This window comes from Rattus norvegicus, chromosome 19 (genome assembly GCF_036323735.1).
Source record: "Rattus norvegicus strain BN/NHsdMcwi chromosome 19, GRCr8, whole genome shotgun sequence".
NCBI lineage: Eukaryota > Metazoa > Chordata > Mammalia > Rodentia > Muridae > Rattus > Rattus norvegicus.
In genome coordinates this window covers 38,128,161-38,271,093 of record NC_086037.1, presented here as the reverse complement: position 1 = coordinate 38,271,093, position 142,933 = coordinate 38,128,161, and the positions used below count along the sequence as shown (strand labels likewise).

Genomic DNA, 142,933 nt, shown 5'->3' with positions numbered 1-142,933 from the left:
TTTGTAAGTTCCTGCCTCCTCTGCTGGCTTTCCTCTTGCTGCAGGAAAAAGAAATGAAGCCATGTCCATGAGAACAGGCGTGACTTCTGGACACCGCATGGAGGTCAAGAGAAAGAATAAGGCTCCAGACATCAATCACATCCCATTTTAAATGGTTCTATTGATGGGGTGACAACGGAAGAAGCAACAGACTCAGGAATTTTAGGTAAAGGTAGAAACTCAGAGAAGGAGTTTGGCAATGTACCTTCTCTTTCAATTCAGTGGAATAATTGAAGCACTATTGTTATTAGGTCTTCATTAAAAGTCTGGCAGAAAGGATCCATTAAAGCCATGTGGCCCTGATTATTATTATTTTTTAATTTTTGGAGTGGCAACCTTTAATGACTATCTATTTTCTTATGGGAATTATTCATTGCCTTCCCAGATCTGTATTTAACTTGGTATTTGTTATCTGTTAGAAAAATCACTAGTATCAAATAGGTTTTTCACTTTTCTGTAGTAAAGGTCTCTGAAAGTAAGCCCTAATGATTGTTGAATTCACTCAGTGTCCGTTGTTCCGTCCCCCTTTTCATTTCTGATTTGGTAATTTAGATATAGGCTCTGTGGTTTGTCTGTCTTGTGGATCTTCTCAAAAAAAAAAAAAAAAAAAGCCAGCTCTTGCTTTGCTTGGCTCTTTGTATCATTCTCTTTGTTTATAATTGATTGATTTTCATTCTGAGTTTATTTCCTGCCATGAAATCCTACCAGACTCTCTATGGGATGAGGCTTTGCCTCACTTGGTAACAGCAGCATGGAATAAATGAAACTTATGCTGCTCTCTGTAGTGGGGATGACGTCACAATTTCACTGAAAACCATGCACAGCCTCGTTTTAGACTGTATTAAAGTAGCCCACGATTTCAGTGCTCCCTGCAAGGTGCCATGAGACAGTAATAACATGAGTCTGCATGCACCTCGACAGTTTTCACTAGGGACTACACACACACACACACACACACACACACACACACACACACACACTTTACTGACATGGTGCACATTCTTTGCACACCAAGAAGAAAGTGAGTATTAATGAAAACACACCAATAATGGAATCGATGGACGGAGTTGTGGGGAAGTTGGGGCTTAGAGTTACTTAAAGGCCCTGTGCAGGCTCTCCTTCTGTTGGAGGCTAAACTTCAAGTGCAATGGGGTTATTTTCTTTCTGTATAGCACACAGAGCTAGGGTGGAAACTAGGTTTTGAGCATATTTGGCAAGTACTGGAACACTGAATTAATTCCTAGGGCTGGAACCCTATTAATGTTCTACAAAATTACAGGGCAGGCTGGATGAAGACTCTCAGCTGACAATGTGGACATCTCAAGACAGGCACTGGACAATGGCTGACAGACTTGTCTGAAGACTGGAAATGTTTTGCTATCTCAGAGGAAAAGAAGGCCCCTCATACCACACTGTACTCTAAGGACAGTTTATTCAGGTTAGGATGACATGAACTATTGACTCATGTCACAGATGTCAGTAGAAATTATCCAAGGTATTGTAGGCTGTAGGTAGCATTAACAGGACGAATCACACTGTGTTGTGAAGACATAGAATATGACTATGTGTAGCAAGACCCAGGCCTCTTCCAGTTTCTAAGATCATACCTGAGAACCTCAAATATAGTAATAATGTGATTGTGTGGTGTAAGTCTAGTTACAACTAGGTTTTATTGTGATACGGATAACTCTTTTTGTGTCATGGTCAGTTTATAATGAATGACTAGAGAACCTAAGCTTGAGAATAACCAAAGACTACATTGCTTCTCTAGCTGCTGAGCTTTTAAAAGCCCTGGTGTGACAGCAACTGTTTGTGGACATTCTGGATTATTCCTTCTGTACTTAAACTCTCTGAGTCAACCCCACTCTGAGTAAGTCAGTTCCATTCCATTAATTGGAAATCAGTCAACTGGAAAAAAATACTTTCTCAATACAAACACAGATTGGCCATGGAAAAAGGGCAGCTTGAACTGTCCCACCTAGGTCCTGGGCTTGCACAGGCCTGCTCTCCAAAAGAAAAGTGTGTTCACAGCTGCAGGCTGCATTCACTATGGATGCTCTTGAGGTTCCTCCCTAAACTGCTTAGATTAAGATAATTTTTTTGCCATCTATCAAAAGAATTCATTATGTCAAGCTGGCCTTTCTTCTGAACCTTCTGTTCTGTGGGCAGGGCAAAATCTCCAGCAACCCTCACAGCAATGTGGGCTGCCAATCTGGGACTCAGAATTATACCAGTGCAAACCAAGAACAGGGCAACTGGAAGAGACCTCATTGGGTTGCAGGAACCTTCTGTTCTGAGTCACTTCTCAGAAGGGGCACTTTGCTCTAACTCTTCCATGGGACCCAACCAGTACTGGGGCTGGAGGATCCTTGGGTGTTGCAGCTCTGAGCTGGGAGGGGGAGCTAGCACACTGACATGGAGAAGCCTGTTTTCACAGCTGATCTTGAAAGACCCCCAGATTTTGGGGAGACTCTCGCTCCAGTCACGGGTTGAGGTACCCCCAGGAAACACGAGAAGCCGGTCTTGATGTAATCAACAAGAGGCAGTTTTATTTACGAGATCTCGGGCTGACACGTATCTCACACAGGAGATTGAGTCCAGCCCCGAGCCTCTCTAGGCAGGAGCTTATATAGGGAAAACCAGGGGTTTCGTGTGGATACACATAATTGGCTAATACAAAGGGTGCACAGTTACTTTTGGCACGGAGTTACATCAACAAAGCATACGTGTAATCTAGCATCTCAGCAATGTGGGCAGGGCAACTCATCTCACTGCAGCAGGGGGATGACCCATCCTCAGGGAGTGAAGGAAGGGGAGGGGGTGGCTCCAGATGGCCAGTGTCCTTGGGAGTTGATAGTCGGGCCAGTGAGCCCTATCTCAAATTCTCTCAGGCATGTCTGGACTTTGTTCATGACTAACTTTTAGAAATTTTAACCCTTCATTCCCCTCTACTCCTTGTGAATAGTCCTAATCTTAGGACTACGAGTCTAGCGTCTAGAGGCTCTTCACCCCGTATAGCCCGATACAGCCCGATACTGTTGTCTCAACATAAGGACATGTATAGCAGTAATCCGCTCCCTGACAAAAGCTAGAAGGCGATTAATGATGTAGGGCCCAAAAGTGAGCAAAAGGAGGAGGATAATCAAGGGACCAGCTAAGGCTGACAGCAGGGTGGTAAGCCATGGGGACCTATCGAACCAGCTCTGAAACCAGTTATCAGTGGTTTCTCGTTCTCGTCGTCTCTTGTCCAACCTCTCCCTAAGTTTAGCCATAGAATCTTTAATGGTCCCGGAGTGATCGAGGTAAAAACAACATTCTTCTCTCAAAGCAGCACATAGCCCTCTTTCTTTAAGGAATATCAGGTCTAATCTTCTCCTATTTTGAAGGACTACCTCTGAGAGGGAGGTTAGGTATTCTTGGAGGTCAGCTAAAAAGTCTTTAGGATTCCAATCTGAACACTATCTAAACCTATACACCAAGGTCATGACTATCTTAGAACTTTTAAACTTATGGTCCCTGAGGCACAGTCCCAAGAAGTGTTAGGAGTATTAACATATGTAATGTTACATCATTTGTAATAGAAATCAAGCCTATCTCTATATTTTTCTCGATGGAACCCAGGGCAAACATGAAATTCTTGTTTCTAAAGCACACTCCTCAAGTGAGCATTATAGCAACATCCCAGTCACGTCTCTGATGTATCCACTTATCTGATGTGCAAGTCTAGGGAGCTTTTTGAAGATCTGAGTGTCCCTCTAGGTCCCAGCTCTCAGCCCCAACGGCTAGTATGCGGCTGGTGAGGGCTGAGAATGGACGGCTGTCAGGGTGGTCAGCAGCACCAGGTACGGTCCTTTCCAGCGAGGCTCGAGTGTCTGGGCTCCGTGTCATTGTATGTACCTACAGTCTCTGACCTGGAACGGATGAGATGTCTCGGAGGTCCCTGGGGCATAGGCTGCTGCCAGCTGTGAGCAGATTTCTTTCTGTATCACCTGTAGGTCTTTTAGCCTGACACATAAATCATTATTACTATGACGTGTTGGTTCAGTAACATCATCTAATACAGTCAGAGGATCTGAGGCCCCATATAAGATCTCAAAGGGGGTAAAGCTGAATCTGGAAGGGATATTTCTTGCTCTGAAGAGAGCAAGAGGGAAGGAGTGTCACCCAGTCTGCGCCAGTCTCCATGGTCAATTTAATTTGGTCAGGGTCTCTTTTAGAGTTTTATTTATTTACTCTACCTGTCCTGAACTTTGAGGTCTGTAAATATAATGTAATTTTCAATCAACCTCTAAATACTTGGCCACACCCTGGCTTACCTTGGCAACGAAAGTAGGGCCATTGTCTGACCAGATTACCTTGGGCATTCCAAATCGGGGGAAAGTTTCTTCCAGTATCTTCTTGATGATTGTAGAGGCCGTCTCTTAGTCCAATCCCAGTTCCCAGTGGCTGTCTCTTGTAGGCAGTTGTTGGCTTCACCAGGGCATCCAAGAGATGGTAAAGGCATCTGCAGCACTGATGTGCTGGGGGGTAGAAGTTCAGCCATCCCAGATGACATTGTGTTGTCCACCACGGCAGCACCCACTTATCTCTGACCTTCATGAAGAGAACTGTTCCCGTCTGTGGACAAGGTCCTCGGCTTTCAGCAGGGGTCAATCAGCCAGTCGCAGAGGTCTTTCCTCCACCCATGGGCTTCTGCCAGTGCTTGACACTTGTGCTGTGGTGGCTCCAGGTCAGGATTGGGCAGCAAGGTGACCAGATTGCCCCCAACAGGTGGAGAATCTAGTCCATGGCGCTGACCAGTGGTCCCATCTTTTGGGACACTCTATCAGCCACTCTATCACAGTTTAAGTCCTGGATTGGGTGATAATTGTCAGAGCCCGGCCGGCAGGAATGATGTGTTCCAGGCAGAACGGCACTAAGCCACACACACACATCTCCCAGCATCAGGTACTGGTGCACTGAGACAGGTCTTAAGCTCCACATACACAGTCTGTAGATATGCATACACATGGCCTCACCCAGCCATTTTAGCCCACACAAGCCATTTTGGAGAGCAATTTTCTAATGAGCAAGGGATAGGGGCAGTCAGGGATGACCATGAACTAGTGGGTGGGTTACCCGGCCCACGCCAAGGTCCACTGTTCTTCGGGCAGTCCATAAGTATTGTTCGTTGCCAGTAACCCCTTGCACTCAAGGTCTTTGGATATTGACCCACTGGGGGGTGGGGGCATAGGAGCACAGAGCATTGGGTCCCTGTATCCACACTTCCCTTCTATCTCTGTACATAGCCAGCACTCTAGGACCAAGAAGCTCTCCAGTGTCCCCTCTTGTTCTTTCTTGGGCAGTCCCTGACCCAGTGTCCTTTTTCTTCGTATTAGGCACACCGATCTTTAGCCAGGAATTCTCTTCTGTTGCCAGGTACTATCTTCCTAGGTTCCCTAACTACTGTGGCCAGTATATGTTCCTCTCTTGTCTCTTTCTCTTCCTCAGTCTCTCTGTCTGTATCTTCTTCTACAGCTATTAGTTGCTGTCTACTTTTGTGCACTGACCCTGAACCATATATCAACCTTATTTTCTCTGCAACTTACAACAACTCTCTCAGTGACTTAGCTTAACCCTTCAAGTTTCTGTAACTTTTTCTTTATATTTTTTTCTTACTTTAGCCAAATTGGTGGGGCATTTTCTAGCCCCTCTGAGACCCACCCTTGGAGCCTGGCGGCAGACCTGGCACTCCCTACCTTTAGGCGTTTTGAAGTCAACAGGCAGAAGTGAGGGCCTTCCATCCGTGTCTGGCCTCTAGTAGGATTCTGTCTTTCCTCGGTGATAAAGAAGACCTGTAACAGTTACTAACAAGCATCTCAAATGGGATGGTGAGAAAACAAGGGAATCTTGAGAATAGAGGTCCACTGAAGAGGACAAATAGCATTTAGTCACACAGCTAAACCAGGAGGCCTTCTTGGGACAAAAAGGCCGTTGTAGAAATAAGCACAAGCTTTGTTCCTGTGAAACAGAAAGGCAAGCAGAGAGGCAGCTGATCTGTTATCGACTATCTCTCTGGACTTAGATTTTCCCTTAAGGAGTACCTTCCTTTAGTGCCAGCTCAGTGGCTTTATCGCTCAAGAGACCCATCCTCTAAATGGCACTAGGCTTCCAGTAACAATAACAAAAGGATGGAGAGACGTTAGAACCTGGGTGTTAGATACTAAGTGGCTGACAAAAGAATTGTAACCAGTTCACCTGGGGCTATCAGGACTGTAGTAGTAGTCCTTTACCAAGCTGTCTCACTGGGTTAAAGGCCCATGGAAAAGAAAACATTAATCCTGACCTTGGCCACAGCCAAAGACTGAATTCTAAATTTTGACTGGCAAAACAAAGTTCTTCACAGTTTGTTGCAGATTCTTTAAAACTATTTTAGGGGCTTCTCTGCCCCCCAACCTGGGGCATTTTGACCACAGGGGCAGGAACTGGCTGCTGTGGGGATAGGATCAAAGGCACTCTCCATGTCAATGATGACTAACAGGGAAGGTTACTTAGTGTTGGAGATCAACTCCTCTCTTGGAATAGGGCCAGCAGATAAGGCAGGCTCCCTTAAAGAACTTCTCTTAATGAACACTCTCCTTTTGTGAGCAAGTGTTGAAGGTCTGGCCACTGAAGGCAGCAACTGGAATTTTTTTTTTTCAGGGCCAAAATACAACCACTAACTCTACGCTATCTTTGTTGTCAAAGTGCCAACCCCAGCCAGCCTCCTTACCTTGAAACTCCTCTTGCGCTGACTTGGCCAGAGCTGCGCTGTTGCCCACTCGCAGCCTGTAGCTTGCTAGTAGGCCTGCATGCTTGCCACCCTCAGCCCCTACATTTTCCTACTCTGTGCTGTCCCTTCCTTAGAAGCTGTGAATGTTTAAGCAACAGGGAGAATTTTTCTTCAGGATCTAAGGTAAAGTTTTCAGGTTCTTGTTAATGCCTGCTTCAGACGGATCACTCGCTAACCTGGAATCCTTCATACACAACGGTTAACAGCAGCTGGGCTGGACAATGGGAGTAAAGAAAGGGGCAGCTCTCCTTGGGGAGGAGGCTCAAGAGAGAAAGACAAAACTCCCCGGCAGAAAACAATTTCTCTCAAGCAAATTATTTTTAACTTTTAAGTTAAGCACCAAGAGGACCAAGTAAAACTCTATGACGAACAAAGCAGTTTCATGATTTCAAACACAGTCAGTCCAAGATTTCAAACACAGTCGTCAGTCCAAATTCAAAAACGAAACAAAAGCCAAAAAGACACTCGACAATACCACAGAAAACAAACCAGACAAACAAGACCAAGACAAAGCATCCTATAACCAATTTCCACAGATGCCTGGTACCTTCAGTACCTGGCCCAAACTGCAGCTTAACCTTAGCTGCTTCTGGGATACCAAACACAGAAACAGAATACAGACAACAGACACTAACACATCTAAGCACACTTGTCCATGCCTATACTTAAATAGGCAGCCGAACACAACCTCCGAAGTCAAGTCACAGTCAGATCTCTTTGACTGTCACCTGCCGGGTCCTCCCGACAAAAGTCGGCTCGTGGGACGTCTCCCAGAGCTGGGGCGTCCTCACTTCCACTATCTAAAAAAAGAACAAAAAGAAAACAGCTATTCGAAGTAGAAACCCAGTACCTACTCACAGGTGTCTGTCCAGGGTGGGAAGCCCTTCCATCCAAGCACACTTAAATACGGGGTAGGAAGCCCATCTACCCAAGTGTACTTAAAAACGACGGGGTGGGAAGCCCATCCACCCGAGTGTACTCAAAAACAACGGGGTGGGAAGCCCATCCACCCGAGTGCGCTCAAAAACAACACAGAGTGGGAAGCCCATCCACTCGAGTGCACTCAAAAACAACACAGAGTGAGAAGCCCATCCACTCGAGTGCACTCAAAAACAACGGGGTGGGAAGCCCATCCACCCGAGTGCACTCAACAACAACAGGGTGGGAAGCCCATCCACCCGAGTACACTCAAAAACAACAGAGTGGGAAGCCCATCCACTCGAGTGCACTCAAAAACAACGGAGTGGGGAATCTTCTTCTGCCCAGACAGTGCACCAAGACCTTAAACCGGTACTGAAAAACACAGACTACAGGACTTAATTCACACACACACTACTCTCACACTCACACAGCGGCCGCTTTCCAGCACTCACACTAACGTACCTCCAAGAGGCATTCGGATCTCCGGGGGTTACGCTCCTATCCCGGACGAGCCCCCAATGAAAGACCCCCAGATTTTGGGGAGACTCTCGCTCCAGTCACGGGTTGAGGTACCCCCAGGAAACACGAGAAGCCGGTCTTGATGTAATCAACAAGAGGCAGTTTTATTTACGAGATCTCGGGCTGACACGTATCTCACACAGGAGATTGAGTCCAGCCCCGAGCCTCTCTAGGCAGGAGCTTATATAGGGAAAACCAGGGGTTTCGTGTGGATACACATAATTGGCTAATACAAAGGGTGCACAGTTACTTTTGGCACGGAGTTACATCAACAAAGCATACGTGTAATCTAGCATCTCAGCAATGTGGGCAGGGCAACTCATCTCACTGCAGCAGGGGGATGACCCATCCTCAGGGAGTGAAGGAAGGGGAGGGGGTGGCTCCAGATGGCCAGTGTCCTTGGGAGTTGATAGTCGGGCCAGTGAGCCCTATCTCAAATTCTCTCAGGCATGTCTGGACTTTGTTCATGACTAACTTTTAGAAATTTTAACCCTTCAATCTGGATCTGAGGAACAGGTGCTTTTAAAGAAGCATGTGAGAGTATCTCCTGCAGGAGAGCACACTCTGCAGGGAAAGTGACACAGGACAGTGAAAAGTGGCTTCCCAACTTCCACAGGTCCTGTGACCCAGGGAGGGCACCAGATGGTCCAAGAGTTTGAGAAAAGCCTGCATTTCCCTGAAAGACTTCCCTCAACCATAAGTCCCACCACTGTCCCAGACTCACACCTGAGGATCAGCAAAGCCTGCCACCTGCTGGGGTCCCCACAAAACTGAACCCAGAATGGAGAACTGCGGGAAAGCACTTCGGGGGAGGGGGGAGACACAAGTCTCTGGGGCCAGGCCTGGGGTCTGTCCCTTAGGCTCTCCTCACCTCCGTTAGCCTCCTAGTGCAGAGCGCTGCAAGCCAGGATCTCAAAAGTCTTGGGCTGAAGAAGTGGGAGAAGGTAGCAGCAGTGGCGGTGGGGTCGACAGGGGAGTCGAAGACGGAATGGTAGCCATGCAAGCAGCGGCGGCGAGGGCGGAGGCGGGGGGGGGGGGGGCGAAGGAGAGGACCGGTGTGGGGGCAGGGTAGGGGCGAGGGCAGGCTGGGGGCGGGGAGTTGGGACGGGTCTGAGTCTAGGGCGGTGGTGGGGCTGGGAGGGGGGATGGGTCGGAGGCGACGTCGAGAGCAGGTGTGGGGCGGGGGCGTGGGCGGGGGCAAGAGCAGGGGCGGGGGCAGGAGCAGGTGCAAGCAGAGCAAAACCCAGCCCTGTCAGCTGGTGGATACGCTCTGGGGCAGGACAGACTCGCCCTGCAGCTCTATTGATGGGGTGACAATGGAAGAAGAAACAGACTCAGGAATTCTAGGTAAAAAGAGAAACTCAGAGAAGGGGTTTGGCAATGTTCCTTCTCTTTCAAATCAGAGGAATAATTAAAGCACTATTGTTATTAGGTCGTCATTAAACGTCTGGTAGAAAGGCTGCATTAAAGCCTAGTGGCCCTCATATATATTTTTTAATTTTTGTAGTGGCATCGTTTAAATACTATCTATTTTCTTATGAGAATTATCTTATGAGTTAAATCCCACATTTGGATTTAACTTGGTATTTGTTATCTGTGTAGAAAAATTACCAATATCAAATAGATTTTTCACTTTTCTGTAGTAAAGGACTCTGAAGAAGCCCTAATGGTTGTTGAATTCACTCACATGTCTATTGCTTCATCCCCTTTTTATTTCTGATTTGATAATTTAGGTATTGACACTGAAAGGGGTTGTTTCTCTTATGGATCTCCTCAAAAAACAGCTCTTGCTTCGTATGACTCTTTGTATTATCCTCTTCGTTTGTAATTGAATGATTTTAGTACTAAGTTTATTTCCTGCCATCAAATCCTACCAGACTCTCTATAGGATAAGGCTTTGCCTCATCTTGGTAACAGCAGCATGTGATAAATGAAGCTTTTGCTGCTCTCTCTAGTGGTGATGACGTCACAATCTCTGTGTAAACCATCCACAGCCTGTTTTTAGGCTGTATTATAGTAGACCACCATTTCAGTGTTACCTGCCAGGTGCTGTGGGACACTAGTAACACATGTCTGCATGCACCTCGACAGTTTTCATTACGGTCTTCTAAGACATTTTATGAAAATTGATAGTTCATGGATGAACATACACAAACACCTGCACAGAAACACAAACAAACACAAATACACACACACACACACACACACACACACACACACACACACTTTACTGACATGGTACACATTCTTTGCACACCAAAAATAAAGTGAGCAGTAATGAAAATACACCAATAATGGAGTCGATGGAGGGAGTTATGCAGAAGCTGGGACTTAAAGTTACTTAAAGGCCCTATGCAGGCTCTCCTTTTGTTGGAGGAGAAATTTTAAGTGCAATGTGGTTCTTTATTTTCTTTCTCTAAAGCACACAAGGCTATGGTGGAATGTAGGGCTTTGAGCATGTTTGGAAAGTACAATCACACTGAATTAAATACTAGGGCTGGAACACTATTAATCTTCTACAAAATTACAGAGCAGGCTGGATGAATACTCCCAGGAGATAATGTGCACATCTCAAGACAGGCACTGGACAATGGCTGAAGACTTGTCTGAAGACTGGAAATGTTTTGCAAATTCAGAGAGAAAAAAAATGCCCCTCTGACTACACCGTACTCTAAGGATAACTTATTAAGGTAAGGAAGACATGACCTATTGTCTCATGTACCAGATGTCAGCACAAAGTATCCAAGGTGTTGTATGCCAATGGTAGCATTAACAGAACAAAGCACACAGTGTCCTGAAGACATAAATCATGAGTTTGTGTAGCAAGACCCAAGCCTCTTCCAGGTTCTTAGATAGTAACTGAGAACCTCAAATACGGTAGTGATGTGATAGTGTGGTGTGAATCTAGTTACAACTAGCTTCTATTGTGACACAGATGACACTTTTTGTGTCATGGTCAGCTTATAATGAATGACTAGACCTAAGCATGACAATAACCAAAGACTACATTGCTTCTCTAGCTGCTGAGCTTTTAAAAGCCCTGGGGTGACAGCAAGCTTTTGTGGACATTCTGGATTGGTCCTTCTGTACTTTAACTCTCGGAGTCACCTCCACTCTCAGTAAGTTAGTTCAATTCCATAAATTGGAAATCAGTCACCTGGAAAAAATACATTCTCCATATGATCCCAGATTGTCCATGGAAAAGGGTAGCTTGAACTGTCCCACCTAGGTTCTGGGCTTCCACAAGCCTGCTCTCCAACAGAAACCTGTGTTCACAGCTGCAGGCTACATTCACTATATATGCTCTTGAGGATCCTCCCTAAACTGCTTAGATTAAAATAATTTTCATGCTAACAATCAAAAAACTCATTATGCCAATCTGGCCAACAGGAAGCTAGTTTCTATTCTGTATTTTGTCAGATGTGCATAATACATATGGTCATCATTGATAACAGCTGAAAGATCTGCTCTAATATGGAAACTAAGTGATGCTGGAGGATGATCCTGACCCACAATGAGCAGTGGGAACACCAGAGCCCTGTAGGGATGCCTGGCAACCTAACACATTGAGCGTGCACGGCTCAGTAAGTTCTCTGTGAGTACACATCTCCTGAGATCACTCTAATTGTAGGTGATCCTGTCCACCTAATACAGCACCTCATGTGGAATAACAAAAGCCACCTGCAGGAGCTGTGGTGATGACTCACAGGTTAGAGCATCTGCTGCTCTCTCAGAAGAACCACATGGACCCTAACAATTGGGTAAAGCATGTCAGTGATTACATCACAAAGTGTGTGTCAGAGAAACAGCCTCATTATCCACACAAAAGACACTGTCACACTGGGTACCCATTGGTGACTTTGAATTCACTTATTAGCCCAGGCTCCATGGAACATGCAGAGATCCATCTCTAGCTGTCAGTTCGAAGTCCACAGGAGGGGACAGAACCCTTGAGTAAGAAAGATGTTCTTGGGGTTGGGGATTTGGCTTAGTGGTAGAGCGCTTACCTAGGAAGCGCAAGGTCCTGGGTTCAGTCCCCAGCCCCGAAAAAAAAAAAAAAAGAAAAAAAAAAAGAAAGATGATCTTAAGAGTCAAGAGATAGAATTCAATTTTTATTCATAAGAAATTCATTTTTACAACAAAACAGGATTAAAATGAATAAATTAAAATATTTAAAAATATTTGAAAAGTGAAAAATAGTAACAAGAACGTATAAATATGAAACAACAAAAAAAACTTCAATTAAAATCACAACAAAAATATTTCTAAACAGCACATTCTTAACGAACATTTAGAAGCACAGATGTATTGCTGTTTCTCCTCTTGCACACATACTGAAAGGCGGTCTCCCAAGTTGACTCTCAAGTGGTGTTTTCTGAAGAAGAAAGTGAGTAAGATCTCAATCAGACAGGCTGGCTTAGTGTTATATAAATTTAGGGTCTCTAAGAAATGAAAAATTAACTCTGAGGAAGAATACTCATCCACAAAAATGTTGTTACCATTCAGGATGTTTGTCATCAGGGACTCCTGAGAAAGCAACTTATTCCTCAGGAAGCTCTCTTACTGGTGTGTGTCCAATTCCAGCTCTCTTGCACTTTCTGAGACCTGGGAGAGGAAGGCAGTTTTTCAGACACTGATTTGATGGGGAAATGCAAGCCAGCTGTCAGAATGCTGCCTTCTACCACCTCAGTTCTATTGGACAGTCGACATGGACCTTTTAACTGATATCATTGTTGCTAACTCTTTGGGAAGGGCAAAACCTCCAGAGAGCCTCAAAGTAATGTGGGCTGCCAATATGGGACCGAGACTTGTACCAGAGAAAACCATGTACAGGGCAATGGGAAGAGACCTCATTGGGTTGCAGAAAGAAAGGAGACGTCCATATGTCACCAAGGTTAAAACCAATGACAAGTTCTAATTTGACATTTGCACTTTGTTCTTATCCCCCAAAGGTGCTTCCTACACAAGAAGTCACATGACCACAGAGTGTCATTTGTCAAAGAACCAAGAACTTGTTCAAAACTCTACATAGCATACAATCTATCACATGGATATGCAATAAAGAGGTATGTTATTAATCTGTCACCATTTCTATACTGCAGCTTCAAAAAGAGCAGACAAATATACGTGCAAAATAATTCAGTTTCTGAAAAGTGGTTGACTTCCCAGAATACTTGTGCATAGGCAGAGCAATGAACAATTCCATTGCATGAGGTGGTTGGCTGGTTGTGAGTGTAAATTATAAAGGTGGTAGGAGAAAGCAAAGATGTATCAAATTGGCAAATTTTATCAGATATTTTTAAGCTAACACAGCTGCTCGTCCCTACCTGATGATGCTGGGTCTGGACGTTGCTGGTCTTTATCTTTCGTGTTGAAGTCAACCAAATATGTCTGGTTCAGTGCACACTCAAGATGTCCCTCCTTGCTCCCCTGCTTCAGTGGGACCAACTTCTTCCTACATGTGTTCTCCATCAGGAGCTGGCTGAGCAGGTTTCTGGAAATACAGTCTGCAGAGTAAGATCATGCTGCCCCTTTCTCCCATTCCTACTCCCAAGTCCCACTAACTCTACCAGGTCCCAGATACCCATGAAGATTTAATAAAATACATCTCGACACATATAATGCTGCTGCACGAACCACAAAGAGTTAATTCAGGGAAGAATAAATTGTTTGTTTGGCCTGAGCACCAATTAGTGTCCACATCTCTCAAAAAGAACACGGATCTACATCTATCCATAAAAGCCCAATGCATGGGGGCTACATCAATTAGTAGTGGGCAAACACCCTCAAAAGAGGTCAGTAGAACCAAGGGAAGGTCATGCTAACCATGTGGTCCACGCACTGAGTTTTGTAAAACCTGATGTGACCCCAGAGGTCCAGGTCAGCCTAATATCCTTCTGATGACTTCAATCAGTACTGTTCTATCTAGAGCCTTCTGAAGATGCCTAGACAATCCTGGGATGAGTAACAGTCTTTTATGGAACTGAAAACTGAGTCCTAGTGACCCTGGCACACTGATGTGTAAACACCACAAGAGATAGAATCATAGCTGAAGACCGTCCAATCCAGAACAAAGAAAGTCAGAAATGGCCATTCCACAAGTGATAGCCTTTCTGACCAGGACTTACCTAGAGAAGGTAATCTCCTTCTTCAGCCTATGGTTGTTCTCATGGATCTCAGTGTTCTCCATCTCTAAGTTGTGCAGAATTGACATGACCGCCTCCTCCATTCTCTCCAGGTCTTCATAATATGGATTTGGCCTGAAGTGTGGCCTGGCCCCAATGATAGAATACAATGAACATCAGCATTTAGGAATATATGAACTCAGGGTGGGTCCTGTACTACACCAGTCCTGGAAGGACAACTTCTGAATTCTACATATTGGATCTTCTTCAGCTTCAGAAACCTGTTTTTCTGCGTCCAGGACACCAGAATCTCAGCATCCAGATGGAGGGTTCCCTGGCTCCCTTTGTTCAATCAAGAGGAAATCTGTAGTCAAACCAGTTAAGCTATCAAGAGCCTAGGCCACACCTCTCCATGCTCCCCCAACCCCAACACACCCAGAAACCTGTGATTTCTTTTTTCCTGTCCTGATAACAGATCATATATCAACCCAAAAGTATAATCTGCACAACGAATACAAATATACAGACAATTGTGGCCACATAGGCAAAGAACTGAGCTGTTGACAGTGGGGCTCCCAGAACAAAGCATTCACATGACCATGAAAGTGTCACAGGTAAATACTCAGGCCAAGACATAGACCCCTAGATTCCAGGTGTAGAGGGAAATATAAACATATAAAAGTTGTGCATATGCATTTGGATGTATGCACACACAGACTCACAGACTGAGACACACCCACAAAAAAGAGAAAAGTAAACAGAGTCAGAGAAAGAGAAAAGCAAATATGGAAACAGAGAGCACTGTGAGAACCAGGAGAAATGCATGCACCATTGCTGTCTCAGAGGGCAAGACACACAGACAATAACAAACAGGCCTGAGCCTGAGAACTTCTAGTCAAGCATTGAGATGAACAGTTTAGGACCAGGACCCTCAGGCTGCTGCCTGGATCTTCCAGCACTCAGTCACCTGCCTAGCACGTACAGAGACTCATCATAAACTCACTGCAATTACAATCTTGCAAAGCCACCAGCTGTCAAGGGCTTTGCAAATGCACACTGGGAACTCACTCTCCCTGACTTTATCCCTGAATTCTTCATTCAGACCACAAATCCTGCTTTTCAATAAATGGAAGCAGATGAGTCCATTGTCCATCTCACTCCTCAGGAAGGGTCAGGTTCTGAATCTCCTCTATATGGGAGGTGAGGTTTAGCACATGGTGGTTAGCTTTCTAGAACCCAAAACCTTAATAGGATGAGATGAAGGTGACCTTGCAGACCCAGGAATGAAACAAGAACGTTTGGAGCAATTCATACCTGTTTTTCATAGATCTCTCTGTCAGAAACCTCAGGTGATCTCTCAGGTCATTTCTCTCCTCGGTAATGAGCTGCAGCTCTTTAATCAGCCTCTCCTTTTCCTTCTTGGCCTGCTTCTTGCTTAGGGCAGTTTCAGGTGATGATGTTTCTCTCCCAGCGTCCGTAGGTAGAAGAGCACAAGTGAACATGCATGGGGAGAATGCATAGAGTGTACATAGACCACAGTGAGGCCTAAACAGGAGAACAAGCCTAGAACCCAGTGTCATTGCTAGGCGATTGGCCTATGCTTAAGAGACCTCCTCAGGGGATCTCAGTTCTCCCACTACTCTATAGAGACCAAGAGATGTAAGCAGCCAGGTGTTCCCTATGCCTGATATCACGTGTTTACATGTACCACGGAGATGGCTTCTGCAGGATTATTATCAACTGAACAGGGTACAGCTTTATTTCAGGACCCTCACTGCTGTGGTTTCAGAACTCACCATAAATTCACCATCCACAAAACTTGAGTGATTGGAGACACTCAGATGTCCTACCCTGATACTCTAGGCCAACAACTTTGGATTTAAAACACATTTCCAGGAAGGACATGTTCAACAGACTTATCAATGCCCCTATATGAAATAAAAATGCCCCAGAAGTTCCAATAGGTTACAGGCTGAATCTTGGTCCACATGTTCCAAACAGTTTTGGTATTTTAGAAAAATGTTTGTAACACACAACCTCTAATATATAAAGCTAACAATGATCCTGCAAGTTAGAAGAAATCAGGGGAGGTCTAAGAACATAAGGTTATTGCCTGGAGCACAATCCTCTCCCTGTTATTCTGTCAGATATCCACTGTATTTAAAGAAGCAATGATAGTGAAATACATTGCTGCCCTGTCTAAACTCAGAAAAGGTGGACCCTCCATGACTCCTGATGGTGTTATTACATCAATGTAACATAACAAATGCACTGTAAAAGGAAAGGCCAGAAATTCACAGTATAATAGCATTGGCCTTACCATATCCTCCCTGTGGGGATGGGGAAACTAAAGTTCTGAAATCCTTGACTTTCAAATATTGTGATATTCATGGAAATTCAATTCCTTTGCAGATGCTCCAGTTTTTGTGGCCCATTGCTAGAAAGGTCAGCTTAAGCCTGCAGCCACCCTGACAGGAACCTCAAAATACACTGCCCAGAACTTACTCCACATTCCCCAGAAGTGCTGTCTTTGTCCATCATTACTTTGAGATAAAGGCCAGACTCCTTCACTCTAGTCTCTCCACAATCGACGTTCCCCCTCCCAAAACGCTTGCGAAGACGGGAAAACATGTCTTAGCTTGTAACTGCCAGACTCAGACTGAGAGAAACTAGGGTACTGGTTGTCACTACAACACTGGTGACATCACAGAGGATGCCAGAACTCTCTAGGAGACAATAGAATGTCCAAGAAGGGACAGCAGATGTCATGGGGAGCAGACTTTGCCTCCCTGCTAATGATCTCCCTGTATTGAGCATAAGCAGAGGTGCCCTTTCCAGGAGACTTTCCTGGGCAGAGCCACTGAGCATCTCCTGCTTCCAAAGCCAAATTTTCCTCAAGGCTTGATTAGAAAAACCTTAGTAATTCCTATGCATCTAAATGAATGTTTCCTTCCATATCTTGCCCAAAAATGTCTCATCCTAACTCAAATTGTCCTCATTCACCAATGTTAGCCATTAAAACTTCCTGAGATTTCACACCAGCTTGAATATGCAGTCAAAAGTTCTCCTGTCTCATTATTACAGGTGCTTTAAATCACATCAAGTAATAGTCTGCATGGTAGGTTACAACATGCGTGTGTATTAGGGGAACACTCATGAAGTCATGTGCTTAGCAATGGACAATTGCCAGAAAATTCCTTAGGAGAAAGAGTTGAAGTCTTTATGGTGCTAGGAACAGCGTGGAGACCAGTTGGGAGAGGAAAGTGCAATATTGGAGCCACCAATGAAGGGAACCTCATGCTGCTTGTGGGGTTCTCCTCTCTGCACCAATGTTGCCAAAGGAGCACTGCTCACAGGCCTGAGTAAGATATACCATGAGCTTCTATCAGAAAAATAAAATAGTCAAGAGATATAGGGGGTGCACACAAACGTCTAAAATGAGGCTATAGACATCATTAAGTTCATAGCACAAGGTCCCAGAACCTGAACTCTGGGAAATGGCCCCCCCACCAAACACAAAAGCATCTATCATAGTAAAAAAAAATGAATACATTAACATTAACATTAATAAACTAGATAAAATAAGAGAAATTATGGGATCATCAGATAAGAATTACAGTCACAATGTTCAGTCCATTTGTATTTGACAAAATTGGAGATGGTACTTCATTCTCTAAATTATATTAGTCTAAAATTTTGTACCTAAATCACTATCACTTTTTAAGCTTTTATATCCTCTATCTATCATAACTTGCATTTCTTAGCCATAATACATCCTCTGAGACCAAAAGTACTATTGTTAATTCTAAATAATTTAAGGGTTTATGTCTTTCAGTTTATAATTTTACACCTCTTTTGTGGATATATGGTCTTTTTTTTTCTTTTTCTTCTTTCAGCTTGCACCAGAGGAATATTTTTGCTCTGATTTAGAGAAGGATGCAATGGTGGAGTGCAGACCCAAGGGGAGGGTAGATGAATGGAGTTGAGCTGCAGGATGTGAGATTCACAGAGAATAAATAAGAAGTTAAAAAAATAAGAAATGAGCACAGTGGGGATGAAGCAGTGAATGCTAGGCATGGAGAGGTTTGGCAGTGGACTGGGCATTTTAGGGGTGGGGTGGGATTGGCGTGGGTTCTGGAGTAGTAAGGATGGTGTCTGTTCTTGTCTTTTAGGGAAACTCCTCGGTCTTCTCCCATCCCTCCTCTGCCTCTACCCCCACCTCAAACCGCCATAACTGCACACAGCAGTGGCTTCTGGGCATTGGCCTCTTTCTGCTCAAGCTCTTCTATGTGCTCGGGGGTGGTACAAGCTTTTAAAAGTCCCAGGCAGTGGTCAGACCACGCACACTCTCCTGGCATCCCCATCCTCTCTCAGGACTTATGGTGCCAGAGCGGTTGTCGCAGGAGTTCTGATGCTGCTGTGGACTGTCCATCGAGCCTGCTTTCTGGGCCTCCCATGTCCACCCTGTTCCTGTCCAGGTTCCTGACTGTCACATTCCTGCACGATGGTGAACAAGATTTCTTATCTGATTCTCATAACAAGAAAAGGTTAAGACTAAACTATCTAATCTTCAACCCCATCCGAGATCTGAGAAGGAGAAATGTTGCCTGAATAAAAGGAAATTCAGAGCAAACAGCTTCCAAATCTATAGAAATGACAGAAATTGTTGGCTACCCTGACAGACAGTCAGCAAATATTCCTGTGTCATTGTGGCATCCACCTTCAACTCACTGGGCCAGGAGCTCTGACAACAATACTATGAAGCAGGTCACTTGAAGGGCTATTCTATTTTTTTTCTCCAAAAACTGGGACTACAGATTTCCCCAGGATCCACTTCTCCACAGTCAGGACAGCTTTCTGGCAGCAGTAGAAGTAAGTGGGTAGTATTTCACCCAATGGCCACTTTGCCACATTTGAAGGAAACTCCAGGTAGGGTTCTTTAGAGCCCATAATCTTTTTCAGAATAGATTGAGGACACTGCCAGGAGTTGAGGTCTCTCCCACTGTGAAAAGCCTTTTACTACTAGGACATCTGAAATGGCAGATTCTTCAGATCTCTAAAGGATTTGAGAACCACATTTGTATGTAAAGTCTATCTCAGTGGAAAAATGTAGCTTTTTTTCCAAGGGATTTACTTCCTGCTTAACTTTAAAAACATACACAGGAAGTTAAATAAAGCTTATTTCTGTACCTAACTAAAGCAGTACCTAACATGACTGGAAGACTGATTATTTATAGTTGGAAAGTACTAGCTTGAATTCCTTAATTATCCACGGAAGTGTGCAGTAGTAATTTTATAGAATTAGAATTTCATACCACATTGTGAATAAGTTGCATATAATTATATCTTGAACAAGAATTGAATCATTTCTGCAAGTACAATTTAAAATTCTATTATCATTCAAAATCTATGCCATCCTAAAATATATGAGACTAGGTACTGCTTTCTAGTATGAAAAGAGGTAGAATAATCTATGCTTTTTGTCATTTTATCCCCTTTCTCCTGCTTTCCCACAATATTAGATAGAGAATTGAGGAGAGAAAAAGAAAGGAAGAAAGACATCCCTGATTCTAATCTGCTTTACTGTTTCCTCCCTGACCATGGCCAGTAAAAACTTGCAACCAACCCCCTAACTGACAATAATCATCTATAACCCACGGCAGACAAATAACCACCCACCCACCCTTCCTCCTGAGAATGAGGGGGTCATGGTCTTTTAAGTTGCATCCGGCTGTGTGGGGGGTGACAACATGTTTTGGGGACCTTACAATACTTGGAATATTTTCCAAATCCTGGGAGATCTTGCAGTTTCCTATGCTTCCAGGCCCTGAATGTGTAGGGATTTACTGAAGTCCTGGCTACATTAACAATTGAAAATACAAACACATTCCTACCATTTGAGGAAGGTCACCCAATATCTACCCCTTGAAGTTTGCTCAAAACAATTAGTCAATTAGCTTTTTATTTATCTTCAGGTAACTTCTTAGTAAACAGGCAGAAAGGAGACAGATTGTTTGCCAAAATTATATTAATTCCTTCTAAGCCAGTCACCAATAGAGTTCCTGCCATCCTGTGAAGTCTCATCAGAGAGGCTCTATTTTGCACAGTACTCACAATACTTATGTCTCCCATGTGTGAAACAAAAATGGACTGTTAAGATCTGCTTAAATAATTCAACAGTTTTCCCAATCCAAACTCTCCCACCCTCCTCCAAAAAAACAAGAGATTCCTCACAAAACAACTCCACTCAATACCATACCAGTTTATATATCATTCACATTTCTGTTACTGCAGAAAAATACCACGACCAAAAAGAAGTCAAGGAATACAGTTCTTCACATTGTGGTAACCAGCCCCAACTACAAAATTATATCATTGCTAAATCATAAATGTAAGGTGGCTACTGTTTTGAATTGTAATGTAAATATCCTGTATAAAGTATGTCTCATATGTGATTGTTCCCTGAAGGGGTTGCAACCCACAGGTTGAAAACTGCACTTGTGTGTGGTGGTGGTGGGGGTAGTTGTGGCTTTTTTGTTTTGGTTGTTTGTTTGTTTGTTTGTTTTACCTTTTTGTCAAAACCCAAATGCTGATGAGAACATAGGCCAATATCTTGCTCTTCAATTTTATTCCATTATGCATTGTATCTGTTCTCATAATATTAACATGCTGGTTTTCATTTTCACTATTCCTCCAAGTTAACTTGAAATTATTTTAGGTGATGCCTCCTGCAGTGGCTTACTGTCTTATTATTTAGCAGTATCTGACTCCCCTGCTCATTTGTGCTTTCGTGAGTTTTGAGATTTTTTTCATTCCCATGAAGCTCTGCATTGGGATTATGATGGGATGAATTTAAACGTGTAGATTCTGGTAGGATTCCATATAACAAAATTAATCATACTGATACATGAAGATGAGAGGTCTCTTCGTTTTCTGGTTTCTTCAATTTTTTCTTTTTTTTCTTAATGTTTTCATTGTAACAAGTCTTCACTTCCTTAGATTTATTACAAGAATTTTAAGGCTATTCTGAATGGGCATGTTGTCTTGTTATCTTTGTTGATATTTATTGCTGGAATGAAGGAATTCTATTGATTTTAATGTGATTTCAGTGAGTGGGTCCATAAGGTGTAGAATTTTTCTAATGGAATCGTCTGGTCTTTATATGTGGATCATATTACCTACAAATGAGAATGCTCTGACTTCTTTCTTTCATATTCACATTCCTTTACATCTTTCTATTCTCATATTGTTTTGGATAAGACTCCACATACTAGTTGAATTAGATGAAACGAATGAACATCTGTGACTTATATCTGATTTTAGTGGAAATGCATTAAAGGTTTTCTGCAGTTAGGATGCTGTTGTCCTTGTATATTGCCTTTATATCGTTAAGGTATGTCTTCTCCATATCCCAGATTCTCTAGGACTTTTTCATGAATCACTGTGAGATTTTGCCAAAGAAATTGTCTGCCTCTAGTGCAGTGATCATGTGTTTCCTGTTCTTGGCTTTATGTGGTGAATTGTTTATTCATTTGTACATGTTGAAACATTCTTGCACCTCTGGAGTCAAGCCAACTTCATCATGGTACCTGATACTTTTGATATATGTCTGAATTTTATTTGCCAGTATTTTATTGAGAAATTTTTCACTTAAGTGTTCCTTCCAATCATAGTTCCTTTTCTATGCTATGAAGAGACACCATGAGCAAGGGAACTTGTAGAAGAAAGAGTTTATTTCAGCTGACAGTTTTAAGGATCATGAGTCTATGATCATTATGCTGGGGTACATGGCAGCAGGTAAGACACCATGTTTCTAGAGAACTAGCTGAGAGCTTACATCTTATCTGCAAGTTGGACACAGAGAAAGTGAGTGTTAACTATAAATGGTATTGAATTTGGAAACCTCAAAGCCCAATCCCATAACACTCCTCCAACAAATCCATATCTTATAATTCTTCCTGAACATTTCCACTAACCAGAAACAAACATTCATATATATGAGTTTATGGGGGCCATTATCATTCAAATCACCATATTGCACTCCCAATTCCCCATAGGTTCTTAAAAATATCATAAAAAATGCATTTATCTCAGGTTCCAAAATCCCTGTAGTCTTTCACAGTCTCTAAACAGTTTATCCAAAGTGCTTTATGACACTCCAGGCAGTCCCTTAATTATTCCCCCTATGATAGCAAAAGGCAAATTGCATACATCCAATGTGTCATGCCAAAAATATATGTTATCATTGCAAAGGGAAGTTGGGAATGTGGTGAGCCAGTTCAAGGCATTAACCCAACAGGGCACACTCCACATTCTCTACTTCTGATGCATGACAAAGGGATTAGATGGGTCCACTGCTCTGGCTTTGCTGACTGCAACATAATTCCTAAAACTATGTTGTATCGCATAGATCTGTGATTGTGTTTTCATTGTCACTCATTTCTAGGAATTTCAATTTTTCCTCCCTTGGCCCTTTCAGTAGTGTGTTGTTTGTGTTGCTGATTTTCCATGAGGGTGTGTATTTTCTGTACTTTCAGTTGTGTGATTGAATTTTGATTCCTTTGTGCTCAGATAAAAAGCAAGACACTATTTCAACTTTCTTATATTTCCTGAGGGTTGTTCTGTGTCCTAATACGTGGTCAAATTTGGAGACAGATCCACAGGCTGATAGAAAAATATATGTATAGTTCAGTGTAGTTTGTTAGATCCATTTGATTGATGATGTCACTTAATTCTGCACATCCTGTTTTGTTTATTTGCATATGATCTGTCAAGTGGTCAGAATAGACTATTAACACCAATCACAACCACTGTTATAGCTAATCTGTAGTTTCATATCTATCTGATAATAGGTATTTTTAAATTTGGGAAGCCTGTGTTTAATATGTATTTATTTAGAGTTGTGGTATTTTTGGTAATTGCAAAGTATGAAGTGAATGTCCTTACATTTTGCGGACAGGATTGGTTTGAAATCTATTCTGTCAGCTGGATAGAGAAACTGCACAGAACTGCTATAGGGACATGTTCTTAGTTCTGTTTTCCTAGTGTTTCTCTATATCCCGCAAGATGGTAATCCTGTTTCTGGCTAAATATATGACTGCTTACTGGGGAATTGAGCTTAATGATATGCAAATATTATTTAATCCTATGTATTATATTTTGTCATTTTGTTAATTTTTGTGGTTTTCATAGGCTTCTTTTGAGTGACTGTCCTAGTTTTGTTAAGTAATTTCCTGTGTCTTCTGGTATTTTTTCCTTCCCTTCAAACTAAGGTATTCCTTTTAGGATCCTCTACAGAGCTGTCTTACTGGTTATACATATTTTGTTAAATTTATTTATACTATGCCCTAATCAGCACAGTGGCTGGGCAGCTGCCTGCCCTCCATGGTATCAGATCTACTTTCCAAACAATAACGCTCAACTCTTACTGACTGTGTAGCATCTTGGCTGCTCTTTCTTCCCCTTGGACAGCCCTCAGGACCAGGCTCTCCAATCCCTTAACCATGGCTGCTGTCCTCTTCCTCTCTCCTCTCCATCACACATGTTCTTCCTTTATTCTCTGGCAGCTTCTTCTTCCTTCTTCTCTCCTCATGATTCTCTCTAGCAAAGCCCTCAGAAACTCACCTCCCCCATCTCTCTGCTGTTGGCTGTTGGCTGTTGGCTGTTGGCTTCTTTATAATCACAGTTAACTGGGAGCAGGGTCAGCTTTTTGGGGGTTAACCAGTCCTGAGTTCCACAAATTAGCATTAAAATACAAGCAGAATTAGGCCAATCCACTACAAGGATTTCTTTTGTTTTGTTTTGGTGTAAGTTTTCTTTTACCTTTTCACTTTTTATTTTATTTTTGGCTATTTTTTTAATTGGTTATTTTATTTATTTATATTTCAAGTGTTGTCCCACTTTCCAGACTCCCCTCATCATATCTTACATCCCATTTCTGCTCAGCTTTGCCTATATGACAGTGCTCCCCCACCCACACATATTCATTCCCACCTCACATCTCTAAGATCTCCATTTGGTGGGACAACAGGCCTCAGCAGAGCCAAGGGCCTACAAAATCATTAATGCCAGATAAGAGAATCCTCTTCTACACAGCTACCTAGAACCCTAAACCAAACCTTGTATACACTTTGGCTGGCAGTTCCCTACGAGCTGGGAAATTGATGACAGAGGGTCCGGTTAGATATTACAGACCAATGGTTGCTGCTTTTTCTTTTTCTGGTTATAGGTGAAATTATGTTTCTGTGCTTGTCTTTCTTGAAATTATTGAGAGTATTTTAATTTCTTTGTTTTTCTTGGGTATAGTTTAGCTCATTTTCTTGTGGTTTTCCTCCTATTATCCTCTGTTGTGCTCTCTTAAAGAAAAATATTGTTTAAATTTAGTTTTGTCGTGAAATATCTTAGTTTCTTCATTTATGGAGATTGAGAATTATGCTGGGTATAGTAGCCTTGGTCTGCATTACATCTGCCCAAGTTTTTCTGGTTTTTGGAGTCTCTGTTGAGACGTCTGGTGTAATTCATATAGGTCTGAATTTATTTGTTACTGTTTATTTACACCTTACCCCTTTTAATGTTCTTTCTTTGATCTGTGCATTTAGTGTTTTAACTATTATGTTAATGGAGGAATTTCTTCTGGTACAATTCATTTAGTGTTCTGTAGGCTTGCTGTACCCTGATAGCCTTTTCTTTCGTTACCTTATGGAAGTTTTCTACTATGATTTGTTGAAGATGTTTACTGGACCTATGAATGGGAAATCGTAATTCTCTTCTGTATCTATTATCCTTAGGTTTGGACTGTTAGTTGTGTCCTGAAATTCATGGATGTTTTGGATTCAATAAACCATACATGTTTATCTGAGATGGGTGTTTTGTTTTTTGTGTGGTGACCTCCTTGACCATAACCATTCCATTTAGTAGCACGTTGGGTAATGTTACATGGTCAGGAATGGTGACTTCTTGCCATAAACTATGTGAAAATAAGGAAGTGAATTTATGTATGTCAAATATCTGTAGTCTCCTGGGTGGTTTTGGTTCCTGCTTGGCCACATGCAACAGTTTCAAAATCCCAGGATTGATGTTCCTTGGGATTTCCATGATGATGCACACAGACATGACAGAAATCAACCAGAATCCTTCTCAAAGAACTTGACTTATATAATAGAGAGAATGTTACTAAGCTGTTTGATTTGTATAATAGAGAGAATGTTACAAGATATTGATCACACTGTGAGCGCCATGAATGTATTATTTAATGAAAAACTATTGTGTGGTATAGCATCGCCATGGCACAGACATTTAACACAAGAATTGTTTGTTTACTGTAAACATGGACTTTGTTTCAGTAATGCTCACCTACCACACACCTTTATTGCAAAACTAAAAACGGCACTTAGGTTCAGAGCAGATCAAGACACAACTTGAAAGGAAATGAAGATAACTAAACCAATGGAAAGTCTTTGGGCTAAAGGATTTTTCAAGTGTGCAGAGGGAACAAGAATGCTCTTCTTCTGGGAGGTCAGTGAATTAGGAAGGACAGTAGGGAGTTGACTTCAGTATCTGACTCCTGAGACTTCATTGGCAAAATGTCTGGAATTTTGTGTTGTGAAGCAACACACTGGCTCTGCAGCTTTTGGCAAGGCCATGGACAGAGAGATCACACCAGCTGGGAACAATCTGAAAGGAAATCAGGTTTTCTTAAGTCACCTGAGAAGTCCTCAAGAAGAGAGGAATGAATGGGTAGCACCATAATAGAAGGCTTTAGGACCTCGGATAGTGCTACTCTAGATGCCTGGAATATAGAAGCAGAAAATGTAAAGCTAAAATGACTTCACAGGAATTAGCTCAATTCTCATTATGATTATTTCATATTGGTATTTTATACTTGATTCATTCTTTAAAAAATTTAAAAAGGAGCCTTCAGTTTTAATGCGAGGCTGTCTTAGAATCACAAAATGCTTACAACCCCTATATGGGGCCCAGCATCTAACACTATGGGGCAAGAGATTCTACTTTTAACTTCATCACCATCGACAGCTTCCATTTAACCAGCAGGTTCCATGCCAGGCAGACACTGAGCAGGTTGTATGTTCTGTTAATCTCCACAACAACCCAATTCAGCAGAAACACCTCCATTTTACATGTGAAGAAACCACAGCTCAAAGAAAATGAGTGTCAGGGTCCCCTCAGTCTCACTGACTGTCACTTAGACCCACATCCTTCTCTGTACAGGGAATCAATGGGCCTGATGTGGGCTGTGCAAGCTGACTCTGCTGAGATGATCAATGCTATTCTTGACCCTGGAAGAATTTAAGACAAGGTGAACCCACAGACTCCTCAGATAGATTCTGCCTCTGGGTTCTAGGGTGGGACACGGTATCCCTTGCTGTGGGTCTCTACTCATCTGAGGAGTCTGCTCCCATGTGTCAGCTTCTATGGCAGTGGTCTCAACACTCCTAGTGCTGCAACCCTTTAACACAGCTCTTCATGCTGTGGTGACTCTCCCCATTAAATTATTTCACTGCTACTTTATAACTAATATTGCTACTCTTATAAGTCATAACATGCTAGGTATTTGATATGCAATGTGTCTGATATGCACTCACCAAGAAGGGGTCGTGACCCACAGGTTGAGAAACTTCCTCAATAAACTTTTTCTTTTTCCTTTTTAAAGAAAGATCTTCATCTCAGAAGGACCTGGAGCAACTATAAGAGCAGAGATGCCCTGTAGTAGTGACAAGTTTTAGCAGGCCCAAGACTGCTTGCCTTAATCACAATAGACATTCCTGGCTAAAGGCACAATCTGAGATCACTCTCCCCAGGACATTTCTTACCTCAGTTTTCCCCCATTACAGTGTCTGTCTCCTTGGACATATCTGTCCAGGAAGCCAGTCCCTGTAGTCTCTGATACAGACAGAATGCTAAAGGCAAGAATGCTTTCCCTCTGTTCACCTACAGTCACTTCTACAGAAGTAAGTTCAAATTCCCGAGGGTAAATGTGTGTCTCTCACATAGTGTGTAAGACTTGAAATCTCATCCGTTTGAGTTGACAAAAACCTACTCTCACTTCAGATTTACAGATGACCAACAATTATTTTTCAGGAGAACACAGAGGCTGGCCAGGCCTGCAGAGTCAGATCTCCTCCCTGACTTGGATGATCCCACCCACAGTAGACTTAAGCTCTACCTATCAGCTGTTATCAGAAAAATCTGACCTTAAGATTCTGAAGTCCACATATGCTCAATCCCTTAAGTTGTTAAATGGCCAATATGGGAGTTTTCTCCAGTTTAAAATCATTCTGGCCACTTCGCTCACCTGGACTGCCCTCTCAGGTATGTTGGTCCTGGAAGGACCTGGGTTCAACCCAAGGCCTGGGGTGTGGAGGAGGACCATTTGTTGTGGAAATGAGCATGGATTGAAAGGAAAATTATACGAATGTAAGGTTTAAAAATATAAAATTAAAAGAGTAAGCCCTGCTGCCAGGAATAACAGGCCATAAAGATAAAGAAAAGGAATGCAAGAGAAACTACTTTGCTTATCACATGGTGTGAGTTAACTGTTCTTTGTTCTGCCCCTGTGATGTTTATTTAAGCCCCTACTTGTGCTTTCTAGCCATTTCGTCCTACTGAGAGCACCCCAGGAAACCAGCAGCCCAAGCCTAACCAGAGGTGTTTCAAATACAGATGCTTCATCAATTCTGACAAACTTTTAAAAATAAGGAGGACCTAAAGACCCAACCATTCTCCTGATTTAGTAGCTCTGTTCCAGGAACCAGGGGGCCATAAAACCTTTTGGCGTCCCCTTATCTCCTGGAGCCATAAAACAATCCTATAACTTGTGGTGCATCCCCCTTTGACATCCCCCCCCATCCCCTGGGCTCACAGCCTCTGCCTTTAAATGCTCTTTCTCCCAGCCTCTCGGGGTCAACACATCTGTCTCCTGGGTGGGATATGTGTCCGCCTGGAGATCTCTGTAATAGGTCTCCGTAATAAACCTCGCCTTTGCTTATTACATCCAAAATGGTCTCTCTGTGTCTGGGGTCCGCGATTTCCCAAGACTTGAGTAAGGGTCTCTCTGCGTGGGATCTTTCAGGATCAAGAATGTATCCCCACTCTGACTGGGCAACTAAGCTCCAGAAAATCTTCCCCAGTCACAGAACTGGGTCATGTGGGAGCCAACACTGTTTCAAAGGGAGAGCTGGTTGCTTTCTCCTGGAAGGAGCACTTGGGTGTTGACTCTCACTTCTGAACCTTCTGTTCTAAGTCACTTCTCAGAAGGGGCACTTTGCCCTAAGTCCTCTGTGGGACACACCCAGCACTGTGGCCTGAGGACTTTTGGTTGTTGCAGCTCTGAGCTGGGAGAGGGAGCTCGCACACTGACTTGAAGAAGCCTGTTTTCACAGCTGATCTATATCTGAGGAACAGGTGCTTTTAAAGAAGCATGTGAGAGTATCTGCTGCAGGAGAGCCCAGTCTGCAGGGAAAGTCACACAGGACAGCGAAAAGTGGCTTCCCAACTTTCACAGGGGGAGAAACATGGAGGGCATCATATGGATAGTCGGAGAAGTTGAGAAAGGCCTGCACCTCCCTGAAGTCTCCCCTCAACCATAAGTCCCACTACTGTCCCAGGTGCACACCTGAGGCTCAGCAAAGCCTGCCACCTGCTGGGGTCCCTCAAACTAAACAGTGAGTGTAGAACTGTGCAACACACATCTGGGGATGGGGAGACACAAGGCTCAGGTGGGCCTGACCTCACTTCCTTTAGACTCCACTGTCAAGGCAAGTGTAGGGCGTGGCTAGTCCATTTCTCAAATGCCTTGGGCTGAAGAAGTGGGAGATGGCAGGGTCAGGGTCAGGGTCAGGGAGAGCCAGGCAGAGCACAGTCAAGCCCCAGTCAGCCTGCTGATAGGCTATGGGCGTGAGGAAGTGCAGCAGCAGAGCCTGCCCTTGTTCTCTCTGTATGGGAAGGCACCAAGGTGGGGATGGGAAGAGTTCGGGGAACTCATAGCCTCTTGTTCCACCAGCCACATCTGCCAGTGCTTGGCAAGCAAGAAGCCTCCAGGGATCCCCTGATTTCCGGATCTCATTGTCCTCATGGGTGTCTAGGTTGAAAGCTCTGCTCAGCCTTGCCAGAAGCCCCTTGGACAGGTAGAGCAAGCACAACTGGACTAAGACCACCATGGGCTCGCATTGGGACCCAGGTGAAGTGGCCACAGAGGGGCACCAAGCAGCCTGGCCACAGCACCTAGGCCTAGTGCACCCAGGCCACAGCAGCTCCTTTAGTCCCTCCCACCATGAGCCCTGCTCCCTGCACCTGCCAGGCTTGCACTCTCTGTCAGGAGCTCCCCCACAACCACAGCTAGGAGCCACTCAATGACCCTCACTTTATTCTTGTTAACCATAATGGCGAGTCATGAAGTCTCACTGGGAAAGTGTATTGATAAGATGAAAGCCTTAGAAGAAAACTGGAAAGACTTATAAAAATAAATAAGAAAACTCTCTTCCTAGTAGGAGCCTGGCAGCTCAAAACTCAGGGCACCTCATGTCCAGGCTGGAACCGAGCATGCATTGTTGTGGAGAACCTGCCTGCTTAAGGACCTTGCTTCCCCTTCATTCTGGTAAGAGGACTACTTTAATATTTTAATTTTTATTGTTATTTTCTTTATTTCCAATTCATGTGTTATCCCCTTTCCCTGTTTCAATTCTCCATGAAGCAGAGTCCAGCTCACAAGCCTGAGCAGCTGCAGCCACAGTGCACCATGGCTGATCCCGGGGAATACTGTTTCCTCACAAAGATCCTGTGCGCCCACAGGGGCCACATGACCCTTAAGGAACTGCAGAGTAGGATCAGGCTCCAGAGGCAGAGCTCTATGAGCTGCTGGAGACCACACAGCAAGATTGCTTCCTGCTGTGAGGGACTGGAGACCAGGCAGGGACAGCTATGTGGGTGGTGGCTACAACTGAAGCCTGTGGCTTCAATCTCAAGTGCAGTCAGGGACCCTGCTAGACTGTCCAAGCCTCTGCAAGCTTACTCTGCTCGGTCAGTGCCACTATGCACAGTCCCAGAGAAACCTCTGCAAATACTCTCACAAAGTTCTTTAGGAACAAAGCTTCCAGGTCCTGAAGAATCATGAGCTCTCTGGGTTTAACCAAGAGGAGCCGGCCATCTTCCTGGTACAAAGCAATGCTTTTCTGGTGCAAGACTTACTACAAAGGAGACAGCCACAAACAGATTTGTTGAAGCCACAGCCATGGAAGAAAGTCCAAGTCTGTGAGCACTTCACCCAGGGCAACTGCAGTTACCTCAACTGTCTCAGGTCTCATGACCTGATGGACAGGAAGGTGTTGACCTCCGCGTGACTGAGCATGGGCTGAGTTCTGATGGGGTCCAGAACATCCAGGACATCTGCAACAACAAACACATTAGGAGGCAACCCACAGGCATGAGAGCTCCCTCTCCACATCACAGAGGCAGGTCACACAGAGACAGAAGCATAAGCAGAGACGGCTTCCTTCCAAACAGTCTAGGATTTCTCTCACATGTCTCATTTTGACATCTGGTCCACCTTGTCCAGATGTCACCAGCTGTAAGGATTCCCTGGAGGACATGTCTACAGCTGTCACTCAGGAGGTCAAGAACCTGGGGACCCAGGACTCTGCACAGCTTTCCTTGGTGTCATCTAAGGCTGCTGGTGTCTGAGGACCCAGACACATGAGAGCAAGCCAGGGGTTTTCTGAGAATGGACATCTGGATGGCTTATTTTCTAGGAATCCTACTGATTCTTTGTAAACTTTGCCTCCTCTGCTGGCTTTCCTCTTGATGCAGCAAAAAGAAATGAGGCCATGTCCATGAGAACAAGCATGAACTCTGGACACTGCATGGAGGTCAAGAGAAAGAGTGCCTCCTTCCCAGATCTGGACTTAACTTTAGTAATTGTTATCTGTCTAGAAAACCTACAATATCAAAAACATATTTCAGTTATCCGGAGTAGAGTCCTCTGAAGTAAGAACTAATGATTTTGATTTAGTTTGGTGTCTACTGTTACATCCCTCATTTCATTTCTGATTTTTAATTTATGTATTGTCTCTCCAGTGTGTAGTTAGTTTGAGTTAGTTAGGTTGTCCTCTTGTGGATCTTCTCAAAAAACAAAACAAATGAACAAAAAACAGCTCTTGGCTTCCTTGAAGCTTTGTATTATTCACTTTGTTTCTAAATGTTTCATTCGAGCCCTGAGTTTATTTCCTGCCTTCAAATCCTACCAGACTCTCTATAGGATGAGGCTTTGCCTGACCTTGGTAAGAGCAGCATGTGATAAATGAAGCTTTTGCTGCTCTCTGTAGTGGTCAAAATCTCACTGAAAACCTTGCATAGCCCAGTTTTAGGCTGTATTAAAGTAGCCCAGCATTTCAGTGTTCCCTGCAAGGTGCCATGGGACAGTAGTAACATAAGTCTGCATGCACCTCGACAGATTTCAGTTCGGTCTTCTAAGTCATTTTATGAAAATTTATAGTGAGTTCATGGATGAACATGCGCGCGCGCGCACACACACACACACACACACACACACACACACACACACTGTACTGACATGGTGCACATTTTTTGCACACCAAGAATAAAGTGAGCAGTGAGGAAAACACACCAATAGTGGAATTGATGGAGGAAGCTGTGGGGAAGCTTGCACTTAGAGTTACTTAAAGGCCCTCTGCAGGCTCTCCTTCTGTTGGAAGAGAAACTTGAAACACAATGTGGTTCTTTATTTTCTTACTCTGTAACACACAGGACTAGGGTGGAAACTAGGGCTTTGAGCATGGTTGGCAAGTACAGTCACACTGAATTAAATCCTAGGGCTAGAACACTATTAATCTTCTACTAAATTACAGAGCAGTCTGGAGGAAGACACTCAGCCGACAATGTGGCCATCTCCAGACAAGCACAGACAATGGCTAACAGACTTGATGAAGACTGGAAACGTTTGCTAATTCAGAGAGAAAAGAAGCCCCTCCGTCTACACTGTACTCTAAGGACAGTTTATTCAGGTAAGGAAGACATGACCTGTTGTCTCAGGTCACAGATGTCAGCACAAAGTATCCAAGGTACTGTGTGCCAATGGTAGCATTAACAGAACAAAGCACACAGTGTCATGGACACATGAATTATGAGTTTCTGTAGCAAGACCCAGGCCTCTTCCAGGGTCTTAGATAGTAACAGAGAACCTCAAATATGGTAGTGATGTGATAGTGTGGTGTGAATCTAGTTACAACTAGCTTCTATTTTGACACAGATGGCTCTTTTGTGTCATGGTCAGCTTATAATGAATGAGTAGAAGACCTAAGCTTGAGAATAAGTAAAGACTACATTGCTTCTCTAGCTGAAGAGTTTTTAAAAGCCCTGGTGTGACAGCAAATTTTGTGGACATTCTGGATTATTCCTCCTGTACTTTAACTCTCTGACTCACCTCCACTCTCACCAGTTAGTTCAATTCCATAAATTTAAATTTAGACACCTGGAAAAAATGCTTTATCAATAGGATCCCAGATTTGCCACGGAAAAGGGGTAGCTTGAACTGTCCCACCTAGGTTTTGGGCTTGCACAGGCCTGCTCTCCAAAAGAAATGTGTGTTCACAGCTACAGGCTGCTTTCACTATGGATGCTCTTGACGTTCCTCCCTAAATTGCTTACATTAAGATAATTTTCTTTCTATGGAAAGAATTCATTATGCCAAACTGGCATACAGGAATCTAGTTTCTATTCTGTATTTTGTAAGATGTGCTTAATATATATATATGATCATCACTGATAATACCTGAAAGATCTGCTCTAATATGGAAACTTGGTGATGCTGGAGGATGATCCTGAACCCACAATGAGCAGTGGGGACACCAGGCCCCACTACAGATGCCTGGCAACCTAGCACATTGAGCACGCACAGCTCTTTAAGTTACCTATGAATACACATCTCCTGAGATCGCTCTACTTCATTGGAGGTGATCCTGTCCACCTAATACAGCACATACCCTGGAAGGACAAAAGCCACCTGCAGGAGCTATGGTAACTGACTCATAGATTAGAGTATCTGCTGCTCTCTCAGAAGAACCACATGGTCCCCAGTAATCATCGACAACAGGTAATGTGACACTTTCTTTTGGAGTATCAGGGAAATTCACCCAGGACAGGCCACGGACATAAAGTAGAAAATAAGATCTATTGACATAAATGATAAAACTAAGTCTAATCTGCAACAATAAAAACACAGCATACTTATGGTCAAGGACAAGAGCATCTGTCTAAACCTGTTTCCCAACACGACTTTGAAGGTCAGAATCTCTGGGGTTAATATTGATGCTGTATTGCAAGAAAAGCTGAAACACATGGTTCTCCATTAGGATGACTTCTATATTCCTTTCTGAATGTTGTCAATTTTTTTGCAGCTGTATAGCAATGAGTGTATATTATTCAGTATGTGGTGCACAGGGTCAATTATGATTGTGTGTTGTAGACTCTTATATACTGAGATTAGGAGAACACATGACAGCATGGATAAAGTATGGCAGTGATTACACCACAAAGTGACATCTGAAAGAAAGCCACATTATCCACACAGAAGACACTATCACACTGGGTACCTTGGTGACTTTGAATTCATTTATTAGCCCAGGCTCCCTGGAACATGCAAAGATCCATCTCTAGTTGTCAGTTCTAAGTCCACAGGAGGGGACAGAATCCTTGAATAAGAAAGATGGTCTTAAGATTCAAGAGATTAAAAAAAAGTCAATTTTTATTCTTAAGGAATACAATTAAGAACAAAACAGGACTAAAATGAATCAATATAAATATTTAAAAGTATTTTAAAAAATGAAAATAGTAACAAGAACATATAACTATGAAACAACAAAAGGAAAACTTCAATTAAAATCATAACAGAAATATTTCTAAACAGCATATTCTTAACGAACATTTAGAAGCACAGATGTATTGCTGTTTCTCCTCTAGCACACATAATGAAAGGCGGTCCCCCAAGTTGTCTCTCAAGTGGTGTTTTCTGAAGAAGAAAGTGAGTAAGACCCTCAGATGTCCTACCCCGATACTCTAGGCCAACAACTTTGGATTTAAAAAGCGTTCACGGGGAGGACATGGTCAACAGACTTATCAATTCCCATATTTGATACACCAAATGCCCAGAAGTGCCAGTAGGTTACAGGCTGAATCTTGGTTTACCCTCTCCAAATACTTTTTGTTCTGTAGAAAAATGTTTGTAACACACATCCTCTAATATATAAAGCTAAGGATGACCCTGCCAGTTAGAGGAAGTCAAAGGAGTTCTAAGAACGCAAGGTCACTGCCACGGAGCACAATTCTCTCCCTGTTACTACTGTCAGATATCCACTGTATTTAAAGAAGCAATGAGAGTGAAATACATTGCTGCCCTGTCTAAATTCAGAAAAGTTGGACCCTCCATGACTCCTGATGGTGTTATTATATCAATGTAACATAACAAATCCACTTTATTTTTTAATGTGCAGAAATTATTGCTACTATACTTCAATACAAATCATATCTATACACATCATGAGCTTTGATTATGAAAGCTCAGAGTAAAAATCCTTAGTGACATAGTCTTACAGTCAAAAACAACATTCACATGGCAATTATTAGCCAGTGAAGCACCCAGTGCTCAGAGCTGACAATGTCCCACTCACCAGCGTTCATTTAAACACATCCTTCACAGAGAGAGGAAAGAAGAGCCAGCTTTCCAAGGCTCCTCACAAGGATTCTCATGTTCTGTGGATCTAAAAACAAACAAAAAGCAAACAACAGCAAAAACCCAAAAAACAAAAACCAGTGCAGGAGAGGGAAATACCAGAAAGTTAAGCATGCCAAAGGGTGTCTCATTCCAATTAAAACCTAAAGCCAAGGTACCACATAATCACATCACCAACTAGTTTTGGATAGTACTATATGAGCCTTTTCTTAAATGAAATCTACTGCACAATAGAGCATCAATAAATTAAAGGTTAGAGTTAATTAAAGAAATTAAATCCAAATCAGTGGCAATTTGTAAAAAGCGAAATCGTCATTATCAGCTGCAAAGTTTGCCCAGTCAAACTGTTTGATTAAAATCACTGGATCAAATAGTTTGTATATTTTTAAAACCTATCGGCCTCTAAGTTCTTTTTTATTATGAGGCGTCAGTTTTCTTAGTAAGATCCAACAGTTACTTAAGTAGATGAGTGAAGGAAAGTAATAGTCAGTGAACGTCTTTAAAGCTCTTCCCATTTTCACTCTTTAAAATGGTTAGGGAAGAACAGGAAAAGTAGATGCCATTATTCTAGCAAAAACAACTAAACAAAACAAGCCCAAAATAAAGAAACAACCAAGCAACACTAAAGCCACTTCACACAGATGGATCTTCATGCTCTCATCTGGGTAACTAACGCAGCTAGTTTAACTGGGATGCTTTTCAACTTTAAAAACTGTGATATGAGAAGATAGAACGTTAATGGATACTTTTGTATTGGAATTTAACTTTGTTGAATATTGTAACAGAGTATACTTATTACAATACAGTGTAGCACGTCTTTCTATTAGAAAAAAATTTAAGATTCTTTACCTGTCTCCTTAAGTTAAAGGTGTGACATCATAAAGGGTGTCCAATGGCTGGATGTTTTATACTGCACACATATATTATGAAGTATGTCCTTAACAAATCTGATGGTTTCTCTTTACAGAATTCCTGTCCTCACCTTTTCTTCGGTGGTTTAGCTGTTCGAGGTAGAGTGACAGGACGTCCAGAATCCAGCCCACCATCCTGGTACTTAGCTTTCTTTTCAGATGGTTTCAATATCTGGAATGAACACATCAAAGTTTCATCCACACTCATCATACCACCAGCATTGTCAAACTCGCCACAGTAATTTGGGGCAGAAAATAAAGTTACCAATTGTCTTTTAGCAAAAAATTCATATCCGTCTCCTACCACCTGATGGGCTCGACAAATCAAGTCTAAATCATGACGATTCAGAAATTTACTGACTACATCAGCTCCAAAAGTAAAAGAAACACCACGGTCATTTTCTCCCCAGCCTTGTACATCCTTATCTGCTAGGAGCACAGTAAATCACACAGCAAACCTGTATCAGGTACGCCAGTGGGTCTCATAATTCTCCGAATCTGTTCCATAGACTGTGGGTCTGGTGACAGTCCTCCACGACAACAGAGGATTTTCTCATCAACAATAGCAGCTATATGCAGACAGTTAAAACAATCAGTGAATGTCCTCCACAATTTAATATTAAAACTTCGTTTGCACTCATCATAGAATCCATAAATGCCGTTGATGCTAGCATACTCATGGTTTCCCTCTTGGAAGAAAGAAGTTCTCCGGGTATTTGATTTTGTAAGCCAATGGCAAACAGATGGTTTCCAAAGACTGCTTTCCTCTGTCCACATAATCTGCTTCGAAAAGATAGTTGACTTCTGGTGGAAAACCTCCATATTCAAATAATCTCAGTAAATCTGTATACTGTCCATGAATATCTCCACAAATCTTCAGTGAAGCTTCCAATTCCAAGAATAGGCTGTCTAAGCAAGACTTCAGGAGACATGATACACAGCCCTGAGACTTCTGTTTCAGTCATCTGCACAATTTTTCCCGGATGATATCCTAGTACCTCCAGCAGGCAGGTGGTGAAACTGTCTGCGTTCAGGTCCCCTTCAGCCATCTTGTGGGCACCAGACTCTCCTCCCTGCAGCAGGAACAAGGACTTTTCTGAGTGGGCTGCAAGGCAGCAGCAGGCAGCTTGGCATTCTCACCTAGGAGTCCCTATGCCTTTCTACCCCAGTTCCAACTCACCCCAGGCGAGGGCCCTCCCCCTACCCACTCTTGCCAAGCAGAGAGAGCATGTGCACATGCCAGCCACCAGCTGCCAGCCGCACCCACTAGAAATAAAGGGGAAGCCCTTGGTCCTGCCAAGACTGAACCCCCAGTGAAGGGGCTTGTTGAGGGGAGGGTGGTAATGGGAGGAGGATGGGGAGGGGAACACCCAAAGAGAAGGGGCTAGGGGGATGTTTGCATGGAAACCCTGAAAGCTAATAACAATTGAAAAGTAAATAAGAAATACCCATTTAATAAATGTGAAGAAAAAAAGAAAAAACGTGCCACACATTTAAAAGGGAAGAATATGGACCCTAATTTTAAAGCACAGCTCTGTCAATTAACTATATCTTTAAGGAAGCTCAGAAAAGCAGGCCAACCAATTATTTTCTTGGTTTAAGTATCTGTAATGTCGCATGAATAATAATGTCCGTTTCTTGCTATTGTGGAGGAAATTAAATAGATAATATGTAATCATGGAAATTTTGAAGTACCATCCATTTTTCTGTTCACTAAATCAATCTTCCTCATTTCATTGATCAAGTATGTATGTTTTCTTTTCATAGTTACATGTATAATAAAACCAGTATAAAAACCTTCAGAATTGTATAAGCTTTCACTTTTAACAAATTAAATTAGCTATTCTTTGTATTTCTGCTGAACATTTAAATGTTCTTCATATGTCCCAATGCTAGTTTATTAGGTACCTATAAACTTTAAACTCTTTGCCTGAGAGCATGAGTACTATTTAATTATATAGTTACTACACCCAAGGCTGTCTTTGTATTAGAAGCAATTATATCAGACTCTAAGAAAAATAACTATTGCTTAAAAGTTTGTGTGTGTATGAGTAAGAGAGAGAGAGAGAGAGAGAGAGAGAGAGAGAGAGAGAGTGTGTGTGTGTCTGTGTGTGTGTGTGTGTGTGTGTTGCAGCACATGACCAAACAACTTTCATGAGGCATTTCTCTCCTTCTGTCATGTGGGTCCCAGGATTTAACCCAGATGCTTAACTTTGGCAATAAATAATATTACCCACTAAACAAACAAACAAACAAACAAGCCACAAATCCACTTTGAAAGTATTCAGAATTTCACAGAATAATAGCATTGACCTTACCATATCCGCCCTGTGGGGATGGGGAAACTAATGTTCTGAAATCCATGACTTTCAGGACTTGTGATATACATGGAAATTCACTTCCCTTGCAGATGCTCCAGTTGTGGTGTTCCATTGCTAGAAAGGTGAGCTTAAGCCTGCAGGACCCCCCGCCCCCCACGCCGGGAAAGAAAGCTCAACGTACATTGCCCAGAACTTACTCCACATTCCCCAGAACCACTGTCTTTGTCCATCTTTACTTTTAGATAAAAGGCCAGATTCCTTCACCCTAGTCTCTCCACTATCTACATTCCCCCCCCCCCCCAAAACGCATGCGAAGACAGGAAAACATGTTTTCTGATGTATCCAACAGACCCAGACTGAGAGAAACTAGGGCACTGGTTGTCACTACAACACTGGTGACATCACAGAGGATGCCAAGAACTCTCTAGGAGACAATAGAGTGTCATAGAAGGGACAGCTGATGTCATGGGGAGCAGACTTTGCCTCCCTGCTAATGATCTCCCTGTATTGAGCAGAAGCAGAGGTGCCCTTTCCAGGAGACTTTCCTGGGACAGAGCCACTGAGCATCTCCTGCTTCCAAAGCCAAATTTTCCTCAAGGCTTGATTATAAAAACCTTAGTTATTCTTATGCATCTAAATCAATGTTTCCTTCTGAATCTTGCCAAAAATGTCTCATCCTAACTCGAATTATCCTCCTTCAACAATATTAGCCATTAATAACTCCTGAGATATAACACTGGTTTGAATATGCAGTCAAAAGGTTCTCCTGTCTCATTATGTTCAGGTGCTTAAAATCACATCAAGAAATACCCTGCATGGAAGGTTGCAACATGGGTGTGTGTGAGGCGAACACTCATGGAGACTTGTGCTTAGCATTCAACAGTTGTCACAAAATTCCTTAGGAGGAAGACTTGAAATCATTATGGTGCTAGGAACAGTGTGGAGACCAGTTGGCAGAGGAAAGTGAAATATTGGAGCCATCAGTGAAGAGAACTTCATGCTGCTTGTGGGGTGCTCCTCTCTGCACCAATGTCACCAAAGGAGCATTGCTCACAGGCCTCTGTAAGGTATACCATGAGCGTTTATCAGAAAAATAAAATAGTCAACAGATAGAGGGGGTGCAGGTAAAGGGGTAGGACGAGGCTATAAACATCACTAAGTGGATAGAGTAAGGTCCCAGCATTTAAACTCTGGGTCATGGGTCACCCACCAAACAAAAAAGCATCTATCATAGTAAAAACTGAATACTTTATTGAATGCGCACACTAATACGGATCACATCCATAGCCCAGATATTGGGGGAAGATCCATGGCCCTAAATATCTTGCTCTCAACTTATATAGCTAAAAATAGGAAAGAAAGAAAAAAGAAAAAGTCAAAACAAAAAGCTCAAGCTTCTCATATGAGGACTGCAGGAAGTGTTATCTGGTGGTCAGTTTTGATTAGACATTTTATTTAGAACAGTGCACAGTGACCCTTAATGTGATGGGTCTTATATAAAGCTTTTTGCAATATTGGAATTTTAACAAGCCTCATCCAGAACATACCGCAGAGGAAAGGATGTGATCACCATGTCCTTTCTCTCTATCAGGTTATTTTTGCTGCGTCCTTGATTGTCAGGCATATTACATCAACAATCTGAAATAGCTGGTGGACATGGAACAAAGTGGCTCAAACTATAGTTGTGGGTTACACACCTCAACTGTCAAAGGCTAATGCTGTCCTCACAGTCCTTGGAGGCCACTCTTGTAAGTCTATCTATTGGAAAGTGGAAGCAGGTTTATCTGAGCTCAAAGTGAACCTGGCCAGCCAGAGAGAGGGCAACATGTGATACTTGAGACCCTGTCTAAAACCAGCACAGAAACCCACACTTCCTTCAAAGCATCATCTACGAATTCTCAATTTTTTTACCATTCTCTCCATACCAGTCTTTCAGTCTGGAATGAAAAGAACTGGAAATGATCTTCCTATTCAGAAGACCTTGATCTCTCTTTCCTTAAGTCCACATTAAGAACACATGCAAATGGACATCACCATCTGAACAGCTTAGGATCATCTACTCAGTATATCTAGCCTAATACTGTGCCTATGACAATCTCAAGCTTCCCTGAGTGTTGCTGCCCCAGCAGGAAGAATGAAGACTGAGGTCAAACCCCAGTGAACCTTTCAAGGGGTTAGAAGAAAGTCATCAGAGATACTCCACTTCTTTGTCCTTAGAGTAAATCAAGCTGACACAATGTGAACCTGGTGGGCTATTTGACCAGACATCTTTCTCCCAACCCCACCTTTCTGAGTTCAGTCCATGGCAGAATTCATTCCCCACCATTGTAGATATTTCTTTGTATAATTCCACAAGAGCCAGGTTTCTTTGGTTTTTCCTTTTTGTAGAATTATGTGTAGTCAATCAACTTCTGCCCTCTGTAAGAAATGAGTAGAGTCTATAGTAACTGACCACACTGTATTTGTGTATATAAGTACATTAGTGGAAATCCAACATTACTGAGGAATTGGAAACCAGTGCAGTGTCCTTGCCTTTCTGTGCCTTGGCCTGGCTCACAGGCAGCTGGGGACAGACTTGAGATCCTCTTCAGGGACAGAGTGATGTTGAATGGGCACTGAGCAGGCAGAGAAACACAGCTGAGGCAGCTCCTTTCAGTTATCAAACACATCATGGATGCCAAGAAAAACACTAATGAAAGAACAAAAAAACCTGACACTGAACTGTGTGGTGCTGGTCACATACCCTGTTATGTGAGGTTATGAGGTTTGTTAATCTTAACAAGTTCCCCAACTATGAGCTTAACATAGGACCCTTTAGATTCCAGGAAAATAGGAACAATTATGTGTAAAATGGCCTGAGTCAGGGCCCATAGACAGCAGCATTTCCAGCCCTTGTGCGTGAGCCCATGTGGATTTTGCAATGAGCTGGGCCTAGCAATGTCCAGGACACAGTTGTGAGCTGTTGCTCTGGTTGAACTGTATTGGTGTGTGCATTCAATAAACTACACCTATTTAAATGAATTCAGTGTTCCTGTGGTTTGAGTCCAGACCTCTTGACACCAAATCTTCCCTTCAGCAGCATTTAGGAGAAGAAGCTAAGGAAAGGTGACATCTTGCCATAAGTTATGTGACAAGAGGGATGGTGAATGATCCCTTGTGATAAGAATCAAGGTTTCCTCTGTGGTATTTAGGTCTATGTCGGCCCTGTGCAACAGCTTCAAGAACCCATTTCTGATTTTCCTTGGGATTCCTGTGATGATGCACTCAGACATGATTAGAAACAACCAAAATGGTAGTCAGAGTATTTGCTTTATATAATGTAGGGAGCACTGCAAACTCATGTTTCAGGGTATTTGATTACATTGTAAGCCCCAAGAATTTTTTATTTACTTAAAAAAATGAACCTCTGGTAGTGTGGGTCAGCACTGACACAGACATTTAACTCTAGAGCTTGCTGATTTTTATTGACAGAGAAACTGCATAGAATTGCTATAGGGACCTGTGTCTTAGGTCTGTTTCCCTAGTGTATCCTCTACATCTCTCATGATGGTGATCCTGTTTCTGGCTAACTATATGTCTGTTTACTGGGCAATTGAGTTTAGTGACACGCAAATATTATTTAAACCTATGTATTAAATTTTGTCATTTTGTTAATGTTTGTGGTTTTCCTTGGCCTCTTTTGATTGACTGTCATAGTTTTCTTAAATTATTTCCTGTGTCCTCTGGTATTTTATGCTTCCCTTCAAACTAAAGTATTCCTTTTAGGATCATCTAGAGAGCTGTCTTACTGGTTATACATATTGTGTTAAATTTATTTTTAGTATGCATTAGTCAGCACAGTAGCTGGGCAGCTGCCTGCCCTCCATGGTATCAGATCTACTTTCCAAACAATAATGCTGAACACTTACTGGCTGTGTAGCATCTTGGCTGCTTTTTGTTCCACTTGGACAGCCCTCAGGACCAGGCTCTCCTCTCCCTTAACCATGGCTGCTGTCCTCTTCCTCTCTCCTCTCCATCACACATGTTCTTTTTTTATTCTCTGGCAGCTTCTTCTTCCTTCTTCCCTCCTCATGATCCTCTCTAGCAAAGCCCTCAGAAACTCACCTCCCCCATCTCTCTGCTGTGCAGCTGTTGGCTGTTGGCTTCTTTATAATCACAGTTAACTGAGAGCAGGGTCAGCTTTTTTTGGGTTAACCAGTCTTGAGTTCCACAAATTAGCATTAAAATACAAGCAGAATTAGGCCAATACACTACAAGGATTTCTTTTGTTTTGTTTTGGTGTAAGTTTTCTTTTACCTTTTCAGTTTTTATTTTATTTTTGGCTATTTTTTAATTGGTTATTTTATTTATTTATATTTCAAATGTCCCACTTTTCAGACTCCCCTCATCAAATCTTACATCCTATTTCTGCTCAGATTTGCCTATATGACAGTGTTCCCCCACCTACACATATCCATTCCCACCTCACAACTCCAGGATCTCCTTTTGGTGGGGCAAGAGGCCTCAGTGTAGTCAATGGCCTCCCACCACATGGATGCCACTTAAGTCAATCCTCTTCTACACCGTTACCTAGAACCATAGACCCATCCTTGCATACACTTTGGCTGGCAATTTGGTCCCTAGGAGCTGGGGGATTGGTGACAGAGGGTCTGGTTAGATATTAAAGACCAATGATTGCTGCTTTCTCTTCTTTTTCTGGTTGTAGATGAAATTATGTTTGTGTGCTTGTCTTTTTGAAATATTTGAGAGATGATTAATTTCTTGGTTTTTCTTGGGTACAGATTAGCTCATTTTCTTGGAGTTTTCCTCCTATTATCCTCTGTTGTGCTCTCTTAAGGAAAAATATTGTTTAAATTTGGTTTTGTCGTGAAATATCTTGGTTTCTCCATTTATGGTGATTGAGAATTATGGTGGGTATAGTAGTAGCCTTGGTCTGCATTACAACTGCCCAATTTTTTCTGGCTTATGGAGTCTCTGTTGAGAAGTCTGGTATAATTCAGATAGGTCTGAATTCATTTGTTACTGGATATTTATACCTCACCCGTTTAATATTATTTCTTTGGTCTGTGCATTTAGTGTTTTAACCATTATGTGAATGGAGGAAATTTTTCTGGTTAAATTAATTTTGTGTTCTGTAGGCTTGTTGTACCTTTATGGCCTTTTATTTCTTTACCTTATGGAAGTTTTCTGCTATGATTTGTTGAAGATGTTTACTGAACCTATGAACTGGAAATCTAAATTCTCTTCTATATCTCTTATCCTTATGTTTGGATTTTTAATTGTGTCCTGAAATCCATGGATGTTTGGATTCAATAAACCATACATGTTTATGTGAGATGGGTGTTTTGTGCTTTGTGGGTGACCTCCTTTACCCAACTGTTCCATTTAGTAGCACGTTGGATAATGAGACATGGTCAGCAATGGTGACCTCTTCCCATAAACTATATGAAAATAGGGAGGTGACTTTATCTGTATCAAGTGTCAATAGTCTCCTGGGTGGTTTTGGTTCCCAGTTGGCTATATGCAACCTTTTCCAAAGAACAGGTTTGATGTTCCTTGGGATTCCCATGATGATGCACACAGACATGACAGAAAAAGACCAGAATACACATGAGAGAACTTGATTTCTATAATGGAGAGAACATTACTAAGTTATGTTACAAAATATTAGATCACACAGTGATCTCTATGAATGTATTATTGGATGAAAAACTAGTGTGTGGTATAGAATCGCCATGGCACAGACATTTAAAGCAAGAGCTGTTTGTTCACTGTAAACATGGACTTAATTACGGTATGGCTTACCTACCACACACCTTTATTGCAAAGGTAAAAAGTGCATTAAGGTCCAGAGCAGATCAAAGCACAACTTGAAAGGAAATGAAGATAACTAAACCAATGGAAAGTCTTTGAGTTGAAGGGTTTTTAAGAAAGTGTGCAGAGGGAGCTACAATGCTCTTCCTCTGGGGGAACAGTGAATTAGGAAGGACAGTTGGGAGCTTCACTTGAATTCAGCATCTGACTCCTGAGACTTCATTGGTAACAATAGGTGTGGAATTTTGCGTTGTAAAACAACACATTGGCTCTGCAGCTTTTGGCAATACCCGTGGACAGAGAGATCACACCAGCTGGGAACAACATGAAAAGAAATCAGGTTTCCTTAAGTCACCTGAGAAGTCCTCAAGGAGAGAGGAATGAATGGGTAGCACCATAATAAAAGGCTTTAGGATCTCGCCTAGTGCTACTCTAGGTGCCTTGAAAATAGAAGCAGAAAATGAAAAACTAAATGACTTCACAAGAATTAGCTCAATTATGATTATGATTATTTCATATTGGTATTTTATACTTGATTCATTTTTAAAAGTTTTAAAATAAGAGCCTTCTGTTTTAATGTGAGGCAGTCTGAGAATCACAAAATGCTTACAACCCCTATATGGGGCCCAGCATCTAACACTATGGGGCAAGAGATTCTACTTTTAACTTCATCACCATCGACAGCTTCCATTTAACCAGCAGGTTCCATGCCAGGCAGACACTGAGCAGGGTGTATGTTCTGTTCATCTCCACAGCAACTCAATTCAGCAGAAACACCTCCATTTTACAGGTGAAGAAACCACAGCTCAAAGCAAATGAGTATCAGGGTCCCATCAGTCTCACTGGCTGTCACTTAGACCCACATCCTTCTCTGTAAAGGGAAGCCATGGTCCTGATGTGGGCTGTGCAAACTGACTCTCCTGAGATGATCAATGCTATTCTTGAACCTGGGAGAATTTAAGACAAGGTGACCCACACACTCCTGGGATAGATTCTGCCTCTGGGTTCTAGGGTGGGACACGGTATCTCTTGCTGTGTGTCTACTCATCTGAGGAGTCTGTTCCCATCTGTCAGCTTATATGGCAGTGGCCTCAACATTACTAGTGCTAGAACCCTTTAATACAGCTCTTCATGCTGTGGTCACCCCCACCATAAAATTATTTCATTGCTACTTTATAACTGATATTGCTAGTCTTATAAATCATAATATGCAAAGTATCCGATATCAAAGTATCTGCTATGTAATTTCTGTGAAGTGGTCGCATCCCACAGGTTGAGAAACATTGCCCTGTAAACATTTTTTTTTTTAGGAAAGGACTTCATCTCAGAATGACCTGGAGCAGTTGTAACAGCAGAGAAACCCTGAAGTAGTGACAAGTTTTAGCAGACCTGAAGGCTGCTTGCCTTAATGACAAAAGAGATTGCTGGCTAAAGGCACAATCTCAAATCACTGTCCTCAGGACATTTCTTGCCTCAGTTTTCCCCCATTACAATTCTGTCTACTTGTTCTTATCTGTCCAGGAAGTCAGTCCCTGTACTCTCTAATACAGACAGAATGCTAAAGGCAAGAATGTTTTCCCTCTGTCGACCCACAGTCACTTCTACAGAAGTAAGTTCAAATCCCCTGAGGATAAACGTGTGTCTCTCACATAGTGTGTGAGACTTTAAATGTCATCCCTTTGAGTTGACAAAAACCAACTCACACTTCAGATTTACAGCTGACCAACAATTATTTTCAGGAGAAAACAGAGGCTGGCCAGGCCTGCACAGTAAGACCCCTGCCTGGTATGATCCCACCCACAGTAGACTTCAGCTCTACCTAGCACCTGTTATCAGAAAAATCTGACCTTAAGGTTCTGAAATCCATTCGCCTATGTATTTGCTGTATTCTGGGTGTGTCTCTCAGGAGAGATCTACATACCATTCCTGTCACCCTGCATTTATTTGCTTCATCCATCTTACCTATTTGGGTGGCTGTATATGTATGGGCCACATGTGGGGCAGGCCTTGAATGGGTGTTCCTTCTGCCTCTGTTCTAAACTTTACCTACCTATTCCCTGCCAAGGGATTCTTGTTCCCCTTTTAAAGAAGGAGTGAAGCATTCACATTTTGGTCATCCTTCTTGAGTTTCATGTCTTCTGTGTATCTAGGGTAGTTCAAGCATTTGGGCTAATAGCCACTTAACAATTAGTGCATACCATGTGTGTTCTTCTGTGATTGGGTTACCTCACTCAGGATGATATTTTCCAGTTCCATCCATTTGCCTATGAATTTCATAAAGTCATTGTTTTTGATAGCTGAGTAATATTCCATTGTGTAGATGTAACACATTTTCTGTATCCATTCCTCTGTTGGGTTCTTTCCAGCTTCTGGCTATTATAAATAAGGCTGCTATGAACATAGTGGAGCACGTGTCTTTTTTATATGTTGGGGAATCTTTTGGGTATATGCCCAAGAGAGGTATAGCTGGGTCCTCAGGTAGTTCAATGTCCAATTTTCTGAGGAACCTCCAGAATTTCCATGATTTCCAGAATGGTTGTACCAGTCTGCAGAAGGCAGGAAATAATCAAACTCAGAGCTGAATGCAACCAAGTAGAAACAAAAAGGACCATAGAAAGAATCAACAGAACCAAAAGTTGGTTCTTTCAGAAAGTGAACAAGATAGACAAACCCTTAGCCAGACTAACGAGAGGACACAGAGAGTGTGTCCAAATTAACAAAATCAGAAATGAAAAGGGAGACATAACTACAGATTCAGAGAAAATTCGAAAAATCATCATATCCTACTACAAAAGCCTATATTCAAGAAAACTTGAAAATCTGCAGGAAATGAAGAATTTCCTAGACAGATACCAGGTACTGAAGTTAAATCAGGAACAGATAAACCATTTAAACAACCCCATAACTCCTAACGAAATAGAAGCAGTCATTAAAGGTCTCCCAAACAAAAAGAGCCCAGGTCCAGAAGGGTTGAGTGCAGGATTATATCAGATCTAGAAGACCTCATACCAATACTATCCAAACTATTCCACAAAATTGAAACAGATGGAGCGCTACTGAATTCCTTCTATGAAGCCACAATTACTCTTATACCTAAACCACACAAAGACCCAACAAAGAAAGAGAACGTCAGACCAATTTCCCTTATGAATATCAATGCAAAATATGCAATGAAATTCTGGAAATCTGAATCGAAGAGCACATCAAAACAATCATCCACCATGATCAAGTAGGCTTCATCCCAGGATTGCAGGGAAGATATAATATACGGAAAACCATCAACACAATCCATTATATAAACAAACTGAAAGAACAAAACCACATGATCATTTCATTAGATGGTGAGAAAGCATTTGACAAAATTCAATACCCCTTCACGATAAAAGTTCGGGTAAGAATAGCAATTCAAGGCCCATACCTAAACATAGGAAAAGCCATATACAGCAAACCAGAAGCTAACATTAAATTAAATGGAGAGAAATTTGAAGCAATCCTACTGAATTCAGGGACTAGACAAGGCTGCCCACGCTCTCCCTACATATTCAATATAGTTCTCGAAGTTCTAGCCAGAGCAATCAGACAACAAAAGGAGATCAAGTGTATACACATTGGAAAAGAAGAAGTCAAAATACCACTATTTGCAGAGGATATTTTTACTGACATGTGTGACGTGAGACAAAACAGTCCCTGTCATCCCTCACCTGAATAAACTTCCTAAGAGTACAGTGTAGTTGGAGGGTCCTTCTTTGCTCTCCAAGATAGAGAAACATTTCCAGTCTTCAGACAAGTCTGTCAGCCATTGTCCAGTTACTGTCTTGAGATGTTCACAGTGTCAACTGAGTGTCGTTCCAGCCTGCCCTGTAATTGTTGTAGACGATTAATAGGGTTCCAGCCATAGGATTTAATTCAGTGCTACAGTACTTGCCAAACACACTAAAAGCCATAGCTGCCACCCTAGTCCTGTGTGCTCTAGAGAAAGAAAATAAAGATCCCCATTGTCTATCAAGTTTCTCCTCCAATAAAAGGAGAATCTGCATCCGGTCTTTTAAGTAACTCTAAGCCCCAGCTTCCCCACAGCTCCCTCCTTCCATTCCATTATTGGTGCATTTTCAGCAACGCTCACTTTATTCTTGGTCTACAAAGAATATGCACCATGTCAGTAAAGTGTGTGTGTGTGTGTGTGTGTGTGTGTGTGTGTGTGTGTGTGTGTTCATTCATGAACTCACTATAAACTTTTATCAAATGCCCCAGAACACCATAGAGAAACCTGTCGATGTGCATGCAGAATTATGTTACTACTGTTCCATGGCACCTTGCAGGGAACACTGAAATAGTGGGCTGCTTTAATAGAGCCTAAACCAGGCTATGCATGGTTTTCGGTGAGATTGTGATGTGCAACACCACAACAGAGATCAGCAGAAGCTTCATTTATTCCATGCTGCTCTTACCAAGGTGAGGCAAAGCCTCATCCCATAGAGAGTCTGGTAGGATCTGTTGAAGGGCAATAAACTCAGGGTTGAAATCAAGCCTTTAGAAACAAAGAGAAAAATACAAAGTCAAGGAAAGCAAGGGCTGTCTTTTTCTTCTTCTTCTTCTCCTTCTCCTTCTCCTTCTCCTTCTCCTTCTCCTTCTCCTTCTCCTTCTCCTTCTCCTTCTCCTTCTCCTTCTCCTTCTTCTTCTTCTTCTTCTTCTTCTTCTTCTTCTTCTTCTTCTTCTTCTTTTTGAGAAGATCCACAAGAGAGACAACCCCTTCCTCAAACTAACAATGCACAAGAGAGACAATACAAAAATTAAAAATCAGAAAGGAAATGAGGGACATAGCAATAGACACTGAGCAAATTCCAAAATCATTAGTTCTTACTCCCGAGGACTTTACACCAGAAAACTGAAATATTTATTCGATATTGTTGATTTTTCTAGACAGATAACAATTATGAAAGTTAAATCCAGATCTGGGAAGATATCTGAATTATACCCCTAAGAAAATAGATACACTCATTAAAGGTTGCATACATTATATATTATATTGCTTTCTTTTTGCACGATTAAACCCCTTCGAGGACATTGACCTATGTTATAGAAAGTGTTACGTTTAAAACAAAAGAACAAAGAAAGAAATTGTGGAGTCACTGAGAGACACTTCCCAGACAGAATCAAGGAAAAACGGCTGAGAGAAGCAAGCAGGGGCTGGAATGCTGCCCTTGAGAAGAAAATGTTTTTTCTCACTTTACCTTACACTATGTTGTACTATGTCCTATTTTTGTGGAAGCGGCTCTCATGCTCTCTGGGTTATGACAAGTATATTGTGATACTAGGAAGAGGGGTGATTTGCTATACAGATATTTTAAGAAGAAGCCTTTGCTTAGTCTTACTTCTTTGCCTAGTCTTGCCTCGGTCGTTCCTGGTATCATGGGAATAACGATCTTATTATATCTTGCCAAAAGGGAAAGTGAGGTAATACATATTCATGCCTATATAAAGATTAATAAGCTTGCAGCTGCATGCAGTTGCATCTGCCTTTGCTCTGCATCCCCTGTGTCCTGGTTATTTGTGACCGTACTTGGGCCCCCAACACACTAGATGTTGACAAGCATCAACCTTCTCACTGTCAGGTTTATTTTTTTTTCCTCTTTTGGAATTATGATGTGGAGGCATATTACAGCAACAATATGAAATAGCAGGGTGGCATGTATTCAAATTGCTGTGTTTAAGCTAGATGTGGGGACAAGACCTCAAAACGAGCTGTTACGATGGGCAACAAATAATGTGTTTGTTGCTGGAATTGAGTTGCCTCAGCTGTGTTGCTCTGCCCGCTCAGTGTCCATTCAACCTCACTCTATTTCTACAGAGGAACTCAAGGTTTGCCCCAGCCGCCTGTGAGCTGTGATATGGGCAGAGAAAGGCTAGGACACAGTCCTGGTTTCCCACTCCTCAGTTATGCTGAAATTTCCACTACTGTACCTGTATATACAAGTACAATGTGGTCAGTTATTATAGATATTTGTCTATATCTATAATAGAGGGCAACAATGATTGACTATACCCAATTCTATAAAAAACAAAACTCAGGAAACCTGGTCCTTGGCAGCAATGTACCAAGAAACATCTTGGATCGGGGGAGGGAGGGTGCATGAATTCTGCCAAGCAATGAACTCAGATAGGTGGGGTTGGGAGAAAGATGTCTGGTCACATAGCCCACTAGATTCACATTGTATCATCTTGATTTAATCTAAGGACAAAGAAGTGGAGTATCTCTGATGGCTTTCTTCTAACCCTTGTAAGGATAACTGGTGTTTGAACTCAGTTCTTCACAATTTTTGCTGGGGCAGCAACACTCAGGGAAGCATGAGATTGCCATAGGCACAGTATTATGCTAGAAATGCTGAGTAGATGATACTAAGTTGTTCAGATGGTGATACTCATTTGCAGGCATTCTTAACCTGGACCTAAGGAAGGAGAGATCAAGGTACTTAGAATAGAGAGATCATTTCCAGTTCTTTTCTACCATTCCAGAATGAAAGACTGGTCGGCAGAGAATGGTAAAAATTCAAGAATTGGTAGATGATGCTGTGAATGAAGGGTGGGGTCCGTGCTGGTTTTAGACAGGGTCTCAATTACCCCATGTTGTCCTCTTCCTTGCTCGTCAGGTTCACTTTGAACTCAGATAAACCTGCTTCCACTTTCCAATACACAGTCTTACAAAGGTGCCTCCAAGGACGGTGAGGACAGCATTATCCATTGAGAATTGAGGTATGTAACCCACAACTATAGCTTTATCCACGTCTACCAGCCATTTCAGATCGTTGCTGTAATATACCTGACAATCAAGGACACAGAAAAATAACTTCATATAATACAAGGACATGGTGATCATATCCTGTGTTGTTCTGTATGTTGTGGATGAGGTTTGTTAAAAAGACAATATTGCACAAAGCTTTATATAGGACCCATCAGATTAAGGGTCACTATGCACTGTCATAGCTAAAATGGCCTAGTCAGAAGTGACCACTGGATCACTCTTCTGTAACTTCACATGAGAGGCTTGTGCTTTTTTGTGTTTTTTCTCTTTCTTTCTTTTTTTTTTAAAGATTTGTTTATTTTATGCATATGAGTACACTGTAGCTGTCTTCAGACACACCAGAAGAGGGCATCAGATCTCATTACAGATGGTTGTGAGCCACCATGTGGTTGCTGGGATTTGAACTCAGGACCTCTGGAAGAGCAGTCAGTGCTCTTAACCACTGAGCCATCTCTCCAGCCCTTCTCTTTCTTTCTTTCTTTCTTTCTTTCTTTCTTTCTTTCCTTCTTTCTTTCTTTCTTTCTTTCTTGTTTGTTTATTTATTTGTTTATTGCTTTCTGTGTTGTCAGGAAGATAGTTCAAGTCATGGAACTGCCCCCAAAATCTGAGTTATGCATCTGATCAATTAGTATTAGTGTATGCATTCAATAAAATAACTTGTTTTTTTTTTTTACTACGATAGATGGTTTTGTGTTTTGTGGGCTGACCCATGAACCAGAAGAGAAGATGCTCGTTTCTTACTCTGTCCACTGAGTTATGTCCCTAGGCTTGTCCTACTACTTTGGCTGCACCCCCACATCTGCTGACCTTATGTTTTTCATATAGAATCGCATGTTAGAGCTCAGAGAGTCCTGTAAGCAATCCTGCTTTGGTAACTTAAGTGCAAAGAGGAGAGCCCCACACTCAGCCTGAGGGTGCATTCACTGGTGGATCCAATATTTCAGTTTCCTCTGCCAACAGATCTCCACATTGAGGCCAGGACCACAATGAATACAATTCTTTCTCCTAAGGAATCTGGTGGCAACTGTCAAATGTTAAGCACAAAGCTTCAGGTTGTACCCATAACACACACCCACATTGCAAACTACCCTGCAGGCTATTTCTGGGTGTGATTTCATGCACCTGCACAGGATGAGACAGGAGACCTCTTTGGCTACTTATTTGAACTGGTGTGATTTCTCAGTAATCTTTAATGGGTAACATTGCTGACTGAGGAGAATTTGATGTAGGATGAAACATGTCTGTGCAGGGATTCGGGAGGAAGCACTCATTTAGATACATAGCAATGACTTAGGTTTTTCCAATCAATCCTAGAGCCAAATTTGGCTTTGGAAGCCTGTGGTGCTCAGCGGTTATGCCACAGGGAAGTCTCTTAAAAAGGGCACATCAACTTTTGCTCAGGAGAGGGAGAACATTAGCAGGGAGGCAAAGTCTGTTATCCATGACATCAGCCATCCCGTCTTGGAAATTCTATTATCTCCTAGAGAGTCCTTGGAATCCCTGTGATGTCACCAGTGTTGTAGTGACAACCAGTTCCATAATTTTTCTCTCTTAGTGTCCAAAGGATATATCCACAGGCATGTTTGCCCGTCTTTGCAGGCGCTTTGGGAGAGTTGATGTTGATGGAGAAGAGTCTAGAGTGAAGCAAATGAAACCTGAAAGTAATGATGGACACAGGACGTGGTCATGTGGAATGTGGAGTAAGTTCTGGGCAGTGTATGTTGAGCTTATTGTCAGGGGTGTGCATGGCGACTTCATCTGGCCTTTACAGCAATGGGCCACAACCACTGGAACATCTCCAAAGATATTGAATTCCTTGATTATCACAATTCCTGAAAGTCAAGGTTTTCACATCATTAGTTTCTCCATAACCACATGGAGGATAAGGCAATGCCTATGCTATTATTCTGTGACCTTCTAGCCTTTACTTTTACAGTGCATTTGGTGTATTAAATTGTTATAATAACATCATCATGAGTCATGGAGGGGATAACTTTTCTGAATTAAACAGGGCATCAATGTACTTCACTCTCATTGCTTCTTTAAATTCAGTGACTATCTGACAGTAGTAACAGGGAGAGAATTGTGCTCCTGGCCATGACCTTATATTCTTAGAACTCCTCTGACTACCTCTGCTGACAGGGCCAACCTTACCTTCATGTATTAGAGGTTCTGTGTGGCAGATATTTTTCTACAGTAGCCAAACTCTTTGGAGCGGGTAGACCAAGAAAGAGCCTGTAACCTATTGGCAGTTCTGGGGCATTTGTCATTTCAGTAGGGGGAATTGATAACTCTGTTGAATATGTCCTCACCCTGCATGACTTTTTTTTTTTTTTGGTTCTTTTTTTTCGGAGCTGGGGACCGAACCCAGGACCTTGCGCTTCCTAGGTAAGCGCTCTACCATTGAGCTAAATCCCCAGCCCCCCTGCATGACTTTTTAATACAAAGTTATTGGACTATAGTAACAGGGTAGGATATCTGAGTATCCCTGATCACTCAAATCTTTGTGGATGCTGAATTGATGATCTGACTTCTGAAACCACAGGGGTGAGGGTCCTGAAACCAGGTTGTAGCCTGTGTAGCTGTTAATAATCCTGGAGAAGGCATCTCTCTGGTACTTGTAAGCCTGTGTCAGCAGGCATAGAGAACACCTGGCTGCTTACATCTCTTGGTCTCTATACAGTAGTGGGGGAACTGTGATCCACTTAGGAGGCCTCTTACACATAGACCAAACTCCTTGCAGCGACACTGGCTTCCAGGCATGTTCTCCTGTTTGGGCAACACTATGGTCTGTGTATGCTCTATGCATTCTCTCCATGCAGGTTCACTTGTGTTCTTCTACTTACAGAGGCCTGCAGACAAACGTCATCCCATGAAACTGTCCTAAACAAGGTGCAGGCCAACGAGAAAGAGGAGAGGCTGAATAGAGAGCTCGAGCTAACTACCAAGGAGAGAAATGAGCTGACAGATCGCCTCCTTTATGTGACAGGTGGATCTGTGAACAAGAGGTATGCACTGCGCCAAACGCTCTTGTGTCATTCACCACTGTGTAATCTCATTCTCATCTTACCCTATTAAGGTGGTGGGGTCTAGAATGCTGTGCCTCCCAAAAGACCTTGTTCTAAACCTCATCTCCCATACAGAGGAGATTCAGAACCTGACCTTTGGTCAGGAGTGAGTTTGGAAATGGACCCTCTGATTCCACCTGATGAAAACCTGAACTTGTGATCTGAGTGAAGATTTCAGAAATAAAGTCACTGGAGCATGAGTTCCCAGGGTACAATTGGAAAGCCCTTGACAGGTGGTAGCTTTGCAAGGTTCTAGGTGCTGTGAGTTTATGGAGAGTGTTTGTACTTGCTAGGAAGGTGACTGAATGCTATCATCTCCTGGCAGCAGCCTTAGGTGACAGGTCCCACATTGTTCATATCAATGCTTAACCAGAAGGCCTGAGGCTCAGGCCTGTTCCTTCTTTCTGTGTGCCTTACACTCTGAGACAGTAATGGTGCATACATTTCTACTGATTCTCATTGTGCTCTTTCCATATTTGTCTCTCTCTCTCATTCTCTGAGTCTGTTTACTTTTCTTTTCTTGTGGGTGTGTCCCAGTTTGTGTGTCTGTGTGTGCACAGGTCTGCATGCATATGCACAACTTTTATATGTTTATATGTCCCTCCACACTTGGAATTTAGGGGTCTGTTTTTGGCCTCAGGATTTACCTGTACAATAGTTTCATGGAGGTGTGAGTCCTTTATTTTGGAAGCCCCACTTTCAACAGCACAGTTCTTTGCTATGTGGTCACATTTGTCTGTACATTTGTATGCCTTGGGCAGATTATAAGTTTGTGGCAATATCTGGTCCCATCTCCTTAATTATGTGTACTGTCTGCCTCTAGAATGTTAGTTATTCAGCTTGTAACATTCCAGTTGTCAAAACAGGAAGAATTAAATCAGAGATTTCTGTGTGTGTGTGTGTGTGTGTGTGTGTGTGTGTGTGTGTGTGTGTGTGTGTGTGTGTTTGTGTGTGTGTGTGTGGTAGCGTAAGAGCTGTGGCCTAGGCTCTGGATAGCATAACAGGTTTGAATGCAGATCCAGCCCTCCTGATTGAAAAAAGTGAGCCAGGGAACCCTTTATCTGGGTACTTAGCTTCTGTTGTCCTGGGCGCACAATTTCAAGTTTCTAAAGCTGAAGAAGATTCCAAAATGTAGAATTCAGAAAGTGTCCTTCCAGGGCTGGGGTAGTACAGGACCCAGCCTGAGTTCATATAATCCTAAATGCTGATCTTCTTTTGGTTCTATCTTCCTGGGGCCAGCCCCTACTTCAGGCCAAATCCATTTTATGAAAAATTGAAGATAAAGGAGAAAGAGGTCATGTCATTACTGCACAACTTAGACACAAACAACATTCAACATCGTGAGAAATTTTAGGAGCTCAGGAAGGAGATTCACTTCTATCGGTAAGAACTGGTCAGAAGGGCCCATCACTTGGGGAATGGCAATTTCTGCCTCTCTTTGTTCTGGACTGGAGAGCCTGCAGCTCTGAGTCCATCTCTTCTGCTGTTTAAATATCACTGTGCCGTGGGTCTTTTGGACTCAGTTTCAGTTCCATAAGAGACTGTCACTTATCACCACAGTGTCTATGCATCTTTAGAAGGCTCTGGATAGAAGTACACTGATTCAGGCATCAGAGTGTTATTAGGCCGACCTGGGCCTCTGGGGTCATAGCAGGTTTAACAAAGCTCAATGTGTGGACCACATGGTTAGCATGACCTTCCCTTGGTTCTACTGTCCTCTTGTGGTTATTTGCTGGCTACTAATTGATGTTGCCCTCATGCATTGGGCTTTCATGGATTTTTGTAGATCCCTTGTTCTTTTGGACAGACATGGACTCTTATTGGTGCTTGGGTCACAGAAACAATTTATTCTTCCCTGAATTGGCTGTTTGCCTTTTGTGCAGCAGCCTTACATGTATGGAGTGTATTCTATGAAGTCTTTATGGGTATCTGGGTCCTGGTGGAGTTTGTGGGATTTGGCAGTTGGAATGGGAGGAAGAGGCTTCATTATCTTACTATGCAGAGTGTGTTTCCAGCAACCTGCACAGCCAGCTCCTGATGGACCAGGCATGTATGAAGAAGAAGTTGGTCACATTGAAGCAGGAGTGCAAGGAGGTACAGCGATATTTGTTTGAGTTGAACCCGAATGATGAAGAAGAACGGGAGAAGACCAGCAACCTCCAGACCCAGCAAAATTTGGTAGGAACAAGCAGCTGAGTCAGATTAACAATGTCTGATACCATTTGCCTATTGGATACATCTTTGCTTTCCCCTATCACCATTCTAATCTCCCCAAACCCAATCAGTCACCCACCTCATGTGATGTAGTTATTCATTGTTCTGTCTATGCACAAGTATTCTGGGATGTTAACCACTTTTCAGAAACTGAATTATGGGCAAGTATACTTTTCTGCCCTTTTTGAAACTGCAGTCCAGAAATGGTGACAGAGGAATAACATATCACATTACTGCATCTCCCTGTCACAGATTGGGTGCTATGAGGAGTTTGGAACAAGTTCTAAGTCCTGTGACAAAGGCCATACAGGGGTCATGTGATGGTTGGAAGCACCTTGCAGGGATAAGAACCAAGTGCAAATGGCAAATGAGTCCTTGTCATTGGCTTTGATCAGGGTATCATGTGGCCTTCTCCTTTCTTCCTGCAACCCAAGTAGGTCTCTTCCCATTTCCCCGTTCTTGGTTTGCCCTGGTAGAGTCTGAGGAGTAGCTTGTTATCCCACAGTACTGTGAGGGTTGCTGGTGATGTTCCCCACCCTGCAGAGATATTAGCAATGATTTCAGTGAAAAGATCAGTGCTGTCTGTCCAATGCAGCTGAAGGGACAGAAGGCAGCAACTTGACAGCTGGTATGCCTGTCCCCACCAAATCAGTGTCTTAATAGCTGCCTTCTTCTCCCAGGTCTCAGAAACTGCAGGAGAGATGGCATAGGACGTATCCCAGGAAGACAGCCCCCTGAAGAATGAGTTTCTTTCTCAGGAGTTCCCTGTGACGACAATCCTCACAGTCAAAGACTTTTTTTGGGTGAATATTCTTCTTCTCAGTTAATTTCCTCAATGTTTAGAGACCCTAAATTTATGTATCTGTATGCCGGCCTGTCTGATTGAGGTCTTTCTCCTTTCTCATACCGACAACACCATTTGAGAGACAACTGAGGGGACTGCCTTTACATCTCGTGTTCTAGAGGAGAAACAGCACTACAACTTGTTTCTAAATGCTCATTAAGAAAATGCTGTTAAGAAATAGTTTTTGATATGATTTTCATTGAAGTTTTCTTTTTGTTGTTTTATAGTTATATATTCTTGTTACTGTTATTCATTTTTTAACCATTCTATCTTCTTTTTTTTCTTCTTTTTTTTTTTTTTTTTTTTCGGAGCTGGGGACCGAACCCAGGGCCTTGCGCTTGCTAGGCAAGCGCTCTACCACTGAGCTAAATCCCCAACCCCTTTTTTAACCATTCTAATTGTTCATTTTATCCCTGTTTTTTGTAAATTGTACTCCTTATGAATAAAAGTTGATTTGTACTCTTGACTCTTAAGACCATCTTCGTTATTCAAGGGTCCTTTCCCCTCCTGGAGATGTAGAACTTACAGCTAGATATGGATCTTTGCGTGGCCCAGTGAATTCAAAGCCACCAAGGGGTACACAGGGTGATAGTGTCTTTTGTGTGGATATGTGACTTTTTTTATGGACACACACTTTATGATGTAATCACCCCCATACTGTATCCATGCTGTCATGTATTCTGCTCATCCTATTCTATATCAGTCTACAACACACATTCCTTATTGACTGTGTGCCCAGATATTGAGTAACACACACTCATGCCTGTAGAGCTTCAGAAAGAATGACAACTTTCACGAAGGAATAGAGAAGTAATCCTAATCGAGAACCATGCGCCTCAGTTTTTCTTACAATGCAGCATCAGTATTAAACCACAGAGATAATGACCGTCAAAGTCATTTTGGGAAATAGGTTTTTGTAGGAGCTGTTTTACTTGATCATTCATATGCTGTTTTTTATTGTTGCTGATTATATTTATTTTTATCATTTAACTCAATGGATCTCTTTTTTCAACTGTATGTATGTATGTATGTATGTATGTATGTATGTATGTATGTATGCACTCCTGAGTGCATTTCCCTCAATATCCAGAAGAGGGAATAACATTCCCCATTATATATGATTGTTAGGGACCATGTGGTTCTTCTGAGAGAGCAGCAGATGCTCTAACCTGGGAGTCATCACCACAGCTCCTGTAGGTAGCTTTTGTCCTTCCAGGGCATGTGCTGTACTAGGTGGACACGATCACCTCCCATTTAAGAGAGAGATCACAGGAGATGTGTATGTACAGGTGGTTGAGCAGTGCCTGCTCAATGTGGTAGGCTGCTAGGCATCCATACCGGGTTCTGGTGCCTCCACTGCTCATTGTGCATTCAGGATCATCCTCCAGCATCACTCAGTTTCAATTCCAAACAGATCTCTCACTTACTATCAGTGATGATTATATAGATTATGCACATCTGATAAAGTACAGAAGAGACTAGTCTCCTTCTACAGGCCAACTTGGCATAATGAATTCTTTTGATAGAAAGCAAGATAATTATCTTAATCTATGCAGTTTAATGCTAACAGCACCATCCAATACCTAGGATACTTTCTACTGACATGTGTGACATGAGACGAAACAGTCCCTGTCATCCCTCACCTGAATAAACTTCCTTAGAGGACAGTGTAGTTGGAGGGTCCTTCTCTCCTCTCCAAGACAGAGAAACATTTCCAGTCTTCAGACAAGTGTGTCAGCCATTGTCCAGTGACTGTCTTGAGATGTCCACATTGTCAGCTGAGTGTCTTCATCCAGTCTGCCCTGGAATTGGCTGTTGGCATCTTTATAATCACAATTAACTGTAAGCAGGGTCAGATTTTGGGGGTTAACCAGTCTTGAGTTCCACAAATTAGCATTAAATATAAGCAGAATTAGGCCAATACACTACAGGGATTTCTTTAGTTTTGTTTTGGTGTAAGTTTTCATTTACCTTTTCACTTTTTGATTTTGGCTACTTTTTTACTAATTGGTTATTTTATTCATTTATATTTCAAATGTTGTCCCGCTTTCCAGACTCCCCTCATCAAATCTTACATCCCATTTCTGCTCAGCTTTGCCTATATGACAGTGTTCCCCCACCCACACATATCCATTCCCACCTCACAACTCCAGGATCTGCTTTTGGTGGGGCAACAGGCCTCAGTGTAGTCAATGGCCTCCCACCACATGGATGCCACTTAAGTCAATCCTCTTCTACACAGTTACCTAGAACCATAGACCCATCCTTGCATACACTTTGGCTGGCAGTTTGGTCCCTAGGAGCTGGGGGATGGATGACAGAGGGTCTGGTTAGATATTAAAGACCAATGATTGCTGCTTTCTTGTCTTTTTCTGGTTATGGGTGAAATTATGTTTGTGTGCTTCTCTTTTTTGAAATCATTGAAAGATTATTAATTTCTTGGTTTTTCTTGGGTATAGTTTAGCTCTTTGTCTTGCAGTTTTCCTATTATCCTCGGTTATGCCTTCTTAGTGAAAAAATATTGTTTAAATTTGGTTTTGTCATAAAATATCTTGGTTTCTCCATTCAGGGTAATTGAGAATTAGGCTGGGTATAGGAATCGGGGTCTGCATTACATCTGTCCAAGATTTTTTGGCTTTTGGAGTCTATGTTGAGCAGTCTAGTATAATTTAGATAGGTCTGAATTCATTTGTTACTGGATATTTATACCTCACCCTGTTTAATATTCTTTCTTTGATCTGTGCATTTAATATTTTAATTATTATGTGAGTGGAGGAAATTTTTCTGGTTAAATTTATTTTGTGTTCTTTAGGCTTATTGTACCTTTATGGCCTTTTATTTCTTTACCTTATGGAAGTTTTCTGCTATGATTTGTTGAAGATGTTTACTGGACTTATGAACTGGTAATCTCAATTCTCTTCTATATCTCTTATCCTTATGTTTGGACTTTTAATTGTGTCCTGAAATTCATGGATGTTTGGATTCAATAAACCATACATGTTTATCTGAGATGAGTATTTTGTGCTTTGTGGGTGACCTCCTTTACCCCAACTGTTCCATTTAGTAGCACGTTGGATAATGAGACTTGGTCAGGAATGGTGACCTCTTCCCATAAACTATATGAAAATAGGGAGGTGACTTTATGTGTGTCACGTATCAGTAGTCTCCTGGGTGGTTTTGGTCCCCAGTTGGCCATATGCAACAGTTTCAAAAGCCCAGGATTGATGTCCCTTGGGATTCCCATGATGATGCACACAGACATGACAGAAAAAGACCAGAATTCACAGGACAGTACTTGATTTAAGTAATAGAGAGAACATTACTAAGTTATGTTACAAAATATTTGACCACACTGTGATCTCCATGAATGCAATATTTAATGAAAAACGATTGTGTGGTATAGCATCGCCAGGGCACAGACATTTAATGCAAGAGCTCTTTGTTTACTGTGAACATGGTCTTTATTACTGTTCAGCTCACCTATCTCACTCCTTTACTGCAAAGCTAAAAGGGCACTTAGGTCTAGAACAGATCAAGGCACAACTTGATAAGAAATGAAGATAACTAAGGCAATGGAAAGTCTTTCAGTTGAAGGATTTTTAAGAAAGTGTGCAGAGGGAGCTACAATGCTCTTCTTCTGGGGGAACAGTGAATTAGGAAGGACAGTAGGGAGCTTTACTTAAATACAGCATCTGACTCCTGAGACTTCATTGGTAAAATTAAGGTCTGGAATTTTGCGTTGTAAAACAACACATTGGCTCTGCAGGTTTTGGCAAGAACCATGGACAGAGAGATCACGCCAACTGGGAACAATCTGAATAGAAATCGGGTTTCTTAAGTCATTGGAGAAGTCCTCAAGGAGAGAGGAATGAATGGGTAGCACCATAATAGAAGGCTTTAGGATCTCGTACAGTGCTACTCTAGATGCCTTGAAAATAGAAGCAGAAAATGTAAAGCTAAAATGACTTCACAGGAATTAGCTCAATTCTCATTATGATTATTTCATATTGGAATTTTATACTTGATTCATTCTTTAAAAGTTTTAAAATAAGAGCCTTCTCTTTTAATGCGAGGCTGTCTTAGAATCACAAAATGCTTATACCTGTCTGGCACCCCGCATCTAACACTATCAGGATAGAAATTCTACTTTTAAATGCGTCACCATCCACAGCTTCCATTTAACCAGCAGGTTCCATGCCAGGCAGACACTGAGCAGGTTGTATGTTCTGTTAATCTCCACAACAACCCAATTCAGCAGAAACACCTCCATTTTACATGTGAAGAAATCACAGCTCAAAGCAAATGAGTATCAGGGTCCCATCAGTCTCACTGGCTGTCACTCAGACCCACATCCTTCTCTGTAAAGGGAAGCCATGGGCCTGATGTGGCTGTGCAAGCTGACTCTGCTGAGATGATCAATGCTATTCTTGACCCTGGAAGAATTTAAGACAAGGTGACCCCACAGACTCCTGGGATAGATTCTGCCTCTGGGTTCTAGGGTGGGACACAGTATCCCTTGCTGTGGGTCTCTACTCATCTGAGGAGTCTGTTCCCATGTGTCAGCTTATATGGCAGTGGCCTCAACATTACTAGTGCTGGAACCCTTTAATACAGCTCTTCATACTGTGATGATCCCCTCCATAAAATTATTTCATTCCTACTTTATAAGTGATATTGCTACTCTTATAAGGCATAATATGCAAGGTATCCTATATCAAAGTATCTGCTACATAATTTCTGTGAATTGATCACAACTCACAAGTTGAGAAAATTGCCCTGTAAATTTTTTTTTATGGGAAAGCCTTCATCTCAGAAAGACCTGGAGCAGTTGTAAGACCAGAGACACCCTGAAGTAGTGACAAGTTTTAGCAGACCCAAAGGCTGCTTGCCTTAATGACAAAAGAGATTGCTGGCTAACGGCACAATCTGAAATCGCTGTCCTCAGGACATTTCTTACCTCAGTTTTCCCCCATTACAATGTCTGTCACCTTGTACTTATCTGTCCAGGAAGCCAGTCCCTGTAGTCTCTAATACAGACAGAATGTTAAAGGCAAGAATGCTTTCCCTCTGTTGGCCCACAGTCACTTCTACAGAAGTAAGTTCAAATCCCCTGAGGGTAAATGTGTGTCTCTCACATGTGTGTGAGACTTGAAATGGTATCCTTTTGAGTTGACAAAAACCTACACTCACATCAGATTTACAACTGATCAACAATTATTTTCATGAGAACACAGAGGCTGGCCAGGCCTGCAGAGTCAGATCCCCTCCCTGCCTGGGATCATCCCACCCACAGCAGACTTAAGCTTCACCTATCAGCTGTTATCAGAAAAATGTCACCTTAAGATTCTGAGTCCACATCTGCACAACCTCTGAAGTTGTTCAATGGCTGATATGGGGGTTTGTTCCAGGTTAATATCATTCTGGCCTCCTCTCTCCCCTGGGCTGCCCTCTGTTCTCTCAGGTCTGTTGGTCTTGGAAGGACCTAGGTTCAACTCAAGGCCTGGGGGGGAGGTGGGGAGGACCTTTTGATGTGGGAATCAGTATGGATCAAGGATGTAGCCCCACTCTGACTGGGCAAGTAAGCTCCAGGAAATCTTCTCCAGTCACACAGCTGGGTCATGTGTGAGCCAACAACTGTTTAAAAGCTGTTTAAAGAGCTCCTTGCTTTCTCCTGGAAGAAACACTCAGGGGTTGACTGTCACTTCTGAACCTTCTGTTCTCTGTCACTTCTCAGAAGGGGCACTTTGCTCTAACTCCTCCATGGGACCCACCCAGCATTGTGTCTGGAGGATCCTATGGTGTTGCAGCTCTGAGCTGGGAGGGGTAGCTCTCACACTGACTTGAAGAAGCCTGTTTTCACAGCTGATCTAGATCTGAGGAAAAGATGCTTTTAAAGAAGCATGTGAAAGTATCTCCTGCAGGAGAGCCAACCCTACAGGGAAAGTCACACAGGACAGGGAAAAGGGGCTTCCCAACTTCCACGGGGCGGGTGAACCAGGGAGGGCACAGGATGGTTGGGGAGTTTATGAAAAGCCTGCACCTCCCTGAAAGTCTTCCAGAAACCCTACATCCCACCACTATCCCAGGCTCACAGGTGAGGCTCAGCAAAGCCTGCCTCCTACTGGGGTTCTGCAAAGTAAACCTGGAGTGGTGAACTGGGGAAAACACTTCAGGGGAGGGGGAGACACAAGTCCCCAGGGCCAAGCCTGGCATCTATTCATTTGTCTCTGGCTTCCAGGTGTTGCCTAGTACAGGGCTTGGCGAGCCCGGATCTCAGAAGTCTTTGGCCAAAGAAGTGAGAGCCAACAGGGCAGTGCAAACCAAGGCAGGGCAAAGCAGAGCCAGGCAGAGCAAAGCCAAGCTCCACCAGTCAGCTGATAAGCTATGGGCATGCAGGACCAGCAGGAGCAGGGCTAGCCCTTGCCCTTCTGGCAGGGCGTCCGAACCCAGAGGTGATGTGAAGAGTAGTGGAACTCACAGCCACTTGTCCTCCAGCTGTGTCTGCCATTGCAAGGTGAGCAAGAAGTCTAAGAGGCTCCCGGGATCCACCTATTTCCGGACCACCATGTACTCGCCATTGTCCATGTTGAAGGCTGTGCTAGCCGCTGCAGAAGCCCCGTGGACAGGTAGAGCAAGCACAACTGGTTGGCAACCACCTTGGGCGCCTGTGGTGAGACCCAGGCCAAGTGGCCACAGAGGGATGCCAGTAAGCCTGGTCCCAGGGCTAAGCCTGCTCAAACAGAGGTGGCTGAAGCTCTGCTGGTCCCTCCCACCGCGCATGCCCCACCCCTGGCAGGCTGGTGCTCTCTGTGCCTAGCTCCCCCACACCTGCAGCTCCCAGCCACTCAATGAGCCTCACTTTATTCTTGTGAGCCATAATGGCTTCTCATAAAAGCTCATTGTGAAAGTGGATTGATAAGATGAAATCCTTAGAAGAAAACTTGAGAGACTTATGAAAACGAACAAGAAAGTTCTCTTCCTAGTAGCAGCCTGGCAGTTCCAAACTCAGGGCACCTCATGTCCAGGCTGGAACTCAGCATGCATTGTTGTGGAGAACCTGTTTGCTTAAGGCACTTGCTTCCCATTCATTCTCCTGGGAGGATTACTTTAATTTTTTAATTTTTATTGGATATTTCTTCATTTCCATTTCATGTGTTATCCCACTTCCCAGTTTCGATTTTCCATGAGACTGGAGACCAGGCAGGGATCACTCTGTAGGTGATGGCTACTACTGAAGCCTGTGGCTTCAATCTCAAGTGCAGCCAGGGACCCTGCTACAGATTGGCCAAAACTCTGTAAGCTTACTCTGCTTGGTCAGTGCCACTATGCACAGTCCCAGAGAAACCTCTGCAAATATTCTCACCAAGTTCTTTAGGAACAAAGCTTCCAGGTCCTAAAGAATCATGAGCTCTCTGGGCTTATCCAAGACCTGGTCATCTTCCTGGTACAGAGCAATGCTTTTCTGGTGCAGGAGTTACTACAAAGGAGACAGCCATAAACAGATCTGCTTGAAGCCACAGGCATGCAAGACAGCCCAAGTCTGTGAGCACTTCACCCAGGGCAACTGCAGTTACCTCAACTGTCTCAGGTCTCATAACCTGATGGACAGAAAGGTGTTGACCTCCGCGTGACTGAGCATGGTCTGAGTTCTGATGGGGTCCAGAACATCCAGGACATCTGCAACAACAAACACATTAGGAGGCGACCCACAGCCATGAGAGCTCCCTCTCCACATCACAGAGGCAGGTCACAGAGAGACAGAGCATAAGCAGAGACGGCTTCCTTCCAAACAGTCTAGGATTTCTCTCACATGTCTCATTTTGGCATCTGGTTCACCTAACCCAGATGTCACTAGCTGTAATGATTCCCTGGAAGATGTGTCTACAGCTGTCACTCAGGAGGTCAAGAACCCGGGGACCCAGGACTCTGCACAGCTTTCCTTGGTGTCATCTAAGGCTGCTGGTGTCTGAGGACCCAGTCACATGAGAGCAAGCCAGGGGTTTTCTGAGAATGGAGATCTGGATGGCTTCTTTTCTAGGAATCCTACTGATTCGTTGTAAGCTCCTGCCTCCTCTGCTGGCTTTCCTCTTGATGCAGCAAAAAGAAATGAAGTCATGTCCTTGAAAACAGGCATGCCTTCTAGACACTGCAAGGAGGTCAAGAGAAAGAATGAGGCTCCAGATTTTGATTACATCCCATTTTAAATGGTTCTATTGATGGGGTGACAATGGAAAAAGCAACAGACTCAGGAATTCTAGGTAAAAGGGCCATAGTCAACTGTCTAGAGGAAGTGATACTACCTAGCAACCATTGGATGAGTGTGGGTAAGTCCCATCATCTCCACAAAGAACAACTGTCGGTGTCCAGGACATGCATTGCTGCATATTACCTACGGAGGAATGCATATTACCTACATCTGCCCATAAAACCCCGAATTGCTCTCATCAAGGAAGGATAAAACTCCTAATGTCTACTAAAGTAGTGCCACTGAATTTCCTGTGAAATCAGCAGTTGCTGGAGGAAAACAAGCAGTCTGTTCTGGAATCGACAGTCTGAAAAGCCAGGTCCAGACTATGCCTTGTAAGAGGTCTACCCCTCCCCAGGGTAGGAACAAACTGCCTCAGTGGCCTCTGTCTTTCTCAAGCCTCAGAGTTGCAGCCTCTGGGAGCCCTGGCAAGAACTTCACCCATGCCTCTGTGAGCCCATAAGGATGTCATTGGAACCTGCTGAGTGTCTCCTATGCTTTAGGATTTCCCATAGATGACTTGGAAACAGAACCAGACAATGAAAAGCTCAATGTCTTCCCTGCAAATACCCCAATATTGATTATAATCATTCACATTAATATTTGCTATTTCTTTATTCTTCTTAGACATAATGGCTTACTGCACACGCTCAATATAAAAGTGAATTAATAAGATAAAAGCCCTGAAATTAATTAATTAATTAATTTATTTATTTATTTACAGAGACTTATAAACAAGAAGAAAAATATTCAGACATAAGCAAAAGAATTTAGACAAGGGCCTAATACACTATCACAGAAGGACACTAAATGTGAGTGGCTCAAGATTTTTAGAAAACTAATCTTAGTTTCTCCAATGATGACACACCAGCCTACACTTAGTACTACCAAAGGTATGGAAAATTTAATGGAATTTATTATGCTAGATTTTAGTAAGCTTAAATAAGTCATCCCTTCATGTAGTATGTATTACTCCTATGTGAAGTAGATGGTAAATTCATGAACAGTAGAGAACAGAAGTAGACCTCGAGACTGGAAAAGTTGGGCAACAGTATTGTTGGAAGCTGGTCTTCCGTTTCATGTTAAAGGTGGTAGAAAGGGGAAACCTATGACTACAAACAAGACAAACAAAAATCAGGTGAGAGGCAATGACATTTCCCAGGATGCGTTGCTAGATAAAGGAATACTGAGTTTTAAGGCCAGCTTGAATTGGATGAATAGCCCTAGGCTCCCTGTCATGTAGTGGTTAAAATTTTCAGAGCAATGGAATCAATGCTCACAAAAGAGGTCCAACTCAATTTCCAAAACGCCCAAAAAAAGCCCACACTAAATATTTGCAAAGATTGACATCAGCTACTAAAAAAATATCAGATTCAATGGACCAAAAACTAGGGATCGAATCTTAGTCATTTGAAAGTGCTAATTCAGGATGCAAAAAGGGGTTTTTATTTTAAATACAAGGTCAGCAGTAATAGAGGAATCCCTTAGAGTTGGGACTGATACTAGATATCACATTTATGATGCTAATTATTCAGAAGTAACTTCTAAAAATCTTAAGAACAGTCTAGATGACAGATATTTTAATTGTGATAAGCAAGGCCACTTGAAAAGAGAATTTACTATTACTTTATATTATAATTTAAAATCAGGAACAGTGATACCTCCTCAAGTTCTTCAACGCTAACAGTTTGTTTTAGTTATCCACGGTGAGGTTGTTTGAATAACAAAGGTTCGGGGTGTCAGTATGAAGAAGTGAGACCTTGTTGAAATAGATGTGGCCTTGTCTGAGGAAGTGTGTCACTGTGGGAGAACTGAGACTCTCTTCCTGGCTTCCCATGACACAGCCTTCTCCTGTTGGCATTTAGTACAGGTTGGAAACCCATGGTCAATCCAATGCCAAGACTATCTGGAAGCCATGATGCTCCTGCCAAGATGATAATGGGCTGAACCTTTGACACTGTAACTCAAACCCAATTAAAGTTGTCCTTTATAACTGTTGTCCTTTATAAAAAGCGTTTTGGTCACTGTGTGTCTTCACAGTAATAGAAACCCAAATTAAGATTCTCTGCTTTAAAAAAAAAAAGATTCTCTGCTTTTTGTTTTTCTGGATGAACTTAAGAAGTGAGAAAGCAAGGTCTGAAAACAAGCCTGTAACAAATTTGATGTGAATTTGTTAAAATTTCATTTAATTGCATTAAATGTATACATAACTTTGGTAAAATATCCATTTTTATGGTTTTATTCCTAGCTATCCATGAGCATGAGATTTCTTTCCTTCCAATGATAACTACCTCTGTTTTTTTCTTCAGATTTCAAGACCATGTTATATAAGGTTTTCACACATATAGTTATAGTTAGATCATGGATTTTTATATTCTTTGTGGCTAGTATAAACTGTTTGCTTTCCTCATTTCCTTCTCAGCCTGCTTATCATTTCAATAAATACAGCTTCTGACTTTTTTTAGTTCATTTTGTATCTAGTCACAATCCTAAAGTTGATTATCAGCTGTAGAATGTTTCTGGTGGACCCTTTGGCATATCTTATACTTTCGCATTATGTCCACATAGCAATAATTTGCCTTTTTCTTTCCCATTGGTAACTCCTTCATTCTTTATGGATTTTAGAGTTCTAGATATAGATTCAAGTTCTATCTTGAATTGATATAGACAGAGTGAATAGCTCTATCTTGGCCCTGATTTTAGTGAAATTGGTATAAGATTTTCTCCATTGAGTTTGATGTTGCCTATTGACTTTGTGTTTATTGCTTTTATTATGCATAGGTATGTACCTTGTATCCCTCTACTCTGCAGGACTTTTAACAGCAAAGTGTGTAGACTATTTTAGGATCTAATAAGATAATAATGTGGTTTATTTTCAGTGGGGTTATATTGGTATATTTCATTAGTGGATGTTCCTATATTGAATCACTCCTGAATCCCTGAGAAGAAGCCTACTTGATCATAGTAGGTGATTTGTTTGATGTGATCTTGGATTCTGAGTGGGAGTATTTAAATGAATCAGTGACCATCAATGTTCATGATGGAACTTTCTCTCTAATTCCCTTTTCATGTTTACTATTGTGTGGTTTAGACACCAGGTTGATAATGGCCTCAGAGAAGGAGTTTGGCAATGTTCCTTCTCTTTCAATTCAGTGGAATAATTGAAGCACTATTGTTATTAGGTCTTCATTAGAGGTCTGGTTGAAAGGATGCATTAAAGCCATGTGACCCTGATATTTTTTTTTTAATTTTTGGAGTGGCAGCGTTTAATGACTGTATCTATTGTCTTATAGAATTATTCAGTTACCTTCCCAGATCTGGATTTCACATGGTAATTGTTATCTGTCTAGAAAAATCACCAATATCAAATGGAGAGTTCAGTGTTCTGGATCATAGGTCTCTCAGGTAAGATCTAATGATTGTTGAATTCGCCCAGTGTTTATTGTAATATCCCCCTTTTCATTTCTGATTTTGTTAATTTATGTATTGTCTCTGGTGTGTAGTTAGTTTGAGGAGGGGGTTGTTTCTCTTGTGAATCTTCTGAAAAAGCAGCTCTTGCTTTGCTTGGCCCTTTGTATTCTTCTCTCTGTTTGTAATTGATTGATTTTAGTCCTGAGTTTATTTCATGCCATCAAATCCTACCAGACTCTCTATAGGATGAGGCTTTGCCTCACCTTGGTAAGAGCAGAATCAATAAATGAAGCTTATGCTGCTCTCTGTAGTGGTGATGACATCACAATCTCACTGAAAACCATGCACACCCTGGTTTCAGGCTGTATTAAAGTAGCCCACCATTTCAGTGTTCCCTGCAAGGTGCCAGGTGCCATGGGACAGTAGTAACATAATTCTCCATGCACATTGACAGTTTTCGCTAGGGCCTTCTGAATCATTTTATAAAAATTTACAGTGAGTTCATGGGTGCACAAACATACACGCACACACACACACACACACACACACACACACTGTACTGACATGGTACACATTCTTTGCACACCAAAAATAAAGTGAGCATTAATAAAAACACACCAATAATGGAATTGATGGAGGGAACTGTGGGGAAGCTGGGGCTTAGAGTTACTTAAAGGCCCTATGCAGGCTCTCCTTTTGATGGAGGCTAAACTTCAAGGGCAATGGGTTCTTTATTTTCTTCCTCTACAACATACAGTGAGGGGTAGGGTGGAACATAGGGCTTTGAGCATGTTTGGCAAGTACTGTAACACTGAATTAATTCCTAGGGCTGGAACCCTATTAACGTTCTACAAAATTACAGGGCAGGCTGGATGAAGACACTCATCTGACAATGTGGACATCTCAAGACAGGCACTGGACAATGGCTGACAGACTTGTCTGAAGACTGGAAATGAAGGCCCCTCTGACTATGCTGTACTCTAAGGACAGTTTATTCAGGTAAGGGATGACATGAACTATTGCCTCACGTCACAGATGTCAGTAGAAATTAACCAAGGTATTGTAGGCTGCAGGTAGCATTAACAGGACAAATCACACTGTGTTGTGAAAACTTATAAAGTATGCGTATGTGTAGCAAGACCTAGGCCTCTCACAGTTTCTAAGATAGTAACTGAGAACCTCCATATAGTAGTAATGTGATAGTGTGGTGTTAATATAGTTCCGACTAGTTTTTATTGTGACACAGATGACTCTTTTTGTGCCATGGTCTGCTTATAATGAATGACTAGAAGACCTAAGCTTGACAATAACCAAAGACGACATTGCTTCTCTAGCTGCTGAGATTTAAAAGCCCTGTTGTGACAGCAACTGTTTTGGACATTCTGGATAATTCCTTCTGTTCTTAACTTTCTGAGTAACATCCACTCTGAGGAAGTTAGTTCAATTTCATAAACTGGAAATCTGTCACCTGGAAAAAATACATTCTCAATACGATCCCAGATTGGCCATGGAAAAAGGGTAGCTTGAACTGTCCCACCTAGGTTCTGGGCCTGCACAGGCCTGCTCTCCAAAGGAAACCTGTGTTCACAGCTGTAGGCTGCATTCACTGTGGATGCTCTTGAGGTTCCTCCCTAAACTGCTTGGTTTAAAATAATTTTCATGCTAACAATCAAAGAACTCATTATGCCAATCTGGCCAACAGGAAGCTAGTTTCTATTCTGTATTTTATCAGATGCGCAAAATACATATGGTCATCATTGACAACAGGTAAACGATCTGCTCTAATATGGAAACTAAGTGATGCTGGAGGATGATCCTGACCCACAATGAGCAGTGGGAACACCAGAGCCCTGTAGGGATGCCTGGCAACCTAACACATTGAGCATGCACAGCTCAGTAAGTTCCCTGTGAACACACATCTCCTGAGATCTCTCTATTTAATTGGAGGTGATCCTGTCCACCTAGTACAGCACCTCATGTGGAATAACAAAAGCCACCTGCAGGAGCTGTGGTGATGACTCACAGGTTAGAGCATCTGCTGCTCTCTCAGAAGAACCACATGGACCCTAACAATTGAGTAAAGCATGTCAGTGATTACATCATAAAGTGTGTGTCAGAGAAACAGCCACATTATCCACACAAAAGACACACTGGGTACCCCTTGGTGACTTTGAATTCACTTATTAGCCCAGGCTCCATGGAACATGCAGAGATCCATCTCTAGCTGTCAGTTCTAAGTCCACAGGGGGGGGGGGGACACAGAATCATTGAGTAAGAATGATGGTCTTAAGACTCAAGAGATAGAATTCAATTTTTATTCATAAGAAATTCATTTTTACAAAGAAAAAGGATGAAAATGAATAAATATAAATATTTTAAAATATTTGAAAAGTGAAAAATAGTAACAAGAACATTTAGGAATATTTAGAAGCACAGATGTATTGCTGTTTCTCCTCTAGCACACATAATGAAAGGTGGTCTCCCAAGTTGTCTCTCAAGTCGTGTTTTCTGAAAAAGAAAGGGAGTAAGACCTCAATCAGTCATGCTGGCTTAGTGATATATAAATTCAGGGTCTTTAAGAAATGACTAATTAACTATGAGGAAGAATATTCATCTAAAATATGTTGTTACCATTCAGGATGTTTGTCATCAGGGACTCCTGAGAAAGCAACTTATTCCTCAGGAAGCTCTCTTACTGGTGTGTGTCCAGTTCCAGCTCTCTTGCACTTTCTGAGACCTGGGTGAGGAAGGCAGTTTTTCAGACACTGATTTGGTGGGGAAATGCATGCCAGCTGTCAGAATGCTGCCTTCTACCACCTCAGTTCTATTGGACAGTCAACATGGACCTTTTAACTGTTATCATTGTTGCTAACTCTGCGGGTGCGGGAAGGGCAAAATCTCCAGCAACCCTCACAGTAATGTGGGCTGCCAATCTGGGACCCAGACTTATACCAGTGCAAACCAAGAACAGGGCAATGGGAAGAGACCTCATTGGGTTGCAGGAAGAAAGGAGATGTCCATATGTCACCAAGGTGAAAGCCAATGACAAGTACTAATTTGACATTTGCACTTGGTTCTTATCCCGGAAAGGTGCTTCATACACAAGACGTCACATGACCACAGAGTGTCATTTGTCAAAGGACCAAGAACTTGTTCAAAACTCTACATAGCATCCAATCTATCACATGGATATGCAATAATGAGGTATGTTATTAATCTGTCACCATTTCTAGACTGCAGCTTCAAAAAGAGCGGCAAATTGTACTTGCAAATTAATTCAGTTTCTGAAAAGTGATTAACTTCCCAGATCCTTGTGCATAGGCAGAGCAATGAACAATTCCATTGCATGAGGTGGTTGGCTGGTTGTGGGTGTAAATTAGAAAGGTGGTAAGAGGAAGCAAAGATGTATCAAATTGGCATATTTTATCGGATTAAGCTGACACAGCTGCTTGTTCTTACCAGATGATTCTGGGTCCTGAGGTTCCTGGTCTTTATCATTCTTGTTGCAGTCAACCAAATATTTCTGGATCAGTGCCCATTCAAGCTGTACCTCCTTGCTTTCCTGCTTCAGTGGGAACAACTTCTTCCTACATGTGTTCTCCATCAGGAGCTGGCTGAGCAGGTTGCTGGAAATACAGTCTGCATAGTAAGATCATGCAGTCCCTTTCTCCCATTCCCACGCCCGAGTGCCACTAACTCCACCAGGACCCAGATACCCATGAGACTTAATAGAATTCATTTGGATACATATAAGGCTGCTGCACAAACCACGAAGAGTTAATTCAGGGAAGAATAAATTGTTTGTTTGGCCAAAGCACGAATTAGGGACCACATCTCTCAAAAAGAAAATGGATCTACAGCTATCCATGAAAGCCCAATGCATGGGGGAAACATCAATTAGTAGTGGGCCAACACCCTCAAAGGAGGTCAGTAGAACCAAGAGAAGGTCATGCTAAACATGTGGTCCATGCACTGAGTGTTGTAAAACCTGGTCCAGGTCAGCCTAATAATCTTCTGCTGACTTCAATCAGTACTGTTCTATCTAGAGCCTTCTGTAGATGCCTAGACAATCCTGGGATGAGTAACAGTCTTTTGTGGAACTGAAAACTGAGTCCTAATGACCCTGGCACACTGATGTGTAAACAGCACAAGAGATAGAATCATAGCTGAAGACCGTCCAATCCAGAACAAAGAAAGTCAGAAATGGCCATTCCACAAGTGATAGCCTTTCTGACCAGTACTTACCTAGAGAAGGTAATCTCCTTCTTCTGCTCCTGGATGTTATCATGGATCTCAGTGTTCTCCATCTCTAAGTTGTGCAGAATTGACATGACCTCCTCCTCCATTCTCTCCAGGTCTTCATATAATGGATTTGGCCTGAAGTAGGGCCTGACCCCAAATGATAGAATACAATGAACATCAGCTTTTAGGAATATATGAACTTAGGGTGGGTCCTGTAATACCCCAGTACTGGAAGGACACCTTCTGAATTCTACATATTGGGATCTTCTTCACCTTCAGCAACATGTTTTTCTGCGTCCAGGACACCAGAAGCTAGGCATCCAGATGGAGGGTTCCCTGGCTCCCTTTGTTCAATCAGGAGGAAATCTGCAGTCAAGCCAGTTTAGCTATCAAGAGCCTAAGCCACACCTCTCCATGCTCCCCCAACCCCAACAAACCCAGAATCCTGTGATTTCCTTTTTCATGTTTTGATAACAGACCATATATCAACCCAAAATTATAATCTGCACAAAGAATACAAATACACAGACAAACATGGCCACATAGGCAAAAAATTGTGCTGTTGACAGTGGGGCTCCCAGAACAAAGCATTCACATCACCATGAAAGTGTTACAGGTAAATACTCAGACCAAGACATAGACGCCTAGATTCCAAGTGTGCAGGGAAATATAAACATATAAAAGTTGTCCATATGCATTTGGATGTATGCACACACAGACTCACAGACTGAGACACACCCACAAAAAAGAGAAATGTAAACAGTGTCAGAGAAAGAGAAAGACAAATATGGAAACAGAAAGCACAGTGAGAACCAGGAGAAATGCATGCACCATTGCTGTCTCAGAGTGTAAGACACACAGACAATAACAAACAGGCCTGAGCCTGAGACCTTCTAGTCAAGCATTGAGATGAACAGTGTGGGACCAGGCCCCTCAGGCTGCTGCCTGGATCTTCCAGCACTCAGTCCCCTGCCTAGCAAGTACAGAGACTCACCATAAACTCACTGCAATTACAATCTTGCAAAGCCACCAGCTGTCAAGGGCTTTGCAAATGTACACTGGGAAGTCACTCCCCCTGACTTTATCCCTGAATTCTTCATTCAGAACACAAATCCTGCTTTTCAATAAATGGAAGCAGATGGGTCCATTTTCCATCGCGCTCCTTAGGAAGGGTCAGGTTCTGAATCTTCTCTATATGGGAGATGATGTTTAGCACAGGGTGGTTAGGGAGGCACAGCTTTCTAGAACCCAAAACCTTAATAGGCTAAGATGAAGGTGACCTTGCAGACCCAGGAATGAAACAAGAGCATTTGGAGCGATTCATACCTGTTGTTCTTGGATCTCTCTGTCAGAAACCTCAGGCGATCTCTCAGGTCATTTCTCTCCTTGGTAATGAGCTGCAGCTCTTTAATTAGCCTCTCCTTTTCCTTCTTGGCCTGCTTCTTGCTTAGGTCAGTTTCAGGGGATGATGTTTCTCTCCCAGCGTCTGTAGGTAGAAGAACACAAGTGAACCTACATGGGGAGAATGCATAGAGTGTACATAGACCACAGTGAGGCCTAAAGAGGAGAATAAGCCTGGAACCCAGTGTCACTGCAAGGAGTTTGGTCTTTGCTTAAGAGACCTCCTCAGGGGATCTCAGTTCTCCCACTACTCTATAGAGACCAAGAGATGTAAGCAGCCAGGTGTTCCCTATGCCGGACATCACGTGCTTACATGTACCACGGAGATGGCTTCTCCAGGATTATTATCAACTGAACAGGGTACAACTTGGTTTCAGGACCCTCACCCCTGTGGTTTCAGAACTCAGATGATAAATTCACCATCCACAAAACTTGAGTGATTGCAGACACTCAGATGTCCGACCCTGATACTCAAAGCCAACAACATTGGATTTAAAATGCATTTCCAGGGAAGACATGGTCAACAGACTTATCAATTCCCCTATATGAAATAACAAATGCCCCAGAAGTGCCAATAGGTTACAGGCTGAATCTTGGTCTACACGTTCCAAATAGTTTTGGGATTTTAGAAAAATGTGTGTAACACACACCCTCTAATATATAAAGCTAACGATGACCCTGCCAGTTAGAAGAAATCAGCGGAGGTCTAAGAACATAAGGTTATTGCCTGGAGCAAAATTCTCTCCCTGTTCCTACTGTCATTGCTGCCCTGTCTAAACTCAGAAAAGGTGGACCCTCCATGACTCCTGATGGTGTTATTATATCAATGTAACATAACAAATGAACTGAAAAGTAAAGACCAGAAGTTCACAGTATAATAGCATTGGCCTTACCATATCCTCCCTGTGGGGATGGGGAAACTAAAATTCTGAAATCCTTGACTTTCAGGAATTGTGATATTCATGGAAATTTAATTCCTATTCAGATGCTCCAGTTGTTGTGGCCCATTGCTAGAAAGGTCAGCTTAAACCTACAGTCACCCTGACAGGAAGCTCAAAATACACTGCCCAGAACTTACTCCACATTCCCCAGAAGTGCTGTCTTTGTCCATCATTACTTTGAGACGAAAGGCTAGCCTCCCTCACTCTAGTCTCTCCACAATCGACGTTCCCCCTCCCAAAATGCTTGAGAAGACGGGAAAACATGTCTTAGCTTGTAACCCCCAGACTCAGACTGAGAGAAACTAGGGCACTGGTTGTCACTACAACATTGGTGACATCGCAGAGGATGCCAAGAACTCTCTAGGAGATAATAGAATGTCCAAGAAGGGACAGCTGATGTCATGGGGAGCAGACTTTGCCTCCCTGCTAATGATCTCCCTGTACTGAGCATAAGCTGAGGTGCCCTTTCCAGGAGACTTTCCTGGGACAGAGTCACTGAGCATCTCCTGCTTCCAAAGCCAAATTTTCCTCAAGGCTTGATTATAAAAACTTTAGTAATTCCTATGTATCTAAATGAATGTTTCCTTCCATATCTTTCCCCCAAATGTCTCATCCTAACTCAAATTGTCCTCATTCACCAATGTTAGCCATTAAAACTTCCTGAGATTTCATACCAGCTTGAATATGCAGTCAAAAGTTCTCCTGTCTTATTAAGTACAGATGCTTTAAATCACATCAAGAAATAGTCTGCATGGTAGGTTACAACATGGGTGTGTGTTAGGGGAACACTCATGAAGTCATGTGCTTAGCAATTGACAATTGCCAGAAAATTCCTTAAGGGTAGAGTTGAAGTCTTTATGGTGCTGGGAACAGTGTGGAGACCAGTTGGGAGAGGAACGTGCAATATTGGAGCCACCAATGAAGGGAACCTCATGCTGTTTGTGGGGTTCTCCTCTCTGCACCAATGTCGCCAAAGGTGCACTGCTCCCAGGCCTGTGTAAGATATACCATGAGCTTCTATCAGAAAAATAAAATAGTCAAGAGATATAGGGGGTGTACATAAACGTCTAAAATGAGGATATAGACATCATTAAGTTGATAGAGCAAGGTCCCAGAACCTGAACTCTGGGAAATGGCCACCCCACCAAACACAAAAGCATCTATCATAGTAAAAAAATGAATACATTAACATTAATAAACTAGATAAAATAAGAGAAATTATGGGATCCATCAGATAAGAATTACAGTCACAATGTTCAGTCCATTTGTATTTGAGAAAATTGGAGATGGTACTTCGTTCTCTAAATTATATTAGTCTAAAATTTTGTACCTAAATCACTTTCTACCACTTTTTAAGCTTTTATATCCTCTATCTATCATAACTTGCATTTCTTAGCCATAATACATCCTCTGAGACCAAAAGTACTATTGTTAATTCTAAATAATTTAAGGGTTTATGTCTTTCATTTTATAATCTTACACCTCTCTTGTGGATATATGATCTTTTTTTTTCTTTTTCTTTTTGCAGCTTGCACCAGAAGAATATTTTTGCTCTGATTTAGAGAAGGATGCAATGGTGGAGTGCAGACCTGAGGGGAGGGCAGATGAATGGAGTTGAGCTGCATGATGTGAGGTTCACAGACAATAAGAAGTTAAAAAAAGTAAGAAATGAGCACAGTGGGGATGAAGCAGTGAATGCTTGGCATAGGGAGGTTTGGCAGTGGACTGGGCATTTTAGGGGGTGGGGTGGGATTGGAATGGGTTCTGGAGTAGTAAGGATGGTGTCTGTTCTTATCTTTTAGGGAAACTCCTCCGTCTTCTCCCATCCCTCCTCCACCTCTACCTCCACCTCCAACCGCCATAACTGCCTCCTACCACAGCAGCAGCTTCTGGGCATCGGCCTCTTTCTGCTCAAGCTCTTCTATGTGCTCGGGGGTGGTCCATGCTTTTAAAAGTCCCAGGCAGTGGTCAGACCACGCACACTCTCCTGGGATCCCCATCCTCTCTCAGGACTTATGGTGCCAGAGCGGTTGTCGCAGGCGTTCTGATGCTGCTGTGGACTGTCCATCGAGCCCTGCTTTCTGGGCCTCCCAAGTTCACCCTGTTCCTGTCCAGGTTCCTGGCTGTCACATTCCTGCACGATGGTGAGCAAGTTTTCTTTACTGATTCTCATAACAAAAAAAGGTTAAGACTAAAGTATGTAATCTTCAACCCCATCCGAGATCTGAGAAGGAGAAATGTTGCCTGAAGAAAAGGAAATTCAGAGCAAACAGCTTCCAAATCTAAAGAAATGACAAAAATTGTTGGCTACCCTGACAGTCAGTCAGCAAATATTCCTGTGTCACTGTGGCATCCACCTTCAACTCAGTGGGCCAGGAGCTATGACAATAATCCTTTGAAGCAGGTCACTTGAAGGACTATCCTATTTTTTTCCAAAAACTGGGACAACAGATTTCCCCATGATCAACTTCTCCAACGTCTGGGCAGCTTTCTGGCAGCAGTAGAGGTAAGTGGGTAGTATTTCACCCAATGGTTCTTTAGAGCCCATCATCTTTTTCAGAATAGATTGGGGACACTGCCAGGAGTTGATGTCTCTCCCACTGTGAAAAGCCTTTAACTATTAGGACATTTGAAATGGCAGATTCTTCAGATCTCTAAAGGATTTGAGAACCACCTTTGTATGTAATGTCTATCTCAGTGGACAAATGTGACTTTTTCCCCAAGGGATTTACTTCCTGCTTAACTTTAAAAACATACACAGGAAGTTAAATAAAGCTTATTTCTGTACCTAACTAAAGCAGTACCTAACATGACTGGAAGACTGATTATTTACAGTTGGAAAGTACTAGCTTGAATTCCTTAATTATCCATGGCAGTGTGCAGTAGTAATTTTATAGAATTAGAATTTTACACCACATTGTGAATAAGTTGCATATGCTTATATCTTAAAAATGAATTGAATCATTTATGCAAGTACAATTTTAAATTCTGTCATCATTCAAAAATCCATGCCATCCTAAAATATTTGAAAAATTAGTGTGTGGTATAGAATCGCCATGGCACAGACATTTAAAGCAAGAGTTGTTTGTTCACTATAAACATGGACTTAATTATGGTATGGCTCACGTACCTCACACCTTTATTGCAAAGGTAAAAAGTGCATTAAGGTCCAGAGCAGATCAAAGCACAACTTGAAAGGAAATGAAGATAACTAAGGCAATGGAAAGTCTTTGAATTGAAGGATTTTTAAGAAAGTGTGCAGAGGGAGGTACAATGCTCTTCTTCTGGGGGAACAGTGAATTAGGAACAGTTGGAAGCTTTACTTAAATACAGCATCTGATTCCTGCGACTTCATTGGTAACAATAAGGTGTGGAATTTTGTGTTGTAAAATAACACATTGGCTCTGCAGCTTTTGGCAAGAACCATCGACAGAGAGATCCCACCAGCTGGGAACAACCTGAAAAGAAATCAGGTTTTCTTAAGTCACCTGAGAAGTCCTCAAGGAGAGAGGAATGAATGGGTAGCACCATAATAGAAGGCTTTAGGATCTCATATAGTGCTACTCTAGATGCCTTGAAAATAGAAGCAGAAAATGAAAATCTAAATGACTTCACAAGAATTAGCTCAATTATGATTATGACTATTTCATATTAGTATTTTATACTTGATTCATTTTTAAAAGTTTTAAAAATAAGAGCCTTCTGTTTTAATGCGAGGTGGTCTCAGAATCACAAAATGCTTACAACACCTGTCTGGCACCCCGCATCTAACACTATCTGGCTAGAAATTCTACTTTTAAATGCATCACCATCCACAGCTTCCATTTAACCAGCAGGTTCCATGCCAGGCAGACACTGAGCAGTTTGTATGTTCTGTTAATCTCCACAACAACCCAATTCAGCAGAAACACCTCCATTTTACAGGTGAAGAAACCACAGCTCAAAGGAAATGAGTGTCAGGGTCCCATCAGTCTCACTGGCTGTCACTTCGACCCACATCCTTCTCTGTAAAGGGAAGCCATGGGCCTGATGTGGGCTGTGCAAGCTGACTCTGCTGAGATGATCAATGCTATTCTTGACCCTGGAAGAATTTAAGACAAGGTGACCCACAGACTCCTGGGATAGATTCTGCCTCTGGGTTCTAGGGTGGGACACAGTATCCCTTGCTGTGTGTCTCTACTCATCTGAGGAGTCTGCTCCCATGTGTCAGCTTCTATGGCAGTGGTCTCAACATTACTAGTGCTAGAACCCTTTAATATAGCTCTTCATGCTGTGGTCACCCCCCACCATAAAATTATTTCATTGCCACTTTATAACTGATATTGCTAGTCTTATAAATCATATTATGCAAGGTATCCGATATCAAAGTATCTGTGAAGTGGTCGCATCCCACAGGTTGAGAAACGTTGCCCTGTAAACTTTTTTTGTTTAGGAAAGGCCTTCATCTCAGAATGACCTGGAGTAGTATTAACAGCAGAGAAATCCTGAAGTAGCGACAAGTTTTAGCAGACACCAAGGCTGCTTGCCTTAATGACAAAAGAGATTGCTGGCTAAAGGCACAGTCTCAAATCACTGTCCTCAGGACATTTCTTGCCTCAGTTTTCCCCCATTACAATTCTGTCTACTTGTTCTTATCTGTCCAGGAAGCCAGTCCCTGTAGTCTCTAATACAGACAGAATGCTAAAGGCAAGAATGTTTTCCCTCTGTCGACCCACAGTCACTTCTACAGAAGTAAGTTCAAATCCCCTGAGGATAAACGTGTGTCTCTCACATAGTGTGAGACTTTAAATGTCATCCCTTTGAGTTGACAAAAACCAACTCACACTTCAGATTTACAGCTGACCAACAATTATTTTCAGGAGAAAACAGAGGCTGGCCAGGCCTGCACAGTAAGACCCCTGCCTGGGATGATCCCACCCACAGTAGACTTCAGCTCCACCTAGCAGCTGTTATCAGAAAAATCTGACCTTAAGGTTCTGAAATCCATTCGCCTATGTATTTGCTGTATTCTGGGTGTGTCTCTCAGGAGAGATCTACATCCGGTTCCTGTCACCCTGCATTTATTTGCTTCATACATCTTATCTATTTGGGTGGCTGTACACATGTGGGGCAGGCTTTGAATGGGTGTTCCTTCTGCCTCTGTTCTAAACTTAACCTACCAATTCACTCCCAAGGGTATTCTTGTTCCCATTTTAAAGAAGAAGTGAAGCATTCACATTTTGGTCATCCTTCTTGAGTTTCATGTGTTCTGAGTATCTACGGTAATTCAAGCATTTGGGCTAGTAGCCACTTATCAATGAGTGCATACCATGTGTGTTTCTCTGTGATTGGGTTATTGCACTCAGGAAGATATTTTCCAGTTCCATCCATTTGCCTATGAATTTCATAAAGTCATTGTTTTTGATAGCTGTGTAATATTCCATTCTGTAGATTTACCACATTTTCTGTATCCATTCCTCTGTTGAAGGGCATCTGGGTTCTTTCCAGCTTCTGGCTATTAAAAATAAGGCTGCTATGAAAATAGTGGAGCACGTGTCTTTGTTATATGTTGGGGCATCTTTTGGGTATATGCCCAAGAGAGGAATAGCTGGGTCCTCAGGTAGTTCAATGTCCAATTTTCTGAGAAACCTCCAACTGATTTCCAGAATGGTTGTACCAGTCTGCAATCCCACCAACAATGGAGGAGTGTTCCTCTTTCTCCACATCCTCACCAGCATTTGCTGTCTCCTGAGTTTTTGATCTTAGCCATTCTCACTGGTGTGAGGTGAAATCTCAGGGTTGTTTTGATTTGCATTTCCCTTATGACTAAAGACATTGAACATTTCTTTAGGTGTTTCTCAGCCGTTCGGCATTCCTCAGCTCTGAATTCCTTGTTTAGCTCTAAACCCCATTTTTTAATAGGGTTATTTGTCTCCCTGCGGTCTAACTTCTGGAGATCTTTGTATACTTTGGATATAAGGCCTCTACTGTTGTAGGATTGGTAAAGATCTTTTCCCAATCTGTTGCTTGCCATTTTGTCCTAACCACAGTGTCCTTTGCCTTACAGAGAAGCTTTGCAGTTTCATGAGATCCCATTTGTCGATTCTTGATCTTAGAGCATAAGCCATTGGTGTTTTGTTCAGGAAATTGTCTCTACTGCCTGTGTGTTCGAGATTCTTCCCCACTTCTTCTTCTATTAGTCTGAGTGTATCTGGTTTGAAGTAGAGGTCCTTGATCCACTTGGACTTAAGCTTTGTTCAGGGTGATAAGCATGGATCGATCTGCATTCTTCTACATGCTGACCTCCAGTTGAACCAGCACCGTTTGCTGAAAATGCTATCTATTTTCCATGGGATGATTTTGGCTCCTTTGTCAAAAATCAAGTGACCATAGGTGTGTGGGTTCATTTCTGGGTCTTCAATTCTATTCCACTGGTCTATCTGTCTGTCTCTGTATTAATAGCATACAGTTTTTATCACTATTGCTCTGTAATAGTGCTTGAGTTCAGGGATAGTGATTCCACCAGAAGTCCTTTTATTGTTGAAGATAGTTTTAGCCATACTGGGTTTTTTGTTATTCCAGATGAATTTGCAAATTGTTCTCTCTAACTCTCTGAAAAATTGGATTGGTATTTTGATGGTGTTTGCATTGAATCTGTAGATCGCTTTTGGTAAAATGGCCAATTTTACTATGTTAATCCTGCCAATCCATGAGCATGGGAGATCTTTCCGTCTTCTGAGGTCTTCTTCAATTTCTTTCTTCAGAGGCTTGAAGTTCTTATCATACAGATCTTTTACTTGCTTGGTTAAATCGCACTGAGGTATTTTATATTATCTGGGACTATTATGAAGGGTATTGTTTCCCTAATTTCTTTCTCAGCTTGTTTCTCTCTTGTAGAGGAAGGCTACTGATTTATTTGAGTTAATTATATTCTCAGCCACTTTGCTGATACTGTTTATCATGTTTAGTAGTACTCTGGTGGATATGAAAATAACAGGAAGCAATAATCACTATTCCTTAATATCTGTCAACATCAGTGGTCTCAACTCTCCAATATAAAGACATAGATTAACAAACTGGATATGCATTAAGGACCCTTCATTCTGCTGCCTACAGGAAACATACTTCAGAGACAAAGACAGACACTACCTCAGTGTGAAAGGCTGGAAAACAAGTTTCTAAGCAAATGGTCTGAAGAAGCAAGCTGGAGTAGCCATTCTAATATTGAATAAAATCAATTTTCAACTAAAAGTAATCAAAAAAGATTAGGAAGGTCACTTCATATTCATCAAAGGAAAAATCCACCAAGATGAACTCTCAATCCTAAATATCTATGCTCCAAATACAAGGGCACCTACATACATAAAAGAAAACTTACTAAAGCTCAAAGCACACATTGCACCTCACACAATAATAGTAGGAGATTTCAACGCATCACTCTCATCAATGGACAGATCATAGAAGCAGAAATTAAACAGAGACATAGACAGACTAAGAGAAATCATGAACCAAATGGACTTAACAGATATTTATCGAACATTCCATCCTAAAACAGAAGGATATAACTTCTTCTCACCACTTCATTGTACTTTCTCCAAAATTGACCACATATTTGGTCATAGAACAGGCCTCAACAGATACAAAGAGTTAGAAATAATCCCATGCGTCCTACCAGACCACCACGGGCTAAAGCTGGTCTTCAATAACAATAAGGGAAGAACGACCACATATACGTGGAAGTTGAACAATGCTCTACTCAATGATAACCTGGTCAAGGAAGAAATAAAGATAGAAATTAAAGACTTCTTAGAATTTAATGAAAATGAAAGTACAACATACCCAAACTTATGTGACACAATGAAAGTTGTACTAAGAGGAAAACTTATAGCTCTGAGTGCCTGCAGAAAGAAACAGGAGAGAGCATATATCAGCAGCTTGACAGCACACCTAAAAGCTCTAGGACAAAAAGAAGCAAATACACACAGGAGTATAAGGCAGGACATAATCAAACTCTGAGCTGAAATCAACCAAGTAGAAACAAAAAGGACCAGAGAAAGAATCAACAGAACCAAAAGTTGGTTCTTTCAGAGTGTAAACAAGATAGATAAACCCTTAGCCAAACTAATGAGAGGACACAGACAGGGTGTCCAAATTAACAAAATCATAAATGAAAAGGGAGACATAACTACAGAATCAGAGGAAATTCAAAAAATCATCAGATCCTACTACAAAAGCCTTTATTCAAGAAAACTTGAAAATCTGCAGGAAATGAACAATTTCCTAGACAGATACCAGGTACTGATGTTAAATCAGGAACAGATAAACCATTTAAACAAATCCATAACTCCTAACGAAATAGAAGCAGTCATTAAAGGTCTCCCAAACAAAAAGAGCCCAGGTCCAGAAGGGTTGAGTGCAGGATTATATCAGATCTAGAAGACCTCATACCAATACTATCCAAACTATTCCACAAATTGAAACAGATGGAGTGCCACCAAATGCCTTCTATGAAGCCTAATTACTCTTAAACCTACACCACACAAAGACCCAACAAAAAAAGAGAACGTCAGACCAATTTCCCTTATGAATATCAATGCAAAAATATGCAATGAAATTCTGGAAATCTGAATCCAAGAGCACATCAAAACAATCATCCACCATGATCAAGTAGGCTTCATCCCAGGCATGCAGGGAAGGTTTAATATACGGAAAACCATCAACACAATCCATTATATAAACAAACTGAAAGAACAAAACCACATGATCATTTCATTAGATGGTGAGAAAGCATTTGACAAAATTCAACACCCCTTCACGATAAAAGTCCAGGTAAGAATAGCAATTCAAGGCCCATACCTAAACATAGGAAGAGCCATATACAGCAAACCAGAAGCTAACATTAAATTAAACGGAGAGAAACTTGAAGCAATCCTACTGAATTCAGGGACTAGACAAGGCTGCCCATGCTCTCCCTACTTATTCAATATAGTTCTCGAAGTTCTAGCCAGAGCAATCAGACAACAAAAGTAGATCAAGGGGATACAGATTGGAAAAGAAGAAGTCAAAATATCACTATTTGCAGAGGATATTTTTACTGACATGTGTGACATGAGACAAAACAGTCCATGTCATCCCTCACCTGAATAAACTTCCTTAGAGTTCAGTGTAGTTGGAGGCTCCTTCTTTGCTCTCCAAGATAGAGAAACATTTCCAGTCTTTAGACAAGTCTGTCAGCCATTGTCCAGTTACTGTCTTGAGATGTTCACAGTGTCAACTGAGTGTCGTTCCAGCCTGCCCAGTAATTGTTGTAGACGATTAATAGGGTTCCAGCCATAGGATTTAATTCAGTGCTACAGTACTTGCCAAACACACTCAAAGCCCTAGCTGCCACCCTAGTCCTGTGTGCGCTAGAAAAAGAAAATAAAGAACCACATTGTCTATCAAGTTTCTCCTCTAATAAAAGGAGAATCTGCATCCGGTCTTTTAAGTAACTCTAAGCCCCAGCTTCCCCACAGCTCCCTCCTTCCATTCCATTATTGGTGCATTTTCAGCAACGCTCACTTTATTCTTGGTGTACAAAGAATATGCACCATGTCAGTAAAGTGTGTGTGTGTGTGTGTGTGTGTGTGTGTGTGTGTGTGTGTGTGTTCATCCATGAACTCACTATAAACTTTTATCAAATGCCCCAGAACACCATAGAGAAACCTGTCGATGTGCATGCAGAATTATGTTACTACTGTTCCATGGCACCTTGCAGGGAACACTGAAATAGTGGGCTGCTTTAACAGAGCCTAAACCAGGCTATGCATGGTTTTCGGTGAGATTGTGATGTGCAACACCACAACAGAGATCAGCAGAAGCTTCATTTATTCCATGCTGCTCTTACCAAGGTGAGGCAAAGCCTCATCCCATAGAGAGTCTGGTAGGATCTGATGAAAGGAAATAAACTCAGGGTTGAAATCAAGCCTTCAGAAACAAAGAGAAAAATACAAAGTCAAGGAAAGCAAGGGCTGTCTTTTTCTTCTTCTTCTTCTTCTTCTTCTTCTTCTTCTTCTTCTTCTTCTTCTTCTTCTTCTTCTTAGAAGATCCACAAGAGAGACAACCCCTTCCTCAAACTAACAATGCACAAGAGAGACAATACAAAAATTAAAAATCAGAAAGGAAATGAGGGACATAACAACAGACACTGAGCAAATTCCAAAATCATTAGTTCTTACTCCCAAGGACTTTACACCAGAAAACTGAAATATTTATTCGATATTGTTGATTTTTCTAGACAGATAACAATTACCAAAGTTAAATCCAGATCTGGGAAGATATCTGAATAATACCCCTAAGAAAATAGATACTGTCATTAAAGGTTGCATACATTATATATTATATTGCTTTCTTTTTGCACAATTAAACCCCTTCGAGGACATTGACCTATGTTATAGAAAGTGTTACTTTTAAAACAAAAGAACAAAGAAAGAAATCGTGGAGTCATTGAGATACACTTCCCAGACAGGATCAAGGAAAGAGGGCTGAGAGATGCAAGCAGGTGCTGGAATGCTGCCCTTGAGAAGAAAATGTTTTTGCTCACTTTACCTTAGAGTATGTTGTACTATGTCCTATTTTTGTGGAAGCGGCTCTCATGCTCCCTGGGTTATGACAAGTATATTGTGATACTAGGAAGAGGGGTGATTTGCTATACAGATATTTTAAGAAGAAGTCTTTGCTTAGTCTTACTTCTTTGCCTAGTCTTGCCTCGGTCGTTCCTGGTATCATGGGAATAACGATCTTATTATATCTTGCCAAAAGGGAAAGTGAGGTAATACATTTTCATGCCTATATAAAGATTAATAAGCTTGCAGCTGCATGCAGTTGCATCTGCCTTTGCTCTGCATCCCCTGTGTCCTGGTTATTTGTGACCGAACCTGGGCCCCCAACACACTAGATGTTGACAAGCATCACCCTTCTCACTGTCAGGTTTATTTTTTTTCTTTTTTGGAATCTATGATATGGAGGCGTATGAGGAGGCATATTACAGCAACAATATGAAATAGCAGACTGGTATGTATGCAAATTGCTGTGTTTAAGCTAGGTGTGGGGACAAGACCTCAAAATGAGCTGTTAAGATGGTCAACAAATAATGTGTTTGTTGCTGGAATTGAGTTGCCTCAGCTGTGTTGCTCTGCCTGCTCAGTGTCCATTCAACCTCACTCTGTTTCTACAGAGGAACTCAAGGTTTGCCCCAGCCGCCTGTGAGCTGTGATATGGGCAGAGAAAGGCTAGGACACAGTCCTGGTTGCCCACTCCTCAGTTATGCTGAAATTTCCACTACTGTACCTGTATATACAAGTACAGTGTGGTCAGTTATTATAGATATTTGTCTATATCTATAATAGAGGGCAACAATGATTGACTATACCCAATTCTATAAAAAACAAAACTCAGGAAACCTGGTCCTTGGCAGCAATGTACCAAGAAACATCTTGGATCAGGGGAGGGGGGGTGCATGAATTCTGCCAAGCAATGAACTCAGATAGGTGGGGTTGGGAGAAAGATGTCTGGTCAAATAGCCCACTAGATTCACATTCTATCATCTTGATTTAATCTAAGGACAAAGAAGTGGAGCATCTCTGATGGCTTTCTTCTACCCTTGTAAGGATAACTGGGGTTTGAACTCAGTTCTTCACAATTCTTGCTGGGGCAGCAACACTCAGGGAAGCTTGAGATTACCATAGGCACAGTATTATGCTAGAAATGCTGAGTAGATGATACTAAGTTGTTCAGATGGTGATACTCATTTGCAGGCATTCTTAACCTGGACCTAAGGAAAGAGAGATCAAGGTGCTTAGAATAGAGAGATCATTTCCAGTTCTTTTCTACCATTCCAGAATGAAAGACTGGTCGGCAGAGAATGGTAAAAATTCAAGAATTGGTAGATGGGCTGTGAATGAAGGGTGGGTTTCCGTGCTGGTTTTAGACAGGGTCTCAATTACCCCATGTTGTTCTCTACATTGCTCGTCAGGTGCACTTTGAGCTCAGATAAACCTGCTTCCACCTTCCAATACACATTCTTACAAAGGTGCCTCCAAGGACTGTGAGGACAGCATTATCCATTGAGAATTGAGGTATGTAACCCACAACTATAGCTTTATCCACATCTACCAGCCATTTCAGATCGTTGCTGTAATATGTCTGACAATCAAGGACACAGAAAAATAACTACATATAATACAAGGACATGGCAATCATATCCTGTGTCGTTCTGTATGTTCTGGATGAGGTTTGTTAAAATGACAATATTGCACAAAGGTTTATATAGGACCCAACAGATTAAGGGTCACTATGCACTGTCATAGCTAAAATGGCCTAGTCAGAAGTGACCACTGGATCACTCTTCTGTAACTTCACATGAGAGGCTTGTGCTTTTTTGTGTTTTTTCTCTTTCTTTCTTTTTTTTTTAAAGATTTGTTTATTTTATGCATATGAGTACACTGTAGCTGTCTTCAGACACACCAGAAGAGGGCATCAGATCTCATTACAGATGGTTGTGAGCCACCATGTGGTTGCTGGGATTTGAACTCAGGACCTCTGGAAGAGCAGTCAGTGCTCTTAACCACTGAGCCATCTCTCCAGCCCTTCTCTTTCTTTCTTTCTTTCTTTCTTTCTTTCTTTCTTTCCTTCTTTCTTTCTTTCTTTCTTTCTTGTTTGTTTATTTATTTGTTTATTGCTTTCTGTGTTGTCAGGAAGATAGTTCAAGTCATGGAACTGCCCCCAAAATCTGAGTTATGCATCTGATCAATTAGTATTAGTGTATGCATTCAATAAAATAACTTGTTTTTTTTTTTTACTACGATAGATGGTTTTGTGTTTTGTGGGCTGACCCATGAACCAGAAGAGAAGATGCTCGTTTCTTACTCTGTCCACTGAGTTATGTCCCTAGGCTTGTCCTACTACTTTGGCTGCACCCCCACATCTGCTGACCTTATGTTTTTCATATAGAATCGCATGTTAGAGCTCAGAGAGTCCTGTAAGCAATCCTGCTTTGGTAACTTAAGTGCAAAGAGGAGAGCCCCACACTCAGCCTGAGGGTGCATTCACTGGTGGATCCAATATTTCAGTTTCCTCTGCCAACAGATCTCCACATTGAGGCCAGGACCACAATGAATACAATTCTTTCTCCTAAGGAATCTGGTGGCAACTGTCAAATGTTAAGCACAAAGCTTCAGGTTGTACCCATAACACACACCCACATTGCAAACTACCCTGCAGGCTATTTCTGGGTGTGATTTCATGCACCTGCACAGGATGAGACAGGAGACCTCTTTGGCTACTTATTTGAACTGGTGTGATTTCTCAGTAATCTTTAATGGGTAACATTGCTGACTGAGGAGAATTTGATGTAGGATGAAACATGTCTGTGCAGGGATTCGGGAGGAAGCACTCATTTAGATACATAGCAATGACTTAGGTTTTTCCAATCAATCCTAGAGCCAAATTTGGCTTTGGAAGCCTGTGGTGCTCAGCGGTTATGCCACAGGGAAGTCTCTTAAAAAGGGCACATCAACTTTTGCTCAGGAGAGGGAGAACATTAGCAGGGAGGCAAAGTCTGTTATCCATGACATCAGCCATCCCGTCTTGGAAATTCTATTATCTCCTAGAGAGTCCTTGGAATCCCTGTGATGTCACCAGTGTTGTAGTGACAACCAGTTCCATAATTTTTCTCTCTTAGTGTCCAAAGGATATATCCACAGGCATGTTTGCCCGTCTTTGCAGGCGCTTTGGGAGAGTTGATGTTGATGGAGAAGAGTCTAGAATGAAGGAAACAAAACCTAAAGGTAATGATGGACACAGGACGTGGTCATGTGGAATGTGGAGTAAGTTCTGGGCAGTGTATGTTGAGCTACCTGTCAGGGGTGTGTGGGGGGGCCTTCAGCTGGCCTTTATACCAATGGGCCACAACCACTGGAACATCTCCAAAGATATTGAATTCCTTGATTATCACAATTCCTGAACATCAAGGTTTTCACATCATTAGTTTCTCCATAACCACATGGAGGATAAGGCAATGCCTATGCCATTATTCTGTGACCTTCTAGCCTTTAATTTTATAGTGCATTTGGTGTGTTAAATTGATATAATAACATCATCAGGAGTCATGGAGGGTATAACTTTTCTGAATTAAACAGGGAATCAATGTACTTCACTTTCATTGCTTCTTTAAATTCAGTGTCTATCTGACAGTAGTAACAGGGAGAGAATTGTGCTCCTGGCCATGACCTTATATTCTTAGAACTCCTCTGACTACCTCTGCTGACAGGGCCAACCTTACCTTCATATATTAGAGGTTCTGTGTGGCAGATATTTTTCTACAGTAGCCAAACTATATGTAGCAGGTAGACCAAGAAAGAGCCTGTAACCTATTGGCACTTCTGGGGCATTTGTTATTTCAGTAGGAGGAATTGATAAGTTTGTTGACCTTTTCCTGCCCCTGCATGACTTTTTAATCCAAAGTTATTGGACTATAGTAACAGGGTAAAATATCTGAGTATGCCTGATCACTCAAGTCTTTGTGGATGCTGAGTTGATGATCTGACTTCTGAAACCACAGGGGTGAGGGTCCTGAAACCAGGTTGTATCCTGTGTAGCTGTTAATAATCCTGGAGAAGGCATCTCTCTGTTACTTGAAAGCCTGTGTGGGCGGGCATAGGGAACACCTGGCTGCTTACATCTCTTGGTCTCTATAGAGTAGTGTGGGAACTGTGATCCACTTAGGAGGCCTCTTATGCATAGACCAAACTCCTTGCAGTGACACTGGCTTCCAGGCATGTTCTCCTGTTTGGGACTCACTGTGGTCTGTGTATGCTCTATGCATTCTCCCCATGCAGGTTCACTTGTGTTCTTCTACTTACAGAGGCCTACAGACAAACGTCATCCCCTGAAACTGTCCTAAACAAGGTGCAGGCCAACGAGGAAGAGGAGAGGCTGAATAGAGAACTGGAGCTAACTACCAAGGAGAGAAATGAGCTGACAGATCGCCTCCTTTATGTGACAGGTGGATCCATGAACAAGAGGTATGCACTGCTCCAAACGCTCTTGTGTTATTCACCGCTGTGTAATCTCATTCTCATCTTACCCTATTAAGGTGGTGGGATCTAGAATGCTGTGCCTCCCAAAAGACCTTATTCTAAACCTCATCTCCCATATAGAGGAGATTCAGAACCTGACCTTTGGTCAGGAGTGAGTTTGGAAATGGACCCTCTGATTCCTACTGATGAAAATCTGAACTTGTGATCTGAGTGAAGATTTCAGGGATAAAGTCACTGGAGCATGAGTTCCCAGTGTACATTTGGAAAGCCCTTGACAGGTGGTAGCTTTGCAAGGTTCTAGGTGCTGTGAGTTTGTGGAGAGTGTTTGTACTTGCTAGGAAGGTGACTGAATGCTATCATCTCCTGGCAGCAGCCTTAGGTGACAGGTCCCACATTGTTCATATCAATGCTTAACCAGAAGGCCTGAGGCTCAGGCCTGTTCCTTCTTTCTGTGTGCCTTACACTCTGAGACAGTAATGGTGCATACATTTCTACTGATTCTCATTGTGCTCTTTCAATATTTGTCTCTCTCTCTCATTCTCTGAGTCTGTTTACTTTTCTTTTCTTGTGGGTGTGTCCCAGTTTGTGTGTCTGTGTGTGCAAAGGTCTGCATGCATATGCACAATGTTTATATGTTTCTATGTCCCTCCACACTTGGAATTTAGGGGTCTGTTTTTTGGCCTCAGGATTTACCTGTACAATAGTTTCATGGAGGTGTGAGTCCTTTATTTTGGAAGCCCCACTTTCAACAGCACAGTTCTTTGCCTATGTGGTCACATTTGTTTGTACATTTGTATGCCTTGGGCAGATTATAAGTTTGTGGCAATATCTGGTCCCATCTCCATAATTATGTGTACTGTCTGCCTCTAGAATGTTAGTTATTCAGCTTGTAACATTCCAGTTGTCAAAACAGGAAGAATTAAATCAGAGATTTCTCTGTGTGTGTGTGTGTGTGTGTGTGGTAGCGTAAGAGCTGTGGCCTAGGCTCTGGATAGCATAACAGGTTTGAATGCAGATCCAGCCCTCCTGATTGAAAAAAGTGAGCCAGGGAACCCTTTATCTGGGTACTTAGCTTCTGTTGTCCTGGGCGCACAATTTCAAGTTTCTGAAACTGAAGAAGATCCCAAAATGTAGAATTCAGAAAGTGTCCTTCCAGGGCTGGGGTAGTACAGGACCCAGCCTGAGTTCATATAATCCTAAATGCTGATCTTCTTTGTGTTCTATCTTCCTGGGGCCAGCCCCTACTTCAGGCCAAATCCATTTTATGAAAAATTGAAGATAAAGGAGAAAAAGGTCATGTCATTACTGCACAATTTAGACACAAACAACATTCAATATCGTGAGAAATTTTAGGAGCTCAAGAAGGAGATTCACTTCTATCGGTAAGTACTGGTCAGAAGGGCCCATCACTTGGGGAATGGCCATTTCTGCCTCTCTTTGTTCTGGACTGGAGAGCCTGCAGCTCTGAGTCCATCTCTTCTGCTGTTTAAAAATCACTGTGCCGTGGGTCTTTTGGACTCAGTTTCAGTTCCATAAGAGACTGTCACTTATCACCACAGTATCTATGCATCTTTAGAAGGCTCTGGATAGAAGTACACTGATTCAGGCATCAGAGTGTTATTAGGCCGACCTGGGCCTCTGGGGTCATAGCAGGTTTAACAAAGCTCAATGTGTGGACCACATGGATAGCATGAGCTTCCCTTGGTTCTACTGTCTTCTTGTGGTTATTTGCCGGCTACTAATTGATGTTGCCCTCATGCATTGGGCTTTCATGGATTTTTGTAGATCCCTTGTTCTTTTGGACAGACATAGACTCTTATTGGTGCTTGGGTCACAGAAACAATTTATTCTTTCCTGAATTGGCTGTTTGCCTTTTGTGCAGCAGCCTTACATGTATGGAGATGTATTCTATGAAGTCTTTATGAGTATCTGGGTCCTGGTGGAGTTTGTGGGATTTGGCAGTTGGAATGGGAGGAAGAGGCTTCAGGATCTTACTGTGCAGAGTGTGTTTCCAGCAACCTGCACAGCCAGCTCCTGATGGACCAGGCATGTATGAAGAAGAAGTTGGTCACATTGAAGCAGGAGTGCAAGGAGGTACAGCGATATTTGTTTGAGTTGAACCCGAATGATGAAGAAGAACGGGAGAAGACCAGCAACCTCCAGACCCAGCAAAATTTGGTAGGAACAAGCAGCTGAGTCAGATTAACAATGTCTGATACCATTTGCCTATTGGATACATCTTTGCTTTCCCCCATCATCTTTCTAATCTCTCGACACCCAATCAGTCACCCACCTCATGTGATGTAGTTATTCATTGTTCTGTCTATGCACAAGTATTCTGGGATATTAACCACTTTTCAGAAACTGAATTATGGGCAAGTATACTTTTCTGCCCTTTTTGAAACTGCAGTCCAGAAATGGTGACAGAGGAATAACATATCACATCACTGCATCTCCCTGTCACAGATTGGATGCTATGAGGAGTTTGGAACAAGTTCTTAGTCCTGTGACAAAGGTCATACAGGGGTCATGTGATGGTTGGAAGCACCTTGCAGGGATAAGAACCAAGTGCAAATGGCAAATGAGTCCTTGTCATTGGCTTTGATCAGGGTATCATGTGACCTTCTCCTTTCTTCCTGCAACCCAAGTAGGTCTCTTCCCATTTCCCTGTTCTTGGTTTGCCCTGGTAGAGTCTGAGGAGCAGCTTGTTATCTCACAGTACTGTGAGGGTTGCTGGTGATGTTCCCCACCCTGCAAAGATATCAGCAATGATTTCAGTGAAAAGATCAGTGCTGTCTGTCCAATGCAGCTGAAGGGACAGAAGGCAACCTGACAGCTGGTATGCCTGTCCCCACCAAATCAGTGTCTTAATAGCTGCCTTCTTCTCCCAGGTCTCAGAAACTGCAGGAGACATGGAATAGGACGTATCCCAGGAAGACAGCCCCCTGAAGAATGAGTTTCTTTCTCAGGAGTTCCCTGTGACGACAATCCTCACAGTCAAAGACTTTTTTTGGGTGAATATTCTTCTTCTCAGTTAATTTCCTCAATGTTTAGAGACCCTAAATTTATGTATCTGTATGCCGGCCTGTCTGATTGGGGTCTTTCTCCTTTCTCATACCGACAACACCATTTGAGAGACAACTGAGGGGACTGCCTTTACATCTCGTGTTCTAGAGGAGAAACAGCACTACAACTTGTTTCTAAATGTTCATTAAGAAAATGCTGTTAAGAAATAGTTTTTGTTATGATTTTCATTGAAGTTTTCTTTTTGTTGTTTTATAGTTATATATTCTTGTTACTGTTTTTCATTTTTTCAACCATTTTAATTGTTCATTTTATCCCTGTTTTTTGTAAATTGTACTCCTTATGAATAAAATTTGATTTGTAACTCTTGACTCTTAAGACCATCTTCGTTATTCAAGGGTCCTTTCCCCTCCTGAGGATGTAGAACTTACAGCTAGATATGGATCTTTGCGTGGTCCAGTGAATTCAAAGCCACCAAGGGGTACACAGGGTGATAGTGTCTTTTGTGTGGATAATGTGATTTTTTTATGGACACACACTTTATGATGTAATCACTGCCATACTGTATCCATGCTGTCATGTATTCTGCTCATCCTAGTCTATATCAGTCTACAACACACATTCCTTATTGACTGTGTGCACCAGATATTGAGTAACACACACTCATGCCTGTAGAGCTGCAGAAAGAATGACAACTTTCACAAAGGAATAGAGAAGTAAACCTAATCGAGAACCATGCGCCTCAGTTTTCCTTACAATACAGCATCAGTATTAAACCACAGAGATAATGACCAGCAACGCCATTTTGGGAAATAGGTTTTTGTAGGAGCTGTTTTACTTGATCATTCATATGCTGTGTTTTTTATTGTTGCTGATTATATTTATTGTTATCATTTAACTCAATGGATTTTTTTTTTTTGGAAATGTATGTCTGGGCCACTCCTGAGTGCATTTCCCTCATGATCCAGAAGAGGGAATAACATTCCCCGTTGTAGATGATTGTTAGGGACCATGTGGTTCTTCTGAGAGAGCAGCAGATGCTCTAACATGGGAGTCAATACCACAGCTCCTGTAGGTAGCTTTTGTCCTTCCAGGGCATGTGCTGTACTAGGTGGACACGATCACCTTCAATTAAGGAGAGCGATCTCAGGAGATGTGTATGTACAGGGGATTGAGCGCTGTCTGCTCAATGTGGTAGGCTGCTAGGCATCCATACCGGGCTCTGGTGCCTCCACTGCTCATTGTGCATTCAGGATCATCCTCAAGCATCACTCAGTTTCAATTCCAAACAGATCTCTCACTTACTATCAGTGATGATTATATAGACTATGCATATCTGATAAAATACAGAAGAGACTAGCCTCCTTCTACAGGTCAACTTGGCATAATGAATTCTTTTGATAGAAAGCAAGGTAATTATCTTAATCTATGCAGTTTAATGCTAACAGCACCAGCCAATACCTAGGATATTTTCTACTGACATGTGTGACATGAGACAAAACAGTCCATGTCATCCCTCACCTGAATAACCTTCCTTAGAGTACAGTGTAGTTGGAGGGTCCTTCTTTCCTCTCTAAGACAGCGAAACATTTCCAGTCTCCAGACAAGTCTGTCAGTCATTGTCCAGTGACTGTCTTGAGATGTCCACATTGTCAGCGGAGTGTCTTCATCCAGCCTCCCCTGTAATTGGCTGTTGGCATCTTTATAATCACAATTAACTGTGAGCAGGGTCAGATTTTGGGGGTTAACCAGTCTTGAGTTCTACAAATTAGCATTAAATACAAGCAGAATTAGGCCAATCCACTACAGGGATTTCTTTAGTTTTGTTTTGGTGTAAGTTTTCTTTTACCTTTTCACTTTTTATTTTATTCTTGCTATTTTTTTATTAATTGGTAATTTTATTTATTTATATTTCAAATGTTGTCCCACTTTCCAGACTCCCCTCATCATATCTTACATCCCATTTCCACTGAGCTTTGCCTATATGACAGTGTTCCCCCACCCACACATATCCATTCCCACCTCACAATTCTAGGATCTCCTTTTGGTGGGGCAACAGGCCTCAGTGTAGTCAATGACCTCCCACCACATTGATGCCACTTAAGTCAATCCTCTTCTACACAGTTATCTAGAACCATAGACCCATCCTTGTATACACTTTGGCTGGCAGTTTGGTCCCTAGGAGCTGGGGGATTGATGACAGAGGGTCTGGTTAGATATTAAAGACCAATGATTGCTGCTTTCTTGTCTTTTTCTGGCTATGGGTGAAATTATGTTTGTGTGCTTCTCTTTTTTGAAATCATTGAAAGATGATTAATTTCTTGGTTTTTCTTGGGTATAGTTTAGCTCATTGTCCTGCAGTTTTCCTTATCCTCGGTTATGCCTTCTTAGTGAAAAAAATATTGTTTAAATTTGGTTTTGTCATAAAATATCTTGGTTTCTCCATTCATGGTAATTGAGAATTAGGCCGGGTATAGGAATCGGGGTCTGCATTACATCTGTCCAAGATTTTCTGGCTTTTGGAGTCTCTGTTGAGCAGTCTGGTATAATTTAGATAGGTCTGAATTCATTTGTTACTGGATATTTATACCTCACCCTGTTTAATATTCTTTCTTTGATCTGTGCATTTAGTATTTTAATTATTATGTGAGCGGAGGAAATTTTTCTGGTTAAATTTATTTTGTGTTCTGTAGGCTTATTGTACCTTTATGGCCTTTTATTTCTTTACCTTATGGAAGTTTTCTGCTATGATTTGTTGAAGATGTTTACTGGACTTATGAACTGGTAATCTCAATTCTCTTCTATATCTCTTATCCTTATGTTTGGACTTTTAATTGTGTCCTGAAATTCATCCATGTTTGGATTCAATAAACCATACATGTTTATCTGAGATGGGTGTTTTGTGCTTTGTGGGTGACCTCCTTTACCCCAACTGTTCCATTTAGTAGCACGTTGGATAATGAGACTTGGTCAGGAATGGTGACCTCTTCCCATAAACTATATGAAAATAGGGAGGTGACTTTATGTGTGTCACGTATCAGTAGTATCCTGGGTGATTTTGGTCCCCAGTTGGCCACATGCAACAGTTTCAAAAGCCCAGGATTGATGTCCCTTGGGATTCCCATGATGATGCACACAGACATGACAGAAAAAGACCAGAATTCACAGGACAGTACTTGATTTAAGTAATAGAGAGAACATTACTAAGTTATGTTACAAAATATTTGACCTCACTGTGATCTCCATGAATGCATTATTTAATGAAAAATGATTGTGTTGTATATCATGGCCAGGGCACAGACCTTTAATGAAAGAGCTCTTTGTTTACTGTGAGCATGGACTTTAATATTGTTCAGCTCACCTACCTCACTCCTTTACTGCAAAGCTAAAAGGGCACTTAGGTCTAGAGCAGATCAAGGCACAACTTGATAAGAAATGAAGATAACTAAGGCAATGGAAATTCTTTCAGTTGAAGGATTTTTAAAAAAGTGTGCAGAGGGAGCTACAACACTCTTCTTCTGGGGGAACAGTGAATTAGGAAGGACAGTAGGGAGCTTTACTTAAATACAGCATCTGACTCCTGAGACTTCATTGGTAAAATTAAGGTCTGGAATTTTGCGTTGTAAAACAACACATTGGCTCTGCAGGTTTTGGCAAGAACCATGGACAGAGAGATCACGCCAACTGGGAACAATCTGAATAGAAATCGAGTTTCTTAAGTCATTGGAGAAGTCCTCAAGGAGAGAGGAATGAATGGGTAGCACCATAATAGAAGGCTTTAGGATCTCGTACAGTGCTACTCTAGATGCCTTGAAAATAGAAGCAGAAAATGTAAAGCTAAAATGACTTCACAGGAATTAGCTCAATTCTCATTATGATTATTTCATATTGGAATTTTATACTTGATTCATTCTTTAAAAGTTTTAAAATAAGAGCCTTCTCTTTTAATGCGAGGTGGTCTCAGAATCACAAAATGCTTACAACACCTGTCTGGCACCCCGCATCTAACACTATCAGGATAGAAATTCTACTTTTAAATGCATCACCATCCACAGCTTCCATTTAACCAGCAGGTTCCATGCCAGGCAGACACTGAGCAGGTTGTATGTTCTGTTAATCTCCACAACAACCCAATTCAGCAGAAACACCTCCATTTTACAGGTGAAGAAACCTCAGCTCAAAGGAAATGAGTGTCAGGGTCCCCTCAGTCTCACTGGCTGTCACTTAGACCCACATCCTTCTCTGTAAAGGGAAGCCATGGGCCTGATGTGGCTGTGCAAGCTGACTCTCCTGAGATGGTCAATGCTATTCTTGACCCTGGGAGAATTTAAGACAAGGTGACCCACAGACTCCTGGGATAGATTCTGCCTCTGGGTTCTAGGGTGGGACACAGTATCCCTTGCTGTGTGTCTCTACTCATCTGAGGAGTCTGCTCCCATGTGTCAGCTTCTATGGCAGTGGTTCTCAACACTCCTACTGCTGCAGCCCTTTAACACAGCTCTTCATGCTGTGGTCTCCCCCACCATAAAATTATTTCATTCCTACTTTATAACTGATATTGCTACTCTTATAAGTCATAATATGCAAGGTATCCTATATCAAAGTATCTGCTACATAATTTCTGTGAATTGATCACAACTCACAAGTTGAGAAACATTGCCCTGTAAATTTTTTTTTTATGGAAAAGCCTTCATCTCAGAAAGACCTGGAGCAGTTGTAAGACCAGAGACACCCTGAAGTAGTGACAAGTTTTAGCAGACCCAAAGGCTGCTTGCCTTAATGACAAAAGAGATTGCTGGCTAAAGGCACAATCTGAAATCGCTGTCCTCAGGACATTTCTTACCTCAGTTTTCCCCCATTACAATGTCTGTCACCTTGTACTTATCTGTCCAGGAAGCCAGTCCCTGTAGTCTCTAATACAGACAGAATGCTAAAGGCAAGAATGCTTTCCCTCTGTTGGCCCACAGTCACTTCTACAGAAGTAAGTTCAAATCCCCCGTAGGTAAATGTGTGTCTCCCTCATAATGTGTGAGACTTGAAATGGTATCCTTTTGAGTTGACAAAAACCTACACTCACATCAGATTTACAACTGACCAACCATTATTTTCATGAGAACACAGAGGCTGGCCAGGCCTGCAGAGTCAGATCCCCTCCCTGCCTGGGATCATCCCACCCACAGCAGACTTAAGCTTCACCTATCAGCTGTTATCAGAAAAATGCCACCTTAAGATTCTGAGTCCACATCTGCACAACCTCTGAAGTTGTTCAATGGCTGATATGGGGGTTTGTTCCAGGTTAATATCATTCTGGCCTCTTCTCTCCCCTGGGCTGCCCTCTGTTCTCTCAGGTCTGTTGGTCTTGGAAGGACCTGGGTTCAACTCAAGGCCTGGGGGGTGGGGAGTACCTTTTGATATGGGAATCTGCATGGATCAAGGATGTAGCCCCACTCTGACTGGGCAAGTAAGCTCCAGGAAATCTTCTCCAGTCACACAGCTGGGTCATGTGTGAGCCAACAACTGTTTAAAAGGGAGAGCTCCTTGCTTTCTCCTGGAAGAAACACTCAGGGGTTGACTGTCACTTCTGAACCTTCTGTTCTCTGTCACTTCTCAGAAGGGGCACTTTGCTCTAACTCCTCCATGGGACCCACCCAGCATTGTGTCTGGAGGATCCTATGGTGTTGCAGCTCTGAGCTGGGAGGGGTAGCTCTCACACTGACTTGAAGAAGCCTGTTTTCACAGCTGATCTAGATCTGAGGAAAAGATGCTTTTAAAGAAGCATGTGAAAGTATCTCCTGCAGGAGAGCCCACCCTACAGGGAAAGTCACACAGGACAGGGAAAAGGGGCTTCCCAACTTCCACGGGGCGGGTGAACCAGGGAGGGCACAGGATGGTTGGGGAGTTTATGAAAAGCCTGCATCTCCCTGAAAGTCTTCCAGAAACCCTACATCCCACCACTATCCCAGGCTCACAGGTGAGGCTCAGCAAAGCCTGCCTCCTACTGGGGTTCTGCAAAGTAAACCTGGAGTGGTGAACTGGGGAAAACACTTCAGGGGAGGGGGAGACACAAGTTCCCAGGGCCAAGCCTGGCATCTATTCATTTGTCTCTGGCCTCCAGGTGTTGCCTAGTACAGGGCTTGGCGAGCCCGGATATCAAAAGTCTTTGGCCAAAGAAGTGAGAGCCAACAGGGCAGTGCAAACCAAGGCAGGGCAAAGCAGAGCCAGGCAGAGAAAAGCCAAGCTCCACCAGCCAGCTGATAAGCTATGGGCATGCAGGACCAGCAGGAGCAGGGCTAGCCCTTGCCCTTCTGGCAGGGCGTCCGAACCCAGCGGTGATGTGAAGAGTAGGGGAACTCACAGCCACTTGTCCTCCAGCTGTGTCTGCCATTGCAAGGTGAGCAAGAAGTCTAAGAGGCTCCCGGGATCCACCGATTTCCGAACCACGTTGTACTCGCCGTTGTCCATGTTGAAGGCTGTGCTAGCCACTGCAGAAGCCCTGCGGACAGGTAGAGCAAGCACAGCTGGTTGGCAACCAGTGTGGGCGCCTGTGGTGAGACCCTGGCAAAGTGGCCACAGAGGGGAGCCAGTAAGCCTGGTCCCAGGGCTAAGCCTCCTCAAACAGAGATGGCTGAAGCTCTGCTGGTCCCTCCCACCCCGCATGCCCCACCCCTGGCAGGCTGGTACTCTCTGTGCCTAGCTCCCCCACACCTGCAGCTCCCAGCCACTCAATGAGCCTCACTTTATTCTTGTGAGCCATAATAGCTTCTCATAAAAGCTCATTGGGAAAGTGGATTGATAAGATGAAAGCCTTAGAAGAAAACTTGAGAGACTTATGAAAACGAACAAGAAAGTTCTCTTCCTAGTAGCAGCCTGGCAGTTCCAAACTCAGGGCACCTCATGTCCAGGCTGGAACTCAGCATGCATTGTTGTGGAGAACCTGTTTGCTTAAGGCACTTGCTTCCCATTCATTCTCCTGGGAGGATTACTTTAATTTTTTAATTTTTATTGGATATTTCTTCATTTCCATTTCATGTGTTATCCCACTTCCCAGTTTCAATTTTCCATGAGACTGGAGACCAGGCAGGGATCACTCTGTAGGTGATGGCTACTACTGAAGCCTGTGGCTTCAATCTCAAGTGCAGCCAGGGACCCTGCTACAGATTGGCCAAAACTCTGCAAGCTTACTCTGCTTGGTCAGTGCCACTATGCACAGTCCCAGAGAAACCTCTGCAAATATTCTCACCAAGTTCTTTAGGAACAGAGCTTCCAGGTCCTAAAGAATCATGAGCTCTCTGGGCTTATCCAAGACCTGGTCATCTTCCTGGTACAGAGCAATGCTTTTCTGGTGCAGGAGTTACTACAAAGGAGACAGCCACAAACAGATCTGCTTGAAGCCACAGCCATGCAAGACAGCCCAAGTCTGTGAGCACTTCATCCAGGGTAAATGTAGTTACCTCAACTGTCTCAGGTCTCATAACCTGATGGACAGAAAGGTGTTGACCTCCGCGTGACTGAGCATAGTCTGGGTTCTGATGGGGTCCAGAACATCCATGACATCTGCAACAACAAACACATTAGGAGGCGACCCACAGGCATGAGAGCTCCCTCTCCACATCACAGAGGCAGGTCATACAGAGACAGAGCATAAGCAGAGACGGCTTCCTTCCAAACAGTCTAGGATTTCTCTCACATGTCTCATTTTGGCATCTGGTTCACCTAGCCCAGATGTCACTAGCTGTAAGGATTCCCTGGAGGATGTGTCTACAGCTGTCACTCAGGAGGTCAAGAACCCGGGGACCCAGGACTCTGCACAGCTTTCCTTGGTGTCATCTAAGGCTGCTGGTGTCTGAGGACCCAGTCACATGAGAGCAAGCCAGGGGTTTTCTGAGAATGGAGATCTGGATGGCTTCTTTTCTAGGAATCCTACTGATTCGTTGTAAGCTCCTGCCTCCTCTGCTGGCTTTCCTCTTGATGCAGCAAAAAGAAATGAAGTCATGTCCTTGAAAACAGGCATGCCTTCTAGACACTGCAAGGAGGTCAAGAGAAAGAATGAGGCTCCAGATTTCGATTACATCCCATTTTAAATGGTTCTATTGATGGGGTGACAATGGAAAAAGCAACAGACTCAGGAATTCTAGGTAAAAGGGCCATAGCCAACTGCCTAGAGGAAGTGATACTACCTAGCAACCATTGGATGAGTGTGGGTAAGTCCCATCATCTCCACAAAGAACAACTGTCGGTGTCCAGGACATGCATTGCTGCATATTACCTACGGAGGAATGGACAAGTACATCTGCCCATAAAACCCCGAATTGCTCTCATCAAGGAAGGATAAAACTCCTAATGTCTACTAAAGTAGTGCCACTGAATTTCCTGTGAAATCAGCAGTTGCTGGAGGAAAACAAGGAGTCTGTTCTGGAATCGACAGTCTGAGAAGCCAGGTCCAGACTATGCCTTGTAAGAGGTCTACCCCTCTCCAGGGTAGGAACAGACTGCCTCAGTGACCTCTGTCTTTCTCAAGCCTCAGAGTTGCAGCCTCTGTTAGCCCTGGCAAGAACTTCACCCATGCCTCTGTGAGCCCATAAGGATGTCATTGGAACCTGCTGAGTGTCTCCTATGCTTTAGGATTTTCCATAGATGACTTGGAAACAGAACCAGACAATGAAAAGCTCAATGTCTTTCCTGCAAATACCCCAATATTGATTATAATCATTCACATTAATATTTGCTATTTCTTTATTCTTCTTAGACATAATGGCTTACTGTAAAAGTTCAATATAAAAGTGAATTGATAAGATAAAAGCCCTGAAATTTATTTATTTATTTATTTATTTACAGAGACTTATAAACAAGAAGAAAAATATTCAGACATAAGCAAAAGAATTTAGACAAGGGCCTAATACACTATCACAGAAGGACACTAAATGTGAGTGGCTCAAGATTTTTAGAAAACTAATCTTAGTTTCTCCAATGATGACACACCAGCCTACACTTAGTACTACCAAAGGTATGGAAAATTTAATGGAATTTATTATGCTAGATTTTAGTAAGCTTAAATAAGTCATCCCTTCATGTAGTATGTATTACTCCTATGTGAAGTAGATGGTAAATTCATGAACAGTAGAGAACAGAAGTAGACCTCGAGACTGGAAAAGTTGGGCAACAGTATTGTTGGAAGCTGGTCTTCCGTTTCATGTTAAAGGTGGTAGAAAGGGGAAACCTATGACTACAAACAAGACAAACAAAAATCAGGTGAGAGGCAATGACATTTCCCAGGATGCGTTGCTAGGTAAAGGAATACTGAGTCTTAAGGCCAGCTTGAATTGGATGAATAGCCCTAGGCTCCCTGTCATGTAGTGGTTAAAATTTTCAGAGCAATGGAATCAATGCTCACAAAAGAGGTCCAACTCAATTTCCAAAACGCCCAAAAAAAGCCCACACTAAATATTTGCAAAGATTGACATCAGCTACTAAAAAAATATCAGATTCAATGGACCAAAAACTAGGGATCGAATCTTAGTCATTTGAAAGTGCTAATTCAGGATGCAAAAAGGGGTTTTTATTTTAAATACAAGGTCAGCAGTAATAGAGGAATCCCTTAGAGTTGGGACTGATACTAGATATCACAGTTATGATGCTAATTATTCAGAAGTAACTTCTAAAAATCAAGAACAGTCTAGATGACAGATATTTTAATTGTGATAAGCAAGGCCACTTGAAAAGAGAATTTACTATTACTTTATATTATAATTTAAAATCAGGAACAGTGATACCTCCTCAAGTTCTTCAACGCTAACAGTTTGTTTTAGTTATCCGCGGTGAGGTTGTTTGAATAACAAAGGTTCGGGGTGTCAGTATGAAGAAGTGAGACCTTGTTGAAATAGATGTGGCCTTGTCTGAGGAAGTGTGTCACTGTGGGAGAACTGAGACTCTCTTCCTGGCTACCCATGACACAGCCTTCTCCTGTTGGCATTTAGTACAGGTTGGAAACCCATGGTCAATCCAAAGCCAAGACTATCTGGAAGCCATGATGCTCCTGCCAAGATGATAATGGGCTGAACCTTTGACACTGTAACTCAAACCCAATTAAAGTTGTCCTTTATAACTGTTGTCCTTTATAAAAAGCGTTTTGGTCACTGTGTGTTTTCACAGTAATAGAAACCCAAATTAAGATTCTCTGCTTTAAAAAAAAAAGATTCTCTGCTTTTTGTTTTTCTGGATGAACTTAAGAAGTGAGAAAGCAAGGTCTGAAAACAAGCCTGTAACAAGTTTGATGTGAATTTGTTAAAATTTCATTTAATTGCATTAAATGTATACATAACTTTGGTAAAATATCCATTTTTATGGTTTTATTCCTAGCTATCCATGAGCATGAGATTTCTTTCCTTCCAATGATAACTACCTCTGTTTTTTTCTTCAGATTTCAAGACCATGTTATATAAGGTTTTCACACATATAGTTATAGTTAGATCATGGATTTTTATATTCTTTGTGGCTAGTATAAACTGTTTGCTTTCCTCATTTCCTTCTCAGCCTGCTTATCATTTCAATAAATACAGCTTCTGACTTTTTTTAGTTCATTTTGTATCTAGTCACAATCCTAAAGTTGATTATCAGCTGTAGAATGTTTCTGGTGGACCCTTTGGCATATCTTATACTTTCGCATTATGTCCACATAGCAATAATTTGCCTTTTTCTTTCCCATTGGTAACTCCTTCATTCTTTATGGATTTTAGAGTTCTCGATATAAATTCAAGCTCTATCTTGAATTGATATAGACAGAGTGAATAGCTCTGTCTTGGCCCTGATTTTAGTGAAATTGGTATAAGATTTTCTCCATTAAATTTGATGTTGCCTATTGGCTTTGTGTTTATTGCTTTTATTATGCATAGGTATGTACCTTGTATCCCTCTACTCTGTAGGACTTTTAACAGGAAAGTGTGTAGACTATTTTAGGATCTATTAAGATAATAATGAGGTTATATTCAGTGGGGTTATATTGGTATATTTCATTAGTGGATGTTCCTATATTGAATCACTCCTGAATCCCTGAGAAGAAGCCTACTTGATCATAGTAGGTGATTTGTTTGATGTGATCTTGGATTCTGCGTGTGAGTATTTAAATGAATCAGCGACCATCAATGTTCATGATGGAACTTTCTCTCTAATTCCCTTTTTAATGTTTACTATTGTGTGGTTTAGACACCAGGTTGATAATGGCCTCAGAGGAGGATTTTGGCAATGTTCCCTCTCTTTCAATTCAGTGGAATAATTGAAGCACTGTTGTTATTAGTTCTTCACTAGAAGTCTGGTTGAACGGATGCATTAAAGCCATGTGGCCCTGATATTTTTTTTAATTTTTGGGGTGGCAGCCTTTAATGACTATCTATTGTCTTATAGAATTATTCAGTTACCTTCCCAGATCTGGATTTAACTTGGTAACTGATATCTGTGTAGAAAAATCACCAATGTCAAGCAGAGTTTTCAGTGTTCTGGTTAAAGGCCTCTGAAGTAATCCCTAATGATTGTTGAATTCACCCAGTGTTTATTGTTATGTCCCACTTTTCATTTCTGATTTTGTTAATTTATGTATTATCTCTCTGGTGTGTAGTTAGTTTGAGGAGGGGGTTGTTTCTCTTGTGAATCTTCTCAAAAAGCAGCTCTTGCTTTGCTTGGCTCTTTGTATTCTTCTCTCTGTTTGTAATTGATTGATTTTAGTCCTGAGTTTATTTCCTACCATCAAATCGTACCAGACTCTCTATAGGATGAGGATTTGCCTCACCTTGGTAAGAGCAGCATCAATAAATGAAGCTTATGCTGCTCTCTGTAGTGGTGATGACATCACAATCTCACTGTAAACCATGCACACCCTGGTTTCAGGCTGTATTAAAGTATCCCACCATTTCAGTGTTCCCTGCAAGGTGCCAGGTGCCATGGGACAGTAGTAACATAATTCTCCATGCACATCGACAGTTTTCACCAGGGCCTTCTGAATCATTTTATAAAAATTTACAGTGAGTTCATAGGTGCACAAACACACACACACACACACACACACACACACACACACACTCTGTACTGACATGGTACACATTCTTTGCACACCAAAAATAAAGTGAGCATTAATGAAAACACACCAATAATGGAATTGATGGAGGGAACTGCGGGGAAGCTGGGACTTAAAGTTACTTAAAGGCCCTGTGCAGGCTCTCCTTTTGTTGGAGGCAAAACTTCAAGGGCAATGGGGTTCTTTATTTTCTTCCTCTACAACATACAGGGAGGGGTAGGGAGGAACATAGGACTTTGAGCATGTTTGGCAAGTACTGTAACACTGAATTAATTCCTAGGGCTGGAACCCTATTAACGTTCTACAAAATTACAGGGCAGGCTGGATGAAGACACTCATCTGACAATGTGGACATCTCAAGACAGGCACTGGACAATGGCTGACAGACTTGTCTGAAGACTGGAAATGAAGGCCCCTCTGACTATGCTGTACTCTAAGGACAGTTTATTCAGGTAAGGGATGACATGAACTATTGCCTCACGTCACAGATGTCAGTAGAAATTATCCAAGGTGTTGTAGGCTGCAGGTAGCATTAACAGGATGAATCACACTGTGTTGTGAAGACTTATAAAGTATGCGTATGTGTAGCAAGACCCAGGCCTCTCGCAATTTCTAAGATAGTACCTGAGAACCTCCATATAGTAGTAATATGATAGTGTGTTGTAAATGTAGTTCCGACTAGTTTTTATTGTGACACAGATGACTCTTTTTGTGCCATGGTCTGCTTATAATGAATGACTAGAAAACCTAAGCTTGACAATAACCAAAGACTACATTGCTTCTCTAGCTGCTGAGCTTTTAGAAGCCCTGGTGTGACAGCAAGCTTTGGTGGACATTCTGGATTGGTCCTTCTGTACTTTAACTCTCTGAGTCACCTCCACTCTTAGTAAGTTAGTTCAATTCCATAAATTGGAAATCTGTCACCTGGAAAAAATACATTCTCAATATGATCCCAGATTGGCCATGGAAAAAGGGTAGCTTGAACTGTCCCACCTAGGTTCTGGGCCTGCACAGGCCTGCTCTCCAAAGGAAACGTGTGTTCACAGCTGTAGGCTGCATTCACTGTGGATGCTCTTGAGGTTCCTCTCTAAACTGCTTAGATTAAGATAATTTTCTTGCTATCAAAGAATTCATTATGCCAAGCTGGCTTACAGGAAGCTGGTTTCTATTCTGTATTTTATCAGATGTGCATAATACATATGGTCATCATTGACAACAGGTGAAAGATCTGCTCTAATATGGAAACTAAGTGATGCTGGAGGATGATCCTGACCCACAATGAGCCGAGGGAACACCTGAGCCCTGTAGGGATGTCTGGCAACCTAACACATTGAGCATGCACAGCTCAGTAAGTTACCTGAGAATACACATCTCCTGAGATCTCTCTAATTGTAGGTGATCCTGTCAACCTAATACAGCACATCATGTGGAATAACAAAAGCCACCTGCAGGAGCTGTGGTGATGACTCACAGGTTAGAGAATCTGCTGCTCTCTCTGAAGAACCACATGGACCCTAACAATTGGGTAAAGCATGTCAGTGATTACATCATAAAGTGTGTGTCTGAGAAACAGCCACATTATCCTCACAAAAGACACTGTCACACTGGGTACCCCTTGGTGACTTTGAATTCACTTATTAGCCCAGGCTCCATGGAACATGCAGAGATCCATCTCTAGCTGTCAGTTCTAAGTCCACGGGGGGGGGGGGCAGAATCCTTGAGTAAGAATGATGGTCTTAAGAGTCAGGAGATAGAATTCAATTTTTATTCATAAGAAATACATTTTACAAAGAAACAGGATGAAAATGAATAAATATAAATATTTTAAAGTATTTGAAAAGTGAAAAATAGTAACAAGAACATTTAGGAATATTTAGAAGCATAGATGTATTGCTGTTTCTCCTCTTGCACACATAATGAAAGGCGGTCCCCCAAGTTGTCTCTCAAGTGGTGTTTTCTGAAAAAGAAAGGGAGTAAGACCTCAATCATTCAGACTGGCTTAGTGATATATAAATTAAGGGTCTCTAAGAAATGACAAATTAACTATGAGGAAGAATATTCATCTAAAATATGTTGTTACCATTCAGGATGTTGGTCATCAGGGACTCCTGAGAAAGCAACTTATTCCTCAGGAAGCTCTCTTACTGGTGTGTGTCCAATTTCAGCTCTCTTGTACTTTTTGAGACCTGGGAGAGGAAGGCAGTTATTCAGACACTGATTTGGTGTGGAAATGCAAGGAGATGTCAGAATGCTGCCTTCTACCACCTCAGTTCTATTGGACAGTCGACATGGACCTTGTAACTGATAACATTGTTGCTAACTCTGTGGGCAGGGCAAAATCTCCAGCAACCCTCACAGTAATGTGGGCTGCCAATCTGGGACCCAGACTTTTACCAGTGCAAACCAAGAACAGGGCAATGGGAAGAGACCTCATTGGGTTGAAGGAAGAATGGAGACATCCATATGTCACCAAGGTTAAAGCCAATGAAAAGAACTACTTTGACATTTGCACTTGGTTCTTATCCCAGAAAGGTGCTTCCTACAAAAGAGGTCACATGACCACAGAGTGTCATTTGTCAAAGGACCAAGAACTTTTTCAAACCTCTACAGAGCATCCAGTCTATCACGTGGATATGCGATAATATGATATGTTATTCATCTATCACCGTTTCTAGACTGCAGCTTCAAAAAGAGCAGCAAAATATACTTGCAAAATAATTCAGTTTCTGAAAAGTGGTTAACTTCCCAGAATACTTGTGCATAGGCAGAGCAATGAACAATTCCATTACATGAGATGGTTGGCTGGTTGTGAGTGTAAATTAGAAAGGAGGTAGGAGGAAGCAAAGATGAATCAAATTGGCAAATTTTATCAGATATTGTTAAGCTAACACAGCTGCTTGACCCTACCAGATGATGCTGGGTCTGGAGGTTGCTGGTCTTTATCGATCTTGTTGAATTCAACCAAATATTTCTGGATCGGTACCCAATCGGGATGTACCTCCTTGCTCTCCTGCTTCAGTGGGACCAACTTCTTCCTAAATGTGTTCTCCATCAGGAGCTGGCTGAGCAGGTTTCTGGAAAAACATTTTGCATAGTAAGATCATGCTGCGCCTTTCTTCCATTCCTACTCCCAAGTCCCACTAACTCTACCAGGCCCCAGATACCCATGAAGACTTAATAGGATACATCTCGATACATATATGGCTGCTGCACAAACCACCAAGAGTGAATTCAGGGAAGAATAAATTGTTTCGCCCAAGCACCAATTAATGTCCACATCTCTCAAAAAGAACATGGATCTACAACTATCTATGAAAGCCCAATGCATAGGGGCAAATCAATTAGTAGGCCAACACCCTCAAAGGAGGTCAGTAGAAACAAGAGAAGGTCATCCTAACCATGTGGTCCACGCACTGAGTGTTGTAAAACCTGGTGTGACACCACAGGTCCAGGTCAGCCTAATAAACTTCTGCTGACTTCAATCAGTACTGTTCTATCTAGAGCCTTCTGAAGATGCCTAGACAATCCTGGGATGAGTAACAGTCTTTTGTGGAACTGAAAACTGAGTCCTAATGACCCTGGCACACTGATGTGTAAACAGCACAAGAGATAGAACCAGAGCTGAAGACTGTCCAATCCAGAACAAAGAAAGTCAGAAATGGCCATTCCACAGGTGATAGCCTTTCTGACCAGGACTTACCTAGAGAAGGTCATCTCCTTCTTCAGCTTATGGTTGTTCTCATGGATCTCAGTGTTCTCCATCACTAAGTTGTGCAGAATTGACATGACCGCCTCCTCCATTCTCTCCAGGTCTTCATAATATGGATTTGGCCTGAAGTGTGGCCTGGCCCCAATGATAGAATACAATGAACATCAGCATTTAGGAATATATGAACTCAGGGTGGGTCCTGTACTACACCAGTCCTGGAAGGACAACTTCTGAATTCTACATATTGGATCTTCTTCAGCTTCAGAAACGTGTTTTTCTGCATCCACCACACCAGAATCTCAGCATCCAGATGGAGGCTTCCCTGGCTCCCTTTGTTCAATCAAGAGGAAATCTGCAGTCAAGCCAGTTGAGCTATCAAGAGCCTAGGCCACACCTCTCCATGCTCCCCAAAACCCAACACACCCAGAAACCGGTGATTTCTTTTTTCCTGTCCTGATAACAGACCACATATCAACCCAAAATTATAATCTGCACAACGAATACAAATGTACAGACAATTGTGGCCACATAGGCAAAGAACTGAGCTGTTGACAGTGGGGCTCCCAGAACAAAGCATTCACATCACCATGAAAGTGTTACAGGTAAATACTCAGGCTAAGACATAGACACCTAGATTCCAAGTGTGAAGGGAAATATAAACATATAAAAGTTGTGCATATGAATTTGGATGTATACACACAGACTCACAGACTGAGACACATGCACACAAAAAAATGAGAAAAGCAAACAGAGTCAGAGAAAGAGAAAGACAAATATGGAAACAGAGAGCACTGTGAGAACCAGGAGAAATGCATGCACCATTGCTGTCTCAGAGGGCAAGACACACAGACAATAACAAACAGGCCTGAGCCTGAGACCTTCTAGTCAAGCATTGAGATGAACAGTTTGGGACCAGGACCCTCAGGCTGCTGCCTGGATCTTCCAGCACTCAGTCACCTGCCTAGCAAGTACAGAGACTCACCATAAACTCACTGCAATTACAATCTTGCAAAGTCACCAGCTGTCAAGGGCTTTCCAAATGCACACTGGGAACTCACTCTCCCTCACTTTATTCCTAAATTCTTCATTCAGAACACAAATCCTGCTTTTCAATAAATGGAAGCAGATGAGTCCATTTTCCATCTCGCTCCTCAGGAAGGGTCAGGTTCTGAATCTCCTCTATACGGGAGGTGAGGTTTAGCACAGGGTGGTTAGGGAGGCACAGCTTTCTAGAACCCAAAACCTTAATAGGCTAAGATGAAGGTGACCTTGCAGACCCAGGAATGAAACAAGAGCATTTGGAGTGATTCATACCTGTTGTTCATGGATCTCTCTGTCAGAAACCTCAGGCGATCTCTCAGGTCATTTCTCTCCTCGGTAATGAGCTGCAGCTCTTTATTCAGCCTCTCCTTTTCCTTCTTGGCCTGCTTCTTGCTTAGGGCAGTTCCAGGTGATGATGTTTCTCTCCCAGCGTCTGTAGGTAGAAGAACACAAGTGAACATGCATGGGGAGAATGCATAGAGTGTACATAGACCACAGTGAGGCCTAAATAGGAGAACAAGCCTAGAACCCAGTGTCATTGCTAGGCGATTGGCCTATGCTTAAGAGACCTCCTCAGGGGATCTTAGTTCTCCCACTACTCTATAGAGACCAAGAGATGTAAGCAGCCAGGTGTTCCCTATGCCGGACATCACGTGCTTACATGTACCACAGAGAAGGCTTCTCCAGGATTATTATCAGCTGAACAGGGTACAGCTTTATTTCAGGACCCTCACCCCTGTGGTTTCAGAACTCAGATTATAAATTCACCATCCACAAAACTTGAGTGATTGGGGACACTCAGATATCCTACCCCGATACTCTAGGCCAACAACTTTGGATTTAAAAAGCGTTCACGGGGAGGACATGGTCAACAGACTTATCAATTCCACTAATTGAAACAAAAATGCCCCAGAAGTGCCAGTAGGTTACAGGCTGAACCTTAGTCTACCCATTCCAAACAGTTTTGGTATTGAAGAAAAATGTTTGTAACACACAACCTCTAATATATAAAGCTAAGGATGACCCTTCCAGTTAGAGGAAGTCAGAGGAGTTCTAAGAACGCAAGGTCACTGCCACGGAGCACAATTCTCTCCCTGTTACTACTGTCATATATCCACTGTATTTAAAGAAGCAATGAGAGTGAAATACATTATTGCCCTGTCTAAATTCAGAAAAGTTGGACCCTCCATGACTCCTGATGGTGTTATTATATCAATGTAACCTAATAAATGCACTGTAAAAGTAAAGGCCAGAAATTCACGGAATAATAGCATTGGCCTTACCATACCCTCCCTGTGGGAAACTAAAGTTCTGAAATCCTTGGCTGTAAGGAATTGTGATATTCATGGAAATTCAATTCCTTTGCAGATGCTCCAGTTGTTGTGGCCCATTGCTAGAAAGGTCAGCTTAAGCCTGCAGCCACCCTGACAGGAAGCTCGACATAAACTGCCCAGAACTTACTCAACATTCCCCAGAAGCGCTGTCTTTGTCCATCATTACTTTGAGACGAAAGGCCATACTCCTTCACTCTAGTCTCTCCACAATCGATGTTCCCCCTCCCAAAACGCTTGCAAAGATGGGAAAACATGTCTTAGGATGTATCTGCCAGACTTGGACTGAGAGAAACTAGGGCACTTGTTGTCACTACAACACTGGTGACATCACAGAGGATGCCAAGAATTCTCTAGGAGACAATAGAGTGTCCAAGAAGGGACAGCTGACGTCATGGGGAACAGACTTTGCCTCCCTGCTAATAATCTCCCTGTACTGAGCATAGGCAGAGGTGCCCTTTCCAGGAGACTATCCTGGGGCAGAGCCACTGAGCATCTCCTGCTTCCAAAGCCAAATTTTCCTCAAGGCTTGATTATAAAAATCTTAGTAATTCCTATGCATCTAAATGAATGTTTCCTTCCATATCTTGCCCAAAAGTGTCTCATCCAAACTAGATTTTATCCTCATTTACCAATGTTAGCCATTAAAAATTCCTGAGATTTCACACCAGTCAAAAGTTTCTCCTTCCTAATTATGTACAGGTGCTTGAAATCACATCAAGACATAGCTTGCATGGTAGGTTACAACATGGGTGTGTGTTAGAGGAACACTCATGAAGCCTTATGCTTAGCATTCAACAGTTGACACAAAATCCCTTAGGAGAAAGAGTTGAAATCATGATGGTGCTAGGAACAGTGTGGAGACCAGTTGGCAGAGGAAAGTGAAATATTGGAACCACTAGTGAAGGCACCCTGATGCTGCTTGTGGGGTTCTCCTCTCTGCACCAATGTCACCAAAGAAGCATTGCTCAAAGGCCTCTGTAAGATGTACCATGAGCTTCTATCAGGAAAATAAAGTAGTCAACAGATAAAGGGGGTGCAGATAACGGTGTAAGACAAGGCTATAAACATCCCTAAGTGGATAGAGCAAGGTCCCAGCACCTGTACTCTGGGTCATGGCCGACCCCACCAAAGGCCAAAACATCGATCATAGTAAAAAATTAGTACTTTATTGAATGCACACACTAATACTGATTGATCAGATCCATAGCCCAGATTTTGGGGGGCAGATCCATGGCCCTAAATATCTTTCTCTCAACTTATATAGCAAAACATAAGAAAGAAAGAAAAAAGAAAAAGTCAAAACAAAAAGCTCAAGCTTCTCATATGAGGATTGCGGGAAGTGTTATCTGGTGGTCAGTTCTGATTAGACATTTTATATAGAACAGTACACAGTGACCCTTATATAAAGCTGTTTGCAATATTGAAATTTTAAAAATACTCATCCAGAACATACAGAAGAGGAAAGGATGTGATCACCATGTCCTTGCTCTCTATCAGGTTATTTTTCTGCGTCCTTGATTGTCAGGCATAGAACAGCAACAATCTGAAATAGCTGGTGGACATGGAAAAAAGTGGCTAAAACTATAGTTGTGGGTTACACACCTCAACTGTCAAAGGCTAATGCTGTCCTCACAGTCCTTGGAGGCCACTCTTGTAAGACTATCTATTGGAAAGTGGAAGCAGGTTTATCTGAGCTCAAAGTGAACCTGACCAGCCAGGGAGAGGGCAACATGTGATACTTGAGACCCTGTCTAAAACCAGCACAGAAACACACACTTCATTCGAAGCATCATCTACGAATTCTCAATTTTTTACCATTCTCTCAATACCAGTCTTTCACTCTGGAATGGTAGAAAAGAACTGGGAATGATCTTTCTACTCTGAGGACCTTGATCTCTCTCTCCTTAGGTGCACATTAAGAATGCACGCAAATGGGTATCACCACCTAAACAGCTTAGGATCATCTACTCAGTATATCTAGCATAACACTGTGCCTATGACAATCTCCAGCTTCCCTGAGTGTTGCTGCCCCAGCAAGAAGTGTGAAGTACTGAGGCCAAACCCCAGGGATCCTTTCAAGGGGTTAGAAGAAAGTCATCAGAGATACTCCACTTCTTTGTCCTTAGAGTAAATCAAGCTGACACAATGTGAACCTGGTGGGCTGTTTAACCAATCATCTTTCTCCCAACCCCACTGTTCTGAGTTCAGTCCATTGCCCTTTCTGAGTTCAGTCCATTGCAGAATTCATGCCCCACCATCCTAGATACTGATTTAGTGATATGTAATAATTATTCAAACCTATGCATTAAATTTTGTCATTTTGTTAATATTTGTGGTTTTCATAGTCTTTTTTGATTAACTATCCTAGTTTTGTTCATTTATTTCCTATGTTCTCTCCTATTTTATCCTTCCCTTCAAACTAAAGTATTCCTTTTAGGATCCTCTAGAGAGCTGTCTTACTGGTTGTACATATTTTGTTAAATTTATTTTTAGTGTGCATTAGTCAGCACAGTAGCTGTGCAGCTGCCTGCCCTCCATGGTATCAGATCTACTTTCCAAACAATAACGCTCAACTCTTACTGACTGTGTAGCATCTTGGATGCTCTTTGTTCCCCTTGGACAGCCCTCAGGACCAGGCTGTCCAATCCCTTAACCATGGCTGCTGTCCTCTTCCTCTCTCCTCTCCATCACACACATTCTTCCTTTATTCTCTGGCAGCTTCTTCTTCCTTCTTCCCTCCTCATGATCCTCTCTAGCAAAGCCCCCAGAAACTCACCTCCCCCATCTCTCTGCTGTGCAGCTGTTGGCTGTTGGCTTCTTTATAATCACAGTTAACTGGTAGCAGGGTCAGTTTTGGGGGGTTAACCAGTCTTGAGATCTACAAATTAGAATTAAAATACAAGCAGAATTAGGCCAATACACTACAGGGAATTCTTTTGTTTTGGTTTAATTTTTCTTTTACCTTTTTGCTTTTTATTTTATTTTTGGCTATTTTTATTAATTTGTTATTTTATTTATTTATATTTCAAATGTGGCCCCCTTTCCAGTATCCCCTCATCAACCTTACTTCCCATTTAGGCTCAGCTTTGCCTATATGACAGTGCTCCCCTCCCATACATATCCATTCCCACCTCACACCTCTAGGATCTCTATTTGGTGGGGCAACAGGTCTCACCAGAGCCAAGGGACTACCACTGCATTAATGCCAGTTAAGTCAATCCTCTTCTACAGAGTTACCTAGAACCATAGACCCATCCTTGTATACACTTTGACTGGCAGTTTGATCACTAGGAGCTGGGGGATTGGTGACAGAGGGTCTGGTTAGATATTAAAGACCAATGGCTGCTGCTTTCTCTTCTTTTTCTGGTTGTAGGTGAAATTATGTTTGTGTGCTTCTCTTTTTTGAAATATTTCAGAGATGATTAATTTCTTGGTTTTTCTTGGGTACAGTTTAGCTCATTGTCTTGGAGTTTTCCTCCTATTATCCTCTGTTGTGCTCTCTTAAAGAAAAATATTGTTTAAATTTGGTTTTGTCGTGAAATATCTTGGTTTCTGCATTCATGGTGATTGAAAATTATGCTGGGTATAGGAGCCTGGGTCTGCATTACATCTGCCCAAGTTTTTCTGGCTTTTGGAGTCTCTGTTCAGAAGTCTGGTGTAATTCAGATAGGTCTGAATTCATTTGTTACTGGATATTTATACCTTACCCCTTTTAATGTTCTTTCTTTGATCTGTCCATTTAGTGTTTTAATTATTTTGTGAATGGAGGAATTTTTTCTGGTATAAATAATTTGGCATTCTGTAGGCTTGTTGTACCTTTATGGCCTTTTCTTTCTTTACCTTATGGAAGTTTTCTGCTATGATTTGTTGAATATGCCTACAGGACTTATGAACTGGAAATCTTAATTCTCTTCTGTATCTATTATCGTTTGTTTTGTACTATTAATTGTCTCCTGAAATTCATGGAGTTTTGGATTCAATAAACCATACATGTTTATCTGAGATGGGTATTGTGTGCTTTGTGGTATGACCTCCTTGACCCCAAATTTTCCATTTACTATACCGTTGGATAATGAGACTTGGTCAGGAATGGTGACCTCTTGCCATAAAGTATATGAAAATAGGTAGGTTAATTTATGTGTGTCAAGTATCAGTAGTCTCCTGGGTGGTTTTGGTTCCTGGTTGGCCACATGCAACTGTTTGATGTTCCTTGGGATTCCCATGATGATGCACTCAGTCATGACAGCAATCAATCAGAATCCTTGTCAAAAACTTGATTTATATAATAGAGAGAAAATTACTAAGATATGTTACAAGGTATTTGATCACACTGTGATCTCAAAGAATGTATTATTTACTGAACATCTATTGTGTGGTTTAGCATCGCCATGGCACAGACATTTAACACAAGAGTAGTTTGTTTACTGTAAACATGGACTTTATTTCGGTAAGGCTAACCTACCACACACCTTTGTTGCAAAGCTAAAAGCTGCACTTACGTTCAGAGATGATCAAGGAAAGACCTGAAAGGAAATGAAGATAACTAAGGCAATGGAAAGACTTTGGGTTGAAGGATTTTTAGAAAGTGTGCAGAGGGAACAAGAATGCTCTTCTTCTGGGAGATCAGTGAATTAGGAAGGACAGTTGGGAATTGACTTTCGAATCTGACTCCTGAGACTTCACTGGTAAAATTAATGTCTGAAATTTTGTGTTTTAAAACAATACATTGGCTCTGCAGCTTTTGGCAAGGCCCATGGACAGAGAGATCACATCAGCTGGGAACAATCTGAAAAGAAGTCAGGTTTCTTTAAGTCACCTGAGAAGTCCTCGAGGAGAGAGGAATGAAAGGGCAGCACCATAATAGAAGGCTTCAGGATCTCGTATAGTGCTATTCTAGAAGCCTTGAAAATAGAAGCAGTAAATGTAAAGCTAAATGACTTCACAGGTATTAGCTCAATTCTGGTTGTGATTATTTCATATTGGCATTTTATACTTGATTCTTTTTTTTAAATTTAAAAAAGGAGTTTCATATGCACTCATTGATAAGTGGCTATTAGCCCAAATGCTTGAATTGCCCTAGATGCACAGAACACATGAAATGGATGATCAAAATTCGAATGCTTCACTCCTTCTTTAAAAGGGGAACAAGAATACCCTTGGCAGGTAATAGGGAGGCAAAGTTTAGAACAGAGGCAGAAGGAACACCCATTCAGAGCCTGCCCCACATGTGGCCCATACATATACAGCCACCAAACTAGACAAGATGGATGAAGAAAAGAGATGCTGGCTGACAGGAACCGGATGTAGATCTCTGCTGTGAGACACAGCCAGAATACAGCAAATACATAGGCGAATGCCAGCAGCAAACCAGAGAACTGAGAACGGGACCCCTGTTGAAGGAATCAGAGAAAGGACTGAAAGAGCTTGAGGGGGCCCAAGACCCCATATGAACAAAAATGCCAACCAACCAGAGCTTCCAGGGACTAAGCCACTACTCAAAGACTATACATGGACTGACCCTGGACTCTAACCTCATAGGTAGCAATGAATAGCCTAGTAAGAGCACCAGTGGAAGGGGAAGCCCTTGGTCGTGCCAAGACTGAACACCCAGTGAACATGATTGTTGGGGGGAGGGGGGGTAATGGTGGGAGGATGGGGAGGGGAACAACCATATAGAAGGAGTGTGGGAGGGGTTAGGGGGATGTTGGCCCGGAAACCGGAAAAGGGAATAACAATCGAAATGTAAATAAAAATTTCTCAAGTTAATAAAGAAAAAAAAAACAGGAAAAAAAAAAAAGGAGCCTTCAGTTTTAATTCGAGGCTGTCTTAGAATCACAAAATCCTTACAACCCCTGTATGGCGCCCGGCATCTAATACTATGGGGTTAGAGATTCTACTTTTAACTTAATCACCATCGACAGCTTCCATTTAACCAGCAGGTTCCATGCCAGGCAGACACTGAGCAGGTTGTATGTTCTGTTCATCTCCACAGCAACTCAATTCAGCACAAAACCTCCATTTTACATGTAAAGAAACCTCAGCTCAAAGCAAATGAGTATCAGGGTCCCCTCAGTCCCACTGGCTGTCACTTAGACCCACATCCTTCTCTGTAAAGGGAAGCCATGGGCCTGATGTGGGCTGTGCAAGCTGACTCTGCTGAGATGGTCAATGCTATTCTTGACCCTGGGAGAATTTAAGACAAGGTGACCCCACAGACTCCTCAGATAGATTCTGCCTCTGGGTTCTAGGGTGGGACACAGGATCCCTTGCTGTGGGTTTCTACTCATCTGAGGAGTCTGCTCCCATGTGTCAGCTTCTATGGCAGTGGTTCTCAACATTACTAGAGCTGCAACACTTTAATACAGCTCTTCATACTGTGGTCACCCCCACCATAAAATTATTTCATTGCTACTTTATAACTGATATTGCTAGTCTTATAAATCATAATACGCAAGGTATCCGATATCAAAGTATCTGTGTAATGTCTGTGAAGTGGTTGTGTCCCACAGGTTGAGAAACATTGCCCTGTAAACATTTTTTTTTAGGAAAGGCCTTCATCTCAGAATGACCTGGAGTAGTTGTAACAGCAGAGAAACCCTGAAGTAGCAACAAGTTTTAGCAGACACCAAGGCTGCTTGCCTTAATGACAAAAGAGATTGCTGGCTAAAGGCACAATCTCAAATCACTGTCCTCAGGACATTTCTTGCCTCAGTTTTCCCCCATTAAAATTCTACTTGTACTTATCTGTCCAGGAAGCCGGTTCCTGTAGTCTCTAATACAGACAGAATGCTAAAGGCAAGAATGTTTTCCCTCTGTCGACCCACAGTCACTTCTACAGAAGTAAGTTCAAATCCACCGAGGGTAAATGTGTGTCTCTCACATAGTGTGTGAGACTTTAAATGTCATCCCTTTGAGTTGACAAAAACCTACTCTCACTTCAGATTTACAGCTGACCAACACTTAGTTTCAGAAGAAAACAGAGGCTGGCCAGGCCTGCACAGTCAGATCCCCTCCCTGCCTGGGATGATCCCACCCACAGTAGACTTCAGCTTCACCTAGCACCTGTTATCAGAAAAATCTGACCTTAAGGTTCTGAAGTCCATTCGTCTATGTATTTGCTGTATTCTGGGTGTGTCTCTCAGGAGAGATCTACATACCATTCCTGTCAGCCTGCATTTATTTGCTTCGTCCATCTTATCTATTTGGGTGGCTGTATATGTATGGGCCACATGTGGGGCAGGCCTTGAATGGGTGTTCCTTCTGCTTCTGTTCTGCAATATTATATCAGGCCATAGAAGACCTCATACCAATACTATCCAAACTATTCCACAAAATTGTAACCTCTCTTTACCTACCTATTCCCTGCCAAGGGATTCTTGTTCCCCTTTTAAAGAAGGAGTGAAGCATTCACATTTTGATCATCCGTCTTGAGTTTCCTGTGTTCTAGGCATCTAGGGTAATTCAAGCATTTGGGCTAATAGCCACTTATCAATGAGTGCATACCATGTGTGTTTTTCTGTGATTGGGTTACCTCACTCAGGATATTTTCCAGTTCCATCCATTTGCCTATGAATTTCATAAAGTCATTGTTTTTGATAGCTGAGTAATATTCCATTGTGTAGATGTACCATATTTTCTGTATCCATTCCTCTGTTGAAGGGCATCTGGGTTCTTTCCAGCTTCTGGCTATTATAAATAAGGCTGCTATGAACAAAGTGGAGCATGTGTCTTTGTTATATGTTGGGGCATCTTTTGGGTATATGCCCAAGAGAGGTATAGCTGGGTCCGCAGGCAGTTCAATGTCCAATTTTCTGAGAAACCTCCAACTGATTTCCAGAATGGTTGTACCAGTCTGCAATCCCACCAACAATGGAGGAGTGTTCCTCTTTCTCTGCATCCTCGCCAGCATTTGCTGTCACCTGAGTTTTTGATCTTAGCCATTCTCACTGGTGTGAGGTGAAATCTCAGGGTTGTTTTGATTTGCATTCCCCTTATGACTAAAGACATTGAACATTTCTTTAGGTGTTTCTCAGCCGTTCGGCATTCCTCAGCTCTGAATTCCTTGTTTAGCTCTGAACCCCATTTTTTAATAGGGTTATTTGTCTCCCTGCGGTCTAACTTCTGGAGATCTTTGTATACTTTGGATATAAGGCCTCTACTGTTGTAGGATTGGTAAAGATCTTTTCCCAATCTGTTGCTTGCCATTTTGTCCTAACCACAGTGTCCTTTGCCTTACAGAGAAGCTTTGCAGTTTCATGAGATCCCATTTGTCGATTCTTGATCTTAGAGCATAAGCCATTGGTGTTTTGTTCAGGAAATTGTCTCTACTGCCTGTGTGTTCGAGATTCTTCCCCACTTCTTCTTCTATTAGTCTGAGTGTATCTGGTTTGAAGTAGATGTCCTTGATCCACTTGGACTTAAGCTTTGTTCAGGGTGATAAGCATGGATCGATCTGCATTCTTCTACATGCTGACCTCCAGTTGAACCAGCACCGTTTGCTGAAAATGCTATCTTTTTTCCTTTGGATGGTTTTGGCTCCTTTGTCAAAAATCAAGTGCCCATAGGTATGTGGGTTCATTTCTGGGTCTTCAGTTCTGTTCCACTGGTCTATCTGTCTGTCTCTGTACCAATACCATGCAGTTTTTATCACTATTGCTCTGTAATACTGCTTGAGTTCAGGGATAGTGATTCCCCCTGAAGTCCTTTTATTGTTGAGGATAGCTTTAGCTATCCTGTTTTTTTTTGTTATTCCAGATGAATTTGCAAATTGTTCTGTCTAACTCTCTGAAGAATTGGATTGGTATTTTGATGGTGTTTGCATTGAATCTGTAATTCACTTTTGGTAAAATGGCCAGTTTTACTATGTTAATCCTGCCAATCCATGAGCATGGAAGATCTTTCCATTTTCTGAGGTCTTCTTCAATTTCTTTCTTCAGAGGCTTGAAGTTCTTATCATACAGATCTGTTACTTGCTTCGTTAAAGTCACACCGAGGTATTTTACATTATTTGGGACTATTATGAAGGGTGTTGTTACCCTAATTTCTTTCTCGGCTTGTTTCTCTTTTATGTAGAGAAAAGGTACTGATTTATTTGAGTTAATTATATACTCAGCCACTTTGCTGAAACTGTTTTTCATGTTTAGTAGTTCTCTGGTGGATATGAAAATAACAGGAAGCAATAATCACTATTCCTTAATATCTGTCAACATCAGTGGTGTCAACTCTCCACTATAAAGACATAGATTAACAACCTGGATATCCATGGAGGACTCTTCATTCTGCTGCCTACAGGAAACATACTTCAGAGACAAAGACAGACACTACCTCAGTGTGAAAGACTGGAAAACAACTTTCCAAGGAAATGGTCTGAAGAAGAAAGCTGGAGTAGCGATTCTAATATTGAATAAAATCAATTTTCAACTAAAAGTAATCCAAAAAGATAAGGAAGGACACTTCATATTCGTCAAAGGAAAAATCCACCAAGATGAACTCTCAATCCTAAATATCTATGCCCCAAATACAAGGGCACCGACATACATAAAAGAACCTTACTAAAGCTCAAAGCACACATTGCACCTCACACAATAATAGTAGGAGACTTCAACACCCCACTCTCATCAACGGACAGATCATGGAAACAGAAATTAAACAGAAACATAGAAAAAGAGAAATCATGAACCAAATGGTCTTAACAGATATTTATAGAACATTCTGTCCTAAAACAAAAGGACATACCTTCTTCTCACCACCTCATGGTACTTTCTTCAAAATTGACCATATAATTGGTCATAAAACAAGCCTCAGCTGATACAGAAAGATAGAAATAATCCCATGTGTCCTACCAGACCACCACGGGCTAAAGCTGGTCTGCAATAACAATAAGGGAACAACGACCACATATACATGGAAGTTGAACAGTGCTCTACTCAATGATAACCTCATCAAGGAACAAATAAGGAAAGAAATTAAAGACTTCTTAGAATTTAATGAAAATGAAGGTACAACATATCCAAACTTATGCGACACAATGAAAGCTGTGCTAAGAGGAAAACTCATAGCTCTGAGTGACTGCAGAAAGAAACAGGAGAGAGCATACATCAGCAGCTTGGCAGCACACCTAAAAGCTCTAGAACAAAAAGAAGCAAATACACCCAGGAGGAGTAGAAGGCAGGACATAATCAAACTCAGAGCTGAAATCAACCAAGTAGAAACAAAAAGGACCATAGAAAGAATCAACAGAACCAAAAGTTGGTTCTTTCAGAAAGTCAACAAGATAGATAAACCCTTAGCCAGACTAACGAGAGGACCCAGAGAGTGTGTCCAAATTGACAAAATCAGAAATGAAAAGGGAGACATAACTACAGAATCAGAGGAAATTCAAAAAATCATCATATCCTACTACAAAAGCCTATATTCAAGAAAACTTGAAAATCTGCAGGAAATGAACAATTTCCTAGACAAATACCAGGTACTGAAGTTAAATCAGGAACAGATAAACCATTTAAACAACCCCATAACTCCTAACGAAATAGAAGCAGTCATTAAATGTCTCCCAACCAAAAAGAGCCCAGGTCCAGATGGGTTAAGTGCAAGATTATATCAGACCTAGAAGACCTCATACCAATACTATCCAAACTATTCCACAAAATTGTAACAGATGGAGCGCTACTGAATTCCTTCTATGAAGCCACAATTACTCTTATACCTAAACCACACAAAGACCCAACAAAGAAAGAGAACTTCAGACCAATTTCCCTTATGAATATCAATGCAACAATACGCAATAAAATTCTGGCAAACCGAATCCAAGAGCACATCAAAACAATCATCCACCATGATCAGGTAGGCTTCATCCCAGGCATGCAGAGATGATTTAATATAAAGAAAACCATCAAAGTAATCCATTATATAAACAAACTAAAAGAACAAAACCACATGATCTAAAGACTATACATGGACTGACCCTGGACTCTGACCTCATAGGTAGCAATGAATATCCTAGTAAGAGCATCAGTGGAAGGGGAAGCCCTGGGTGCTGCTAAGACTGAACCCCCAGTGAACTAGACTGTTGGGGGAAGGGCGGCAACGGAGGGAGGATGGGGAGGGGAACACCAACAAGAAAGGGGAGGGGGGAGGGGGATGTTTGCCCGAAAACTGGGAAAGGGAATAACACTCGAAATGTATATAAGAAATACTCAAGTTAATAAAAAAAAAGAACAAAAAAATTAAAAATAAAAAAAGAAAGCACATGATTATTTCATTAGATGCTGAGAAAGCATTTGACAAAATTCAACACCCCTTCATGATAAAAGTCCTGGAAAAAATAGGAATCAAGGCCCATACCTAAACATAGGAAAAGCCATATCCAGCAAACCAGTAGCTAACATTAAACTAAATGGAGAGAAATTTGAAGCAATACCACTGAATTCAGGGACTAGACAAGTCTTCCCACACTCTACCTACTTATTCAATATAGTTCTTGAAGTTCTAGCCAGATCAATCAGACAACAAAAGGAGATCAAGGGGATACAGATTGGAAAAGAAGAAGTCAAAATATCACTATTTGCAGAGGATATTTTTACTGACATGTGTGACATGAGACAAAACAGCCCATGTCATCCCTCACCTGAATAAACTTCCTTAGAGTTCAGTGTAGTTGGAGGGTCCTTCTTTGCTCTCCAAGATAGAGAAACATTTCCAGTCTTTAGACAAGTCTGTCAGCCATTGTCCAGTTACTGTCTTGAGATGTTCACAGTGTCAACTGAGTGTCGTTCCAGCCTGCCCAGTAATTGTTGTAGACGATTAATAGGGTTCCAGCCATAGGATTTAATTCAGTGCTACAGTACTTGCCAAACACACTCAAAGCCCTAGCTGCCACCCTAGTCCTGTGTGCTCTAGAAAAAGAAAATAAAGAACCACATTGTCTATCAAGTTTCTCCTCTAATAAAAGGAGAATCTGCATCCGGTCTTTTAAGTAACTCTAAGCCCCAGCTTCCCCACAGCTCCCTCCTTCCATTCCATTATTGGTGCATTTTCAGCAACGCTCACTTTATTCTTGGTGTACAAAGAATATGCACCATGTCAGTAAAGTGTGTGTGTGTGTGTGTGTGTGTGTGTGTGTGTGTGTTCATCCATGAACTCACTATAAACTTTTATCAAATTCCCCAGAACACCATAGAGAAACCTGTCGATGTGCATGCAGAATTATGTTACTACTGTTCCATGGCACCTTGCAGGGAACACTGAAATAGTGGGCTGCTTTAACAGAGCCTAAACCAGGCTATGCATGGTTTTCGGTGAGATTGTGATGTGCAACACCACAACAGAGATCAGCAGAAGCTTCATTTATTCCATGCTGCTCTTACCAAGGTGAGGCAAAGCCTCATCCCATAGAGAGTCTGGTAGGATCTGATGAAAGGAAATAAACTCAGGGTTGAAATCAAGCCTTCAGAAACAAAGAGAAAAATACAAAGTCAAGGAAAGCAAGGGCTGTCTTTTTCTTCTTCTTCTTCTTCTTCTTCTTCTTCTTCTTCTTCTTCTTCTTCTTCTTCTTAGAAGATCCACAAGAGACAACCCCTTCCTCAAACTAACAATGCACAAGAGAGACAATACAAAAATTAAAAATCAGAAAGGAAATGAGGGACATAACAATAGACACTGAGCAAATTCCAAAATCATTAGTTCTTACTCCCAAGGACTTTACACCAGAAAACTGAAATATTTATTCGATATTGTTGATTTTTCTAGACAGATAACAATTACCAAAGTTAAATCCAGATCTGGGAAGATATCTGAATAATACCCCTAAGAAAATAGATACTGTCATTAAAGGTTGCATACATTATATATTATATTGCTTTCTTTTTGCACAATTAAACCCCTTCGAGGACATTGACCTATGTTATAGAAAGTGTTACTTTTAAAACAAAAGAACAAAGAAAGAAATCGTGGAGTCATTGAGATACACTTCCCAGACAGGATCAAGGAAAGAGGGCTGAGAGATGCAAGCAGGTGCTGGAATGCTGCCCTTGAGAAGAAAATGTTTTTGCTCACTTTACCTTAGAGTATGTTGTACTATGTCCTATTTTTGTGGAAGCGGCTCTCATGCTCCCTGGGTTATGACAAGTATATTGTGATACTAGGAAGAGGGGTGATTTGCTATACAGATATTTTAAGAAGAAGTCTTTGCTTAGTCTTACTTCTTTGCCTAGTCTTGCCTCGGTCGTTCCTGGTATCATGGGAATAACGATCTTATTATATCTTGCCAAAAGGGAAAGTGAGGTAATACATTTTCATGCCTATATAAAGATTAATAAGCTTGCAGCTGCATGCAGTTGCATCTGCCTTTGCTCTGCATCCCCTGTGTCCTGGTTATTTGTGACCGTACCTGGGCCCCCAACACACTAGATGTTGACAAGCATCACCCTTCTCACTGTCAGGTTTATTTTTTTTTTCTTTTTTGGAATCTATGATGTGGAGGTGTATGAGGAGGCATATTACAGCAACAATATGAAATAGCAGGCTGGTATGTATGCATATATGCAATTGCATCTGCCTTTGCTCTGCATCCTCTGTGTCTTTGTGACCGTACCTGGGCCCCAACGCACTAGATGTTGACAAGCATCAACCTTCTCAGTGTGAGGTATATATATATTTTTTTGAAATCTATGATGTGGAGGCGTATTACAGCAACAATATGAAATAGCAGGCTGGCATGTATGCAAATTGCTGTGTTTAAGCTAGGTATGGGGACAAGACCTCAAAACAAGCTGTTAAGATGGGAAACAAATAATGCATTTGTTGCTGGAATTGAGTTGCCTCAGCTGTGTTGCTCTGCCTGCTCAGTGTCCATTCAACCTCACTCTGTATCTACAGAGGAACTCAAGGTTTGCCCCAGTCGCCTGTGAGCTGTGATATGGGCAGAGAAAGGCTAGGACACAGTGCTGGTTTCCCACTCCTCAGTTATGCTGAATTTTCCACTAGTGTACTTGTACAGTGTGGTCAGTTATTATAGATATTTGTCTATATCTATCATAGAGGGCAACAATGATTGACTACACCCAATTCTATAAAAAACAAAACTCAGGAAACCTGGCCCTTGGCAGCAGTGAATCAAGAAACATCTAGGATGGGGAGGGGGCATGAATTCTGCCAAGCAATGAACTCAGATAGGTGTGGTTGGGAGAAACATGTCTGGTCAAATAGCCCAATAGATTCACGTTGTATCAGCTTGATTTAATCTAAGGACAAAGAAGTGCAGTATCTCTGATGGCTTTCTTCTAACCCCTTGAAAGGTTCACTGGGGTTTGACCTTAGTACTTCATTCTTCTTGCTGGGGCAGCAACACTCAGGGAAGCTTGAGATTGCCATAGGCACAGTATTAGGCTAGATATACTGAGTAGATGATACTAAGTTGTTCAAATGGTGATTTCTGGTCTATTGTCTAACATCTAGGGGCTAAGCAAGGGCCAGCTTAAAAGTTCTCATTCTTAAGAAATGGCTGTACTAATATCAAATGGGGATCTTTCATATCCACTTTCTTCCAAGTCTACCAGCCATTTCAGATCATTGCTGTAATATGCCTGACAATGAAGGACACAGAAAAATAACTTGAAACACAGCAAGGACATGGTGATCATATCCTGTGTCGTTCTGTATGTACTGGATGAGGTTTGTTAAAATGACAATATGGCACAAAACTTTATATAGGACCCATCAAATTAGGGGTCACTATGCACTGTCATTTCTAACATGTCCTAATGAGAACTGACCACTGGACCACTCCTCCTGCACCTTCACATGAGAAGCTTGTGCTTTTTGTGTTTTTTCTTTTTCTTTTTTTCTTATTTATTTATTTATTTATTTATTTATTTATTTACTGCTTTATATGTTGTCAGGAACATAGTTCAAGTCATGGATCTGCCCCCAAAATCTGAGCTTTGCTACTAATACTGTAATCAGTATTATTGTGTGCATTCAATAAAATAACTTGGTTTTTTTTTTTACGATAATAGATGCTTTTGTGTTTTGTGGGCTGACCCATGAACCAGAAGAGAAGATGCTCGTTTCTTACTCTGTCCACTGAGTTATATCCCTAGGCTTGTCCTACTCCTTTGGCTGCACCCCCCACATCTGCTGACTATTTTGTTTTTCAGATAGAATCGCATGTTAGAGCTTAGAGAGGCCTGTAAGCAATCCTGCTTTGGTATCTTAAGTGCAAGGAGGAGAGCCCCACACTCAGCCTGAGGGTGCATTCACTGGTGGATCCAATATTTCAGTTTCCTCTGCCAACAGATCTCCACATTGTTGCCAGGACCATAATGAATGCAATTCTTTCTCCTAAGAAATCTGGTGGCAACTGTCAAATGTTAAGCACAAAGCTTCATGTTGTACCCATAACACACACCCACATTGCAAATTACCCTGCAGGCTATTTCTGGGTGTGATTTCATGCACCTGCACATCATGAGACAGGAGACCTCTTTGGCTACTTATTTGAACTGGTGATTTCTCAGTAATCTTTAATGGGTAACATTGCTGATTGAAGAGAATTTGAGGTAGGATGAAACATTTCTGTGCAGGAATTGGGGAGGAAGCATTCATTTACATACATAGCAATGACTCAGGTTTTTCCAATCAAGCCTAGAGCCGAATTTGGCTTTGGAATCGTGTGGTGCTCAGTGGTTATGCCACAGGGAAGTCTCCTGAAAAGGGCACATCAGCTTTTGCTCAGTAGAGGGAGAACATTAGCAGGGAGGCAAAGTCTGTGATCCGTGACATCAGCTGTCCCTTCGTGGACATTCTATTGTCTCCTAGAGAGATCTTGGAATCCCTGTGATGTCACCAGTGTTGTAGTGACAACCAGGTCCCTACTTTTTCTCTCAGTGTCCAAAGGATATATCCACAGGCATGTTTGCCCGTCTTCGCAGGAGCTTTGGGAGAGTTGATGTTGATGGAGAAGAGTCTAGAGAGAAGCAAACGAAACCTGAAAGTAATGATGGACACAGGACGTGGTCATGTGGAATGTGGAGTAAGTTCTGGGCAGTGTATGTTGAGATTCCTGTCAGGGGTGAGTGTGGGGGCCTTCAGCTGGCCTTTATACCAATGGACCACAACCACTGGAACATCTCCAAAGATATTGAATTCCATGATTATCACAATACCTGAAAGTCAAGGTTTTCACATCATTACTTTCTCCGTAACCACATGGAGGATATGGCAAAGCCTATGCTATTATTCTGGGACCTTCTAGCCTTTACTTTTACAGTGCATTCGGTATGGTAAATTGATATAATAACACCATCAGGAGTCATGGAGGGTATAACTTTTCTGAATTAAACAGGGCATCAATGTACTTCACTCTCATTGCTTCTTTAAATTCAGTGTCTATCTGACAGTAGTAACAGGGAGAGAATTGTGCTCCTGGCCATGACCTTATATTCTTAGAACTCCTCTGACTACCTCTGCTGACAGGGCCAACCTTACCTTCATATATTAGAGGTTCTGTGTGGCAGATATTTTTCTACAGTAGCCAAACTATATGTAGCAGGTAGACCAAGAAAGAGCCTGTAACCTATTGGCACTTCTGGGGCATTTGTTATTTCAGTAGGAGGAATTGATAAGTTTGTTGACCTTTTCCTGCCCCTGCATGACTTTTTAATCCAAAGTTATTGGACTATAGTAACAGGGTAAAATATCTGAGTATGCCTGATCACTCAAGTCTTTGTGGATGCTGAGTTGATGATCTGACTTCTGAAACCACAGGGGTGAGGGTCCTGAAACCAGGTTGTATCCTGTGTAGCTGTTAATAATCCTGGAGAAGGCATCTCTCTGTTACTTGAAAGCCTGTGTGGGCGGGCATAGGGAACACCTGGCTGCTTACATCTCTTGGTCTCTATAGAGTAGTGTGGGAACTGTGATCCACTTAGGAGGCCTCTTATGCATAGACCAAACTCCTTGCAGTGACACTGGCTTCCAGGCATGTTCTCCTGTTTGGGACTCACTGTGGTCTGTGTATGCTCTATGCATTCTCCCCATGCAGGTTCACTTGTGTTCTTCTACTTACAGAGGCCTACAGACAAACGTCATCCCCTGAAACTGTCCTAAACAAGGTGCAGGCCAACGAGGAAGAGGAGAGGCTGAATAGAGAACTGGAGCTAACTACCAAGGAGAGAAATGAGCTGACAGATCGCCTCCTTTATGTGACAGGTGGATCCATGAACAAGAGGTATGCACTGCTCCAAACGCTCTTGTGTTATTCACCGCTGTGTAATCTCATTCTCATCTTACCCTATTAAGGTGGTGGGATCTAGAATGCTGTGCCTCCCAAAAGACCTTATTCTAAACCTCATCTCCCATATAGAGGAGATTCAGAACCTGACCTTTGGTCAGGAGTGAGTTTGGAAATGGACCCTCTGATTCCTACTGATGAAAATCTGAACTTGTGATCTGAGTGAAGATTTCAGGGATAAAGTCACTGGAGCATGAGTTCCCAGTGTACATTTGGAAAGCCCTTGACAGGTGGTAGCTTTGCAAGGTTCTAGGTGCTGTGAGTTTGTGGAGAGTGTTTGTACTTGCTAGGAAGGTGACTGAATGCTATCATCTCCTGGCAGCAGCCTTAGGTGACAGGTCCCACATTGTTCATATCAATGCTTAACCAGAAGGCCTGAGGCTCAGGCCTGTTCCTTCTTTCTGTGTGCCTTACACTCTGAGACAGTAATGGTGCATACATTTCTACTGATTCTCATTGTGCTCTTTCAATATTTGTCTCTCTCTCTCATTCTCTGAGTCTGTTTACTTTTCTTTTCTTGTGGGTGTGTCCCAGTTTGTGTGTCTGTGTGTGCAAAGGTCTGCATGCATATGCACAATGTTTATATGTTTCTATGTCCCTCCACACTTGGAATTTAGGGGTCTGTTTTTTGGCCTCAGGATTTACCTGTACAATAGTTTCATGGAGGTGTGAGTCCTTTATTTTGGAAGCCCCACTTTCAACAGCACAGTTCTTTGCCTATGTGGTCACATTTGTTTGTACATTTGTATGCCTTGGGCAGATTATAAGTTTGTGGCAATATCTGGTCCCATCTCCATAATTATGTGTACTGTCTGCCTCTAGAATGTTAGTTATTCAGCTTGTAACATTCCAGTTGTCAAAACAGGAAGAATTAAATCAGAGATTTCTCTGTGTGTGTGTGTGTGTGTGTGTGTGTGTGTGTGTGTGTGTGTGTGTGTGTGGTAGCGTAAGAGCTGTGGCCTAGGCTCTGGATAGCATAACAGGTTTGAATGCAGATCCAGCCCTCCTGATTGAAAAAAGTGAGCCAGGGAACCCTTTATCTGGGTACTTAGCTTCTGTTGTCCTGGGCGCACAATTTCAAGTTTCTGAAACTGAAGAAGATCCCAAAATGTAGAATTCAGAAAGTGTCCTTCCAGGGCTGGGGTAGTACAGGACCCAGCCTGAGTTCATATAATCCTAAATGCTGATCTTCTTTGTGTTCTATCTTCCTGGGGCCAGCCCCTACTTCAGGCCAAATCCATTTTATGAAAAATTGAAGATAAAGGAGAAAAAGGTCATGTCATTACTGCACAATTTAGACACAAACAACATTCAATATCGTGAGAAATTTTAGGAGCTCAAGAAGGAGATTCACTTCTATCGGTAAGTACTGGTCAGAAGGGCCCATCACTTGGGGAATGGCCATTTCTGCCTCTCTTTGTTCTGGACTGGAGAGCCTGCAGCTCTGAGTCCATCTCTTCTGCTGTTTAAAAATCACTGTGCCGTGGGTCTTTTGGACTCAGTTTCAGTTCCATAAGAGACTGTCACTTATCACCACAGTATCTATGCATCTTTAGAAGGCTCTGGATAGTACTACACTGATTCAGGAATCAGATGGTTATTAGGCCAACCTGGGCCTCTGGAGTCATACCAGGTTTAACAAAGCTCAATGTGTGGACCACATGGTTAGCATGACCTTCCCTTGGTTCTACTGTCCTCTTGTGGTTGTTTGCTGCCTACTGATTGTTGTTGCCCCCATGCACTGGGTTTTCATGGATAGTTGTAGATCCCTTGTTCTTGGAGAGACGTGGACACTTATTGCTGCTTGGGTCACAGAAACAATTTATTCTTCCCTGAATTGGCCGTTTGCTGTTTGTGCAGCAGCCTTACATGTATGGAGATGTATTCTATGAAGTCTTTATGGGTATCTGGGTCCTGGTGGAGTTTGTGGGATTTGGCAGTTGGAATGGGAGGAAGAGGCTTCAGGATCTTACTATGCAGAGTGTGTTTCCAGCAACCTGCACAGCCGGCTCCTGATGGACCAGGCATGTATGAAGAAGAAGTTGGTCACATTGAAGCAGGAGTGCAAGGAGTTACAGCGATATTTGTTTGAGTTGAACCCGAATGATGAAGACGAACAGGAGAAGACCAGCAACCTCCAGACCCAGCAAAATTTGGTAGGAAAAAGCAGCTGAGTCAGATTAACAATGTCTGATACCATTTGCCTATTGGATACATCTTTCCTTCCCCTATCATCTTTCTAATCTCCCCACACCCAATCAGTCACCCACCTCATGTGATAGAGTTATTCATTGCTCTGTCTATGCACAAGTATTCTGGGAAGTTAACCACTCTTCAGAAACTGAATATGGGCAAGTATACTTTTCTGCCCTTTTTGAAACTGCAGTCCAGAAATGGTGACAGAGGAATAACATATCACATTACTGCATCTCCCTGTCACAGATTGGATGCTATGAGGAGTTTGGAACCAGTTCTTAGTCCTGTGACAAAGGTTATACAGGGGTCATGTGATGGTTGGAAGCACCTTGCAGGGATAAGAACCAAGTGCAAATGGCAAATGAGTCCTTGTCATTGGCTTTGATCTGGGTATCATGTGGCCTTCTCCTTTTTCCTGCAACCCAAGTAGGTCTCTTCCCATTTCCCCATCCTTGGTTTGCACTGGTAGAGTCTGAGGAGCAGCTTGTTATCCCACATTACTGTGAGGGCTGCTGGTGATGTTCCCCAGCCTGGAGAAATATCAGCAATGATTTCAGTGAAAAGATCAGTGTTGTCTGTCCAATGCAGCTTAGGGGACAGAAGGCAGCAACTTGACAGCTGGTATGCGTGTCCCCATCAAATCAGTGTCTTAATAGCTGCCTTCTTCTCCCAGGTCTCAGAAACTACAGGAGACATGGAATAGGACAGATCCCAGGAAGACAGCCCCCTGAAGAATGAGTTTCTTTCTCAGGAGTTCCCTGCTGAGGACAATCCTCAACAGTCAAAGACTTTTTTGGGGGGAATATTCTTCTTCTCAGTTAATTTCCTCAATGTATAGAGACCCTAAATTTATGTATCCATATCCCAGCCTGTCTCCTTGTGGTCTTTCTCCTTTCTCATACCGACAACACCATTTGAGAGACAACTGAGGGGACTGCCTTGACATCTCGTGTCCTAGAGGAGAAACAGCACTACAACTGTGTTTCTAAATGTTCATTAAGAAAATGCTGTTAAGAAATACTTTTGGTTATGATTTTCATTGAAGTTTTCTTTTTGTTGTTTCATAGTTACATATTCTTGTTACTGTTTTTCATTTTTTTGTACCATTTTAGTTGTTCATTTTATGCCTATTTTTGTAAATTGTACTCCTTATGAATAAAAATTGATTTGTAACTCTTGACTCTTAAGACCATCTTCATTATTCAAGGGTCCTTTCCCCTCCTGTAGACTTAGAACTGACAGCTAGATATGGATCTTTGCATGGTCCAGTGAATTCAAAGCCACCAAGGAGTACACAGGGTGATAGTGTCTTTTGTGTGGATAATGTGATTTTTTTATGGACACACACTTTATGATGTAATCACTGCCATACTGTATCCATGCTGTCATGTATTCTGCTCATCCTAGTCTATATCAGTCTACAACACACATTCCTTATTGACTGTGTACACTAGATATTGAGTAACACACACTCATGCCTGTAGAGCAGCAGAAAGAATGACAACTTTCACGAAGGAATAGAGAAGGAATCCTAATCGAGAGCCATGTGCCTCAGTTTTCCTTACAATACAGCATCAGTATTAAACCACAGAGATAATGACCAGCAACGTCATTTTGGGAAATAGGTTTTTATAGGTGCTGTTTCACTTGATCATTCATTTGCTGTGTTTTTTATTGTTGCTGATTATATTTATTGTTATCATTTATCTCAATGGATCTTTTTTTTTCAAATGTATGTCTGGGCCACTCCTGAGTGCATTTCCCTCATGATCCAAAAGAGGGAATAACAATCCCTGTTGTAGATGATTGTTAGGGACCATGTGGTTCTTCTGAGAGAGCAGCAGATGCTCTAACATGGGAGTCATCACCACAGCTCCTGTAGGTAGCTTTTGTCCTTCCAGGGCATGTGCTGTACTAGGTGGACACGATCACCTTCAATTAAGGAGAGCGATCTCAGGAGATGTGTATGTACAGGTGGTTGAGCAGTGCCTGCTCAACGTGGTAGGCTGCTAGGCAACCACACCGGGTTCTGGTGCCTCCACTGCTCATTGTGCATTCAGGATCATCCTCCAGCATCACTCAGTTTCAATTCCAAACAGATCTTTCACTTACTATCGATGATCATATAGATTATGCACATCTGATAAAATACAGAAGAGACTAGCCTCCTTCTACAGGCCAACTTGGCATAATGAATTCTTTTGATAGAAAGCAAGATAATTATCTTAATCTATGCAGTTTAGGGAGGACCTCAAGAACATCCGTAGTTAATGTGGACTGTAGCTGTGAATACATGTTTCTTTTGCAGAGCAGGTCTGTGCAAGCCCAGAACTTAGGTGGGACAGTTCATGTTTCACCTTTTACATGGAAATCTGTGATTATATTGAGAAAGTATTTTTCCACGTGACTCATTTCCAGTTTATGGAATTAAACTGACTTACTGAGAGTGGAGGTGACTCCGAGAGATAAAGTGCAAAAGAATAATCCAGTATGCCTGCAAACAGATGCTGTCTCATTAGGGTTTTTCAATGCTCAGCAGCTAGAGAAGCAAGGGAGAGGCATTGGTTATTCTCAAGCTTAGGTCCTCTAGTCATTATAAGCTGACCGTGACACAAAAAGTCATAGGTATCACACTAGAATCTAGTAACTAGATTTAACCAACCTATCACATTAATGCTGTGTTTGGTGGTACTTTTTGCCCTCTTAGGACCTGGAAGAGGGTTGGGGTTTTCTAATCCTACACATAATTTATTATCCTTCCCAACACTATGTGCTTTGTTCTGTTAATGCTAACAGCAGCATTCAATTCCTAGGATATTTTCTACTGACATGTGTGACATGAGACAAAACAGTCCCTGTCATCCCTCACCTGAATAAACTTCCTTAGAGGACAGTGTAGTTGGAGGGGCCTTCTCTCCTCTCCAAGATAGAGAAACATTTCCAGTCTTCAGACAAGTCTGTCAGCCATTGTCCAGTGACTGTCTTGAGATGTCCACAATGTCAGCTGAGTGAGGGCAGGGCAGGGCAGGGCAGGGCAGGGGATTGGGGCAGGGCAGGGCAGGGCATTGGGGCAGGGCAGTGGTTTGGAGCAGGGCAGGGCAGGGCAAGGCAGGAGATTGGGGCAGGGCAGGGCAGGGCAGGGGATTGGGACAGAGTCCATGAGATGTCAGTAGGCAACAGGCCAGCTGGGGCTAGTGTGGGTACAGGGCTTCTAGTGTTGGTGTGAGAGGAGGAAATTAGGAATGGTCAGATTCTGATGCAGCATATAAGCGGGAAGGAGCTTAGACCATCTCAGTGCCATATAGGGACATTGTAGACACTGATGGGCAGTGTGGGGATGGTAGGGTCCCATAAAGTGCTCTCTGCAGGTGTCAGGAGAGCATACAGTGGCTCTGTCAGACTTATGACAATCAGGCAGGCACTGGGTGCAAGTGAGAATCATGGGACAAGCCCTGTGTGCAGCCTGGTTTTGGGACATTCCCAGGTGCCCCATGGACTGCAAATTAAAGGCAAAGGACACAGGGAAGCCAGCAATTCCCATGCACAGGACATAAATACCTGTAGATCTTTCTAGAATTTCCATAGACTAACTGTCGCTAGTCCTCATTATAGAAGGCACCAACATTCTGCCCTCTACTTCAGCTTGATGAGACAGCTATTCTAACTCCAGCAGGAAGGCCTCAGGGAAGACAGTAAGAACTCACAGGTGACCCTTTTACTATTGAAACAGGGTCTTCCTATGGAGCCCAGAGTGGCTGTAGGATACTAATGCTCCTGCCTCACAGTGACTAGAATTCCAATCCACCCTCAAGAGCAGTTGATTCATCGCTAGATCAGACTAAGGACATCTAAGGCCCCAGGGTGCTAGGATTACCAGGGTCCTAGTAAGTTTCTCCAGCCTAAATTACAACCTGAGTCAGTGCTGCTATTTGGGACACTGCCTGATGCCCAGTGACATCACACCTTGGAACTCTTTGCCAAACATAAGCTGTTATGGGAATGAAGTAGCCACACAATAAACACTGGTCTGGATACTCCTAGGTCAAGAATCCCCTGTTGGAAATGCCTTGGACCGCAAAATTTTAAATTCTAGATACTTCTGGCTTTTAGAAGATTTATAAATACAAAAAAAGAAAGATGGGCATAGTAATTTAAGCCTGTCATCCCCGTCATGGGAAACTGAGTCAGGGTGATGGAAGACTGTAAGTTCCAGGGCAACCTGTGTTTCAAGAAAAAAAAAAGGCATGGTGAAGATTCCACTCAAGTAGAAACCAAAAGGCTTTCACATGGGCCCTGCCATCCACTGGTCAGCACTCCCATCGTCACAGCCACAGGGAGACACTGGGGAACATTTCCCACTGTCTCTCTTTGGGATGCAATCCACCCCATGATTCAATGTGAGGAATGCCCCAAAGGTTGCATCATGTGAGGGACCTAGAAAGTTCCAGGATTGGGAGAATTTAGGAGTTTATAATTAGGGATGATCTACAGTTGTGGCAAAGCCTTTTCCCAGCACATGGCAGCCCTAGGTTTGGCCCCACCAGTTAAAAAAAATCTCCCCAAAATAATTCAAACAAAATGTCATGTAGCCTGCACCCTGACCAGTCTCCTCAAAAGTGCACAGGGACCTGGCTCCACATTTAGAATCCACCATGGCCTCTGTGACCTGTGAGAAGGGATCTAATATGGGAATTAGTACAGTATGACTTATCCTTGTGGATACCTTTGGTGACAATCAGCACCTGACCCCTGGAAACCCATCTACCTGGGGGGTTCAGCACTCACGTCACCAAAAAAGCCCAGATCCTAGGGCCAGCATGGTCAGGTGGTGAAGAAAGTTTGTCTCTCGTGAACATCAGTTGCTGCTCCTGACCTGACTCTATCCTCAGGAGACAATGTCACACCAGAAAGTGTGTGTGTCAATGGCTCTTCCCAGGCCAAGGCTGGGATACTGCTTAAGTTCCACAATGCACAGCAGTGCTCACTCTAGAGCTAAATATTCTACAGCTAAAAGGGGTGGGTGCTCTGCTGGCCATGCCCCTCCCCAGCAGTGTTTAGTGCACTCACAGTGGCACTTCAGATGAGAGGGACTTCTTGAGGCTACTCCCACGGAGAATGACAGATTCATCAGAACGGGGCACAGGGTGAGTTCAGAGCACAGCTGGGAGGAATTTAGGGGTGCCAAGCCATGACTAAGACCAGATCCTGGGCTGACAGGCAGTTGAGCTGGAGAACTGGCATCCAAAGAATGACTGCCTGAATTCCTCTTAGACCAAAAGCCCTGGATCTGAGCTACTTTGGTGCGTGCTCCTAAGTGGGGTCCCAGACACAGCTCAGAATTGGGGCTGTGCATGAACTTTGGTGCTGGTAGCAGGTGGCTTAGCCACAAAGTGCCCAGCTTTCCCATCTGTGCCCACTCAAACTCCTCTGTTTCGTTTTAGGTGTGTTTGGTATAGTTTTGAGACAGGGTATCTTGTAGCAGCCCAACTCGCTTTGAGCAACAATGTAACATAAAAATAACCTTGAATTCAAGATCCTCCAACCCCTCTGTCCCAAGTCCTGGAATTAAGACTTCCAGCTGTGACCATTTTACTGCAGCATAGGATCCATCTGTATTAGAGTGAGCTTTGGAAATACTGGAGCTCCGACTGTTCCTTAGAATTCAGGTTTCCTTAATTCTTGGCAGGAGTTTTGTGATGATGCTGATGAGAGAGTCAGGAGTTACACTGGGAGAGGTAACAGTCCTGGCAGCCCTGAGTGCTCAGTGAAAGTCAAGACAGAAGTCTGCTGATTAGCACCTGAGTGAAAGTGGGAGGATTCAGAGTTCAAGAACAGACTCAGCTACATACCTAAAACCATATTGCAACATTTTTGTTTCATTTTTGGCTTGTTTTCTTTGAGACAAGGTGTTAATTTATAGCCCTGGCTTTCCTGGACCACACATTGCCTCTGCCTCCCAATCCATGGAATTAAAGGCATGTGCCAACATGCACTGCCACTAGGTAATTTTTAATTAAACATGCTGGCACAATCCAGTAATCCCAGTGCTTAAGAGGCCGAGGCAGGCAGATATCTGGTTTCCTGACAAGTCTGATCTACAGAGAGCATATCAGAACAGCCAGGGTCAAACAGAGAAACCCTGTCTCAAAAAATAAACAACAAAATGTATGTTTTTAAAGAAAAGAAGAACGATTTATCAGAGAATTAGAGGCAGAGATTCAAAAGGTATTGGGCACTTCAGAGTCTAGCTTCTGAGATGAAACTGGACACCATGGGGTTAGGGTGGGAATTCTCATCTTGGACTGGTAGACAGAGGGTGGCTTCAGGGATGGAAGGCTCAGTCAGTCATTAGTCAGGATTCTCAATCAAGAGGATGTTGTAAGATCCAAAATGTGTGAAAAGTGTTGTGCATGAGACCAGAAGGGCCCGCATTCCAATACAAAACAGCTAATGAAGGGTGATCATAAGCATATGTCCATGGAGAGGTTAACGATCACCTTAGTGTGGATTATTCAGAGCACAGGTGGAGAGGAATAGAAGAGCTGATGGTGGCTGAGGCAGGAGAGGAGTTCGGGTGTGAATTTGAGCCAGTAAAGGAGCTTGTGGGTCGGGCAGAGCAATGAGAGGTCTAACAGCATAGCTGTTGATATCCTTCAGATTAATTTGTCTTAAGAGCCTCATGCCATAGCCAAGGACAGGAATTGATCTGACTATTGGGTGGCTAGGCTATCATAGCCCAACAGGTTTGGCCTTGCATCTGTGAGATTCCAAGTCTCTACCTTTACACACAGCCATGGTGAAGGTGTAGTAGTGAAGGTGCAGATGGCTTTGCAATGCTTGGCTTATGGTGTGGAGTACTTCATGCTCCACAGAGCTAGGGAATGTCCTAGAAGCCAGGGAGGCTGAGCCATGATGAGGACAGGTCTCCAGGAGAGAGAAATGATAACCAAAGCCACTAAGAACTTCCTGAATCACAGTGTCTGTTAACCATATATTTTATTTACTTATTTTATGTGCCTCAGTGTTTCACCTAATAAATGCTTGTGCACCATGTGGTATGTGTAGTGCCCGTGAAGTCCAGACTGATTCCCTAGAACTGCAATTACAGCCTAATAGGAGCCACCATGTGGGCACTGGAAACTGAACCTTGGTCTTCTGCTCTTGGCCACTAAACCAACCATCTCTTCAGCACCACCCCCCAATTGTATAGTCATTAAGATTTACCCATTTAGCCTTCAGTATTTGAATTAATACAGATGTGACAAGAGTTATAGTTAACATGATGGTTCAGGCATAGACAGGCAGGCATCTCATTGTATACAAAATATAAGTCCTTTCTTTCTTTCTTTCTTTCTTTCTTAATTTCTTAATTTCTTAATTTCTTTCTTTGTTTTACTCTTGGAGACAGTGTTGTTTTTTGTGTAGCTGACCTGGAACTAGCTCTGTGTAGGAAGCTGGCCTGGAATTCACAGAGCTCTGTCTGCCTCTGCCTCCCAAGTGTTAGGATCATAGGCATGTGCCACCACCACCACACATCCTTCTGTTTTAAAGAAAAAATGTAGCCCTACATGGCAGCACGAGTTTAGTCCCAGTATAGACATTTTCCTAGGCCTCAGGCACTCTAGAGTCCATGAAGGGCTTGCCGCATTCCCCTTTAGCCCTGGCTAACTATGAGAGCTGCACACCCATGGGTGTTTGCTTCACAAGAGTCTGGAGGATGAGGGTCACAGGCTTATGTAACTGTGTAGAGCAAAGGATGCCTGGTGAAGGTCAAGTGGGTATAACAGCTCGGCAGGTAAAGGCTCTGCCACCAAGCCTCATGGCCTCAGTTTGATCATGGGTGAAAGCAGAGAACTGAGTCCACATTGTGTCCTCTGCTCTCCATGTGCACATCATGGCACAGGAAGACCACAGACTACATAAAATGTAAAATGCTGAAATGCTAAGAGAAGAGGCCTATGGTAGGTGCCTCCTACACCTGAGACTTGCAACCCCGAAAAGCAGGGGGTAGAGAGAGGGGATGCACAGTGCACACAGGTCAGGACAAGGCCATGTGACTGAAGCCTCCATGAGTGGTGGGCAGGCTCTGGGGCACCATGAGGGACATCAGGAGCTTCTGCACTTTGTAGAATCACAGGGTTCCATGTTATCTCACATGCCCACGTTTTGCCCCCTGCTGCAGGGAGAAGCCAACACCAGAAGCCTCCAGCTCCCAGCCCTGCTTTTGCCATGTAGCTTTATCCAGAAGAGGTTGGAAGTCCCTGGACCTGGAGTCTCAGGTGGTTGTGAGCCACCTGACCCGGGTGCTGGAGACTGAACTCAAGTCTTCTGCAAGAGCAGCAAAGACCCGTGCGCTGCCTGGCCCAGCCAGGGCTGTGAAATGGTGTTTATTTTCATCTGAACAAGCCCAACAACAGTTTAGGTCTCTAGAAGCCACATGAACCTGGATGCAGTAGAGTCTGTCATCCAGAACTTCCCACAGGGAGACAGGAGCCTAAAGTGGACAGTCTCTAGGGTTAGGGGAAGGGCTAGCCTAGCATACACAGCCATGGACGAGAGGTAGAAGGTGAGGACCTGTGCTCAGGTTGTCCCTGACCTTTACACACGCACATGAGCACCTCTACTCACAGAAACGCCATACAGACATAGGTGAGAAAAGAAATAAAACAAACAACATTGAAAATACAATATACTGGGGCTGGAGGGATGGCTCAGTGGTTAAGACCACTGACAGCTATCCCAGAGGATCTGAGTTCAATTCCCAAAAACACGCTGTGTCTCAAAATCATTTCTAATCTCATCTACTACCTTCTACTGTCTGAAAACAGGGACAGTGTACTCATATGGATTAAATAAATAGTTTTTTTAATCCTTTTCTTAAAAAAAAAAACTCTTCTGTGACACACGATCATCGTGTGATTCCAGATGTCGCTAAGTCAGTAAAGTCCTATTGCTACATGGTCCACCAGTTGTGTTAGCCTTGGTAGTAGAATGGCACAGTTGAAGAGTTGCTGGTCACAGTGACCAGGCAGCCTAGAAAGCTAACCATGTGCAGAGAATGCTGTGCTGCGTCCTAGTCCTCTACCCACACTGCCCCTCATCCCTACCAATAGAGCAAAAAGAACAGATGAGGAATGTTCCAGGTCTCTTTCCTCTTTGATTGCCTTATTAACCTAGCCCCTGTGCTACATGTAACCTTGTCAAATCCTCTGTCCCATCCCTAAGCCCTCATACCTGTCAGATAAGACAGGGATCTTGCTTTGGGGGGAAGCTCTGGTCCCTCTCTGTCCTAAGAGGCTCTGAGCCATCGCTGAAAGAGTCCTCTGAGGATTGAGGGAAGTCCATAGCCAGTGCTCTGACTTCCAGGAAGGTTCGAGGAAGGTGTTCCGCTTCTTGTGGTGCCTCTAGTAGGAGCAGCCCACACTTGGGCCCAGCTCCCACTGTCAGAAAAAGGCGGGTGGCTCTGGTCTTCGCACAGCTCTCCAGCTGAATGAACAGTGCATCTCTCCTCTCTCTATTGCAGGAAGTCTCCAGTCTCTGGTGCCGGTGCTGTTCCCAAGACAAAAGAAAGGAAAGTGCAAAGTGAGGGTTCCCAGGATCCTTTTTAAAAAATGTCTGCATTGTCTTCATTAATGTTTCTGTTTAATTTTTTATTCCATGTGTATTGATCTCATTGTAGGGGTGTGCATTCCAAAGCATGAGTGTTGAAGGTAGAGGAAAAAGCATGGGAGTCACTTTATCCTACCGTGTGGGGTCCCAGGCTCTGAACCAGGTCGTTGAGCTCAGCTACAAAGAGCTTTCAAGCTGAGTTTCCTGCTGGCTCTGATTTCAGGGAGAGGATCTCATAGAGCCCAGACTGGCCAGTAAACTACTGATCATCCTGCCTCAAGCATTGCCATCTAGTTCATGAAAGGGTTGAGTTATTGACACGAGGAACTGGAGATGGGCAGAGGTGCATGACTGAGGCTATCTCTGCTCAGTGGCATGCCTTTGGGGACTGATAGTTTTCATCACTGAGGTGTCATTTGACTGCACAGGTCCTCTAGAGAGATGGAGTCTCTTTTGCCAGGGCATCATGCTCTCAAGAGAGGCCTTGAAGGTGGAGGTCTGGAAGCCAGGCCTGCATTCCTTTCAGAAGCTGCATTGCCCACTCTGGACAGTGCTATAGCACAGGATCACATATCCAGTTCCACCCTGAGACCTGGTGATAAAGAATGTCCATCCTGGGACTAAACTCACGCTGCCATGTAGGGCTACATTCTTCCTTTAAAACAGAAGGATATGCGGTGGTGGTGGCACATACCTTTGATCCTAACACTTTGGTGGCAGAGGCAGACAGATCTCTGTGAATTCTAGGCCAGCTTCCTCTACAGAGCCAGTTCCAGATCAGCTACACAAAAGAAACCCTGTCTCCAAGATTAAAACAGAGAAAGAGAAAGAAAGAAAGGAAGGAAGGAAGGAAGGAAGGAAGGAAGAAAGAAAGAAAGAAAGAAAGAAAGAAAGAAAGAAAGAAAGAAAGAAAGAAAGAAAGAAAGAAAGAAAGGAAGGAAGGAAGGAAGAAAGACGTCACTGCCACTGGGCGGCTGAAGGGTCTTGCTGCCTTCGGTTTGTTGTCCTATTAACCTGGTAGCTTCATTTCTTGAGAAGCTTGGGCATATGAGGTGTAGAGGAACAAGGTCCAGCTGAGAGGAGGGATCTAGAGTGTTCCGTGGTTGGCAAACAGGCTCTGAGATCTGGCCTGTGCACTCAGGCCAGTGTGCTTGTTTGTCTTAGCTCCAGGCTCAAGAGGCTTGAATTGACCCAGGATCAGAATACCACAAGTGGCCTATGTTTTCCGAGCTTTCTCATGGTTGCAAGCTCTGGGCAGACTCACGTGGACTTTTCCATCATTCCCTGAGCTCTAGGTGAATCGGATGAATCATGGACAGATCTCTAAACCTATGCCAGCACAGCAGTGACATCATGGCAGTATCCTGTAGGGTTCCAGGACTGGATCTTTTTTTTTTCTTTCTCTGCTGATATAAGGAATAAGACATCCTATAAACAGCGCCAAGCCTTCCTAGAGCTGAAGCCCAGAACACACAAGACTTCCCCAGGGATGGGCCCATCTTAGAAGGTGTGGGATGTTTTGTGGCTTAGGTTGTTTCACGGTGAGTGAGAAGTGACTAATACGCACACATGTAGCTGCTTGGGAGCTGGAGAGGCCATAGGACCCCCTAGATCTGATTCTGCAGATGACTGTGAACATCCATGTGGGTGCTGGGATCTGAACTCTGGTCCTCAATCACTGAGCCATCCCACTGGCCCCTGGCTGTCCCTTTTTAGAATGTTTCTGTATTTCCTCCTACTTGATGCCTTGATACTAGCTCCTAGTCCAAGGGCCTACATACCAGATGAATTCTATAAATGTCTTATAAACACTAAGTATCCTGTGAAGGTTACTATCACCCTGTGCCTAGCAGGAAGGCTGAGGAATCCAGTCTGCAGCAAATAGAAGGCCAGGTGCTTTTCCTGTCATTCAGCATGAAGGGCCAGGCCTGCTTTTCATTGCAGGGTCCTGGTTATGCTATGGGTCTTCCTGGTGCAGCAGTTGTATCCTATGACAAACAATGTGGCTGGTGCAGGAGGAAGAGTGGTCGAGTCATGGTGCCTGCAATATGAAAAAGGTGATGAAGTCCTTTACTCCCAGAACCACAGGAAGTGGGTGAGGTGGAGGGCAAGTAGGGAGACAGCTGAATCCTGAAGGACACTGTTGGGACCTTTGCCAGGTGCCTCTGTGACATCCAGGCTTGGACACAGGGATGAGTCTGGGTAGTGTAGCATCAGCATATGTCA

General features: G+C 42.4%; 6 protein-coding genes and 5 pseudogenes across 13 annotated transcripts; 7 read left to right on the top strand and 4 right to left on the bottom strand.

Annotated features, from left to right (window-relative positions):
* The window catches only part of LOC134478831 (zinc finger CCCH-type antiviral protein 1-like), a 1,282-nt pseudogene extending 1,009 nt beyond the window's left edge, over window positions 1-273 (top strand).
* A 12,116-nt stretch (window positions 274-12,389) lies between these two features.
* Window positions 12,390-17,742, bottom strand: LOC134483309 (uncharacterized). The gene is made up of 5 exons (XM_063278601.1): window positions 15,730-17,742; window positions 14,419-14,562; window positions 13,618-13,784; window positions 12,790-12,895; window positions 12,390-12,665 (listed from the first exon to the last, which is right to left on the bottom strand). Exons 1-4 carry the CDS (start codon window positions 15,993-15,995, stop codon window positions 12,831-12,833), a joined length of 642 nt encoding a protein of 213 aa, XP_063134671.1. The 5' UTR covers window positions 15,996-17,742; the 3' UTR covers window positions 12,390-12,665; window positions 12,790-12,830.
* Window positions 17,743-30,169: 12,427 nt separating this feature from the next.
* LOC134483681 (zinc finger CCCH-type antiviral protein 1-like) lies at window positions 30,170-31,412 on the top strand (annotated as a pseudogene).
* Window positions 31,413-34,034: 2,622 nt separating this feature from the next.
* On the bottom strand, window positions 34,035-38,676 carry LOC134483305 (serine/threonine-protein phosphatase PP1-beta catalytic subunit-like; annotated as a pseudogene).
* Window positions 34,035-75,703, bottom strand: Dlg5l12 (discs large MAGUK scaffold protein 5 like 12). 4 transcript variants are annotated; one of them, XM_063278598.1, is made up of 6 exons: window positions 75,522-75,684; window positions 74,369-74,528; window positions 73,046-73,189; window positions 72,260-72,426; window positions 71,432-71,537; window positions 34,035-34,453 (listed from the first exon to the last, which is right to left on the bottom strand). In XM_063278598.1, exons 1-5 carry the CDS (start codon window positions 75,646-75,648, stop codon window positions 71,473-71,475), a joined length of 663 nt encoding a protein of 220 aa, XP_063134668.1. In that variant the 5' UTR covers window positions 75,649-75,684; the 3' UTR covers window positions 34,035-34,453; window positions 71,432-71,472. The 4 variants fall into 4 exon arrangements, with proteins under 4 accessions (XP_063134668.1, XP_063134670.1, XP_063134669.1 ...); XM_063278599.1 differs by lacking the exon at window positions 34,035-34,453 and adding an exon at window positions 71,102-71,308 and having other exon boundaries at window positions 72,260-72,414; window positions 75,522-75,703; XM_039098180.2 differs by lacking the exon at window positions 34,035-34,453 and adding an exon at window positions 71,102-71,308.
* On the top strand, window positions 52,529-57,577 carry LOC134483504 (disks large homolog 5-like). The gene is made up of 5 exons (XM_063278746.1): window positions 52,529-52,718; window positions 53,867-54,026; window positions 55,326-55,469; window positions 56,102-56,264; window positions 56,981-57,577. Exons 1-3 carry the CDS (start codon window positions 52,598-52,600, stop codon window positions 55,438-55,440), a joined length of 396 nt encoding a protein of 131 aa, XP_063134816.1. The 5' UTR covers window positions 52,529-52,597; the 3' UTR covers window positions 55,441-55,469; window positions 56,102-56,264; window positions 56,981-57,577.
* Window positions 63,710-65,852, top strand: LOC134483680 (zinc finger CCCH-type antiviral protein 1-like; annotated as a pseudogene).
* A 13,353-nt stretch (window positions 75,704-89,056) lies between the features above and the next one.
* LOC134483623 (disks large homolog 5-like) lies at window positions 89,057-93,834 on the top strand. 4 transcript variants are annotated; one of them, XM_063278855.1, is made up of 5 exons: window positions 89,057-89,189; window positions 90,266-90,425; window positions 91,679-91,822; window positions 92,456-92,618; window positions 93,332-93,834. In XM_063278855.1, the coding sequence occupies exons 1-3, from the start codon at window positions 89,108-89,110 to the stop codon at window positions 91,791-91,793; spliced, it is 357 nt and encodes a 118-aa protein (XP_063134925.1). In that variant the 5' UTR covers window positions 89,057-89,107; the 3' UTR covers window positions 91,794-91,822; window positions 92,456-92,618; window positions 93,332-93,834. The 4 variants fall into 4 exon arrangements, with proteins under 4 accessions (XP_063134925.1, XP_063134923.1, XP_063134924.1 ...); XM_063278853.1 differs by having other exon boundaries at window positions 89,057-89,228; XM_063278854.1 differs by lacking the exon at window positions 92,456-92,618 and having other exon boundaries at window positions 89,057-89,228.
* A 6,090-nt stretch (window positions 93,835-99,924) lies between these two features.
* On the top strand, window positions 99,925-102,046 carry LOC134483679 (zinc finger CCCH-type antiviral protein 1-like; annotated as a pseudogene).
* A 5,233-nt stretch (window positions 102,047-107,279) lies between these two features.
* Window positions 107,280-111,953, bottom strand: LOC134483306 (uncharacterized). The gene is made up of 6 exons (XM_063278594.1): window positions 111,740-111,953; window positions 110,552-110,711; window positions 109,229-109,372; window positions 108,436-108,602; window positions 107,609-107,714; window positions 107,280-107,485 (listed from the first exon to the last, which is right to left on the bottom strand). The coding sequence occupies exons 1-5, from the start codon at window positions 111,864-111,866 to the stop codon at window positions 107,650-107,652; spliced, it is 663 nt and encodes a 220-aa protein (XP_063134664.1). The 5' UTR covers window positions 111,867-111,953; the 3' UTR covers window positions 107,280-107,485; window positions 107,609-107,649.
* Window positions 111,954-127,462: 15,509 nt separating this feature from the next.
* On the top strand, window positions 127,463-132,218 carry LOC134483310 (disks large homolog 5-like). 2 transcript variants are annotated; one of them, XM_063278602.1, is made up of 4 exons: window positions 127,463-127,642; window positions 128,680-128,839; window positions 130,896-131,058; window positions 131,772-132,218. In XM_063278602.1, the coding sequence occupies exons 1-4, from the start codon at window positions 127,522-127,524 to the stop codon at window positions 131,799-131,801; spliced, it is 474 nt and encodes a 157-aa protein (XP_063134672.1). In that variant the 5' UTR covers window positions 127,463-127,521; the 3' UTR covers window positions 131,802-132,218. The 2 variants fall into 2 exon arrangements, with proteins under 2 accessions (XP_063134672.1, XP_063134673.1); XM_063278603.1 differs by lacking the exon at window positions 131,772-132,218 and adding an exon at window positions 130,121-130,264 and having other exon boundaries at window positions 130,896-131,034.
* The last annotated feature ends 10,715 nt before the right edge of the window (window positions 132,219-142,933 follow it).

Bases quoted from the DNA above. Each gene is read 5' to 3' on its own strand.
- LOC134483309 (XM_063278601.1), bottom strand. From the start codon at position 15,995: ATGACACTGGGTTCTAGGCTTGTTCTCCTGTTTAGGCCTCACTGTGGT. The intron at 14,563-15,729 runs GTATGAATTGCT...CATTGGGGCCAG, and splicing joins GAGAGATCTATGAAAAACAG to GCCACACTTCAGGCCAAATC. The intron at 12,896-13,617 runs GTAGGGACGAGC...TTCCTCTCCCAG, and splicing joins TCCAGACCCAGCATCATCAG to GTCTCAGAAAGTGCAAGAGA.
- LOC134483504 (XM_063278746.1), top strand. From the start codon at position 52,598: ATGTTTGCCCGTCTTTGCAGGCGCTTTGGGAGAGTTGATGTTGATGGA. The intron at 52,719-53,866 runs GTAAGTTCTGGG...TTCTACTTACAG, and splicing joins GTGGTCATGTGGAATGTGGA to AGGCCTGCAGACAAACGTCA. The intron at 54,027-55,325 runs GTATGCACTGCG...TCCTGGGGCCAG, and splicing joins GGTGGATCTGTGAACAAGAG to CCCCTACTTCAGGCCAAATC.
- Dlg5l12 (XM_063278598.1), bottom strand. From the start codon at position 75,648: ATGTTTTCCCGTCTTCTCAAGCATTTTGGGAGGGGGAACGTCGATTGT. The intron at 72,427-73,045 runs GTAAGTACTGGT...CTGTATTTCCAG, and splicing joins AAGGAGATTACCTTCTCTAG to CAACCTGCTCAGCCAGCTCC. The intron at 71,538-72,259 runs GTAAGAACAAGC...TTCCTCACCCAG, and splicing joins TCAGGACCCAGAATCATCTG to GTCTCAGAAAGTGCAAGAGA.
- LOC134483623 (XM_063278854.1), top strand. From the start codon at position 89,108: ATGTTTGCCCGTCTTTGCAGGCGCTTTGGGAGAGTTGATGTTGATGGA. The intron at 89,229-90,265 runs GTAAGTTCTGGG...TTCTACTTACAG, and splicing joins GTGGTCATGTGGAATGTGGA to AGGCCTACAGACAAACGTCA. The intron at 90,426-91,678 runs GTATGCACTGCT...TCCTGGGGCCAG, and splicing joins GGTGGATCCATGAACAAGAG to CCCCTACTTCAGGCCAAATC.
- LOC134483306 (XM_063278594.1), bottom strand. From the start codon at position 111,866: ATGTTTTCCCATCTTTGCAAGCGTTTTGGGAGGGGGAACATCGATTGT. The intron at 110,712-111,739 runs GTAAGTTCTGGG...TTCTACCTACAG, and splicing joins GCGCTTCTGGGGAATGTTGA to ACGCTGGGAGAGAAACATCA. The intron at 108,603-109,228 runs GTAAGTCCTGGT...ATGTTTTTCCAG, and splicing joins AAGGAGATGACCTTCTCTAG to AAACCTGCTCAGCCAGCTCC.
- LOC134483310 (XM_063278602.1), top strand. From the start codon at position 127,522: ATGTTTGCCCGTCTTCGCAGGAGCTTTGGGAGAGTTGATGTTGATGGA. The intron at 127,643-128,679 runs GTAAGTTCTGGG...TTCTACTTACAG, and splicing joins GTGGTCATGTGGAATGTGGA to AGGCCTACAGACAAACGTCA. The intron at 131,059-131,771 runs GTAGGAAAAAGC...TTCTTCTCCCAG, and splicing joins TCCAGACCCAGCAAAATTTG to GTCTCAGAAACTACAGGAGA.